The 144,179-nt window shown below is 44.3% G+C and overlaps 3 protein-coding genes across 7 annotated transcripts; 1 reads left to right on the top strand and 2 right to left on the bottom strand.

Annotated features, from left to right (window-relative positions):
* Positions 1-10,516: 10,516 nt before the first annotated feature.
* Positions 10,517-55,552, bottom strand: IL21R (interleukin 21 receptor). The gene is made up of 9 exons (XM_083154981.1): positions 55,416-55,552; positions 38,004-38,091; positions 36,001-36,115; positions 34,677-34,861; positions 33,395-33,540; positions 33,138-33,315; positions 32,782-32,890; positions 29,685-29,769; positions 10,517-11,658 (listed from the first exon to the last, which is right to left on the bottom strand). The coding sequence occupies exons 2-9, from the start codon at positions 38,074-38,076 to the stop codon at positions 10,840-10,842; spliced, it is 1,710 nt and encodes a 569-aa protein (XP_083011107.1). The 5' UTR covers positions 38,077-38,091; positions 55,416-55,552; the 3' UTR covers positions 10,517-10,839.
* Positions 55,553-86,253: 30,701 nt separating this feature from the next.
* Positions 86,254-111,964, top strand: NSMCE1 (NSE1 component of SMC5/6 complex). Of its 5 annotated transcripts, none has more exons than XM_083153091.1 (8): positions 86,254-86,340; positions 88,230-88,347; positions 89,641-89,762; positions 104,903-104,980; positions 106,107-106,253; positions 108,233-108,349; positions 108,739-108,859; positions 111,712-111,964. In XM_083153091.1, the coding sequence occupies exons 2-8, from the start codon at positions 88,236-88,238 to the stop codon at positions 111,813-111,815; spliced, it is 801 nt and encodes a 266-aa protein (XP_083009217.1). In that variant the 5' UTR covers positions 86,254-86,340; positions 88,230-88,235; the 3' UTR covers positions 111,816-111,964. The 5 variants fall into 5 exon arrangements, with proteins under 5 accessions (XP_083009217.1, XP_083009215.1, XP_083009216.1 ...); XM_083153089.1 differs by having other exon boundaries at positions 86,313-86,434; XM_083153090.1 differs by having other exon boundaries at positions 86,331-86,446.
* A 6,511-nt stretch (positions 111,965-118,475) lies between these two features.
* Positions 118,476-143,597, bottom strand: LOC146019448 (uncharacterized). Its single transcript, XM_083151985.1, has 10 exons — positions 143,499-143,597; positions 142,986-143,098; positions 141,565-141,703; positions 137,956-138,125; positions 137,394-137,545; positions 133,218-133,380; positions 131,410-131,509; positions 125,861-125,939; positions 123,299-123,372; positions 118,476-120,783 (listed from the first exon to the last, which is right to left on the bottom strand). Exons 2-10 carry the CDS (start codon positions 143,074-143,076, stop codon positions 119,514-119,516), a joined length of 2,238 nt encoding a protein of 745 aa, XP_083008111.1. The 5' UTR covers positions 143,077-143,098; positions 143,499-143,597; the 3' UTR covers positions 118,476-119,513.
* Positions 143,598-144,179: the final 582 nt, after the last annotated feature.

Here is a 144,179-nt window from a genome sequence, read left to right as displayed (position 1 = left end):
CATTTGAAAGAAGCATCACAATAAGCAGTGTTACTGTATAATATATAACCCCAATATAGCTTTGATTTTCTTGCTGAGATCTTTCTCAAGTTTTTTAAAACTTTGCCAGAAATAGCAAAGAGCCAGTATCATGTGGCTCCTTGCTGGTTAACCATAGACTCAATTTCGAGTAATGGAGGTGTGGGGTGCGGTGCCCCCGGATTGGTTGGGCTGGATGGTTCCAGTGTGGCACACCTTTACAGTACATTCTATCTAACACTTAGCACAATTTTATTTTTTTATTTTCTCACTAACACTATTTCTTTAATATTTTAATTACATTTCATTATTTTTTCTTTCTCTCTCACTTTCTATATATAGCTTCGGCTTCCTATCACTAATATTTATTAACACTATAGTATTTTCACTGGTGTGCTACTCTAGCTTGTGCTGGTTTTTGGGGTGCCGCACTCTGCACCTAGATATAGCGCTAGGGACTCCCAATATAGAGAGATGCCTTGACGACGGCTTGGGGGATTACACAGAAATTTCAGCAAATATATGTAACCAATATCTCTGAGTTCTATTATCATGTAGTGTTCTAGACTGGTTACTAATACCATTCAGTGAGCTGGGGGAAACCATGGATTGTTACTTACTCAGTATTACCCCTCTTTTCCATGCACTAATTGAGCACCTGCCACTATCTATATGTCTATCTTTATGTCTTTACTTAACCCCTTCCTGACAGAGCCAGTTTTTGCGTTCCTGATAGAGCCCTTTTTTTCAAATCTGACATGTCTCACTTAAGTGGGGATAACTTTTTTTTGCTTTTACTTATCCCAGTGATTTTGAGATTGTTTTTTCGTGACACATTGTACTTCAAATTAGTGGTAAATTTGGGTCGATACAGTCTGTGTTTTTTTGTGAAAAATACCAAAATGTCGTAAAAAAATGGAAAATTTAGCAATTTGCAAAATGTTAAATTTTCTGCTTGTGAGACAAATAATCATACCACTCAAAATAGTTAATAACTAACATAGACCATATGTCTACTTTATGTTTCCATCATTATTTCTACTTCTTTTAATTTTTTTGGACACTAGGAGGCTTACAATATGAATAGCAAATTCTAAAATTTTCAAGAAAATTTCAAACACTGATTTTTTTAGGGACCAGTTCAGTTCTGATGTGACTTTGAGGGACTTGTATGTGAGACACCCCCATAAATGATACCATTTCAAAAACTGCACCCCTCACAGTATTCAAAACAGCATTTTGGAAGTTTGTTAACCCTTTAGGTGTTTCACAGGAATTAAAACAAAGTGTAGGTGAAATTTCAAAATTTCATTTTTTTTTGCAGATTTGCAATTTTAATACATTTTTCTAAGGAACACAGTACATTTTACTAGAGAAATGTGACTAAAAATTGATTCCCCCAATTCTTTTGTTTTCATAAATATCCTATATGTGGCCCTAGTGTGCACGTTGACCAAACCACAGGCTTCATAATAGAAGGAGCACCTACTTGATTTTGGAGCCTCCTTTTTATGAGATTATTTTTTAGGCACCATGTAGGTTTCTAGGCACCATAAGATGCTAAAATTTAGGAACCCCCCCACAAGTGACCCCATTTTGCAAACTACACCCCTCAGGGAATTCATCTAGGGGTATAGTGTACATTTCAAACCCCCAGGGGTTTCACCAATTGTGGTACAACTGGGCAGTGAAAATGAAAAATTAAATTTTTTTACACAAAAATGCAGTTCTGGCTCAAAATTTTTCATTTTCACAAGGAATGAAGGAGACAAAGCACCCAAAAATCTGTGCCCCAATTTCTCCCGAGTACGGCAATGCCTCACATGTGACCCAAAAATACCATTTGGGTGCATGGCAGGACTCAGAAGGGAAGGAGTGATTTTTGGATTTTGCAGCTCAGATTCTGGTGGAATTTTGGTGGGTGCTATGTCGCATTAGCAAGACCCCCCAAGCACCAATACAGTGGAACCCCCCCACAAGTGACCCCATTTTGCAAACTACACCCCTCAGGGAATTCATCTAGGGGTATAGTGTACATTTCAAACCCCCAGGGGTTTCACCAATTTTGATACAAGTGGGCAGTGAAAATGAAAAATTACATTTTTTTACACAAAAATGCAGTTCTGGCTCAAAATTTTTCATTTTCAGAAGGTATGAAGGAGAAAAAGCACCCCAAAATCTGTGCCCCAATTTCTCCCGAGTACGGCAATGCCTCACATGTGACCAAAAAATACCAGTTGGGTGCATGGCAGGACTCAGAAGGGAAGGAGTGATTTTTGGATTTTGCAGCTCAGATTCTGGTGGAATGAATGGTGGGTGCTATGTCGCATTAGCAAGACCCCCCAAGCACCAATACAGTGGAACCCCCCCACAAGTGACCCCATTTTGCAAACTACACCCCTCAGGGAATTCATCTAGGGGTATAGTGTACATTTTAAACCCCCAGGGGTTTCACCAATTTTGATACAAGTGGGCAGTGAAAATGAAAAATTACATTTTTTTACACAAAAATGCAGTTCTGGCTCAAAATTTTTCATTTTCAGAAGGTATGAAGGAGAAAAAGCACCCCAAAATCTGTGCCCCAATTTCTCCCGAGTACGGCAATGCCTCACATGTGACCAAAAAATACCAGTTGGGTGCATGGCAGGACTCAGAAGGGAAGGAGTGATTTTTGGATTTTGCAGCTCAGATTCTGGTGGAATTTTGGTGGGTGCTATGTCGCATTAGCAAGACCCCCCAAGGACCAATACAGTGGAACCCCCCCACAAGTGACCCCATTTTGCAAACTACACCCCTCAGGGAATTCATCTTGGGGTATAGTGTACATTTCAAACCCCCAGGGGTTTCACCAATTTTGATACAAGTGGGCAGTGAAAATGAAAAATTACATTTTTTTACACAAAAATGCAGTTCTGGCTCAAAATTTTTCATTTTCAGAAGGTATGAAGGAGAAAAAGCACCCCAAAATCTGTGCCCCAATTTCTCCCGAGTACGGCAATGCCTCACATGTGACCAAAAAATACCAGTTGGGTGCATGGCAGGACTCAGAAGGGAAGGAGTGATTTTTGGATTTTGCAGCTCAGATTCTGGTGGAATTTTGGTGGGTGCTATGTCGCATTAGCAAGACCCCCCAAGCACCAATACAGTGGAACCCCCCCACAAGTGACCCCATTTTGCAAACTACACCCCTCAGGGAATTCATCTAGGGGTATAGTGTACATTTCAAACCCCCAGGGGTTTCACCAATTTTGATACAAATGGGCAGTGAAAATGAAAAATTACATTTTTTTACACAAAAATGCAGTTCTGGCTCAAAATTTTTCATTTTCAGAAGGTATGAAGGAGAAAAAGCACCCCAAAATCTGTGCCCCAATTTCTCCCGAGTACGGCAATGCCTCACATGTGACCAAAAAATACCAGTTGGGTGCATGGCAGGACTCAGAAGGGAAGGAGTGATTTTTGGATTTTGCAGCTCAGATTCTGGTGGAATGAATGGTGGGTGCTATGTCGCATTAGCAAGACCCCCCAAGCACCAATACAGTGGAACCCCCCACAAGTGACCCCATTTTGCAAACTACACCCCTCAGGGAATTCATCTAGGGGTATAGTGTACATTTCAAACCCCCAGGGGTTTCACCAATTTTGATACAAGTGGGCAGTGAAAATGAAAAATTACATTTTTTTACACAAAAATGCAGTTCTGGCTCAAAATTTTTCATTTTCAGAAGGTATGAAGGAGAAAAAGCACCCCAAAATCTGTGCCCCAATTTCTCCCGAGTACGGCAATGCCTCACATGTGACCAAAAAATACCAGTTGGGTGCATAGCAGGACTCAGAAGGGAAGGAGTGATTTTTGGATTTTGCAGCACAGATTTTGGTGGAATGAATGGTGGGTGCTATGTTGCACCAATACAGTGGAACCCCCCCACAAGTCACCCCATTTTGCAAACTACACCCCTCAGGGAATTCATCTAGGGGTATAGTGTACATTTCAAACCCCCAGGGGTTTCACCAATTTTGATACAAGTGGGCAGTGAAAATGAAAAATTACATTTTTTTACACAAAAATGCAGTTCTGGCTCAAAATTTTTCATTTTCAGAAGGTATGAAGGAGACAAAGCACCCCAAAATCTGTGCCTCAATTTCTCCCGAGTACGGCAATGCCTCATGTGTGACCAAAAAGTGGCAGGACTCAGAAGGGAAGGAGTGATATTTGGATTTTGCAGCACAAATTCTGGTGGAATGATGGTGGGTGCTATGTCGCATTAGCAAGACCCCCAAAGCACCAATACAGTGGAAACCCCCCACAAGTGACCCCATTTTGCAAACTACACCCCTCAGGGAATTCATCTAGGGGTATAGTGTACATTTCAAACCCCCAGGGGTTTCACCAATTTTGATACAAGTGGGCAGTGAAAATGAAAAATTACATTTTTTTACACAAAAATGCAGTTCTGGCTCAAAATTTTTCATTTTCAGAAGGTATGAAGGAGACAAAGCACCCCAAAATCTGTGCCCCAATTTCTCCCGAGTACGGCAATGCCTCATGTGTGACCAAAAAGTGGCAGGACTCAGAAGGGAAGGAGTGATATTTGGATTTTGCAGCACAAATTCTGGTGGAATGATGGTGGGTGCTATGTCGCATTAGCAAGACCCCCAAAGCACCAATACAGTGGAAACCCCCCACAAGTGACCCCATTTTGCAAACTACACCCCTCAGGGAATTCATCTAGGGGTATAGTGTACATTTCAAACCCCCAGGGGTTTCACCAATTTTGATACAAGTGGGCAGTGAAAATGAAAAATTAAATTTTTTTACACAAAAATGCAGTTCTGGCTCAAAATTTTTCATTTTCAGAAGGTATGAAGGAGAAAAAGCACCCCAAAATCTGTGCCCCAATTTCTCCCGAGTACGGCAATGCCTCACATGTGACCAAAAAATACCAGTTGGGTGCATGGCAGGACTCAGAAGGGAAGGAGTGATTTTTGGATTTTGCGGCTCAGATTCTGGTGGAATGAATGGTGGGTGCTATGTGGCATTAGCAAGACCCCCGAAGCACGGTGAAATTATGAACCTAATAATCCATAGATGTGTGGTATATTTTAAAACACTCCTTTATACATAGGCCGGGTTTGTCGGGGCAAGTGTCACACTGGAAAATAGTTTGCTTTCTTATTCCCTTTTTATAGCAAACTTTGCACCTTTTTTGTGTCCTGCCCTTTTTTCAGGGGAATTCATCAGGAAAATGCTGCCCTGGTACAATACGGGGGCCAGTACTAGAAGTACTGGGGCCCTCTGCCTGCTGGTTCCCAAATATTAGGCCCTTTATGACTTCCTCTTGAAAGTGCATAAATGTCCCCCTCTGGCCGGTAGAACGGAATAGCACGTAAGCGTTATACAGTGCCATCTGGATGATATACACGGCCAGCTTCTTGTACCAGATTTTTGTTTTCCGCAGGGCACTGTACGGCTTCAGTACCTGATCTGAAAGATCCACTCCGCCCATGTACCTATTGTAATCCAGGATACAATTAGGTTTTGAGGTGTGGGTACTGGTACCTCGTACAGGGACGGAGGTGGTACTGTCTCCGTGAATTGTTGTCAGTATAAGGACATCCCTCTTGTCCTTATATTTGACCAACAACATATTTTCGGTGCATATTCCCCTGCTTTCACCCCTTCTCATTACTTGGGCAATGTGCGTTTTTGGGAGGCCTCTTTGGTTCTTGCGCACAGTACCGCAAGCTGCTGTACCTCTTGAACCAAGGGCCTTAAACAGGGGGATGCTAGTGTAAAAGTTATCCACATAGAGGTGATAACCTTTATCCAGGAAGGGGTGCACTAAATCCCAGACAATTTTTCCACTAACACCTACGAGGGAGGGGGGGCATTCTGGCGGTTCAATTCTTGAATCCTTCCCTTCATATACCCTAAACCTGTGAGTGTACCCTGAGGTGCTTTCACACAGCTTATACATTTTTATGCCATACCTTGCCCTCTTACTGGGAAGGTACTGGCGGAATTTAACCCTTCCTTTAAAATGTATAAGGGACTCGTCTATGCAAATGAATTTATCTGGGATGTACATGTCTTCAAATTTGGCACTGAAATGATCAATGACCGGCCTGACTTTGAATAGCCGGTCAAAGGTGGGATCATCTCTGGGTGGGCACTGTGCATTATCGTTGTAATGCAAAAATTTAAGGATCGTCTCAAATCGAGCCCGGGGCATGGCCATACGGTAAAATGGGGTGCTGTACAGAACATCTGTACTCCAATATTGCCTAATTTCTGGCTTTTTTACTATGCCCATATGAAACACCAGACCCCAAAACGTCATCATCTCTACTGCATCTACAGGGGTCCACCTAGCAAATGATGACGTGGGGTTTTGAGCAATAAACTGCTGGGCATATAAATTAGTTTGGTCCACCATTAAATTTATAAAATCATCAGAGAAAAATAATTTGAAAAAGTCAATTTCTCTGAGACCTGTGGAATCAAATTGGATTCCTGGCATGGCCAAAAACTCAGGAACCTGGGGCTCAAAATTGTCTGGTGGTGGGGTCCATACGAGATCAATTATTGGGGGGGGGGGGTCTCAGCTGCTCTACGGGGGCGTCTTTGAGGGGGTCCCTCATCACCAGAGGAGGAAGAGGTGCTTAAGACGAATCCTTCAAATTCCCCGCTTGCCTCACTGGCTGTGTCAGAGTCAGAGGCAAGCATGGCATATGCCTCCTCCGCTGAATACATTCTTCTGGATGACTGGGATGACATTTGGGATGACATTTGGGATGCCATTTTTATTTTTGTGTTACTGGTAGTGAAATGTTTCAACACGTGTATAGTGTAGGGGGGGGGGGTACAAACTTTATTTCAACCCGGGGGGTATGTAGTGTGTAGTGTGTATGTAGTGCAGAAAAAAAAAATACTTTATACAAAAAAAAAAAAAAAAATTGAAGGGGTTAAAAAAAAAAAAAATTGAAGGGGTTAAAAAAAATAATTGAAGGGGTTAAAAAAAAAATTGAAGGGGTTAAAAAAAAAAATTGAAGGGGTTAAAAAAAAAAAAAAAAGGTCCTGCGCCAAAAATTGAGCACAGATGTTGGTCAGTAACGTCCGTCACTGAACAGCGCTCAAAGGCAACAGGAATTTGATCAAAAAAAATAAAAAATAGATCAACCCTGTGCCGAAAAAGCTGATCAGTGATGTACGTCACTGATCAGCGCACAGTGGCCACAGGACACACACAAAATCACAGTGTGTGTAAAAAAAAAATTAAAAAAAGACCCCACAGCACCCACAAAAAAAAAAAAGGTGATCAGTGATGCGACACTGATTACCAGTGAGGGGCAGCAGGTGCACAACCTTTGGTGCAACTGACAGTGCAACTGGCAGCAACTGACAGGTATATATAAAAAAAAAAACCTCTGCACCCCCAAAAAGTTGCTGATCACCTCAGATATAGTGATCAGCACAAAAGGCGGGGGCAGCAGACACAAAATTTAGCACTCTCTATCACTCTCTGTCACTATCTCTCTCTATCTCTCTATCTCTCACTATCTATCACTCTATGACACTGCAGCAGCAGCAGTGACAGGTATATATATATATATATAAAAAAAAACCTGCGCCCCCAAAAAGTTGCTGATCAGTTAATTTATACTGATCAGCACAAAAGGGGGGGCAGCAGTCAGTTATATAAAAAATATATAGCACAATCTGTCACTATCTCTATCTCTATCTCTCTCTCTATCTCTCTCTATCTCTCTATCTATAACTATCACACTGCAGCAGCACAAAATATAGCACTCTCTGTCACTAGGCCTCTCTATCTCTCTCTATCTCTCTCTATCTCTCTCTCTCTATCTCTCTCTCTCTATCTCTCTATCTATAACTATATCACACTGCAGCAGCACAAAATATAGCACTCTCTGACACTATCTCTCTCTATTTCTCTATCTCTCTCTATCTAACGCTATTACACTGCAGCAGCACAAGTTCACAACACAGGAAGTCACAAGTAACAGGATCCAGGAAGCATCCAGCACACTACAAGCAGGATCCAGGAAGCATCCAGCACACTACAAGCAGTGATGAAGCAGTGATCAGGCAAGGTATTTGCAAGGATCAGGTAAGTATTTGGCAAGGTTCAGGTCAGTATACTGCGGCAGCTAGGCACGGTGACCGCACTGCACGCAATTCCAGACCGGAATGGCGTCTGCAGTGCAGTCACCGTTAGTTTAAATCCCCCTCCTTGGCTGTGATTGGTCCGTCGGTCCGACGAACCAATCACGGCCTTTGGGGGCGGGCGGGGTGAGGTGGGGTGACACCAGTGTCACCCTTACACCCTGCGGTGATTGGTGCTGTACTTTACAGCACCAATCACCTCCGATCCCGTGTCACCGGCGAACGTTATTCGCCGGTGACACAGGAAAACGCTGTGAATGGCTGTTCACACTGAACAGCCAATCACAGCGATCGCCGACGGGGGGGCGGCATCGCAGCCCCCCCTGGGCATGCACGGACATGTCTGCTGTCAGGGACAGCAGACATGTTGAAACTGTCACCGCGTCAATAGACGCGGTGACAGTTACAAGCCATGACGTACATTTACGCCATGTGTTGGGAAGTACTTCCCGACCATGACGTAAATGTACGTCAATTGTCGGGAAGGGGTTAATTTCCCCAGGGGTCAGGTGCCACTCAATCACCACTGCCAACTCCTCAAAAGTCGGGGGGGGGGGTCACCCTGAAGGGCCCACTGCTGCACCATGACATCTAGCACCCGCATAGCCTGGTCCAGACGACTATTTCCACAATTCACCCTGCAGAATTTTTATCTGGCTGCAACCAGGCATTAGCCAGCTGGCTAGTTTGGCTAGCTGAATCTTGGGAGGCTCAGAGTTCTCCAGCTGCCAGTCATGAAATTCTTGGACTGCTGTGGCCTAGGATTAGTAGGTAAGGTGGTCGGGAAGTCACTGCTGCTACCACCTTTAACCCCTTGAGTGGTGGGTTTTGCTGGGGCAGGACAAACCTACCCACCACAGATCGTCCCCTACCGCCGCTGCCCCAGCCGCCTGTCAGTGATCACACAGGCGGCAGGCTCGAAGATGTTTTGCGGCAGTTCAGGAGGACTCGGGTGCCTGAACTCTCCCGAGTCCCCCCGAGCCGCGCCGACCATCCCCGAGCCTGCCGCCTGTTAATCGCTAGAACTAGTGGCGGGGGAGCAGGGGAGCTCCAGCATACAATCGCCGGACCTGAGAGGTGAGGGGACAGCAGAGCGCGCACTGGGGGGAGGGGGGGGGGGCCCTGACAGGTGATGCGCCAGTGGTGCACACCTGGACACCACTGGTGCACACCTTCATTTTAATGGTATGCCCAGAAATTTTCCGGAACAGTGCGCTGCGGCAGAAATTTCCGGGCATACCACTCAAGTGGTTAAGAGCCGACCTTGCATTGTCAGGGTTAAGTTCACACATGGGCACTCCTCAACATCAACATTTCTCATTCCTACGCTAACAAAAGTCAGGCTGGATCGACTTTTATAGCTCCCACTAGCCGCCAAATTTGGGGCGTCGCTGATGTCATGTGATGTCAGCAGCCCACCCCAAACAGGATTGACGTGTTTGCATCTGCATGGGGTATGACCAGTATTTTTATGGGCACGTTCATAAAACACTGGGTGTTCCCCATCTAAATAAATAAAAAGTAGAATCTGATTGGTTGCTAGGGGCAAAATCCCATCTTCAATTGTAAAAGTAAATTTACCCCATTATAGGTGCAGAAGATAAAGCAAGCTTGCAACAAGTAAGGCAAGCACTGTAAAAGCTATAATATGAGACCGCCAAAATAAGCCATTAGTTTCCTGAGTTACAGCATAACGAAATATATGAGTTCATTTGGAGAAAACAGAGAAAGTTTCATTTAATATGGAGAAAGAGTGTGCAGTACATTTCATGGAGTTTGGAAGCAAAAGAAACAGTTCATTAATTGTGCAGAATCAATGGAAATGACTATTTAGGTAGTAAACCTGATTGTGTGTTCCGCAGAAAAGCACTAATAAGGCTACAAATGCAAGTACTTTAGTTACACCGTCTGCTCAAAAATCGTCCTCAGCATCATATACAGTTCTGATAATAATTCATCTCAGATCACTATACTGTCAATCACATTTTCGTGTAAGTGAAAGAAAAAAAGAAAGGCATTTAGTTTTTATTGCTCCAATAGGGGCCTATTTATTATATGTTATAATAATAATAATAATAATTTTATTCATATAGCGCTCTTTCTCCAATAGGACTTATGTCGCTTAACAAACAGAATGAATGTAATACAGTACAGCAGTGGTATCAAACTCATGGCCCTCCAGCTGTTGTGGAACTACACGTCCTGGCATGCCCTGCCACAGATTTTATATAATTTATTGCTAAAACTGTGGCAGGGCATGCTGGGACGTGTAGTTCCACAACAGCTGGAGGGCCATGAGTTTGACACCACTGCAGTACAGGAACAAGTACAGAAAAGCTTTTCATAAACAATACTTAAGGGAATGAAGGAAATGCTTGAGTAAACAGGAAAGTCTTGAGTCTGTTTTTATAGGATTCTAGAGTGGGGGGCCTCTCGAACTGTGCAGGGAAGTGAGTTCCCTAAAGTCGGCGCTGCATGGCTACGATTGAGATTGCTTCAGGTACCTTGGGCCTTGGTCATGAAGGGCTTTTAAATTAATCTTGAAAACAATTTACCATTTTATGGGCAGCCAGTGAAGGGAGTTGAGAATGGGAGTTATGTGGCTAGAACGGGGCTGGTTGGTTATGGGCCCATTACACATGTGGAAACGCATCCTGCCCACGATGATGAATAGGCCCCATAGAATTAGAAGGTATCCATTGTTTCACATAATTTCTTTCACCACTTTCCACTTGTCCACTGTAAGAATCTGAACGTAGTGTTTTTGTTGGTATATCACTGTTTCCAAAATCACTATCCACAGGGCTCCCGCATTCAGAGTCTATAAATCCGCTATCAATGGTGTCCAGGTCCAGGCCCATCTGGGGATAACCAAAATTGGTGCTATTTCCTGAGTCTGGGGAAAGCACATTGTAATTCTCATCATTATAAAATACATTTTCATCTTCCTCTCGACAAGAAGATTCTTGTAAATCCCAGTCTTCTGGGGGTACAGATAGCAGATCTAAAATATTCATGTTGTCTCTCAGGACATTTTCTTGAGGATGAAACTTAAAGTTCACTGTAGATTTATCTATACCTTCTGGATTTAATCCGTGGTTCACCAAGTCATTCAAAATGTTGCTAGTTCCACTATCTAGGTCAATGTCAGGGTATCCATCATCTCTACTGCTGTCTTCCTCATCTATGGAGGCTTCAAGACCATCCATGGTGGTGGTGACAAGACACTGTAAACACTGGTTGTCAGGGCATTTTGGCTTGGAGATTTTATCCCTGATATCGCCGAAACTTCCGCATTTCTTGCAAGTACATGAGCATGACTTGGGAGGAAAAAGCTTTTGCTTTTCCAGGTTGTCGTGTAAGCTGTGGTTGTAGATTTCAAGAATATCAAGTTGTGGAGGAAGAATACCCACTTCAGAAGACATTGTTGGGAAGGATGACCCCAGCCAACTCTGTAAATAGAATGGAAATATAGGTAATACATTAATGAAGAACTCCCAGACACATTGAAATATTGCACATCATTTGGTAATGTATAGCATAGAGACCAGACTGCAAGTCACCAGCCATGTTTGGATTTGACCCCCAAACATTGGTTACTATTGGCTTATTAGCGAAAACTTAAGAATGCCTAGATAATGTAGTATTCAGTTTGTTGAAAGGTCTCCTAGGATATGGACAGCACAAGGCAGGGGCCTACAAGGACATGGACAGCACAAGTGAGGAGCCCCCTAGAACATGGACAGCATAAGGCAAGGGCCTCAAAGGACATGGACATCACAAGGAAGGGACCTCCTAGGACATGGAAAGCACAATGCAGGAGCCTCCTAGGACATGGACAACACAATTCCATGCATGCTGTACACATTGCAGCCCATTCTGCATTTAATGTACCTCTGGTTCCCTGTCTTGCACAGTGACACAGACACAGTATGTCAGGTATCTGTATCAACAGGTTGGGGTAGGCATCTACAGTTTGGGGAACTGGGCCAGGTAAACAAAAGAGCAGGACTGCATGGAAGAATCCCCAAAGGAGGAGATAAAAATGGAGGCAGAGAGGAACACAGTTGTTGGCTGGGGCAGTGATGGTGGTCGTGGTGTGTGTGTGTGTGTGGGGGGGGGGCACAGTACAAGCCACAGCTACAGGATGGTTCCATTAGCTACAGAAAAAATTCAGTGCTTGAAGTGTGAAGGGCCGGTATGACATACCACTGCATACTGGCACACTTCAAACTCTGCCCCCCTATTATTGTGTACACGTGGCCTCTCTTTTATGGGCACTCTTTGCATACCCCTGCTATTGGGCAAACACCTTAATGGGCACCCAAATATTGGAACTCAAAACTTGGTAAACTCTCCCATAAGCTGGGCACACCTACCACTTCCACTACCATGCCAGACAGACAACAGCAACCAGTGGTCTGGCCGCAGCCACCTGGCAGCCATAGAGCAGACACCGCTGCCGGTGCTGCCTAAGGCTGCCAAATGGTAGATCCTTCCCTGAATGCCATGGCTCCTAACATGATTAAAGGGGAGAACAAAGCTGATATTTAACAATTTGGTTAATAATCATTATGCAGGATATTTAGGGTTTGTGGGTTTCTTCAGTCAGCAGTCTAAAAATACAATAGCAACAGGGCTCAAACACAGTAGTGAAACTTTATTCACATTAACCCACACAGTAGGACCCCTTATTAACGTTACACCACACAGAAGTACCCATTATTCACGTTACACCGCAGAGTAGTGCCCTTATACACGTTATGTCACACAGTAGAAGGAGCAAGGCGGAAATAGCGGCAGGTGGACGGAGCTGATTGGATGCAGCGGCAGGTGGAAGGTGCTGAGGGCTGTCAAACGGTCACCCACTGCCAACTGTAATGTCTATTGGTAGCAGTGCATCATCTCAGCACCCCCTAAAATCCGACAACTGGGGCATGTGCCTCCTATGCCCCGCACCACACAAACACATGAGGCCCTGATAGTAAGAGCCCACAGCTAAGCTGCAAACATTGTGGCAATGTGCAGTTAGTATCTACCAGTTACCATACAAGATGTTTTCAATCCTATTTTAAAATCCAGGCAATGGAAAAAAAAAAATCCCACGAGTCCTACTCATGTATCATTAGTGTTTTATCTTTAGCTGTTCTATAAATATATACAGTATATAGCTTCGCCACCTTGATAACCACATCCTTCATTTGTTTTACTATACGTGAGGTGACATTTACAATAACAACACAGGGTGGAAATATTCTGCTGACACGTATTCTTCTCACACCATGCCTGGCCTTTCCTTGCAATTTATAACCATGCATTTACCATGCACTAAACCTTGGGTACTGTATACGCTATGGATCCATGGATCAGGATAAGTACAGAAGCTCAGTATGAAAAAAAATACATGGTTCCCTCAGCATGCTGAAAGACAGCAGTATCCAGATATAAATACTACATGGTACTAGAATTCAGAGATCTTGGTTACATATATAATTGGGCCTACACTCATAGCAATTTGCGCCAGCAGTTTAGCATGGGAGATTTCCCTTGAGCTTCCTGTAAAAATCTAGATCACTCAGAAAGTGTGAGCGATGTGCCAGCGAGGTGCGCCAGCGAGGTGTGCCAGTGAGGTGCGCCAGCGATTGTGCTAAGCGAATAAGCAAGGAAAAAAAAAAGGAGAGGCAGGGAGTGTTCTGGTGTTCTCGCTGTTCTCGCTGATCGCTATCGCTCGTTTCACAAAACACGGGCAATGTGCAGACTCTTGCTAAGCGATCGGACTAGATATATACTGCATGCATGATCGACATTTCATGGAGATAGTGACGTGTGAGGCCGCGCATCGTTATCGCTATGGGCACTACATACGCAGCGATGTCTGTTTCAGTTCTAAGCGATCTAGTCAAAGCCATGTCAAGTCTGCCAATAACTTGCGAATTGATCGCTGATCTGCAAATCCATTCGCAACTCACTCTAATGATTTTCCAAGTCTGTGCAAGTGTGGGTTACTCCGACCCTACCACAACTCTGCCATCTGTCCCTAAATTGAAATGGACAGTCTTAGGCACACAGCACACAGAGGGAACAGGAGGACAGGTTGCCGCTACAGCTGCTTCTCTTGCCAGAGCCGGATTAAAGCGGGGGCACAAGGGGTCAGTACCCCTGGGCCCCCCTTCTGATAGGGCCCCCCCGTTCCCCGCCCCCGATCGCATCGCTCTTCAGGGCCGTCTTAACATTAGTGAGGGCCCCCGGGCAACCTAATTCGCTGGGCCCCCCTACTGTGAATTAGTCTTCCCCCCCCCGTGAAATAGTTTGCCAGGGCACCCCCTGCAAAATAGTTTACCAGTAGCCCCCCACATCCCACACGCTGAGTGCTGACGCCTACCTTTGTTTCCCCCAGCACTCCAGCACAGCGTCAGTTCCCGGCCCCCGGCCATATGCACTGTGGTTGAAGGAGGGCTGCGGTGAGTGTAGTGAGTGGCACTGAGTGCAGAGCGCATTGGGAGCCGTAGTCTTGGCCGGCCACTCCCCCTCATGGCTCACGCTGCCGGAAGAGCAGCCAACAGTGTAGTAAACTACACCGTCAAGAAAGGAAAGTACAAAGGTATGGACTCTGGGCAAGTGCCCATCATGCCCAATGGGAAAGACGGCCCTGTCGCTCTTACCAGCAATCCCCCACAGGACCATAGATCAGATCGGTAATAGTGCTCCAATCTGCTGCGCTCCCAGCTCAATGCTGCTGCTGCAGTGAGGTTTCCCCGGCGGCTGCCATGAATGATTGACAGCCTCCGGCACCAGGTGTCCGCAGCTGAGCGACGGCTCAGCTGTCCAATGGTTTTAGAAGATGCAGCCTGCGGCTCCGGGATTGCCTGAGCGCGCAGACAGGGAAGGAGGTGGGATTCCGGTCCGGCCTCAGACAGAGGAGCCGCTGGGTAAACACAAGTGAAACAGGCAGGGGCAGCCCAGCGCTCACCAGGCATTTATCAGAAAAAACAAGGTAGCTGTAGTCTGGACTCGAGTATAAAATATATCTATCTATCTATTGGGGCAGCACGGATGGTGTAATGGTTGGCATTACTGCCTCACAGCACTGAGGTCATGGGTTCAATACCCACCCTGGCCCTAACTGTGCGGAATTTGTATATTCTCCCCGTACTTGTGTGGGTTTCCTCTGGGTACTCCGGTTTCCTCCCACAATCCAAAAATATACTGGTAGGTTAATTGGTTCCCCTAAAAAATTAACCCTAGAAATATAGATATATAGGGTGACATTCTATGGGATGAGATAATCTGACTTTGGCGAATTTTATCGCAAAAACGGCCGTTTTCGCACTTTTTCCCTAATTCACATATTTAATGAGATGCGAAAATCTGCAAAAAGTGTGGTTTTGCCGAGAAATCGCACTTTTTAGAAGTGAGATTTTTAGTTTTCGCCAGAACTCGCATCCAGATGTTTTCACATTGAAAAGTATACAATTCGCATATTTAATGAGATGCGAATTTGAAAAATGTGTCTAAAAATCTCAAAAAAATCAGACCAGGTTCTGATATGCGATTTGGCCAGAACCCTGCACAGATCATAGAGATCTGTGCATGGCCCTGTGTTAAAAAATGTGGAAAAGTGTTTTTTGACAAAAAAAATTGCGTGGGGTCCCCCCTCCTGAGCATAACCATTGAGCTGGGGCTGGTTCCAAAAATACGGGAGACAAAAAGCATATGGGTCCCCCGTATTTCTGAAACCAGCCCCGGACTCTTGGACCGGTCCTGGTTCCAAAAATACGGGGGACAAAAAATCTGGGGGTCCCCCGTATTTTGAAACCAGCACCGGGCTCCAACAGCCCTCGGTGTCATGCCACAGCCGGGGGACACTTTTTATATAAGGTCCCCCGGCCAAAACATGAGCACCGTGGCTGGTCAGCCTTGGACGGGGTACCTGGAGGAGTGGGGACCCCCCCCCAGGCTTCACCCGTCCAGGGCTGAAGCCCGGGGCTGTCACCGGCGTCCGTGGCCAGTGGACGCCGGCCTGATAGTGTTAAATCTTCCATACATAACATTGCTTGATACAGAAGAACTACAAGCCAGCAGACCTCCCCCGCATGCTGGGACTTGGAGAACCACAAGTCCCAGCATGCGGGGCATTAATGGGCCCGCTGGGACTTGTAGTCCACCTGTAAAAAGAATGTTAAAAAAAACACACACACAGAGAAGTAAAACTTTATTACACACAAACACACACACCTCACTTTTACACCCACATACTCACCGATCCAGGATCCAGCGCTGGTCTCCCTTCTGCTGCAGAGCCGGCTACCCCTGCACTGACAGCGGGGACAACCGTCTCTCTCCGATGCCGCTAACAGCCTATGTAGCGCTGTCCCAGCGCTACAGAGGCTGAGAGCGTGATTGGCCGATGCGTCTCCATGGAGACGCATAAGCCAAAGACGCTTTCAGCCTCTGTAGCGCTGGGACAGCGCTACATAGGCTGTTAGCGGCATCGAAGAGAGCCGGTTGTCCCCACTGTCAGTGCGGGCTGTCCGGCTCTGCTGCAGAAGGGAGACCAGCGCTGGATCCTGGATCGGTGAGTATGTGGGTGTAAAAGTGAGGTGTGTGTGTTTGTGTGTAATAAAGTTTTACTTCTCTGTGTGTGTTTTTTTTTAACATTCTTTTTACAGGTGGACTACAAGTCCCAGCGGGCCCATTAATGCCCCGCATGCTGGGACTTGTGGTTCTCCAAGTCCCAGCATGCGGGGGAGGTCTGCTGGCACTTGTAGTTCTTCTGTATCAAGCAATGTTATGTATGAAAGATTTAACACTATCAGGCCGGCGTCCACTGGCCACGGACGCCGGTGACAGCCCCGGGCTTCAGCCCTGGACGGGTGAAGCCTGGGGGGAGGACACCTTTATGGGGGGGTCCCCACTCCTCCAGGTACCCCGTCCAAGGCTGACCAGCCACGGTGCTCATGTTTCGGCCGGGGGACCTTATATAAAAAGTGTCCCCCGGCTGTGGCATGACACCGAGGGCTGTTGGAGCCGGGTGCTGGTTTCAAAATACGGGGGACCCCCAGATTTTTTGTCCCCCGTATTTTTGGAACCAGGACCGGTCCAAGAGTCCGGGGCTGGTTTCAGAAATACGGGGGACCCCTATGCTTTTTGTCCCCCGTATTTTTGGAACCAGCCCCAGCTCAATGAGCCCAGGGCTGGTTATGCTCAGGAGGGGGGACCCCACGCCAATTTTTTTTTTTTGATGAACAAAAAAATCGCACATTTCCTTAAATTCGCACATTTTCCTGCCTAAAATTCGCACATTTTCCTGCCTAAAATTCGCACATTATCGCACCTAATCGCACTTTTCATTCCAGAATTCGCACCTCATTAAATATGCGAATTCGCGGCAAAAATGCGATATTAAAAAAGTGCGATAATGAGCGATTTTGAAAGTGCGAAAAAATCTCATCCCATAGAATGTCACCCATCGTTACATAGTTACATAGTAGGTAAGGCTGAAAAAAGACTTGTGTCCATCTAGTTCAACCTGGTATAGATATCCATTGCTCATTTGGTAGGTTCTGATATTTTGCAGACAAATTATATTTCTTATTTGTACCCATGGATGTTTTTCTCCAGTAAATGTTTGTCCAACTTTGCCTTGAACGCATTTAATGAGCCAGCCGTTACCACCATTCTGGGAAGAGAGTTCCAGAGTTTGACTGTTCTGACCGTAAAGAAATTCTTTCTACTAGCTGAATTAAATCTTTTTTCTTCTAATCTATACTCATGCCCTTGTGTCCTAGATTCCTTTCTAGTAGAAAAGAGGGTGTGTGACAGTTCCTTATGTTGGCCCTTGATATACTTGTACATGTTGAGCATGTCCCCCCTTAAACGTCTCTTTTCTAATGTAAATAGTCCCAAATTGCTTAATCTCTCCCCGTAGCTTAAATTCTCCATTCCCCTAATAAGCTTTGTTGCTCGCGTTTGGACTTTTTCTAATTCTATGATGTCCTTTTTATAGTGTGGGGCCCAGAACTGCACTCCGTACTCGAGGTGAGGTCTCACCAATGCTTTATACAGTGGCATAATTACCCTTGAGTCCCTAGTTTCCATTCCCCTCTTAATACATGCCAGAATTTTGTTGGCCTTTTTTGTAGCTACATTACAATGGGCACTACATCCCAGTTTGCTGTCTATTTGGACTCCTAGATCCTTTTCAAGTATGGAATTACCCAGTTCCTCTCCGCTAAGGTTGTAACTTGCACACTGGTTGTGTCTCCCAAGGTGCATAACCTTACATTTATCTACATTGAACCTCATCTTCCATTTTTTTGCCCACTCATCTAGAATTGCAAGATCATTTTGAAGCATGGTGACATCTTCTGATGATTTGATGACTTTGCTAAGTTTTGTATCGTCCGCAAAGATGGATACATTGCTGAGTAACCCTATCCCAATATCGTTAATAAAAATGTTAAACAAAATGGGCCCCAAAACCGAACCCTGGGGCACTCCACTTAGTACAGGTATCATATCTGATACGGCACCATTCACAACCACTCTTTGTTCTCTATTACATAGCCAATTCCCTACCCATCTGCAGATATTTTCACCCAATCCTAGGTTCTCCATTTTATTAATCAATCTCTTGTGTGGGACAGTATCAAATGCTTTAGCGAAATCTAGGAAAATCACATCTACAGCATTTCCATTATCGAGGTTTTTGCTAACCTCTTCATAGAACCCTAGTAGATTAGTTTGGCATGAACGATTTTTCACGAACCCATGTTGGTTAGTACTGAGTAGACAGTGATGATCTAAATATTCCTGGATACCATCCCTTAAAAATCCTTCAAATAGTTTACCCACAATTGATGTTAAACTAATGGGTCTGTAATTAGCGGGATCTTCCTTTTTTCCTTTTTTGAATATTGGCACTACCTCTGCTATTCTCCAATCTTTTGGTACTATACCTGACGATAGTGACTTGCTAAAGATATAATGTAGGGGGGTAGCTAGTTCATCCCTTAATTCCATTAATACCCTCGGATGAATCCCATCTGGCCCTGGTGATTTATTTGTTTTGAGTTTGCTTAGCCTCAGTATTATTTCCTTCGGCGTCAAATCCACAATGAGATCTGGCTTATTTGTCCCGTTTGTGGTAAATGTTCGTTCCACAGTCTGCTCTCCCTTAGTAAATACTAACTCATTTAACAGTTTTGCTTTTCCCTTGTCCTCAGTAACACTTTTTCCACTAGTATCAGTTAGTGGGCCTATGTTTTCCTTAATTAAACGTTTACTATTTATGTATTTAAAAAACTTCTTTGGGTTGGTTTTGCTTTCAGTGGCTATGCACTCTTCATATAATATTTTAGCTGCTTTGATTACCCTTTTACAAGTTTTGATTCTTTGTATTTTGCAAACGCCTCCTCATTCAAGTTATTTTTATAGAATTTAAAGGCTCTGGTTTTATTGTTGATAGCTGACCTTACTTCTTTGTCCAACCATGGTGGCTTTTTTTTGTTGAATTTACCTTTAGTTACTTTAGGAATGTATTCAATAGTTAGTAAATCAAGCACCTTTTTTAGAGTATCCCACATTTCCTCTGCATTTTTTCCCTCTATAACCGTTTCCCACCCAATTCCTGTTAGGGCTTCCCTGAATAATTCAAAGTTCGCTTTTCTGAAGTTTAGTATTTATGCAGATCCTTTTTGATGTAATTTACAGAAGTTGATTTCCAGTGAAACCATATTGTGATCACTGTTTCCTAATTGTTGAATTACTTTTGTGTTTGAAACTAAGTCTGTGTTATTTGTTGATACTAAGTCCAAGAGTGCCTCATCACGAGTTGGAGTTTCTACCGTTTGTGTAATAAACTGGTCTTTAAGTAAGCTTAAGAACCCATTGCTTCTTGCTGATTTACCTGTTTCGTTTTCCCAATCAATGTTGGGTAAATTAAAATCCCCCATAATTAATACCTGACCCTGATTTGATGCTTGTTTGATTTGGTTTAAAAGAAGATGGTTTGTTTGATTTGGTTTAACTAGTTGGATGGTTGGATGAAAGTTTGTCTAGTGTGTGGCCAAGATTACTTTCCAAAGGATGCACAGTGTACATAATTCAGATGTGGACAGATCTTAAGCTGGGTATACACATTATCTGGTAGACGATCTCTCCAGTCTTCCTAGAATGATAATCTGGTAGGTCATGGGAACAAAATCTGCCATTTGCTCCCAAACACTGGAAGCAGACAAAAACTGTCATGCAGAAAAATTGGTTAACGAGTCCTGATTGCCTAATGCATAAATTACTTGACTTGTTGCATTTTAGATCTCAAGGTAATTATATTTAAAAAAAATGAATACATTTTCAGCAGGTCAGACAAGCTTTATGCAATATTCACATGGCTGAATTTCCAAGTCTTGAAAATACTACTAAAATATTGCATAACTATGAGGGAGAATTCATCCTTTCAAGTCACTAGGAGCCATAACCACTGAGAATGCAGCCTTTCAATACACTAGGAACCAGTGACATCACTGAGAATGCAGCCTCTCCATACACTAGGAAACAGTGACATCACTGAGAATGCAGCCTGTCTCAGCACACTAGGAGCTAGAAACATCAATGAGAATGCAGCCTCCCATTACACTAAGAACCAGTGACATCCCAGAGAATTCACCCTCTCAATACACTAGGAACCAGTGACATCACTGAGAATTCAGCCTATCAAGTCACAAGGATCAAGTGACTGTTAGTCGTAATGCTGCAGGTCTGAGCAAGGACCAGATGCTGGCTCTCCCTGTCAGCAAGTACTGTGTGGTCTCCTGTCAAAGGCACTGCTGGTTCCCAGCGTGCGCAGCGACGACTCCCCGACTGTACTACTTACAGCCCGTGTACACAGAAATTATGCTAAGCAACCAGAACACTGGAAAACGTCTCTGGTTGCCTATCTACCCACTTCGCATAGACTGCTGTTGAACACCTGTACTTCTTTATCACTAATTACCTGTATGTAGTCTGTGATTGGAAGGACTGTGTTTAAGCCTTTGAGCGGCCAACTTTGCTGTGAGAGATCCTCAAAATATCTGTTAAAAATGCCAACACCACTCGCATCAACTGTTCTTTTTTTGGGTACAATACTTAACTAAACTTCAAATAATTGACTTGACTGTATTTGTATTTATTTATATTAAAAGAACAGTCGCAGTGAGCGATGCTGGCATTTTCAGTGGATATTTTGTGGATCGCTCACAGCATCGTTGGCACCCAAAGGGTTAAATTCCTCTTAGCCCTTTACTTCGTACCGGTGATAGTTTGTTTGCAGTCAGTCTGCATGCTTGTCAGTCTCTTTTTAAATATTCTTGATCCTCTGGGAATAATATGACCATTTCTCCTAGCCTTAGAAGCCTTGTCTTCAGTCTGCTCACAGCTACAGTCATTCCTGCATTATCCACAGATCTGGCCTGGAATCTTCCAGCTTCTGAAATACCAATCTAGAAATGTCCACCAGGGCTGACCTGCATTCTCCCTGCACCTGCACCAATTCTTTCATACACCTAATCTGCAATCATCCAGCTTCTGCAATACAAATACAGGAATATCCCTCGTGCTGGCCTGTATTCTCCCAGTACCTAGACCAATTCTTTCATACATCTAACCTGCAATCTTCCAGCTTTTACAATACCTTCACAGGATTTACCATAAGGGCTGACCTGCATTCTCCCAGCTCCTGTATCAATCTCAATATTGTTGGCCTGCATTCTCCCAGCATATTACACCCTTTTGCATCTGCATCCAGATTCCATGCCTGTATTTCTTAGCCGCTGGCTCATCCACAGTGCTTCTTATTACCTGCTTGTAATTTCTGCATCAAAATTGATTTAGTGTCTGGTGACCCAGGGCGGAGGGCAATGACTTACACGCCAGGGGGCAGCAAAGCCCATATTCCCTGGTGAACACCCCCAGCATGTTAGACTCTGTGCCTCTGTTATCAGTGACATTACTGATGAATAATGTGTTTCTTTGATATGAGTGAGTTTCTTTAAAATTGATAAGCAGAATAATGTCCGTTCTCACTGTGGGCCTTAATTCTCTCTGCACAAGTTACATCTGCCCCCCTGCAGTGCACATGACCAGCTAAGAAGGAATTTGCCTCTAAGAGTGAACTAGAATAAGGCCCTGTATGTGGGCCCATACACAGTGGTAACTGCTTTTGGGACCATTCTGCCACTGGCCTGTATTTTACAGACTGAGGTTTTTGATCTATATAGCCAGTCTTGTCATTACATACTGATGCTTTCCAGAATGCTTCAGTGACAAATTCAATTTTTTTAAATGTCTACAAAGTAAAAGTGGAGGTGTTTCTCTTAGCAACCAATCATATCCTATTTAGTATTAATCTAGTACATTGAACAAATTGATTTAATTTGGTTGCTATGGGAAACACCCACACTTTTAAAAAATCAACCTTACTTTGCAGGAAAGGAATTTGAATGGGGTGGGACACCTGTAAACTGTAAAGCAGCTGTCCTAAAGTGAGTTCAGGGAGGTCAGAAACCTCCCATTGAGCAGATGGGGAAGGAGAAGTGTTAACGAACACATCTCCTTGCATGGTACCGAGGGCGGTGTGGGGGGCATTTGGTGGAGCGGTGTTTCAGCGCTCGGTAAGCGGTGGTTTTCGCAGCTTACTGAGTCAGCATGAATTACCAACTGAGTTCACTATGGAGAGTGCTGCTTATAAATAGCACAGCTTACTATCACCCACATTAGAAGTTAATTTCAGCACCAGCGCAGGGTACTGAAATGCAGAAGTAAAACATCTTTTTCCAGACCATATGTCTGCATGTAGTTCTCAAGACAAGTTTACTATAGTACATAGATGAGCAACGCTACATACTCTCCACTGTACTTCATTTCAAGGAGCTTTATGACACATTGTTCTTTCCTACACGTCATTCCATGTAATGTGCAAAACAATCACTTTTGTTACTTTTTAATTTTTGAAACAATAAAATGGCCCTTGTTTGCAATACTCAAAATAGAGGATATAAGTGTAGCAAAGGTTCCTGTGTCTAGAGTAAAGACACTCAATTTTGTCATCATTTGACCTGCTTTCAGCTCAAATACCACCCAGTGTGTATGGCCTGGCGATGAGAGCCGAAGAGCGCTCCTGCATCATCGCCGGCCACTATCGCTCATCTGCTGGCTCCACAACAATACTTACATTTTGTTTAGTACTAGATACAAGTGGGCAACTGTCAAGGCACCTGCTATCATTTTAATGGGATGCACCTTCTTGCACCTTCCAGTTAAACTGCATTCTACAGATGGGGCTTGTCCCATCTTTGCAGGGCTGGCGTTTCTAACGCCAGCCCCGCCATCACAACATCCCTGCCAGGGGTGTGCGTGCGCACGAGACGCGCGCGCCCCCCCTGGCAACGAAGCATGCCTCCGGAACCCACCGCCTCCCCCGCCATCGCTGCAGGTACCCCTCGCAGCCCCGAGCGGCCCCCTAATCCTACCCGTCTCCCTGAAGCGGAGACGGGCAGGGACACGCAGTGTCCCCGCCAAGAGACTGGGATGCGCGTGGTTGTGAGATGCACGCGCGTCCCAGTTCAGTGTAGCCCCTGTCCGCCTGCGCTCGCCAGCGGGGAGGGTCTACCGAGCCCCGGCCAAGGATGGCAGGGGCTACATCTGTACCAGACTAATTCAGGTTGGATCGTTTATGCCCTGGAAATCCCCCTGCGACTGCAAGTCTGACTAAGGTCAGACTTACTCAGGCTGCAGTGGCAGATGAACATCAAAGCCGATGGTCGTGGTGTTCCTCTAGAGTTGCAATAGCATAGCAGTTTTTGCAGTCACAAATTCAGACCAGAGGTGGTATGCAGCTCCTCCTGCATTTGCATTGCTAAGGATCGCAGCTTAGCATATAGGATCCTTATTGAATTAGGCCTTATATAAGCACATTTTTAGGTGTACTTTGGATTTATTGCACATATAGGTACAGACAAAAGTGCCACAAGTAATAGTGACAGTTCCAATGTCCCCTCAATCTCATTATTAATCAATCAATCAGGCTAAACCATCATTATATTTAGACATAATACAAGTTTAACTTCCAAGGCTCATACACACAGGGCGATTCCAGGACTATTTCTAAGCAATCTGACTAGATCGATTAGAAATTAAGCACGGATCGCTCCGTGGGTATATCCCCCAGCGGCGGTGAGTCGCTGTCCCGAGCATCACCATCGTCTGACTAGATTACGACTGCATCAATCAAAATCATATTGCCAGTGTTCTCACTAGAGAACACTGGTTCGCACAAATCGCTGAACACACCGCTGTGAATTGCATGTGTACCAGCGATGTGTGCTGAGCGATCTGTGCTTAAGTACATGGCCCAGCACAGGGCACCCGTCACCCCTTGTGTAAAACTTTCTACAGTGCATTTGTGCAAACCTAGGTGCACTTCTAGTATATGGGGCAGTGGCATATATATATATATATATATACAGTGGTCGAAGTGGGGCGGTATACGGGGGTATGCCATACCGCCACTTTAATCTGAAGATAAAAAAAAAAAACTTTTTTTTCCCCCTCAGGATACTCTCTGATCACTCAGCAGCGCATATTGTGCTTTTGTAATACCCCTGTACAACGGGGCAGTCTGGCAGGGGACGTTGATGGACAGGGGGGTGTCCGAAGGTGCGCACTATATTCACTCTTTACTTTTCCATACCCCCACTTCAAAATTTCCATACCCCCACTTCAAAATTTCCACTTCGACCACTGTATATATATATATATATATATATATATATATATATATATATATATATATATATATATATATATACAGTGGCGTAACTCCCGGAGGCAATGGAGACATTTGCCGCCGGGCGTTAGCCACTAGGGGGGGCACAGAGAGAGGAGCATGGTGCACTCGCATAAAAGAAAATGAAAAAAAAAACTACAGCTCCTAGCAGACCTTGCTGCAGGAAGCTCAGGGCTGCTGGGAGCTTAATTTTACTTTCAGTTTCTGCAATCCAGCTGCAGTTAGTGCACTGTGCAGCAGTAGTACCCTCCTTGTAGCCAGATAAGAGGGAGCGAGTGGCTCCGGATGAGCAGTCCGAAAAGGGGGCGTGGCTACACGACACTGGACTGTACACATACAGTCATTGCCAGCCAGGCCCTGCAGCAGCAGCAGCATGGTGAGTGTGACAGTGACTGTGTGTGTGTTTAACTATTATATCCAGTATGTAATTATCTGTGTGTGTGTGGGTGTGTATGTGACAGTTTAACTATTATGTACAGTATGTATGTGTGTGTGTGTGTGTGTGTGTGTGTGTAACTATAATATACTGTATGTATTTATCTGTGGGTGTGGGTGTGTGTGTAACTATTATGTACAGTATGTATTTGTGTGTGTGTGTGTGTGTGTGTGTAACTATAATATACTGTATGTATTTATCTGTGTGTGTGGGTGTGTGTGTAACTATTATGTACAGTATGTATTTGTGTGTGTGCGTGTGTGTGTGTGTGTGTATAACTATAATATACTGTATGTATTTATCTGTGTGTGTGGGTGTGTGTGTAACTATTATGTACAGTATGTATTTGTGTGTGTGGGTGTGTGTGTAACTATTATGTACAGTATGTATTTGTGTGTGTGTGTGTGTGTGTGTGTGTGTAACTATAATATACTGTATGTATTTATCTGTGTGTGTGGGTGTGTGTGTAACTATTATGTACAGTATGTATTTGTGTGTGTGTGTGTGTGGGTGTGTGTGTAACTATTATGTACAGTATGTATTTGTGTGTGTGGGTGTGTGTGTAACTATTATGTACAGTATGTATTTGTGTGTGTGGGTGTGTGTGTAACTATTATGTACAGTATGTATTTGTGTGTGTGGGTGTGTGTGTAACTATTATGTACAGTATGTATTTGTGTGTGTGTGTGTGTGTGTGTAACTATAATATACTGTATGTATTTATCTGTGTGTGTGGGTGTGTGTGTAACTATTATGTACAGTATGTATTTGTGTGTGTGTGTGTGTAACTATAATATACTGTATGTATTTATCTGTGTGTAATTATTATACTTTTGGAATGTGTGCATGGGTGAATAGGTGTGTGAATATATGTATGCATAAGTGTAGGTATGTATAAGTGTGTGACAGTATGACTATATATGCATGTGTATAGGTGTGTGATACGTCGCCCGCCAAATGTCGGTCCGATCGCCCCCCCCCCTTGCATGCCATGTCCCTTCTCATGAGCTGCAGATGGATGTTTAACATAAACATCCATTCGCAGGGTACATGGAAACACCCACATGATTCGATGGTCGCCGACCATCCAATGATGTGGAACGTGCACGCAGATCTAAGTGACTCTCAAGTCACTTAGATATGCGTACACACTCGAGAGGAACTTGGCAGGCAGCTGACATCCGGTGATGCCAGCTGTCCACCCCTGGCACCCACGTCTTGGGCCGATTAGCATGGGAACAACCATAAAATGCTGGGTGCGAATATACGCAGCCACCCCTGCCCGCAGTTTTGGGTGCCTGCGCTTGGCGAATAGTGTGGCGATACACATGCACCAGCACATACGCACATCGGTTCCTCGTGCGAACGCACTGTGGATACGAACAAATTAGAATGACCCCCTTTATGTAGGTATATGTGTGAGTATGGGTTATTTTTTCTTTATCTGCAGCCCAAATAAATGGGTAAATTTATGCAAATAATGTGAGATGTGCCAGGAGGCATGTTTAATCAGTAAGCAGTCTGTGTGCATGGATGTTTATAAGTGTACAGTATGTGTGTATTTATTTAGTTACAGAAGTGTGTTATGTGGTGTGCAGTGCTGCATGTGTGTTTTTAGTGAAACAGGTTTGTGGATGTTAAGTGACAGAGATGTGTGTGTCTGTTAAGTGTAGAGTGACTGCGCATGTGCATGTTTGAGTGAAACAGGTGTGTGTTTGTGTTGAGTGACAGAGAAAGTGGCGGATTTCGGAAGGCCACCAAGACACATGAACGAACAACCCGTGTCGTTTATGTGATTTTTTTTTTTTACATATTAAACAGCCAACCCGCATATCACAGAAGCCGGACGACCCGCATATCACCTCACACAGAAGCAGGCCGACCCGTATACCACTCTTGGAGGGAGCCAGGACACATACTGGGAGCTGCAACACCTCCGTGGGACATTGGGCACCCCCCCATGAGCACTCCCATTCTTACGGGGATCCAGTGACACAGAGAAGGTAATGTTGATCTGTATGCTGCTCCCTGCACACTTCTATCAATGCTCTGTCTTCTTTCCCTTTTTCGCACACTTCCTCCCCCCCATCTCTAACTTTCTCCCTATTTTTTCCACACTCAATCCCACCCTCTCTCTCTTTTCTCTGTCTTTCTCACACATATTCTCCCCTCAACCTCCCCTCTATTCTTCCCCTCTCTCACACTTACTCCCCCCCCTCCCTTACTCTCACCCTTCTCTCCCACTCACTCCTTTTCTCACCCCTATCTCTCTTATCTACCTTATTCACCCCCCCCACTTCTCTCAATATCTCTCATCCCCCTTTCTTCTCCACCTCTCACACACTCACTCTTCTGCTCTTATCCCCCTCTCTCACTCCTCTCTCTCTCTCCTCTTCACCCTCTCACCCATCTCCTCTCTCTTTAACCCCCTCTCTCTTGATTCCCACTCACACTCTCTCCCCCCTTTCTCTCAACTCTGTCTCTTCATGCTCTCTCACACTCACCCCCTCTCACCCCCCTTTCTACACTCTCCCTCTCCACCTAGAACCCTCTCTATCTCTCACACTCTCTCACCCCCCCACTTCTTACACTTTCACCTTTTATCCCCTCTCACACACTCCCCCACTCTCTCTGTCCAAAACTCCACCCTTCCTCCTCTCTCTCACTCCCCCACTCTCTCTGTCCAAAACTACACCCCTTCCGCCCTTCTCTCTCCACCCTCTCACTCACTCCCCCTTTTACTGTACCTCTCACTCCGGACTCTATCACTGCCTACCTTCTCAACTCCATCACCTTTTCACTTTTCACCACTGCTTATCCTCATCATGCCTTCAGAGGCCAAGAAATAGTTGTGAGGCCACACCCATTGTTTAGGGAGCACACACAAATAACCCCTCCCCTGTCATGCCCCCCCCCCCCCCCGTTTTGTTCTGAATCCACCCCTTTACAGAAGTGTCTGTTTTTATTGCGTGACAGAGGTGTGTATGTGTCTGTATTAGGGGGGGGGGGGGGGCACCAACATTTATCTTGCCTCCGGGCAATTGGGATGAACTTACGCCACTGTATATATATATATATATATATATATATATATATATATATATATATATATATATATATATAGATCCTGAGACCAGCTTGCACACCCAAATGGTGCAATTTACGGAGTGCCAGGCTCATAAATGTTGTAATACATGCAGTATTAGGAAGCCAGCAACATCCGATTGTTTTTTGAAAAAATATCAAAAAGATTTTAATGGCATATTAAAGTGCAATGTGACAGACATGACAAAAAATCAAAAAATCAATGCAAGGATGAGATGGAATACTTAGCAGAAAATTCAGTCAGAAATTAACCATCGCAGCATCCCTGAACGCGGTCATACCGACAGCTGTTTCGGTGCATAAGTGATGCACCTTCCTCATGGGCATCACTTATGCACCGAAACAGCTGTCGGTATGACCGCGTTCAGGGATGCTGCGATGGTTAATTTCTGACTGAATTTTCTGCTAAGTATTCCATCTCATCCTTGCATTGATTTTTTGATTTTTTGTCATGTCTATCACATTGCACTTTAATATGCCATTAAAATCTTTTTGATATTTTTTCAAAAAACAATCGGATGTTGCTGGCTTCCTAATACTGCATATATATATATATATATATATATATATATATAGATAGATAGATAGAGAGAGCGAGAGAGAGGATATAGAGGGGAGTGCCGCCCCTCCGCCGAAATCCTCTATCTATTGAACCGGGAAGGCACCCAGCCAGTTGTTATATTCTGCAGACTGGGAGTGCCGGACCAGAATATACAGTATATATATATATATATATACACACTATTGAAAGCAGGTGGAGCATACTCAACTCCAGGAAAAGCCCAGAGAGAAGCCACTGCAAGCCACTTCAGGGGGTGTGGCAGAACTGTCCAATCATTAGGCCCCACCCCCAACACAGGGAAATGTCTACAATTTGCGGGTCCATGGTGTTGGGTGGAGTTAAATGATGCAAATCATGTGGGGTGCACCTTCTACTATTTTTCCTTGGGGATGCTGGTATGAACTTTATATTGGGGTGTCTATCTCTAGATGAGGTGTTCCCCTTGATGGGCACTTTGCAGACCATATAGGTGCTCTGATATAAAACAGAAACAATTTGCATATGTATACTTTGCGCTTTCTATTTACATACAGGATCTGTACATATTTACCTTAAAATCTCCATGATGTCCCTCGTACAGCGGCTTAAAAAAGGGAGCAGGATCAGGTACCAGTAACCACACATTTTTCCATAGGCTGATGACATAAGAGAAAACAAAAATAATTCAGTAAAAATGACGCTATATGATGTACATTTATGCCATAAGATATTTTCTGGAATGAACAGCATCACATGGGGTGTGTGAGACGTCATAACTCTGGTTTTGTCTATAAATAATTAACCATAAATAATCTGAATTGGTCCTAGTCTAGACCCCCAACCAGGAGCACCCCTGCAAGTGTCCCAAGGCACCCCAGGGAGCCACGGCATACAGTTTGGGAACCACTGCTCTAGTTACTAACTTTAATTGAGTAGCCTGGAATTGCCATAGTAGTGAGCCAGTTGCTGCAATGTGATTGGTTGGTAAGGGAGAAATGCTTGCGACTGACTTGTAAATAATGGGCCTGATTCAAGTCTTAGTGGGAATGTGGATCCTGGTGCAACAGGCCTGATGTTCGGTATTTTGTGTATATACACTAAACTGGTATTGCGCAGGTGCAGTGCGGGTCTGCAATGTTGGGAGCACATTGCCTGCAGACTGTCAGTGATTGACAGTCTACTGCCATTTGAGGGTGACGACCGCCATTTCCCAAAACAGAGTCATGCTACACTGTTTTGGGGAGCTGCTGAGGCTAGAATCTCCATCACATATTTTCTATGCTCTTTTAGGAACTCTGGCAGTCCACAAAGGCAGCACCATGGACCAAGCAGCTGGGTGATTGTGTCGTAGTAGGTGATCCAAAGCTGTGTTGTAGGGCACAACACAGATCACTAATGCACGAGAGAGGGATCTACTTATATCAGATGCCTCCTGCTGTATAACCATATTAGTACATCGATGCTGCTTCAATGTAAAGTCAGCAGCAGCGATAGCACCTCCAACCAGCAACGGAATCAGTTCCGATGTTTTGTGGACAGCGCATGCGAGATTATGTGCACGTGCAGCCCCACTGTGTGAATGCCGAGGTGTTCACCCACATCAGGGCGGGCAGGGGGATAGTGCATGAGAATGGCCAGTGTTTCCATGGCATTCTGGGTGTGCCCAGAAAAACGCTGGGTGTCCCCAATGCGAACGCATGCATGGCAAAGCCTGCAGGGGGCGAGTGACCGACATCACATGATATCAGCGGCTGCCGTGTTCTCAGACATTTCCGAGCCAAATAAAAGTCAGTTTAGACTGACTTTTATTTGCAACCGGGGGTAAAATCATTCGATGGTCGGCAAACATTAAATCATTTTCCACCCATGTGCTTGCATGCGTCAGCATACACATCCATTCTCAAGCTTCTGAGGGGATTCACAGGGCGGTGTGGGGGGGGGGGAGCGTTTATTTGCCCAGACACAAACACACAAATGGGGGACATGCACCAATCAGGTGGTCACTACCTAGCGGGCGATATGGGGCTGTTCGGAAAAACACACATAAAATGACAATAACGTCTATTTATTAAAAGTCCATAAAAGAGTGTCACAGAGACTTCATCAGGGGTAAAACTGTAATTGGAACTTGATTTATATGAAGAATTACAACATAGTGCTAAATCAGTAATTCAGGAGTAGTCCCTCGTATAGATGATTGTAATGTATATGAAAAATTAGAGCGTTCATACACTCTATACGGGGGTAACACAATTATACCTTACAACAGTTCTAGGTAAAGGAACTCCTATGGATTCAAGCGATCATAAACATCTAAGATAGAAGCCTCAAAAAGCAGTGTACACTAGGATAGTCTCCACAGGAAATTGCCCTAGGGTACAATTGTGTTACCCCCATATAGAGTGTATGATTGCTCTAATTATTCATATGCATTAGAATCAGCTATAGGAGGGGTTACTCCTGAATTACTGATTTACCATGTGGCTCACATCAAGGCCACTTATATGATACTATGTTGTAATGCTTCATATAAATCGAGTTACAATTACAGTTTTACCCCTGATGAAGTCTCTGTGAGACGAAACGTGCTGGGTACTTGTACAACTGCAATTCTGTTCTACTGAATATGAAGAATCTTTTTAGTAAAATATGAAGTGTAACAACCACACTCTTATGGACTTTTAGTAAATAGACTTTATTGTCATTTTATGTGTGTTTTTTTTAACAGACCCGTATCGGCCACTAAGTAGTGACCACCTTATTGGTGCCGGTCCTCCATTGTGTATCTGTTTTCATTTGATTCCCACCAACAGGGAATCTGTAGAACAAAAGGCAGCCTAATCCACTTACCAATATGTATAGCGCGATGTTAGGATATTGTTTGAGTTGGGATCGTTTGGTCTACAGCAAGTTGGTCGACAAGCATTAGGTCAACACCATTAGGTCGACACAGGAAAGGTGAACATGGTTCTAGGTAGACATGGGTCAAGGTCGACCTGGGTCTAGGTTGAAAGGTCAATAGGTTGACACAAGCAATATGTCCACAGTGTTTAGGTCTACAGTCAAAAGGTCAACATGGGGTTTTACACGTTTTTTTCACCCGAATGTCAACACAGTCGACAGGGTCACAGTTTCCAACGCATCGCATCCCCTTGCTTTGCTCGCTTCATTCGCGATGCTTCAGGCACATTGCCTCACTGCGCTTGGCACACAATTTTATTACCACTATTAGTGGATGTTAGGGCATGAAATACCGCCTGTTGGCACATGTCGGCTCAAAAAACTGTGAAAAACCCTGTGTCGACCTTTTGACTGTCGACCTAATAATTGTGTCGACCTAATGACCTATCGACCTAAACCCATGTCGATCTAGACCAGGGCTGGGCAACACCGGTCCTCCAGATGTTGATGAACTACACATCCCAGCATGCCTTGCATCAGTTTCAGCATGGCCACATAGCAAAACTAATGCAAAGCATCCTGGGATGTGTAGTTCACTAACATCTGGAGGGCCGGTGTTGCCCAGCCCTGATCTAGACCCATGTCAACCTAGAACCATGTCGACCTAGAACCATGTTGACCCAATGCTTGTCAACCAACTTGTATCCCTATTGTTTGTACTGTATATATACAGTGCATAATATATAAAATATTTATTACAAGCTTACCACTGTGGCCATTTCAAGCATTTCAATATCAGCATGACGGCAATGAGCAGAATCACAGGTAAAAAATATATCAGGGATTTCCAGTTCTGCGAGGAAGTCTTTATAAATTCTAAAGATTACGGAAATAGAAAGATTATAGTGTTTGCAGTTTAAATGAGATGATGATATACGTGACACAAGCTGTGGAGTGGGGGGTGGGGAAAGGATGGGCAGTGTTAGACTGTCAGTGGGGGGGAGGTGAGGGTTAGGGGGAGAATTAGGGGTAGGGTGAGATGTGTCAGGTTCCTGGGCAACACAATTCACCTGTCTCTGAAACCCATAATATAAATATGATAAAATAATAATAGGGTTCATACCATCACCTTGGGTCCTCCAAGTGACGGGGGTACTCCATGCACTCCACTGGCCCCTATATATTGATTTTGGTTTTGGTCGAGCTCGGATTCTGGCAATATATAGTTGATTGGCTTGAAAGGATGACTTTAGGAAGACCACGTTCTTTTCATCTTCAAGGACTTGGATGCACTTCTGGTTCTATTCAAACATAGCAATTGATTACCAAGGAGCCATTGTTCAGGGGGTGACATTGTATTGCCTATACTAACGCTCTTACTTGCCAAGATTCTTTATACTTCTTGAAGCCAAGCTCATAAGCCAATTCTCCATTTCTCAACGTATGGCCATCATAGCTGGTTTTCCAGGAAACATTGTAGCTCTCCGCAAAAGACACCGTGAGATTAAATGGTGTCGCTGGCTTAACTGTTGATAAGAAAACATTTAATTATGAGATTCCAATTAAAAGCTACCATAATTTGTTTGATTAAAGGACATTTATACTCTTTCTAAATTAACATCAAAGAGCTACTGCTTATCTTGGAACTCTCCTCTGTACATAATTTAGAGCAGCGGTTCTCAAACTTTAGGTCCTGACCCAAAAGTGGGTTGCGACCATCTCTGCATGGGGTCGCGACTTCATGTTGTTGTCCGTCAGACTATTGACTTCTCTAATCTCTCAGTCAGTGATCCAAGCATCCAATCTGTTGAATTGTCTGAAGCCTGGTACACACCAGAACGATCCTGATTGTTAGTAGATCGTTAGCAGATTGTGTGATGGTCGCACGATCTGTTGGAGCACACAATCTGCTAACAATCTGCTAACGATCTGCATCCAATCTGATCCCATTCCGATCTGAGTCTGTATCCAGTTGAATGGATCTTTTACAGATCCTACCTGCAGCAGGTAGGATCTGTAAAACGACCAAACGACAGCGTCCAGCGCATCGGATTGGAATCGGATCGGAATTGGACCTAAACATGCCCAATCTACATAGAATCTGCATCCAATCGGTCGGAATTGGATCCAGATTGATGGAATTGAGCCCTAATCGTTCTGGTGTGTACCCCCCCCCCCCTGACTTCAGACTCTTTGGATCATTTTGTGCCTCCACAATGCTGCCATTCTGCGGTAACTTCTTGGTGTCCTGTAATAATTTCTATTGTCTGGCGGGGTCCCAGAGCAAAATAGTTTGAGTACACCTGATTAAGAATATGGGGCCTTATTTTGGTTCATTCTTTCTGACAAAATCCTTCTTAGATGGGCAAAACCATGTGCAATGCAGGTGGGGCAGATGTAACATGTGCAGATATAATTAGATTTGGGTGGGGTTTTACTTCAAAGTGAGATCTATATTGCAGTGTAAAAATAAAGCAGCCAGTATTTTCCCTTCACAGAAACAAAATAACTCACCCAAATCTAATTCTCTCTGCACATTTTACATCTGCCCCCCTGCAGTGCACATGGTTTTGTCCATCTAAGAAGGATTTTGTCAGAAAGAGTGAACCAAAATAAGGCCCATTGTGAGAAGTTGAATAAAGCAAACATTTGGGTGGCTTACACCGGTCACCTATACTGAAAGGTCCGCAGGTCTGATTTGAATGAGAATGCCCATTGACTTCTGCAGTTATGACAACTGTACATTTATCATCAACATTGAAGTCTTCCATATCAATGGTGCAGATGTATTCCTGTCTACCGGCTGAGGAAAGCAGATCACAAGTCTCTTCTGACTCTTCAAGGGTCCTTAAAAATAAAAAATAAAAAAAGATTATTCAATGTAACAAAGGACAAGCACAATGGTGAACCTGCTCAGGCTCCACCAGTGGTAGATAGTAGTGGTTGAATAGGATGTATAATATTGTCATAGAATAGATAAATTGAAGAACAGTTTTGATTTCTCTATGGGAAGCTTAAGCATGGGAAGTGTCAGGGGAAGGATACACCCTAATTGGTGAAGGAAAAGTAATGGCATAATTTAACTGGGTCAAATGGTCATTAGGTCATGGTGGCACTAATTGAGGTCACATGGGGTTTAACAAACAAAATAAAATCCCAAAAACATTTAAAAACTGTGACGATAATTTTCATGTGTCGACTTCTTGATGACTTTATGACCATATAGATCATTTGACCCAGTTGACTACTAAGAAGTAAATTCTGATTGGTTGCAATGGGTAACCACATCTTCAATAGAACTCCCATCTTAGTAAAAAAAAAACTATGGACGGTATTCAATGCAGACCGGCAAGGGGGTTTGTACGGCTAGGATGGCTTAACCTCCCTGAAAACAAGCCATTCTCGCCGTCCCTAGCCATATTCAACATAAGGGAGAAATCCTCGTGTGAGAGGATGGCGAGGATACCCTTAAACGGTGAGGTTCACCGCAAATGCAGCAAATCTGCTGCATTTTGTGGCAAGCCCTGCTGTTTTAATGACCACACTCACCATTTCCACTTCACCGAATGAAACCAGCGAGGTGGAAACAGCGAGTGAAGAGGAGGGAGTTCTGCCGGCGAGCTATCTGATCCAGAGGGTCCTTCTCACAGTATATCCTGCCATATGCAGTCCATAGGCTAAAAAGGCGAACTCCATCAAAATATAGCATTGGCTACCACAGCTAAGCTTGGTTAATCACACAGTATGGGAAAATGTACTAAGACGCGAGTTCTGTTTCACATAGCAACATCCCATTTGAAACAGAACTCCCATCTTAGTAAGTTTCCCCCATTATCTCTACCTCCATAGAAACCTATGGACACTGCTATTGCTACTGAAACTGCAGCAGATATATCTCCACCATACTCAGGATGGATGCTTACATTTTGGGGGTATCTACATAAAATGCCTATTTTGTTATGACAGGGTTGCTGATATCTGCTTACCATTCTGCATGCAGGGTATATGAAACGCTAGCGTTCTCTTCTTTATCTCCATTATAGTTACACGTTAACGTGTCTATATAATCCACAGTGCAGTGAAGAGCTTTACAACATTCAGCTGAAACATCGAGAGATACAAACTTCTTAGTAACACAATTATTCATAGAAAGATTTTAAAATTTCAAATTCAGAATTTATTTTGTCTTTTTTTTATTTTATTTTATTAAATAAAAACTAAACAAGTGCATTCTTCTGCAGACTAAGGGTCGTATCCTATTATTTGCGATGGGTGCGAGGTGCCGTTCGGGAGTCATTCCAAAGCATTTAAACGCTGGCAACGGCACCTGAATTAACCCGATCTCGCACCCTTCACAGGCTCAAATTCAGCTAAAATTGCTCGCAACCCTATGGAGGCGAGCTCTTTCAGGCAAATTCCGTCCACCATGAAGTGCGTCCGGTGCCGTGGTGATTCGCATTCGCAAATCATCCGCGGCTAATAGGATCGACCCCAAATACTTAGTAGAACCACTTTTTGCTGTGATAATGGCCTCAGACTGATGGGTAAGTTTCTACCATGATTTGCACTGTTGGCCTGGTTCATGTCCCAATGCCTGGGCTTCCTATGTTGCAAACTAACTTTTTTGTCTCTTCCACCATGTAACTGGGTCACTGACATTTTCTAGCAACATCATCAGACTGGTTTTGTTGTAGTTTTTCCTCTTCAATTACAACTTCATTCTATCCACCCTCCCATACAGACCAGAGGTATGCAGAGCTCTTGATATGATTGGCTGATGCACCTTTACTCTCAGACAATGAACTCTGTCTTTACGAACACCTTCATAATGATAGCTGGGGGGGAGGGAAGAGTCACCCACAGACCTGCTGAGGAGAGCTGGGGGAAGAGAGGACTCCCTCCCGCAGCCCCTGAGGAAAGCCGAGACGGGAAGTCCCCTGGCTATGCTGCGGTGAGTGGGGGGTTACCGCACCTGGGCTGAGGAGAGCCACCGAAGGGGGGGGGGGGGGGGAGAGAGAGAGAGAGGTCTCCTGCCGCTGTGCTGAGGGGGCGGGAAGGTGTTTCACAAGATTGGCCTAGGGTGCTGAGATACCTCACACCGGCCCTGGGTTTACATGAATATTCCCCCACAGGGACAGCTAGAGGATATATGCAGCAGAACATAAGTGTCTTTGGGCTGTGGGGGCTGGAGCTTAAGTCATATAAGGGGGGCTGGCTGTAGGAAAAATAAGAGGGGCTGGACACGCAAGATGGGATTACTAGTGAGACAGAAGAGAGGTGGCTGTTGAGATAGAAGGGGGGGCTGGCTGGTGAGAAAGGAGGGGAGCTGGCTTGCAGAACATAAGGCGGCTGGCTGGTTAGATAGAAGAGGGCTGGCTGGTGAGATTGTAAAGGTGTGGCTGGTGAGATAGGAGGGGGGCCGGCTGGTGAGATAGGAGGGGGGCCGGCTGGTGAGATACCAGGGGGGCTGGCTGGTAAGACATAAAGGGGGCTTGTTGGTGAAGGCAGAAGGGGAGCTGGCTGGAGAGACAGAAGGAGGCTGAAAAGATGGAATAAGGGCTGACAGGAGAGAAGGAGGGGAGCTGGAGAGACAGAATTTGTGCAGGACATACACTGTTTGGGGAGGAGTCCAATTACCCCTGGTGGGGGTCTGCTTTGCCTCTTTTGTCAAGCCCCACAATTTATTATGGCAGCCCTGTAAAGAATAAAACTTGATTGAATAATTGCACAAACGATGAATATGCCTAATTCTTGCAGTGAATACAGTATATTGCAGTGCAGAGAACCTAAACTGGAAGCTTGTCATACCATGACTGACAATGAGTCATTTCTTTGAAGTGTTCAGAGTTATATATGAGTCAGCATAGGTTTAGTTTGGAGGTTTTTTTACTGATGTGGTTTAGAGGGGGAAAAATGAATATAGAGATTGTCAGAGTACTGAAACTCACAGCGCACCCCAGGCCTAGCGCATGTGTCGCTGCGCACTCACCTATTGCTGTGATGCCGCACAGAGCTGTTAGTAACAGAACTGCAGCACGCTTAGGTTTCTTCATATTTTTCATATCGGATTTCCTTTCCTGTAACAAAATAATGAACAGGTATGATACATTTCTCACAGACGGGTTGGTAATTCATATAGCTGATGGCTAAATCATTACTAGGGAACTGTATATACAAAACCATGTACATTCCTTAGGGAAGAGTGAAAACAAAAGAATAACAATGCACAGTTGCTTTCTATACTTTATCAGGTCAGCTGTGGCCACAAACTCCCATATAGCTATTTGATACTGCACAAAAATAAGTGAAAGTAAAGAAGACAAATAATTAACAAATGTGAATAACAGCACCCCCTACCCTGCAGTGCAGTGTGTGATTGCAAACTCCACACCATGCTAGTTATGGCCCTGGTGCACTCTACATGTGAACACTACTGGTTGCAAGTGCTAATATACATTGGGATAACCGCACTCTGCTGACTGTGAATAGAAATGCTAGCAGATATAACATAAAGTGTTCCCTGCAGGCTGAATGGTAATACACGGTGATGTAGGCCAGTGGTTCCCAGTGGGGGTACTCTGCAGACCAGTTGGGGGTACTTGAAAATAATATTGGTAATGGCGGAAGATGAAAAAAAGTATTTTGATGGCAGAAGAAGACCCATTGCTATGGAGAAGAACCATGTTGTGTCCCTTATGGTTCTGTCTTCAGCATCATCAGCGTCTCATTGTGCTTTTGCCTGACCAGCAATCCAATGGGAGCTTCCCATGCTGCCCATAGACCTCAGCGATCATCTGTCCTGCGCTAACACAGGTGGAAGAAGCAGCAGCATTAATCCTACAGGTGTAAGTGGGAACCCTGGAGACAGTACATAACCAGCGGCCAGACACGGAAGGGCACGATTCCTGTCCGCTACTCTTTAATATTAGGACATGCATAAGGATACGCATACCGCTCACTTCCACTCCACTCGTAAGTGCTGTCTATATTTTAAATTGAGAGGAGGGGGTACTCATCAATGAAAAGCCTAATCAAGGGGTACGGGAGAGAAAAAAAGTTGGGAACCACTGATGTAGGATGTGCACTCTGCAGGCTATAAATGGTAATGCTCACTTACAGTATAATGGATGTGCATTCTACAGGCTGAATGGTTATACACCCTGATGTTGATTGTGCACTTGGCAGATTGAATTAGATCGCACGGTAGTGCTGCTGACACTGGAACCTTGAACAGTACAAGATGAACTGGCACTGAGCAGGTGCAACTGAGGGATTTAAATAGGGCACTCTGGTCAATCAATGGTGAATCTAGTCATGTAGAACCTAGCCACTCAAGGTGTGGACAAGCCTAAAGTCAGCTGATCAATTCATAATGGTGGAACCCATGCAACACCAACTTCAGGGCAACACCAAACATCCAGAAACTAGCAACTCTGCATGCTTATACTGACTGTTCTGACTAGAGATGAGTGCCAGTGACGAAGATTTGGATTTGGATTGGTCACATGGATTTTGATTTTGATTTGGCTTTGTCGAGTGGCAGTGAAAAGCTTTGGATTTTTTTTCAAAAATGGTCAAAAAACACCCAAATCACGTAATGTTTGCGTTTTTTGTCCCTAGAGTAATATTAACCTCAATAACATTAATTTTCAGCCCTTTCCAGACGATTTTGATCACTTTACAGCTCACAATGTTGTTTTCATTCAATTTAGGCCAAGGTCTGCAGCAAGCTGGCTGGTTATTAATATCATATACAGTATACTATGGGTGCAGTACACACAAACAATGATAAAGAAGAGAAAAATTGATTTTGATTTTTTTACTTTAATATCTTAATTTATTTTTAATGCGCAGCTTATATAATGCTGCGTGAAGGCCGAACAATCACACACGCACCTTCTGACACTATACTATGGGTGCAGTACAGACAAACAATGAATAAGTGAAGAGAAAAATTGATTTGGATTTTTGTACTTTAAGTAATTTTAATGCGTAGCTTGTATAGCGCTGCGTGGACGAAGAAAAATAACACACGGAACTTGTGGTGTATACTATTGGGGTGCTGTATACAGCAAATAAAAAAAGAACAGCAACATTTATTTTTATATTGTATTTTCTTTTATGGACAGGGCTTGGATAACACTGCGTGGTCCGTGGAGGCACAACAATCACACACGGAACTTGTTCTGCTTCTGACAGTAGTATATGGTGTATTGGATTGCAGTGCAGCACACCACAGTGACCGCACACCACAATGAAATAAAAATGAACAATGAAAAGCAGACTGACAACCTGCCTGTGTACTACTGTACCCCCCTACACTGACTGACAGCCTGCCTAACACACGACCTGTACAATCACTACAATATAAGTATAATACTGTATATATAATATATAACCCAGCACACAAACCCCTCTGCAGTCTGCACAGCACAAACCCCTCTGCACTGCACAAACCCCTCTGCTCTGTGTCTGCACTGCACTGCCACAAACCCCTCTGCACTGCACAACACCCCTATGCACCACACTAACCCCTCTAGTCTACACTGCACAACACCCCTTTGCACTGACTGCTCTGTACACCTCTGCACACTAATGATGAGTCTGACAAGTTCAACACCCCTCCTAAACAACGCCCAGACCCGCCACAAGCAGAGCTGTGCGCAATTGGAAGCGTGACTGTCAAATTGCGCCGAATTCTGGGGACGCCAAGCTTTTATAGACTCGGCATCTCACAAGAATCCAACGCATGATTCCTGCATCTGGCCGCGCTTGGGTTTAAGAACAAAGCCGGAAACTCGCAAGCTCCACGGAATCCGAACCGCTCATCTCTAGTTCTGACTAGTGGAAGCCCACTGGCCAATGAAATCACAGCGCCTCATGTGGTCCAAGGGATTCTCAGGGGTAAATTTACTGAGATGGGATTTCTATTGTAGATGGGATGTTGCCCATAGCAACCAATCAGATTATATCTATTATCTTCTAGAAGGTGCTAAATAAATAAGTAGAATCTGATGGTTGCTATTAGCAATATCCCATCCTAGTAATGTGTGACAGAATTAGTATACCTGTTCTAACAACTCTCCAGACTGATGTTCATCATGACAATATACTGTATATTACAAAAAAACTTTTTTTTCAGTTTAATAATCATACCTGCTGTAGCCTAATCTATACTGTAATCAGATGAAAGTGCTGCTAACTTCTTGGTTTTCTTCATCTTCTTGCATGGAAGATGTGTAAATGGTTGTGGGCTGCACACTCTGAAACCACCTTGCTTCTTAGGTTCTCACGGAAAAAATATTATATAATAGAAACCACAGTAAGCCTCAATGTTCTGTAAATATTATGCAGAAATCTTCAATGGAATCAGTTACTCAGCCTTGTGATGTATAACCATATTGGAGAAATGTTGGGCATTTAGGTGCAGATAGAAAAATGAAAAACAAAAAGACAAGTACAGAAAATGCCACAAATGGCCTACCACTAAACAGAACACCATAATGACAAAGGGAATCATGGTGGCTGTTGTGGGTTGCTCTATTTATATAACGTATTATTATAGCCCCCTCCCTCTATTCCAGGGAAAATATATTCAGGGTAAATGTCTTCACTCCGCAGAGGTGGATTGGAGGAGCAGCCTCCCTGTGGGGCTCTCCATGATGCCGATGCCAGTAGAGAGTGTACAATACATGATTAGGTCTGCAGTAACATGGTCGACAGATAATTTTCCTGTTGATCTGTGCAACACCAACACAGGACTCTGGAGGGGCAAGTTAATTAAATAGGTGCAGTGTATGTGGTGTGGGCCCTCCCAGGGGCCCATGTGAAACTTACACCTTGCAACCATGTATTAATATATATCAAGGGTGAACATAAGGAACTATCAATCACCCTCTTTACCTTAAGGTCGGTGACCAAGACAATAGGACATCTGCTTAGACTGGAGGAGAGGATGTTTCGAACCCTCAGAAGGAAAGGGTTACGGTGAGGGCAATAATGGGGTGGATCTCAATGCCTGCGGAGCTTGTGATGGCATATACATTAAAAACATTTAAGATAAGGTTGGATAAGTACTTGATGGATTATAATATTCAGAGCTATAATCAACAGGTTATGGGACCAGTGGTTACACTACCGTTTAAAAGTTTTGGGTCATTTAGACAGTTACTTATTTTTGAAAGTAAAGCACTGTTTTAATTAATCAGAAATACACTCTATACATTTTTTTGAAATTCAATAATTTGGTACTTGTGACTTATCTGGGCGCCCGATTTTCTTCATCGCACCTAAAAATCGCGTCAAATCGCATCGCATACAATCAGATTGCATGCGATGCGATTTGCCGCGATTTTAATATGTGAAGGCACCCAGATGCCTGTTTCATATGTGAAATGGCCCCCCAGACCCCATTTTTAATTGTATACCCACCCTGATGGCTAAATGCCCCCCATTGTTAACGACACCCCACTATCAACGCCAACCCGAAGCGTGGCGAGCGCAGCGAGCCCGCGAGGGGCAGCGGTACACGTCCTCCGACCTTTTCATACCCCCACTATCCACGTCGGCGTGGAGTTGATTTTATATAGTGTGGCGAGCGCAGCGAGCCTCCGAGCCCGAAGCGTGGCGAGCGCACGCAGATACCTGTGAAGCCCGCGAGGGGACGCGTATAACTGTGAAGGTATCCACGTCCCCTCGCGGGGCTCGCTGCGCTCGCCGCACTATATAAAATCAACTCCACGCCGACGTGGATAGTGGAGGTATGAAAAGGTCGGAGGACGCGTACCGCCGCCCCTCGCGGGCTCGCTGCGCTCGCCACGCTTCGGGTTGGCATTGATAGTGGGGTGGCTTTAACAATGGGGGTCATTTAGCCATCAGGGACAATGACCCAAAGCACACCTCCAAATTATGCAAGAACTATTTTGGGAAGAAGCAGACAGCTGGTATTCTGTCTGTAATGGAGTGGCCAGCGCAGTCACCAGATCTTAACCTCATTAAGCTGTGGGAGCAGCTTGACCGTATGGTATGCAACTTGTGGGAGATGCTTCAGGAAGTGTGGAGTGAAATTTCTTTAGATTACCTCAACAAATTAACAGCTAGAATGCCAAAGGACTGCAATACTGTAATTGCGGCAAAAGGAGCATTCTTTGATTCAAAGTTTAAAGGACACAATTATTATTTCAAATAAAAATCATTATTTCTAACCTTGCCTATATGTTCTATCCATTTTGCAACCTATTTGATAAATAAAAGTCAGTTTTAATGTAAAATGTGACATTGTCTGGGTGACCCCAAACTTTTTATAGACACACCACTGCTAATTAACCAAATTATCCCTGATTCATCCTGTCATTTCCCATTTAATTGTGTACTGCTCTAAAATATGTAAGTTCCAAATTATTTCATGTCAATGTATATGAGCGGACAAGACTCATAACAGCTGAGCCTTTTGTCTCAGAGATTCACCGGGGTTTATTTACTCACATTGGAACTGCTCCTGGTGATTCTATCGGCATTCACCAGGCCCCACTACCCGTCGCCAGCCGATGGAAGGGGCTCACGCATTCCAGACGCTCGTGAGCCTTGTTCCGTTGGAGCCGCCCTGCGCCAGCTCCCTGCTAAACCTGACCGTCTTCCTGAAGTGGAGATGGGCAGGGAATCCGCTCCCCGCAGCCGTGCTGACAGGGATGAGCAAGCATTCGGGACAAAGATGGAGCGGGCGGCTGACTTCACAGGACGTCAGTTGCCCAACCTCAGCAGGCATCAGCCCTGCCGTGACCCGCGTACCCATTGGAACGGCTAGCGGTTTCCTATGGACGCCCATAAAATGCTGGCCATTCCCATGGTCCAGCACCGCCACCACCCCTGCCTCTCGCTTCATGCAATGAATGGCCCAGCAAGTGTGTAACTAACCAAACCCGTTTGTTGCCGCGGTCTGCCCATGTGCAAATACATGCTTGCGCATGCACCCGAATTCACCCTGTTCCAAGTGATGTAGAATTAGGCCCGTGGTTCCTAATCCCCATACTGCAACACATCTAAGGCAGGGTTGCCTACCCTCCGGGATTGGCCGGGAGTGTCCCGGAACTTGGGTCCCCCTCCAGGCCCTGGAAAGGTAGGCAAACCTCCTGGATTCCACCTAGCCCACCCACTGATCCTTGTCCTGTTGTTTAAATACCACGGCACAGTGTTTAAATACCGCAATTCGCCGCTTTTTGGGAGGGGTGGGGCTAAAATGTCATCATGTTAGCTCCACCTCTACATCGAAGACCCGCTAATCCCAGTATCCCAGTATTTTCCAGACTTGGAGCGGGGCTTGATGATGCCGATCAGTGGCGTAGCTAGAAATATTTTTACCCCCTGGCAAAAAATATTCCGGCACCCCCCCAAGAAGGAGCGAGGTGATTGACTACAGGTGCCACTGGCTGAGCTGACCCAAGCAGCAGTAAGCACTGATCTGGTCCCGCCCTGTAAATATCTAATAAGCGGGGACCCAGCACAGTGCATATTTAACCCCTTACCGCCGCAGCCTGTTTTTGCCTTCCTGACAGAGCCCTTTTTTTCAAATCTGACATGTATCACTTTATGTGGGGATAACTTTTTATTGCTTTTACTTATCCCAGTGATTTTGAGATTGTTTTCTTGTGACACATTGTACTTTAAGTTAGTGGTAAATTTTGGTCGATACAGTCTGTGTTTATTTGTGAAAAATACCAAAATGTCGTAAAAAAATTGAAAATTTTGCAATTTGCAAAATGTTAAATTTTCTGCTTGTGAGACAAATAATCATACCACTCAAAATAGTTAATAACTAACAAAGACCATGGGCGAAATGTAATAGGGTGCGATTTTTGGACGAGTTCCAAAATCGCCAGAAATCGCACCTTTAAAAATCGTGTTTTTTGCCGCGAATTCGCATATGTAATGAGATGCGAATTAGCGGCAAAAAATGCGATTTGCCGCGATTTCGGACGATTTTCAGTCATGAAAATGTGCGCATTTTCAGTCATGAAAACGTGCGCATTTTCATATATGCGAGTTTGGGTAAAAAATAAATAAAAAAAAAAACGGCGTGGGGTCCCCCCTCCTGAGCATAACCAGCCCCGGGCTCAAAGAGCCGGTCCTGGTTTCATAAAATCAAAGGAACAATCAAGTTGGGGTTTCCATGATTTTATAAAACCAGCACCAGGCTCAAGGGCCGGTCCTGGTTCCCAAAATATGGGGGACAAAATGACTGGGGGTCCCCCGTATTTCAAGAACCAGCACCGGGCCCAACCAGCCAGCAGGGTAATGCCACAGCCGGGGGGAGACTTTTTATACAAGTCCCCCCGGCCAAAGCATTCAGCCCTCTGACTGGTCAGCATGGGCAGGGGCCCTGGGGGAGTGCGGACCCCCCCAAAGAAGGGGTCCCCCCCCTCCAGAACTTACCAGCCCATGCTGAAGCCCGGGGCTGTCCTCGATGCCCCTGGGCTGTGGGCATCGAGCTGATTAATGGTGTAAAAAAAATAGATAAAATCCTATTGTGTATTGCTGTGGAACTATGAGTCCCAGCAAGCCTGCACCACATGCAGGGACTTGGAGAACCACAAGTCCAAGCATGTGGGGCAATAAAGGGCCCGCTGGGACTAGTAGTCCCACAGTACTACAAATAGTTAAATAAAAACACACACACACAGACAGTACAACTTTAATACACACCAAGCCCATTCATCCATACTCACCTATGTTGACACGAAGCTTCGGTCCCCTTGTCCAGTAGAATCCAGAGGGGAGGCTGTGGAGAGAAATCATACTCACCACAGACGTCTTCAGCGCTTCCCCGGGAGCCCTGCAGCATTTTCCCCACGATCACCGTCCTCCGGTGTTCTGTTTACATCTGGGGCTCCGCCCCCAGACCGGGACTTAGCCCCGCCTACCAGCCAATGATGGTCCGGGAAAACCCCCATGCTGGACCATCATTGGCTGGTAGGCGGGGCTAAGTCCCGGTCTGGGGGACTCAGTGCTACAGAGGCTGAGAGCGCGTTTGGCTGAGCTATGCGTCTCCATGGAGACGCATAGCTCAGCCAATCAGGACTGAGCTATGCGTCTCCATGGAGATGTATCGGCCAATCGCGCTCTCAGCCTCTGTAGCGCTGGAACAGCGCTACAGAAGCTGTTAGAGGCAACGGAGAAAGCCGGTTCTCCCCGCTGCCTGTCAGTGCGGGGGGAGCCGGCTGTGAAGCAGCCAGACCAGCGCTGGATCCAGGAATGGTAAATAACGCTGGTGTAAAAGTGAGGTGTGTGTGTGTAATAAACTTTTACTTCTCTCTGTGTGTGTTTTTTATAAACATTCTTTTTACAGGTGGACTACAAGTCCCAGCGGGCCCATTAATGCCCCGCATGCTGGGACTTGTGGTTCTTCAAGTCCCAGCATGCGGGGGAGGTCTGCTGGCACTTGTAGTTCTCCGGTATAAAGCAATGTAACGTATGATCGATTTAACCCTATCAGGGCGGCGTCCACTGGCCACGGACGCCGGTGACAGCCCCGGGCTTCAGCCCTGGACGGGTGAAGCCTGGGGGGGGGACCCCTTTATTGGGGGGGTCCCCACTCCTCCAGGTACCCCGTCTAAGGCTGACCAGCCACGGTGCTCATGTTTTGGCCGGGGGACCTTGTATAAAAAGTGTCCCCCGGCTGTGGCATGACACTGTGGGCTGTTGGAGCCCGGTGCTGGTTTCAAAATACGGGGGACCCCTAGATTTTTTGTCCCCCGTATTTTTGGAACCAGGACCGGTCCAAGAGTCCGGGGCTGGTTTCAGAAATACGGGGGACCCCTATGCTTTTTGTCCCCCCGTATTTTTGGAACCAGGTCCGGCTCAATGAGCCTGGGGCTGGTTATGCTTAGGAGGGGGGACCCTACGCCGTTTTTTTTTTTATAAAAACACTTTTACACATTTTTATTAACAGGACCATGCACAGATCTCAATGATCTGTGCATGGTTCTGTCAAATTCGCCTGTCAGAACCTGGTCTATTTTTTTTGCGATTTTTTGCCAAAAATCACACCCTATTACATTTGCGAGTTGTATACTTTATAATGGGAAAACATCTGGATGCGAATTGAAATGTGACTAAAAATCGCACTTTTTTACCGCGATTTTCAACCTATTAAATGTGCGATTTTCGGAAAATGTGCGATTTCGGCCGTTTTTGACCCAAAATCGCACATGTCCAAAAATCACACCCTATTACATTTCGCCCCTCATGTCTACTTTATGTTGCCATCATTATTTCAACCTCCTTTTAATTTTTTTGGACACTAGGAGGCTTAAAATATGAATAGCAAATTCTCAAATTTTCAAGAAAATTTCAAACACTGATTTTTTTAGGGACCAGTTCAGTTCTGATGTGACTTTGAGGGACTTGTATGTGAGACACCCCCATAAATGATGCCATTTCAAAAACTGCACCCCTTACAGTATTCAAAACAGCATTTTGGAAGTTTGTTAACCCTTTAGGTGTTTCACAGGAATTAAAACAAAGTGTAGGTGAAATTTCAAAATTTCATTTTTTAAGCAGATTTTCAATTTTAATACATTTTTCTAAGGAACACAGTATATTTTACTAGAGAAATGTGACTAAAAATTGATTCCCCCAATTCTTTTGTTTTCATAAATATCCTATATGTGGCCCTAGTGTGCACGTTGACCAAACCACAGGCTTCATAATAGAAGGAGCACCTACTTGATTTTGGAGCCTCCTTTTTATGAGATAATTTTTTAGGCACCATGTAGGTTTCTAGGCACCATAAGATGCTAAAAGTTAGGAACCTCCCCACAAGTGACCCCATTTTGCAAACTACACCCCTCAGGGAATTTATCTAGGGGTATAGTGTACATTTCAAACCCCCAGGGGTTTCACAAATTTTGGTACAACTGGGCTGTGAAAATGAAAAATTACATTTTTTTACACAAAAATGCAGTTCTGGCTAAAATTTTTCATTTTCACAAGGAATGAAGGAGACAAAGCACCCCAAAATCTGTGCCGCAATTTCTCCCGAGTACGGCAATGCCTCATATGTGACCAAAAAATACCATTTGGGTGCATGGCAGGACTCAGAAGGGAAGGAGTGATATTTGGATTTTGCAGCACAGATTCTGGTGGAATGAATGGTGGGTGCTATGTCGCATTAGCAAGACCCCCAAAGCACCAATACAGTGGAACCCCCCCACAAGTGACCCCATTTTGCAAACTACACCCCTCAGGGAATTCATCTAGGGGTATAGTGTACATTTCAAACCCCCAGGGGTTTCACCAATTTTGGTACAACTGGGCTGTGAAAATGAAAAATTAAATTTTTTTACACAAAAATGCAGTTCTGGCTCAAAATTTTTCATTTTCACAAGGAATGAAGGAGACAAAGCACCCCAAAATCTGTGCCGCAATTTCTCCCGAGTACAGCAATGCCTCATATGTGACCAAAAAATACCATTTGGGTGCATGACAGGACTCAGAAGGGAAGGAGTGATATTTGGATTTTGCAGCACAGATTCTGGTGGAATGAATGGTGTGTGCTATGTCGCATTAGCAAGACCCCCGAAGCACCAATACAGTGGAACCCCCCCACAAGTGACCCCATTTTGCAAACTACACCCCTCAGGGAATTCATCTAGGGGTATAGTGTACATTTCAAACCCCCAGGGGTTTCACCAATTTTGGTACAACTGGGCTGTGAAAATGAAAAATTAAATTTTTTTACACAAAAATGCAGTTCTGGCTCAAAATTTTTCATTTTCACAAGGAATGAAGGAGACAAAGCACCCCAAAATCTGTGCCGCAATTTCTCCCGAGTACGGCAATGCCTCATATGTGACCAAAAAATACCATTTGGGTGCATGGCAGGACTCAGAAGGGAAGGAGTGATATTTGGATTTTGCAGCACAGATTCTGGTGGAATGAATGGTGGGTGCTATGTCGCATTAGCAAGACCCCCGAAGCACGGTGAAATGATGAACCTAATAATCCATAGATGTGTGGTATATTTTAAAACACTCCTTCATACATAGGCCGGGTTTGTCGGGGCAAGTTTCACAGTGGAAAATAGTTTGCTTTCTTATTCCCTTTTTATAGCAAACTTTGCACCTTTTTTGTGTCCTGCCCTTTTTTCCAGTGGAGGGGATTTCGTTAGGAAAATGCTGCCCTGATACAAAACGGGGGGCCAGTACTAGAAGTACTGGGGCCAGTACTAGAAGTACTGGGGCCCTCTGCCTGCTGGTTCACAAATATTAGGCCCTTTATGACTTCCTCTTGAAAGTGCATAAATTTCCCCGTCTGGCTGGTAGAACGGAATAGTACGTAAGCGTTATACAGTGCCATCTTGATGATATACACGGCCAGCTTCTTATACCATATTTTTGTTTTCCGCAGGGCACTGTACGGCTTCAGTACCTGATCTGAAAGATCCACTCCACCCATGTACTTATTGTAATCTAGGATACCAATAGGTTTTGAGGTGTGGGTACTGGTACCTCGTACAGGGACGGAGGTGGTACTGTCTCCGTGAATTGTTGTCAGTATAAGGACATCCCTCTTGTCCTTATATTTGACCAACAACATATTTTCGGTGGATTGTGCCCTGCTTTCACCCTTTCTCAGTAATTGGGCAACGTGCGTTTTTGGGAGGCCTCTTTGGTTCTTGCGCACAGTACCGCAAGCTGCTGTACCTCTTGAACCAAGGGCCTTAAACAGGGGGATGCTGGTGTAAAAGTTATCCACATAGAGGTGATAACCCTTATCCAGGAAGGGGTGCACTAAATCCCAGACAATCTTTCCACTAACACCTACGAGGGAGGGGGGGGGGCATTCTGGCGGTTCAATTCTTGTGTCCTTCCCTTCATATACCCTAAACCTGTGGGTGTACCCTGAGGTACTTTCGCACAGCTTATACATTTTTATGCCATACCTTGCCCTCTTATTGGGAAGGTACTGGCGGAATTTAACCCTTCCTTTAAAATGTATAAGTGACTCGTCTACACAAATGAATTTTTCGGGGATGTACATCTCAGCAAATTTGGCGCTGAAATGATCAATGACCGGCCTGACTTTGAATAGCCGGTCAAAGGTGGGATCATCTCTGGGTGGGCACTGTGCATTATCGTTGTAATGCAAAAATTTAAGGATCGTCTCAAAACGAGTCCGGGTCATGGCCATACGATGAAGTGGGGTGCTGTACAGAACATCTGTACTCCAATATTGTCTAATTTTTGGCTTTTTAACTATGCCCATATGTAACACCAGACCCCAAAATGTCATCATCTCTACTGCATTTACAGGGGTCCACCTAGCAAATGATGACGTGGGGTTTTGGGCAATAAACTGCTGGGCATATAAATTACTTTGGTCCACCATTAAATTTATAAAATCATCAGAGAAAAAGACTTTGAAAAAGTCAATTTCTTTGAGGCCTGTAGTATCAAATTGGATTCCTGGGTTTGCCAAAAACTCAGGAACCTGGGGCTCAAAATTGTCTGGTGGTGGGGTCCATACGAGATCAATCATTGGAGGGGGGGGTCTCAGCTGCTCTACGGGGGCGTCTTTGAGGGGGTCCCTCATCACTAGAGGAGGAAGAGGAGGTTAAGACCAATGCGATAAATTCATCGCTTTCATCACTGGCTGTGTCAGTGTCAGAGGCAATAAGGGCATATGCCTCCTCCGCTGAAAACAGTCTTTGGGATGATTGGGACATTTTTATTATTTTTGTGTTTGTGTAAGTGTAGTGTTTCAACACGTGTATAGTGTAGGGGGGGTACAAACTTTATTTCAACACGGGGGGTATGTAGTGTGTATGTAGTGCTTTAACACGTGTAAGTGCACTTAAGGGGCAGCAGCTTCAAGGCAGCTTTCGGTACAACCTTGAAGGGGTTAAAAGAAAAAAAAAAAGCTCCTGCGCCAAAAATTGAGCACAGATGTTGGTCAGTAACGTCCGTCACTGATCAGCGCTCAGCGGCCACAGGACACCCACAAAATCACCGTGGGTGTAAAATTTTAAAAAAAAAGACCCCACAGCACCCTCCAAAAAATAAAAATAAAAAAAACTGCTGATCAGTCAAAGGCAACAGGAATTTGATCCAAAAAAAAAAAATTAGATCAACCCTGTGCCAAAAATGCTGATCAGTGATGTACGTCACTGATCAGCGCTCAGCGGCCACAGGACACCCACAAAATCACCGTGGGTGTAAAAAAAAAAAAAAAAAAAAAGACCCCACAGCACCCTCCAAAAAAATTTTTTTTTAAAAAAACTGCTGATCAGTCAAAGGCAACAGGAATTTGATCAAAAAAAATAAAATTAGATCAACCCTGTGCCAAAAATGCTGATCAGTGATGTACGTCACTGATCAGCGTTCAGCGGCCACAGGACACCCACAAAATCACCGTGGGTGTAAAAAAAATAAAAAAAAAGACCCCACAGCACCCTCAAAAAAAAAACAAAAAAAAAAAAACTGCTGATCAGTGATGCAACACTGATTAGCAGTGAGGGGCAGCAGGCGCGCAACCTGACGGGGTATATATAAAAAAAAAAACTGCACCCCCAAAAAGTTGCTGATCAGTTAATTTATACTGATCAGCACAAAAGGGGGGCAGCAGGGGGCAGCAGAGACAAAATTATATTACACAATGACGCTGCAGCAGCAGCAGCACAACAACCAGGAAGCACCAACAACCAGGAAGCACCAGCAGCAGGCAGCACGGATGCCACCACACCACCAACGCTGATCAGGTCAGTATAAGAGGACAGATGGGCACGGAGACCGCTCTGCACGCTGTTCCTGACCGGAATGGCGGCTGCAGGGCTGTCTCCGTTATTTTCTCTGAGGTGTAATGGCTGTGATTGGTCCGTCGGTCTGACGGACCAATCACAGCCTTGGGGGCAGGTGGGGTGAGGTAGGGTGACCACCAGTGACCCCTTTACACCCAGTGGTGATTGGTGCTGTACTTAACAGCACCAATCACCACCGATCCCTGTGTTACCGAGCGCCGTTATTCGCCGGTACACAGAAAACGCTGCAATTGGCTGTTCACATTTGAACAGCCAATCGCAGCGATCGCCGATGGGGGGGGCATCGCTGCCCCCCCTGGGCAATGAGGGAAGATGTCTGCTGTCAGGGACAGCAGCCATCTCCCCTCTGTCACCGCGTCTATAGACGCGGTGACACTTTAAATGCATGACGTACATTTATGCCATGCGTCGGGAAGTACATCCCGACCATGACGTAAATGTACGTCAAATGTCGGGAAGGGGTTAATGAGCAGATCCCTGCCCCATGCATATGTAATGAGACACAGCTCCTAATCATCTAAGACACAGCTCCTAATAATCACTTCTTTTTTTATTTTGCTTTTATTGTTTTCTTTTTTTTGTTTGCTTCTTTCTTTCCTCCAAAAGATAATAAAAGCTTGTTTGTTTTTGTTTTGTCTTGAGACCCACCCACAGCCAGTAATTGTGGGACATATATTTCCAGACTGATTAGACCAGTGGTGGGCAACAGGCGGCCCGCGGGCCGGATGCGGCCCGCGAAAGGCTCATGACTGGCCCGCCACTCAAACCTGTAGCACAATGACAAGCGGCCCAACGGCTGAGCCGCTGGTCATTGTGCCCTACTGCCGCTGAGGACTGAGGAGAGCAGGGATATTTCCCCCTCCCCCTCTCTGTGACCTTCTGCTGCGGGCTCCGCCCCAACTGGCGCACGCGCACTTTATGTTCTCGGAGAGATGTTGCAGGACGCCGGGCAGACAACCATGAGGAGGAGACCGTAAGTACTGCGCGCTGCAGTACCACCCCCCTCCCTGCTGCTCCGGATTGTTGGACCGCTGACCAGGAACTCACAGTACTGCAGTGGCTGCAATGTTATCATCATGTGTATGTATGTTCCGTATGTACATTGCTGGGGAGGGGGGTGGACATACCCAGCATGATAATAACATTGCAGCCACTGTTGTGATTTCCCAGACCAAGCTCCTACGCAGGGGCAGAGATAGCGGGGGCACAGGCAGCTGAACACTGTCTGAATGTGAGAAGGCTGCAGCACATCGCACCACACAGCCCCGGAGTGTTCAGGGACAACTACCACAATTTATAGGTCAGTGTGTCTCCGGGGTCCTGGCAGGGAGGGGATGTGGGGGCTGTAGCTATTCATTGGACTGCATTAATTTTATTAAAGCAAAGAAGTCTGTGTGTGTGTGGTGGGCTATTTATAGTGTGGTGTGCAGTATGTGTGATATACTATGTATGTATTACTGGTGAGCTGTGTGTGGTGTTCTATGTGTATGTGTGCAATATGCCCCCGCCCCCCCCCCCTGCAGGGTTCATTTTATTTGTTAAGAATTTTTTATTAAGGTTTTTATTATTATGTTTGGAGAACCACTGCTATAGATGACACAATGAAACATATAACCCAGGCAAAAGCTTCATATTGGCCTTAAATGTTTAAATTTGTAGATTATTAACCTTCACTCCATATGGACCCAGAAAGGCCAGGTAGGACCCCAAATTTCAGAAGTGAAGGGTCCCAGGGACCCACTTTTTTGGCGGGTTTTCACGATCACTGCCACTGTTCAGAACCCAGCCTCCTCCGCGGCAGTAGCACAGAGAAGGTATATGGTCTGATACACTACACTCAAGGACACCCCCCTTTTGAGAGACCACACCCCCTTTTCCTGAGTGCGGCCCTCAACCATTTACTGGAAGTGTTAAGCGGCCCCCCAACTGAAATAATTGCCCACCCCTGGATTAGACAGTGAAACAGTGATGACCAGTAAATTACCATGTGCACTGCAGGGGGGCAGATGTAAAATGTGCAGAGATAATTAGATTTGGGTGAGTTATCTTGTTTCTGTGCAGGGAAAATACTGACTGCTTTATTTTTGTACTGCAATATAGATCTCACTTTGAAGTAAAACCCCACCCAAATCTAACTCTCTCTGCACAAGTAACATCTACCCCACCTGCAGTGCACATGGTTTTGTCCATTTGAGAAGGAATTTGCCAGAAGGAATGAACCACAATAATCCCCTCCATTAAAGGAGTTAGCTTTTACAAACCAACCTGAATCACCCCCTGTGTTTGCTGCATTTGATGGCTAGTTAAGCTGAATACACACTATAAGATTATCTGTCCAAACGTTCTAGTTTGAGCAAAAATCTGGTAATGTATGGAAGAAAATAACAAGCAACCATTTGCTCCCTTAAACCAAAAAAAAAAAAGAAAATATGGTGGTTCATATACATTGGTTAAATCAAATGGATTTAATCAATTTGTCTGAATGTCCATTTTTGACTGTTTTCCAGTGTTTTTGAGAAAATGGTCTATTGTCATTTGCTCCCATACCAGATTTTTGTTCCAACAAGAAAGATTGGCCAGATAATGTTATAGTGTGTATCAAACTTAAAATTATTGGATGTCATAAATAATTTCTGCGTCTTGTTCTTATTCCTGAATATTGACACAATATTATTTTTGCAGATGCTGTTGGCTTTGTATTGTTTTTGTTATTTCATATTTGGTTGATATTTTAAGCGGAATGGTACTCTATTGGTGTTTATATTGTAATTAGTCCCTGTGACTACCCATTCTATATTAAATATTGATTAAATTAAAAATGACCCAGCATATTTATTTTAAAAAGCATCTATTTTATTTGTATTAGGCAGTTTCAATGAAATATCATATAGAAGAAACAATACTAGTATTGTATTTTTTAAAAGATTACATTCCCCCCAAACAAACGATGGGGTTTCCTGTCCGAGTCTTCATCAGTAAAAGACATAAACCAGAAAAATTGGAATGAATAAACCATTTAATGCAAATGTGTCAATAAAGCTGATTGTATATTGAAAAAAAAAAAACAATTGGCTTGCAATCAACTCTGATACTCTCAGCAATGTACATAAAGTTCCATACAAATAAAAATAACTTTATTAATCACACCAATGTATGGTTTGCTCTCTGATTGGCTAGTATGGACATATATAAATATTTCAGTAGAGCGATTTCACAAATCAGAGACAAATGATCAGGAAATGCTATACTGCATGTAAAACAATAACCCAAACATTATTATGATCTATATTTCCCCATATATTATTAAAGGATTTATGAATTAATAATCTATTGCAAATGTTTAAGAGGTCAAATGGAGAGTGAAAACACAACAGTGTCCTGCTGCCCTAAACATATTAGTAAATTTGTCCAGCAAGAAAACAATAACTTAAGCAAAGCACCAAATAGATTGGGAAGTTCCCTTATTTTTATCAGAAAAATAGATATGCAAAACATTTCTCTCAGACAAATGAAACAAAATGCAAATGCAAAACCTGCACAAACTGTATACAAGGGCGGATGGACAGTGGTTTCCAATAAATAAATTACCTGATTTTAATTTCCAATCATGCTCGTCATAATCATACAGGAGATATTTTCTACAGGAGGGTCATGGGATACAGCAGAGACTGTGGTAACATACATAGGCAAGTTGTACATAGAACAGTCAGCTGTAGGCAGATGTGTAGCTGAACAAGTACAGAAGACATATAGCACATATGTCACTATTGTGATACACAAGGATGTGGTGTGAGGTGGGAGTGGTGATATTATTGCACCCACATAAATTGCCTTTGTATATGTTTGAGAAGAATGTGGGTGAAAAAAAGTACATATCTGCAAAGGTTGTATGTAGCGCCACATATTAGTCACAGTCACGGCAATGACCATCAGTCTGATCTGCTTTGCCCTGATCACACAAAGCGTTTTGAAATCTATGGTTCCTGATATGCAACAAATGCTGACATTATATATATATATATATATATATATCACGCAACTTAGTGGCACTCGCGTAACTTCCAAGAATGTAATAAAGTCAACGTTTCGGTTATTTTAATAACCTTCTTCAGGATACTGAAGAAGGTTATTAAAATAACCGAAATGTTGACTGTATTACAGTAGTTACTGTAGTCCTTCTTGGAAGTTACGTGATTGCCACTAAGTTGCGTGATATATGTGTGATCGCTGGGCTCTTTTGCAAAGTGATTATAGGGGGTCTTATCAGTTGAATGCCGGATATATTGTGGAATATATATATATATATATATATATATATATATATATATATATGTGCAAAAAAAGTCAGAGAAGAGACGCACCAATGAGCATATATTCAAGACAATTTTACTGCACACATAAGGCTCACGTACATTGAGGTTTAAAATATTATGCTTGGCAGCCTGGTAGAACACACAGTCACCGTATCCCTCTCTGATAGCACAAGACGCCGCCGCTCAGCTGCAGACCAGAAGCTCTTAGACCAAGACGCCGGAGCCTCGCCGCAGACGAACAGGAACAGCAGGACCACCAGTGGAAGAAAGGACGTCACTCCGTCGTCAAGAACAAGCCACGCCCAACGCGTTTCGACTATGGTCTTCGTCAGGGGGTGTGGTTAACCCAGGTACGTATCAGGCTTAAATACCACAACCCCTGACGAAGAACGTAGTCGAAACATATTGGGAGTGGCTTGTTCTTGATGACGGAGTGACGTCCTTTCTTCCACTGTTGATCCTGCTGTTCCTGTTCGTCTGCGGCAAGGCTCCGGCGTCTTGGTCTAAGATTTTCTGGTCTGCAGCTGAGCGGCGGCGTCTTGTGCTATCGGAGAGGGATACGGTGACTGTGTGTTCTACCAGGCTGGCAAGCATAATATTTTTAACCTCAATGTATGTGAGCCTTATGTGTGCAGTAAAATTGTCTTGAATATAAGCTCATTGGTGCGTCTCTTCTCTGACTTTTTTTGCAAGTGTACACATTGGATCTTGGCACGATCCTGCATGAAGAGGACAGCACACATTGACTGAAATTGTGGACTTTTACTTCACTTTGAGGACTTTTGCGCTGGGTATCTTGTTTTCTTTTTATTTATATATATATATATATATATATAAGCAGTGGTTGGTCCGCGCACTGGGGTCTTTGAAAAAAATAGACTGACGCTTGCCTCAAGGGTTGGTATATAGTATATATATATATATATATAGTTGCCCTGGTGCCTTCAATTACTCCAATCCAGGAGGACGGTATATAGTGATGTGAAGAGGCGGCACTCCTAGGTCTTTGAAGAAATATTTCAGGCGAGAAACACCATAACTTATATCAACGTTTCAGTTTTATTATAAATTTTCATCAGGCATCCTGATGAAAGTTTATAATAAAACTGAAACGTTGATATAAGTTATGGTGTTTCTCGTCTGAAGTATTTCTTTAAAGACCTAAGAGTGCCGCCTCTTCACATCACTTTATATATATATATATATATATATATAATAGTAAGCCCGTTCAAAGCAAAAGCGTTGAAAGCTAGTCTGCTACCTTTTGTGTTTGTGCATGTGTGAGAAAGAGAAGTACACTCTCTGGCAGCAGATGGCAGTGTTTCGGAGACTCACGGACACTCGACATATATAAATATATATATAGATGATATACAGATGGTTTCAATTAAAACAGCGTGAAACAGATCACCTCTATTTGCAAAAGTAGCCATGTCCCACGTGGTTTCAGGGTGTGCAATGCCCCACCAATCAGCAATTTAATACAGCATTTTGTAAAAAATGGATTTCTGTGGTAAACAAGTGCAGTCTGGACTTGATGCTTCTTGTTAGAGAAGAGTCGGGACGTGAGTTGGAGATTGCCCGAGATTGTATGAAGTCTTTTGAGGACCAACATAAGGGAACATTTACAGAAGACCCTAGCTCTAACTGGCTTGAAAAATTAGAAAAACAGGACGCAGGGTATAAACACGATCTAATACAATTTAAGAGACAGGAATTGGCAAAAGTAAATCTCGATTATGAGCAGAACAGGGTATATATATATATATATATATATATATATATGTGGATACAGGGTAGCAGTTCCAGAAATTACTAGGTCGACACATTGAAATGGTCGATATTCCCAAACCCGACATTGCCAAAAGGTCAACACAAGCTTATGGTCGACATAGGCATGGTTGACATTAAGGTCAACATGAGTTTCTGCAGCTTACCTACATGCTCACTGCCAGAAAGTACATGCGCCTTGCCAGGGGATTACATGGTGCTTACAAGGGGTTTCATAATCACAGGGGATTACATGCTTGATGACTGGTTGAGTTAAATGCTCATTGCCATTAAGGATTACATGCCCGTTGCCAAGGGGAGTTAAATGCCCATTGTCATAAGAGCAGGTCCGCGGCTATTTCAAATGTTGTGCTGGCCAATCAGAGCTCGTGGTACGGCAGCCAATCAGTAGCCACCACTGCCTAGTTGGTTGCTGGGCCGTGAGCTCCGATTGACACGTGAGCCGGCACGACATTTGAAATAGTCGCGGACCTGCTCTGATACAGCTGCTGGCAACAGTGGGATGGGCTCCTCCCCCTGTAAAAACAGCCCTGTATATAATACATTTTATAGAATGATAGCTAGAAGCCAATTGGTTGTTATGGGCATTTTTGCCACTTATCTTCTTTAAAAGGGTTGCTACATCTCTCCAATAGTATTTTATAACCTATTTTTGTACTTGTAACCTTATTTGTCAGACAGAACTATTGGCAATGACCCACATTTTCTGTTGTGCTGTCACTCACAAACACGGATACTACACGTCTGCTCTGACAAATACAAAGAGCAGCTGAAAAATGACAGACCTATTTCTATAAAAGCAGAAGCAATTGTTCCTGTACTTGCAAAAATGAGCAAACAGAGAAAAAACTGTTCTCTACAGCGGTTTACATGGGTGGCAGACGTATATACATAGCACAGATGGACATTAGGTTGACCACTAAAGGTTGACAAGGCTTAGGTGGACACAAACATTAGGTTGACAATTGGAAGGTCAACAGTCAAAAGGTCGATGTGAGTTTTGAATTTTTTTTTGTCCCAAATTTCAGCGTGACTCGATATCAGTATACCAGCGTCTACTCCCATGGCTCTCTGCGCTCTCCGTGCTTCGGGCGCGGTGCCTGACTGCGCTCAGCATACTATTATGTTCTCCCTCCATGCCCTAGTGGATGGTGGGGTATGAAATACAGCCTGTTGGCACAAGTCGGCTAAAAAACTCATGCCAACTTTTTGACTGTCGACTTTCCCATTGTCGACCTAATGCTTGTGTCAACCTTCCGACCCTGTCAACCTTAGCTATGTCGCCCTATTTCATGTATTTGACCTAAGCCCTATCGACCCTTAGTGGTCGATCTTCATGTATATACTGTGCTGTATATACAGGTGTTATACAAGAAGCCTTAAATTACTAGTCCAAAAACTATCATTAGTCACTCTAGATCAAAAGAACCACATAAAATATAAAAATGATAATTTAATTACAACAATATAAAATAAATAATAAACCCAGTTAATTTATAAAAAAAAATGGACAAATAAAAAAAAAGTTATAGTTGATTGATGCAATTTTCTTGTACCTTTGACTATTTTTGGAACTGTAATGATTACAGTAGCCCGAGTCAGCTCTACCAGTCATGCTTATCTTACATTGAATAAATGCAGTGTGTTATGTGTAAGGCCCTGTACACACACTTCGATTTGCTTTTGATTCGATGTTAGATTCGATTTTCTATTAGGTCTGGCATTAGATCTTTCCATTTGCTTTGGCATTAGATCTGTACTTTTGCATTAGATATTGAATTCGATATCGAATTCAATATTCATTCATGGTACATTGTACACATTCGATTTACTAGATTAAATTTAATATTTCCTTGGCTGCACAGTAGATTTTTCTGGTCGATTTAGTGAAAACGGGAGCGTCAAATATAGATCGAAAGTGACTCAAAAACCATTTGATTTCATTTAGGGTTCCATTTTACTTCTATATGCAAAATCGAATCGAAAATCAGGAAAAATCGATGCATGTGTACAGGGCTTAACACTGGGGTCTTGTGGGATAGACCCAAGGGTTTTTAAATAGGCTGATCTCACTTTAGTTGAAGTGCCTGACCTAAGTTCCCTATATTTCTACTTATCTCATGAGTCTCACCATAAAGCAAACCTTAATTAATTATAGTCTAGTAAATACAAAGGACTTAAGGTGCGTACAGATGAATGGATTTGCTTTCGCTTTCGATTCGATTTTGATTTCCCCTCTCCACCACGTTTCGATTTTGCCTTTGAATTTCCATTTGTGTTCACATTCGATCTGCACTTTTGCACTCATTTTATTTTCTCTATCGAATTCGATTTACATTCAAGGTACAGTATACACATTCGAATTACTGGATCGAATTGGATATTTCCTTGCCTGCACAGTCTATTTTTCGATATAGAGAAAACGGGAGCGTGCATCAATTTGAATGCCAGTTGAAAGTGTCCTAAAAACCATTCGATTTCGATTAGGTTTGGATTTGATTATGCTTCTATAAGCAAATTCGAATCGAAAACAGGGAAAAATCGAAGCGTGTGTACACAGCTTAGGAAAAGTGTGAATAAAAGTCTCAAGAAAAAATTGCAAAGAATGTTTACATTTTATTGTTCTCTGGTATCGAATGACTTAAGGCTATGGAAAGGACTGTTTTGGGCAAAAATCGCACAGGATCTAGAAAAGATTAGTATAGTAGCTAGTCTCTTAGGGAGATAATAAAAGGAGAGTGACCCTCTCAATATGTCACCGGTATCTATTGTACATGGTAGTATCCTTTAAGTGAGGCTTGTGACATTCAGTGTTGCACCCCAGAGTTATGTACTGTAATATACATACGGTTGAACACACAGAGAAGGAAAGAAACTCGGGTGTGGTGCACTCTTATTCAAAGAGATGGATTATAAGTTCAGGTACACTGATAGAACAAAATGTTATTAGTATATTAAAAACATGACATCCTTGTACCAAATATTTGTGCCATTCGGTTATAAGGCAATATGCAAAAATATATGTAAAGGGAAATGTGCAGTTTTAGCATCATAAAATTGCTGAACAATGTTGCAAAGCTGAACCAATAGAAAGATTCTGGATGGTTTAAATAGGGTCCACATACAATAAAAGATACTCTTTGATAAATTTCCCATCAGGAACGAAACGCGTTAGGGAAAGAATACTTGGAACTTGCTACAAAGACTCTGCTTCACAAACCCGCTATTATCTGTCTACAGCATCATTTGCCAAACAGATTTTCATTGGCGCTTATTTATTTTGCCAGAGGAAACCAAGTCAGAACCTTTGCGGCTGGCACAAGCCCTGTTAATTAACACAAGGCGGAGGACAAGGTGTTTGCAGAGTGACAACACTCCACGGCCCGGCCATCGTGACGCCAGGTGCAGCGATGTCTTGAGAGAGGACTCCCACTTTTGCCTGGGGTATCATCGGCACAACATCCGAGTGCTTCCCATCGTCATCACTTGGCTCCACATTAAGGCCCTTATTCTGATCTGATCGCAGAACAAATTTGTTCTTAAAATGGGCAAAGCGATGTTGACTGCAGGTGGGGCAGATGTAACATGTATAGATAGAGTTAGATTTGTGTGAGTTATTTTGTTTCTGTGCAGGGTAAATACTGGCTGCATTATTTTTACACTGCAATTTAGATTTCAATTTCAACACTCACCAACCAAATCTAACTCTCTCTAAACATGTTACATCTGCCTCACCTGCAGTGCACATGGTTTTGCCCATTTTAAGAACAACTTTGTACTTCGATCAGATCTGAAGAAGGGCCTATATCATACATTGTTATGTCCCTGGGAGACTGACACATTTTTTTTAGATATATTTGCACCGTGCTTGCTTGTGAGTAATGTGCACAACAACATATCAATTGCATATATTAATGGAAATGGCATTCTCCATATATTTTATATGTGAAGCAGAATTTATACCTGTGCTCCTCACATTTATCATTATAACAGAGCATTTAGGAGGTTTCAGGATATTAGTCATTTATTTGAAGAGATCCACCTTTAAAGTAACAGTATTTATTTTGATCTATCTATCTATCTATCTATCTATCTGTGTTTGTGTGTATGTAAAAAAAAAAATATATATATATATATATTTTTTTTTTTTATGTTTGTTCTGTTTTGTTTTTCAATTTTGATATAATTGTTCATTGACCGGTCAAAATAATTTATTAGATAAAGATATATTTATATATCCTATTATTGTGTGGTTTGAATTCTTTCATGTCAGTCGGCAAGCATTCGTGAGCATAAGTACATTTAAGCGCAGAGCATTCATATCTTGTTGACTTTTCAGTTTTGACTGACAAGTCAGCATTTAAAAGTCTCAATCGCACGCGCATGCTCCTGCTACCAGCGACCAGTACAGGGGTGGTAGCGGTAGTGCGCACCTAGCGATATTGCACTGAAAGCAACGGGGGATATGGTCGCCCGGTGACCATTTAGCCAGCAATTCTGGCTAATATTTCCCAGTGTGTGTACATGGCTTTAGTGAGGTGGAATTTAAAAATATAAACAAACATTAACATTAGCAGTATGGACGGTGTAATGGTTAGCATTACTGCCTCACAGCACTGAGGTCATGGGTTCAATTCCCATCATGGCCCTAACTGTGCGGAGTTTGTAAATTCTCCCCGTACTTGCGTGAGTTTCCTCCGGGGACTCCGGTTTCCTCCCACAATCCAAAAATATACTGGTAGGCTAATTGGCTCCCAACAAAATTAACCCTAGAATGTCTGTGTGCATGTATATGTGGTAGGGAATATAGATTGTAAGATCCATTGGGACAGGGACTGATGTGAATGTTCAAATATTCTCTGTAAAGTGGAATATGTGTGCGCTATATAAGAAACTGTTAATAAATAAATAAATAAATTATCCTATCAAAGCAAATTTACACATACTCTCTTAGCAACATAGTAGGGAAGTCTATTGCCGGGCGAAACCCTACACACTTTACAGCACTGAGAACCCATTTAAAAGCATTTCTAAGTGAACTGAGGTGCAAACTGGCTGGGTGGGGTGGGGGTGAGAGATAAGCTGCCATTGCCAGTGTTTACACGCCATGGGCATAAACTTGCACCCTACACCTGAAATTGAATTCCCCCATAGCCCAAAATGTTACAACTTATATATAATAAACTTTATAAACTTTTTTTTGCTTTACTGATGCAGAAAATTTACATTTGGCAGCCTTCACTAAATTTGAATACTATGGGTGAGATTTAATGGGATGAGAGATTCAGAAAGTAGGAGATTTGGTAAGAAATCTCCAGTTATTTTAAAGCGGCGATCATTTACACTGCAAAATCAAACTAGTTTTGCAGTGTAAACGATTGCAGCTTTAAAAAAAACCCTGGAGATTTCTTACCAAATCTCTCATCCTATTAAATCTCACCTTATGAATTATAATATATATTAGGTCCATGTATATCTGCAGTTTGTTAAATCTTACCTTCACTCACCATGCAAGGAGTCCCTAATGATGTTTTCATAACTAAATCATTTAGACGAACAACAAATATGTTAGATGCAAGGCTTCATCCCACAGGGTCCACGATAACCAACGCATTCCTTGATCCAGATACGGCATTCACATATGATCCTTGCCCAACAGTGTTATTGGTGTAATCCGACGTTGAATCATCGTCACTTAAAACCACTTTCTAATGATGGAAGCAACAGCAGTAAAATGTGGTGACTATTGTTATCCTGTAAGACAATTGCATTTCACTTTAAATTGCATGGAAATTGTTCATTGTCTGTTATTAGTCATATTTTGTTCTTCTTTTTTCAGTTCTGGGCATGTACCGTAAAGACTGAATGAATCATCAGTACAATGAGTACTTTCGTTTTGTAATTCTGCTAAGACACTGACAGATCTGATTTTACCTATGCAATTTGCTTGTTTGCTGATCAACTTAATTTATCGGATCACAGTTTCACTATTTCAGATTTGGGTGATGGTTTTACTTTTATTTCTCCTTGTTACTTTGAGCAACATGAATACCACAGTGGCTCAACAGTGACAATGCGCTGCTTGGAACTGCTAGTTTTTTAATGTTTTTTTGCCATCAGGTTGGCATATGCCAGGCAGTGGTGTGGTAAGAGATGGGCGTGCGGCCCCGGTTTGGCTACATCTATGCATCAGTGGGTACCTTTTTTGTATGGTACACAGTTTGCCCAGTACTGAATTGCGTGTGTCAATTCTTGATGCTTATGTTCTGGCCATGACAGTGTGGGAATGATGTTGTCAGACCTAGGAGGTCTTATTTGGGACTTGAATAGGTTCCCCAGTGTGGATGCCATGCAAGTTTTTTGCATGTGATATATCGCACACAATCCCAGCCAAGCAAGCCAGATTGGGCAACTTGGAGGGTCCGGTGCGATGCGCATGGGACCAAGCATTGCATCGGACCCACTGTCAGTCACCTGCAATTTGGGTTATTTTCCTACGATTGTTACAATCACAGGAAAATAACCCAAATTGCAGGTATTTGCCCAGTGTATGGTGGGCCTTTAGAGAGAGTTGGCAGGTATTCAATTAGTTGTGACAGTCCAAAAATCTGAACTTTTGATAATTTTTGGTTGACTTTACATTCTACCAATTAAAGTACACATACCTGTATTTCGACTGTTGGAAAAATCGTCAGGAGTGGATTACTCACAGATCCACATGTTTTACGAAAATACGACTAAATTCTGCAAATGCAGATTCAACTTTTTAACAAAAAATGTCCGAAAACAGCCGCAGTGAATAAGTATGTCTGGATTTTTTCAGCTAACTGAATACCCCCTTAAACAGTAGCTGTTTCTCACTGATGATAAATTCTGATGCTTGGATGATTATCACACGATCACATACAAAGTACCGTATATATACTCGAGTATAAGTTGACCCGAATATAAGCCGAGGCACATAATTTCACACCAAAAAAAACGGGAAAACTTATTGACTCAAGTGGGAACCTCACTCGAGTATAAGCTGAGAGGGGGCTTTTTCAACATAAAAAATGTTCTGAAAAAGTAGGCTTATACTCGAGTATATATGGTAATACAAAGTGACAGGTGGGTGGTCACATCCTTTAATTTATGTTTTATATATTTAAATGCTATTGGATAGAACAGATAAGCAAAACAACCAATGTTTCTTAGTTTGGGGTAGAGAACATAGAACCAATATGCATATTTTAAACCTTTCCCACGGAGGTGCAAATGGCAGATATAAGGTCTTATTATGAGTACAGAGGCAAAACTCTGTCTTCCGGTCTCTATGTTTGACTAAGACTGAAGCACCAAGAAATGTTGGTGCTTATGTGCTGATATAAATGTTAGAACTGAAGCGGTCTGAGTTGCGGTGGCACATAGACACACACATCACAGGAAAGACAGTAGAAGAGAAACCCACAGACATAATATAACCTGGCAGGCATGCTCTGCAAACAGGACCGGATTTCCCACAAGGGGACCTAGGCACTCGCCATGGGCAAGGTGGGTCCCAAGGGACAAATGAATGGGCCCCATAAAATCCGACCCTGGCCCCCACACAATGCTTTACAAGAAGAGCACTGCGGGTGTGGTGTACGTCATGCCGCAACATCATGCAGTGCCATAGACCCACCCACGCTCACACATACAGCTCCTCCTCTCTTGCTGCGTAGTTCCGCATCATTATGTAGTGAGTGCTGCCATCCGAGGATCCCTCCATGGACCACTGATGCCAGGTCCTGCTGCTGTCCTACCCTACCTGTATTGTGGAGGGAGGGGGGGAGTTCCGTTATGTCGCAGGTAATCTATAATCGCTTGATCTGCGAATTCGCTGATAAGTGATCAACTCGCTATATGCTGCTTGCCTCCATTTGTGAATGGTATAGCAGTGATCTGATGCTGCTCCCTAGGATGCAGCTTAGATCGTTTCTGTAGCAGGAGGTGTCTATTATGGGGTTATTCAGAGCTGATTGTAAAGCACATTTTTTAGCAAATGGACACAACCATGCTGAATTGCAGGTGGGGCAGATGTAATGAGCAGAGAGAGTTAGATTTGGGTGGGGTGTGTTCAAACTGAAATCTAAATTGCAGTGTAAAAATAAAGCAGCCAGTATTTACCCTGCACAGAAACAAAATAACACCAAAATCCAACTTTCTCTGCACCTGTTACATCAGCCCCACCTGCAGAACAATATGATTTTGTCCATTTGCTAAAAAAATGTGCTTTGTGATCAGGTCTGAATAACCCCCAATGTGTAATAGATGCCTCCTGCTGCATTTACATACAGAGCAAGCGAAGAAAGGAAGCAGCAGTGATAGCAGCTCCATCCTCATCTGGATTAGCCCCAAAAAGCGATGAAACCGGATGTTAGGGATTGCAGTCTGTGGGAGCAGCTGTCCTCACCATGGAGCAGTATTAAATAGGGATGGCCATCGATGGAGGAGAACCAGATGGTTTCCCTCATCTATGGCACAGTAAGACTGATCTTTTGCTTTCGTATTTTTTTTTTTTTTTTCAAAGGGCCGGGACATGGAGCACAGATCAACCCCGACACCCATAAAGCCCCACCCCCGTGTTGTGATTGGCTCACTGGCCAATCAGTCAAACAGGTAGAAAGAATTACCAGTGGGCGCCTTATGCACAAAAAAACTTACAATTTAATTAATAATAAATAACACAAATAATAAATTGCATGCATGCAATACACAATTAAAACATGAACATCAATGCAAGATTGTATAAAAGTAACAAATAGTTACCAAGTCCTGAATGGGTACTTTGAATAGTGCGCACAATGTGGACAAGAGTTGATTACCGTCCTCTATGAAAGGGTGAGAGTCCCAGCGCTGTGATAAAAATATGGGGGTATGTATTCCCAAATAGGCAACAACAGTAGGCAAATGGATTCCTTGTAATTCCTTAATTGTGGAAATTGCAAAATCAGTCTTGTTGGTAACCTTATAGAATTAGTGGGGAACGGCTTGATGGTGTCTCACAGTCCCTGATGTGCAGGCTTTAGCAGGTCCCAATTGGGGTGCGTGGGTAAGCGCTCCGCCATGCGTCCAGCAGAGTAAGATGTAGAAGCAGCTACACCGGCCAGACAGCCAAGTGTGAGCCGCTGAACACTGCGGCGGGCGGGCGGGAGCGTCCTCCGATAAATACTGGTGCACGTTCCTGCAGACAACCGCCGGGTTGATGGGCGGGCAGCAATGCGTCCAATGGGTGAGACACTCAGTGCCGTTGCCGGTGATCGCTGGCGGGGACCGGCAGGTGAAGGGGTATTGGAGCTCTGAATAGCAAGTGAGTCTCTGGGTCCTCAGTCAGCGTGGGGTTACTCTTCAAGACGCGTTTCGCTGCACTCAGGCGGCGTTATCAATTGTAATAGATGCCTCCTGCTGCATTTACATACAGAGCTAGCGAAGAAAGGAAGCAGCAGTGATAGCAGCTCCATCCTCATCTGTATTAGCCCCAAAAAGCGATGAAACCGGATGTTAGGGATTGCAGTCTGTGGGAGCAGCTGTCCTCACCATGGAGCAGTATTAAATAGGGATGGCCATCGATGGAGGAGAACCAGATGGTTTCCCTCATCAATGGCATAGTAAGACTGATGTTTTGCTTTCATTTTTTTTTCAAAGTGCCAGGACATGGAGCACAGATCCACCCCCGACACCCATGAAGCCCCACCCCCATGTTGTGATTGGCCCACAGGCCAATCAGTCAAACACAATGGATGACCATGGATAGGTAAATATATCAATGGTCATCCATTGCTCAGTTTAACAATATCGATGGGAAATTGCACTATTGCCATCAATAGAAACCATCAATGGCAATGGCAACGATTCCCATTCCTAGCATTACATTGTTGGAATAATACTGTGTCTCCTGTCACTACTCACAGCAAAGTATGGCGGGGGATCAGAGTCATATTGATGAATATGAGCCTATATCTTAACCATAAAAAAGATCATCTATATCTTCATTGCTAATGAACTGAATAATAGTTGTACTTAGTGCTTTTTATATGTATATTTTTCTATAATTAAAGGTGCCGCTAAGAAGCTAAAGTTACACATTGAGACAAGATCTATAGTAGCGCCCACACCCTAGATAAGTGTACAGATTTCATTCATCTTCCTGTTTTTGGAACTGGTTCTAAGAATTAAAACTTAGGCCTAATAAAGGTACATTAGTGCGCACCCCTGAGTACCACCACAAAACAAAGTTTATTATCGTGTCTCCTAGTAGAGGGCCTTATTCTGGTTGGTGCGTATATTTCCGAATACTTTCGGATGGCGTTTTTTATCCGTCTGCGCATGCGTGGGGAACGCTATGCGCATGTGCCACGCATGGTCTACGTACTTGTTCTCACTAATACCGTACAGAAATGTGCACCGCAAACACTCGGGAAATATGGGCGTATTATGGGCGTCATTCGGAAATACACAGGGGCGTACTTTCAAAGTGGGCTAAACTGGGCGGAAACATGGGCGGACACGAGGGAGTGCACTTATTTTGGTAGGCGTGCATTCGGACAGCACACCGAATGCACGCGAACAAAAAGCCTAGAAATATGCGGTGTCCATAAGCAAGTATTGCTTTGCGGACACCACTCGGTCATGCGCTAGGCAATCGGAACGCCCAATCAGTACAACCAATGTCAGCTGAACACAATACAATCCACTCCTTTACTCATTACTCATTAATTACACGCTTGTCACTGCTTCAATTGGAACCATTGCAGCTTAAATGGAACATTACTAAACACACACATATATGCTGCACTTTTCACACACTTTTACACTGCAAATAATGGACACAACTTAATATTAATAATAGAAATACACATGTCACTTCTACATGTATCAATTAAGCCACACATTTGGGGTAAAAAAAAAACATTTATTACAAGAACTTATTAAATAAAATGGAAACCATAACAAAATAAAAGGTACCATGCCAGGAATAAAAATAAAAAATATATAATAAATACATGCATTTTTAACATACATAGCCACAGCAGAATCATTAGGAACACATCAGGTGGCTTCACAACAAAAGTATAGCACCAACACTTCAAGTACAGCAGACAGTAATGGTAGCCGAAAGAGGCCAACAGGGGAACCAAACATGACATTCGAAACGAGGGCAAATGTGGGTACCCTCTGCACGGAATTGGACACAGGAAGCTGACACACACAGCTGAGGGCGTGCGAGGTGGTGGAGCTTGAAGAATGTAGTAAGTAAACATAAGGAATCATTAATAATTGGTGGAACTACTATTTGTTAGGTACCACTGGTGAATCTTGTGTGTTTTAGTCTATTATTAATTAAAAAACAAAAGTGGGTTACAACAGACACACTTAGGGGTTATAGGCCCAAGCTGCAAATGGGGAATCTGGAGGCTCAGGTAGGTGATGCGTGTTTATTTATGGAGGGCCTTTCTATACTAGCAGAAAAAAAACATCAATGGAGTATGGTCAGGCGTGATTTATAATGGAGTCCCAAGTGGGCAGTTCCCCTGGGCCCCCCTCTAGCCAGTTGGCCCGTGTTGTTGCCATGTATTTTGCCAAGCTATTTTGTAGGATGCATTGACTTTAGAAATTGTTTGGTGTAAGGAAGCGGCTTAGTGCAGCAGTTTCACCTATCTGGCAATGTGACTATGATTCCGGAAGTAAGGGGTAGAGGGACTAGGCTAGCCTTTAAATGTGGTATCCATCCATCCATCCATCCATCTATGTATCTATCCATTCATCCATCCATCCATCCATCCATCCATCCATCCATCCATCCATCCATGTATCTATCCATCCATCATCCATCCATCAATCCATCCATGTATCTATCTATCATGCAGTTTAGCTATTAAGCAGTGACATGCAGGTATATATGTATGGCAAAATGTGGCATGTTGTATTGGATGTAGCTTTCTAGTAGATTGGTGATTGTTAAGGCAGGAGATTTTTATCAGTCACATATTCAGTAGTGTAAGCCAGTGTGTGTGTGTGGGCCCATTTTTTTTTACATTACAAACAGTATTGCCTATGTAATTGTTTGTATGTATGATTTAGCATGCTGTAGGTACTTAGGATTGACAGTACAAGGTCTACCTGATTAGCATAATTAATGTTTATCCCCCTTTAACAGATGACCAGAGGCAAGAAGGAGAGGGGTTGAGAGGGGCCCTCCTCAGACTGCACCAGCACCTTGTGCTCATGGCAGAAGAGGTGAAAAATGTGTGCGACCTCCTGGTCTGAAGACCTTTTTTTTTTACTTTTGTAATATGTAAATAAAGTTTTCCAGTTAAAGTTATAAGTGGTCTGTGTGTTATTGTATAATTTTACAGTATAAGTATAAATGTAAGTATATAAGTATAAATTGTGGTGTTTATTTATGTAAGGTGCAAAAGGGATATACAGTATATATAGATGGGTTTAGTGCATAAAAGTGGCTGCAACTAGTGAAGGGTAATGTAAAGATGTACATAGTGTGTTGATTTGTATGTGTGTGTTTGCAGGTGAAGAATAATTGATGATGTAATATGCATACAAAGAATGTTGTGAACTTAGCATGATGAAAGGGTTAATGTAAAGTGGTTAATGATCAATTAGATAAATAATAGATGACTATTAAAAACAATCCGTTTTGAATGAGGTAGCCTAATTGCATAAGTGGGTCATGTTACAGATTTGGGTGTTCTTTTAAGAGTGGTGATTTGTGCGTAAATACACTGCATCGGTGCGTACAGCCAGGTTCCCGTCTGTTCTAACGCGGTAAGACCGTGCTTACGCTGTAAGACCGTGCAGAATCTGTGCGTGTCCACCGCACACGCAAGGTTTGTATGTCGTCCGTACACACGCCCTCTTCTTAAAGAGTAAGTCCGTCCGAATGCGGAGGCTCGGGGGGCGTTTCTACGGATGATGTCCGCACAGAGTGGCGTGCGGACTGCTACGTAAGAATTCGGGAAAGTACACACCGATCAGAATAAGGGCCAGAGCTATGTCATAGTTGCCTCCCCTCCTGCATTCTGCAGAAGACTCCCTGAAATAGCAGCAATCTCCCTCTCTCCCTCATTAGTCTAGCAATCTCCCTCATGTCACCTAGCCCACATTACACTGTTACATTTTGGGGAAAAAAGAATGAGAGACAGATACATTTACATTGAATCATCAGCACCATTTCCCAGCACTTTACCAAGTGTAGTAGCTCTTTCTAACTGCTTTGGGGCTCATCTACATTTGGATATAAATCATTTTAAAAGATTCCTCTCAGATGTAGCAGTGCACACCCACGCTTCTAGGTGCCACGTTCACAATCTCTTTTCACAATCTCTCCATAATATATGGAGCTAGACATGCCCGTTGGGTGGAGCATGACACACCCCCTCAATAGGGCGCTGTGCAAAATTCTATTACCAACTATAATCTCCCTGAAACTGATTTTCAAAAGTAGGCAAGTATGGTGTGTGCCTGTGTGTGCGCAATTAAATTGCACAGTCTGGAACTCTCGTACCAGAAAGTCCCTTCACCATATTTGTCTATGCAACACAACACTTACCCCTCAGTGTTTGTTATAGGAGGGGATTTCTCTTCTAACATTCCCTGCAGGGTACTTCTAACATTGTTATTATTATTAGTTAAATATCTAAAATGAATCATTGACTACATTTCCAATATGCTATAAAGCTTACAGGCAGAAAGAGAGCAGAACCTAGATAACTCAATATCAGAATGAGCTCTGCACTGAATGCAAATTTCAACTGGGGATTTTTTGCTTTGTAGGAAATGAGTGTGATTTGGTCACCGGCAATAATCCCTTTGGTGTTGACTGCAATAGATTGGGAATGTAAATTATGCATTATATTTTAGCCATGCTCCGAGGTTGAGATATGTCATGAATTAAATTATTCCTATTTCATGTCATGTACATGGACAAATGTTGGTAAAAAAGATATGAACTGTGGGGATGATTCAGGTTAGTTTGCAAAAGCGAACTCCTTTTTTAATGGACAAAACCATGCTGCACTGCAGGGGGGCAGATGTAACATGTTCAGAGAGAGTTATATTTGGGTGAGTTATTTTGTTTCTGTGCAGAGTAAAAACTGGCTGCTTTTTTTTACATTGCTATATAGATATCAGTTTGAACACACCTCACCTAAATGTAACTCTCTCTGCACCTGTTACATCTGCCCCACCTGCAGCAGTGCAGCATGGTTTTGTCCATTAGAGAGACATTTAGCTTTTGCAAGCCAACCTGAATTAGGCCCTGTGTCACCTAAATATATGTTTGCTTTACACGTATCTATGCAGCTGTCACATGCAGACAGGGGAAGTTATTTACAAATACCGATACTACAAAGCTGATAAGGCACAATGCAAAATCCTTGTTGGTGAAGTCTCATTTCCCTATTCCCTATACAAGGACTGTGCGATCTTTGATGTCACCCAGGACCTTGCTGCCCCACTGCACCTGCATGGTGCTTGCATAGTCTGTGGAACAGTACCCCAGGCAGGTATCCTGCAGCCTGTGGTGTTGCTGGCAGTGTTTTGCACCGCCTCCCTAGGTGTGACATCACAGAGCCTGTTCACTGCCTATATCTGCCCATGTTTAAAATTTGAATTGGAAATGTTTTCAGAACCACTGGTGTATCTATAATGGGTGCAAGGTGTGGCACACAAAAGCCCCCACCACCCACCGTACACCTATTTAATTATACATAACACTCCGCCAAGTCTCCGCTTTCTCACCGGTAAAATGGTCACCACGGCCTTCTCCGGTGATTCGTGCATGTGCAATAGCAGGGCGGGTATGGCTTACTGCTAGAGTCTACCACACCATTGGTGGCGGAGGGGCACAATCAAAATGTACACATGTACTCCTCCCTCATCTATATGCATGCCCGGCTGTGTGTTACAGTACTGTAGTGTACAAGGACCTGATGCAGTGTAGTGCATCATGCCCTTGTGTATAACACACTTCCCTGCGTGATGTCCAGGGCCCCTCCTCCAAATCCGCCAGCTTCTTCAGTAGAGTTGACTAGTTGCTGCGCCATCTCGGCAGCACGCAGTCTGTACTGCCACTGCAGTGCCAAGTTTCTTTGCCTGGATACAGGCTTCTTTCACGGTATACCCATCTCTAGTCTAGGGGAAAAAAAATGTGCACAGTCTGTCACTATATCATCTTGAAATACTGACACTAATGGTTAAACATCCTAGCATCTGATGTGTGACCTTGTGCAGGTATACATTTTCATATTTCAACACTTACTTATATAAACCTGAAATAACGACTCGGAGACTTGGATCTGGCAGAAATTGTTAGCTGAATTTATTTAAAACATTTTAAGCTAATTGTTTGTATTAGAATTTCTTAATTAAATGGTGGCCCTGAAAGAACGGCTAGTGATCTAAGCTCCACCCCACGACTGACGTATGTAATAACGTATTACCTACACAAGCGGTATGGCTCCACCTACTCCATTGACTGCCAACCCGACCGGGTGGTCTCGCTGTCCCCCGAGCGGGTGATCTAGCGCAGGCCTATAGTCAATGAAGGTGAGCGCACCGAAAACAACCGATGTGATGTATAAACATCGCTTACTGAAGACCTAAATCAATTAATCTGCCGTTCTTTCCCGCCAAAGCGGGGGTCCTGGTCCCAGGACACCCCCGCCCCGCCACCAGCCTATAACACTGAAGTTACCCCAAGGAACAGATCCTCCAAGAATATAAACAGCCCTTCTCTAACCAGATGTACCCCGTCAGGCCGGAAGAGATGTTGGCACTGATACTTAATTCGGTCATGCTTTATGACCGTCCCTCCGGCAGCTATGAGCCACCGTGCCACCGCTACCATTAAGTTTCTTCCTAGCTTCATTTATTGCTCTACCATCTCGTGCCCCTCTCCAATGCAACCGGGGTATGATGTATGACCAAATTATGGTGCAGGTAGGCCATGCTGCGTTAATGGCCTCCAGATCACTCAAGATCTGTGCCCGCAGCTCCAGTTGGGACATTTTTCCCAGGTCGTTGCCGCCTAAGTGAATCACCAGGATATCGGGCAACCCATATAAACGTACGTTCACCATCAGGAACGGCTTAAGCTCACGCCATCCCATGCCTCGGATACCTAACCACCTTACCATGCGTGAGCCGGCGAATGCGGGCCCGCCCTCTGACTCTACCAGTTTTGCGGCCCAATGCACAAAAGAGTGACCTACCATCCACACCCTGCGGCTATCGCTTGCCAGACCTATAGAGGAAGGAAATGTGTGAGAGGAGTTATTATTGGTTCGTAAAGGACTGCCTGCTATGCCTATTTAGGAGAATCTGCCAAAGAAAGAAAAATTTTTGCTGCCCAATTTTGGTTGCATAGAAATTGGTAAAGTACCAATAGAACGCCCATTACTGACACAAAGAGGGGTAGGGTTCTGGGGATGGGGTTTACTCAGCCGGAGGACAAAAACGTCTGGACCTGCTGAGGGACTATTGACTATAGAATTCTGCCCGTCAGTTAAGGTAAAAAAGCGTGAAAACTCCGGACGCTCTGCCCAACAACAGAGCGTAGTTAATCCCCGAGTAGGATGGGCACAAATGACATACAAACATCTACCCAGCGCCAGCGCAATTGTGCGGGCGCACTGCCCTCATGGCAGTAGGTGAGGGCGGATGTACTTTTTGTAACTGGCGGAACGCCATCGGCCCAGTGTCCTAATTTCCTCCGGCGTCCGTCCTGCCCTAGCTGCGGTTGTCGCGGCCCCTATTCTGAAAGAGTGGGTTCCAAATTCCCCTGGGGAGAGGCCTAAACCCTTCAGGCTTTTCCGCAACATCCAGTTGAATTGGTACCTGGTTAGTGGTGAACTCCCGTAGTGCAGTAGGTAGGATCCTCCCCCCTCTGGTCTGACTGTCGCATATTGGTATGCTAATGTTACTGGACACACACACGGTGAGGCGGGGCCCAGGGCTATCCACTTCCCTTTCCCCTCTTGGTCCGTCCTGGACCTCCTTATTCTGCACCATAGCGACCCGCTGTCCAATCGCACATCTGATTGCAGCAAGTTGGAATTCCGTGTTTTGGATGGGGCGACCAGTTCAGACACGCGGAATGCCCCATGGAAGGCCATAGAGAAAGCCAGGCGGAAGAGCAGCGTCTCAAATGCGGACTCTGCATACTGCTTTAATTCCCCCAATAGCATTTGCAGGAGGGAGCAATCTATTGGGCGACGAGCATCATGACGAACTGGCGTTGCCCGCGCCCACCCCTTCATGGCTTTACTTATTAGAAAACCCTTAGTGACATCGTTTTTCCCCTTTAGCTTAGCAAAGAAGGAAATGCCTGCTAAATAGCGCTGCGCCACCGACCTAGACCTACCTGAGCTGTGCAGGCGCCAAAGGAAAGATAACATAAGGTTTTCTCTACGCATACCTGAGTGCCCTGCCCTTCTCGCGAATGATTCCCACTCTGTCCATGCTTGGCGATATGTCTTGAGTGTAGCCGGCGCTACTGCGAGTTGCGCTAGCCCCTCCAGGCCGGCTCGACTACCTGCCAAACATAAGAGGGGCAAGGGACCCCGACAATGTTAGCTTCGGGTGCCAGTTTGCGAAACCTTTCCCATTGAAACCTTGACAGTGCGTCTGCTATTTCGTTCTCCACCCCTGGCACGTGTCGTGCCCTGAACAGGATGTTAAAACGCAAGCACTGTAACAATAGTTGCGCCAGTATGCGCAGCACCATGATGGATTTTGCCTTCTGGTTATTGATGGCGTGCACCGTGCTCTAATTGTCACACCAAAATAACAAGCTGCGGTCCCGCAGATGTTCCCCCCAAATTTCCATGGCGACCATTATGGGGAATAGCTCCAGGAGTAGCATGTCCCTGGTCCGCCCGTCCTGGCCCCACTTATGGGGCCAGGCGGTCGCACACCACTGTCCCTCCAGGTAACAACCGAAACCTGTTGATCCAGCTGCATCTGTGTAGAGCTGCAGGGTTGAGTTGTCGACAACGGGGGCAAGCCAGATCCGCACGCCGTTAAACTCCTCCAGAAAGGAGGCCCATACCGCCAGGTCTCGCCGGATTTCGGCGGACAAGCGAACAAAGTGGTGTGCTCTGGCAATCCCCGCTGTGGCCCGCTCAAGCTTCCTGCAGAATAGGCGACCCATTGGTATGACCCTGCATGCGAAGTTTAGTTGTCCTAACAGCGACTGTGCCTGACGCAGTGTGATCTTATGGGATGTTAGGCATAATGCTATACTGTCCCCCAGCTTGGCTACTTTGTCCGGTGGCAGCCGGCAGTAACCCTTCACTGTGTCGATCTGGATCCCCAGGAATGACAAACATCTGACAGGGCCCTCCGTTTTCTCTTCCGCTATCGGCACGCCGAATTGTTGGAAGAGGGAACGGATATTGGACAGTAGGTGCGAACATTGGTTGGAGCCTGATGGTCCAACGCAGAGGAAGTCATCTAGGTAATGCGCGATTCCACGCATTCCTGTGGCCTCCTCCACGCACCAGTGTAGGAATGTGCTAAACTTCTCGAAGTATGCACATGATGCCGAACATCCCATTGGCAAACACTTGTCAATAAAGTATTCGTTTTCAATGCGGAAACCCATCCACCTAAAAGCATCTGGGTGGAGGGGAAGTAGGCGGAATGCTGATTCCACATCGATCTTAGCCATGAGAGCCCCCACGCCGAACGACCTTACCATGGACACTGCTTCGTCGAATGACTGATATGTCACTGAGCATTGTTCCATGGGGATGGCGCCGTTGACGGAGAGGCCGAATGGGTAAGATAAATGCTGTATCAGCCTGAATTTCCCAGGGTCCTTTTTCGGTACCACCCCTACTGGGGAAATTACCATGTTCGCCATTGGTGGCTCCGAAAAAGGGCCGACCATCCTGCCTAACTTGATCTCTTTTTCTACCTTTTCCCTAAGTATGGTGGGGAAGGTGTGGGCTGACTGGAAGTTTTGATAAGGGCCCCCCTTTACCTCCCCCTTTATGGGCCGGCTGAAACCCTGGCTAAAACCCTTCTGTAAAAAAACCGGCCACCTCCCTGTTAGGGTACCGCTGCAGCCAACCGGCCATGGCTGACAACCGTACCGGCGTATGTGCTCTACCGACCAGGGGCTTGGTTTTTGACAGGAGCGGCTGCTTTCGGTCCTGGCTGCTGGCGGCCGTTCCGAAAGCAGCTGTGGGCCGGGTGATTGCCATTGCAGTGTGTGCACGCGTGCCGAAAACGGCACCTCTGACCCATGAGGCATGTTGACCCGTTAAAGGCGTAACATTTGCCTTTCTGCGACCCGGGTCCTGATACCCCGGGTCCTGATGGCCCCACCCCTTGCGGGAAACGGCGTGTGGGTGCTGGACCTCCCCACTGTCGCTGCTGGGCCCCTGATGCGTGTGTACCTGGCAACGCGGCCGCCCTTGGGGTGTCTGAAACTGCCTGCTGCGCCTTGGCTAAGTTCATCCATATTTCTACATCCTTACAGCCCAGATCCATGACATGCAGACAGTCCTGCTTACGGCGGAACTGTTCATCATATTTGCGCCATTCCACACCATATTTTATTTGCATGTCAAGTATCATGTGGCCGTAGCGGATGACATTCATGTGTTCTTCAGGCCTGTCTTCTAAATAACAGGCCGCAAAGACAAAATATCCCGCAAACCAATTTTGGAAGGTTCTGAATGCCTCCACCCCTTCTTCCCCTTTTGCCTTAGCTGCTTTAAACTCTTGCTTGGATTCCTCTGTAAGGCTGAAAAAGTCGACATAATCGCCTTTTTCGATTTTTATCCTGCAGCTTTCCCTCACCCCTCGTGAAACCGCGGTGTAGTCGCAGTGGACCACCCCCGGTTGATTACGCCTTTTCCTCTCCCTGCGTGACAGTGCTGACCTTTTGCGTTTTTTGTGCCTGTCCTGCCTATTCGCTTCTCTCTTAGCATATTTCGCTGCGCGTTTACGGGCCCTGGCTGTACTACCTGATTTGGACCCGCCTGAGGAAGAAGATGAGGAAGATGAAGAGCGGCTATCAGTGGATGAACTACCACTAGCCCACATTTTAGTACTTGCATAACGCTCACCTGCTGCGCTTAGCTGCTCCGACCATGCGTCCTCCGACTCATCGCGTTCTTCCATGCTGTTTTGCGCCCCATACTCAGCGTCCTCTGTCGATTGTCCATCTGTGGAGATAATTAAGTGTTCCCCGGAGGGCGTGCGTGCCGGTCCCCTGTTGTGTATTGGCCTGGAAGCATGGCCCACTGACCTTCGCCCCTGTGGTGTTGTCCCTTCCGGGCTGACCTGGCTTGGGCGCCCTGTGCGGGGAGTTTTCTCTATGTTTTGCCTCCGTGCGCCCGTCGGCACGTTTGACCCCTCCATGAGTGGTGCTAGTGCCCCTGCCATTGTACTAAAGAAAGTGGATAACATGGAGGGATCAAATGTGCGGGGTGGCGAGGCTGGTCCAGAGTCACTGGTAGACCTGGAAGAGGCTGCCCTGAATTGTTCCCCTGACCTCCATTCCCTGCTCCTGCTACGTGCTTCTGTATCCCTGTGTGCCTGATACTGCTTTGGCCTCCTAGCGCCCTCTATTGGCCTACCCTGTGCCTCCTCTCCCCTGCCTTGTCTATTGTGCCGGCCCCCCGCTGACCCCCGCATCCCAGCCTCCAGTCTCCCGTTCTGCCGTGCTGATTGGGGTCCCGGCGCTTGAGCTGACCTAGCTCCGTTATGTGCTAAACCCCTAGCTCCGGTGCCGCGCCTGCCTCTGAATGACCCCCTCCCCCTTGCCGCCGCCGTCGGCGCGGTTTGAGCGGATGTGACGCTTGGAGCTAGTCTCCTGCCTCCGGTGCGGCTGGGGAGCTTATCTGCGGCTCTCCCACGATCCGGACCGTGAGCGGGCGCAGGGGAAGACATGGAGCGGTGACGCTGCGACACTGTTGATGTTACCGCTCGGCTTCCAGCGGTACGAGGAGGGGGACGCTGGCTGGCGGCTGTGGCTCTCCCATGATCCGGACTGGGAGCGGGCGCAGGGGGAGACAAGAAGACTCCTCCTTCCCTGTCCCTATTATCCCAGCTAACTCTGCCCTCCCCTGCTTTCCTATTGGCTCCGAGTCACATGCTCTATTGTGTACACACAGCCTTGGATGTTTAATTCACTCCTTTCCTATGGCAGTCATTGCGTTATTCGTGTACACACGGTACTTTTTGCCTTCCAATGTTGACGATACAGTCAACATCGGATCGGAATCGGATGCAGATCGCAAGGGTTTTAACCCTTCAGATCCCGATCCGATTCCGATGCGCGTTCACGTAAAGCAAGGCAGAAAGTCTTGTCTGCCTTAACTATATAGTGCAGATCTGCACTATAAAGTCAGACTTGTATGCAAATCGGATGTGCCTTCAGATACTATCCACGATCCGATCGGATTGTGGATAGTATCTGAAGGCACATCTGACCGTGTGTACATACCATAATAGTTACCTGGAAGTCATATTGTCAATGGCTATACCACACACTGCCTGGCAGCCATTGATAATAATGATGATTAGCATTACTACCTCACATCACTGAGGTCATGGGTTAGATTCCCACCATGGCCCTAACTGTGCAAAGTTTGTATATTATCCTCGTGCTTGCGTGGGTTTCCTCTGGGTACTCCGATTTCCTCCCACAATCCAAAAATATACTGGTAGGTTAATTGGCTTCAACTAAAATTAACTCTAGATTGTCTGTGTGTGCGTGTACATGTGGTAGGGAATATAGATTGTAAGCTCCACTGGGGCAGGGATGGATGTGAGTGTTCAAATATTCTCTGTTAAGCACTGCAGGATATGTGTGCACTGTATAAGAAACTGTTAATAAATAAATAAATGATTACCATGTATGGCTGTGTGTGGTACAAATGTTGTACCACACACAGCCATACATAGTAATCATCATCATCAATGGCTGCAAGGCTGTATACCGTACTAGCAGGATATATCATCAATTTCTGGTGGTACAGTGTGTATAACAATGATATGATTTCCTTCCTTTCAAATCAAGGGGGTAACATCGTATCTAAATATAGGTACGGCGTATCTAAATATATTTTGGGGTAAACAGTAAAAAAGTTCCCTGACAAAGACAAAACCAAAACAAAAATGGCTGGGAAGGAATATAATATCCCCTTCCCGACATATGACGTATATTTACGTCATATGTCGGTTGCGGGGGAATCAAGCCAGCTCACGGAGTGAGCTGGCTTGAAAGAGAGCAGGTAATGGCTGTATATTACAGCCAGGTCCCTGCTCTCACGGCCACGAGCGGCGAGTTCGCCGATCGTGGCCGTTTAACCCTTTAAGCACCGCGGGCAAAGCGCCCGCAGTGCTTAAATAGCTGATCGGAGGGGGGGCGCCCCCCTCCGGCGCCGATCGGGGCCCCCCGCAGCGAGATCGGAGGGTGCCGATCGGTTGCCATGGTAGCCAGGGGTCTAATGTAGACCCCTGTGCTGGCCGTGTATGCATACCTATTACATCCTGCCTCAGGCAGGATGTAATAGGAAGTGCATAAAATCACTACGTTCAGCCATAAAACTCTATGGCTGAACCTAGTACAGGCGATCACGCCCCCTAGTGGTCAAGTACACTAGGGGGCCTTGTAGTAAAAGTAAAAAAAAAAAAATAATAAAGTTTAAAAATAAAAAAATATTAAAAGTTCAAATCACCCCCCTTTCCCCATTTCCCAAATAAAAATAAATAAAAAATAAAAAAAATAAACATATTTGGTATCGCCGCGTTCCTAAAAGTCCGATCTATTAAAATATAACATTAGTTATCCCGCACGGTTAAAGGCGTAAGCGGAAAATAATCCCCAACGCCAAAACTATGTTTTTTGGTCGCATCGCCTACCCAAAAAAAAATAGCTAAAAGAGATCAGAAAGTCGCCCATATCCCATAATGGTATTAATTAAAAAGTACACTTCAGCCCGCAAAAAATGAGCCCTCACCCAGGTCCGTAGGTGGAAAAATAAAAAGTTATAAGCCGCAGAACATGGCGACGCGACGCAAATTCGAAAAACCGTAACATATTCTATTTTTTTAAAACGTAACGAAAACTATAGAAGTTTGGTATCACCGGAATCGTAACGACCCATAGAATAAAGATAACCCATCATTTTAAACGAACTATGAACTCCAAAAAAACCGTAACCAGCGCAAAATTGTGGAATTGCGTTTTTTTTCTTTTTACCCCACATTGAATTATTTCCTGATTCCCCAGAATATTATACGGTATAGTAAATGGTACCATTAGAAAGTACAACTTGTCCCGCAAAAAAAAAGCCCTCATGTGTCTATATAGCCGGAAAATTAAAAAAGTTACGCTTATTTGAACGCAAGGAGGAAAAAAAAAAAAAATACCATAAAAGGCAATGTCGGGAAGGGGTTAAATATTCAAAAAGTTCCTTAAGAAAAGTTCATTAAATAATTCAAGATTGGAGTTGTGGTCTCCAAGTAATTAACTGTCTCTTGGTGACTCTGCAACGGCGTCTCATTAATTGACAATTGGAAACTCAAATTGTAAAGTTTATGACATATTCATTCTCCAGGTACAGTACCTAGTGTTCATTCTAGCCACCGTCATCTTTGAAAACCCATGCAGTTCCTGTTCACTGTCTGGGGTGTCGCTGTCTGCTGTGGTGTTTCTAGCACAGGTCTGTTTTGCATATCAGTGCTGATATATAGACCACACTGTGCTAGAAGCACTACAGCAGGCAGTGACACCCCAGACAGGGAAGAGGAACTACATGGATTTTCAAAGATGGCAGGTGCTAGAATGAACACTAGGGGCGAAATGTAATAGGGTGCGATTTTTAGACTAAAAAAAAAATCGCACCAAATCGCACCTTTAAAAATCGCGTTTTTTGCCGCGAATTCGCATATGTAATGAGATGCGAATTAGCGGCAAAAAATGCGATTTGCCGCGATTTGCCGCGATTTTTAGTCATGAAAATGTGCGCATTTTCAGTCATGAAAATGTGCGCATTTTCATAAATGCGATTTTGTTCCAAAAAAAAAAAGTTAAAAAAAAAACGGCGTGGGGTCCCCCCTCCTAAGCATAACCAGCCCCGGGCTCATTGAGCCGGACCTGGTTCCAAAAATACGGGGGGACAAAAAGCATAGGGGTCCCCCGTATTTCTGAAACCAGCCCCGGACTCTTGGACCGGTCCTGGTTCCAAAAATACGGGGGACAAAAAATCTGGGGGTCCCCCGTATTTTGAAACCAGCACCGGGCTCCAACAGCCCGCGGTGTCATGCCACAGCCGGGGGACACTTTTTATACAAGGTCCCCCGGCCGTACCATGAGCACCGTGGCTGGTCAGCCTTGGACGGGGTACCTGGAGGAGTGGGGACCCCCCCAATAAAGGGGTCCCCCCCCCCCAGGCTTCACCCGTCCAGGGCTGAAGCCCGGGGCTGTCACCGGCGTCCGTGGCCAGTGGACGCCGGCCTGATAGGGTTAAATCCATCATACATATCATTACATTGCTTTTTACCGGCGAACTACAAGTGCCAGCAGACCTCCCCCGCATGCTGGGACTTGGAGAACCACAAGTCCCAGCATGCGGGGCATTAATGGGCCCGCTGGGACTTGTAGTCCACCTGTAAAAAGAATGTTTATAAAAAACACACACACAGAGAAGTACAAGTTTATTACACACACACACCTCAATTTTACACCAGCGTTACTTACCATTCCTGGATCCAGCGGGGAGAAGGGGCTGTCTCCGTCGCTTCTAACAGCCTCTGTAGCGCTGTCCGAGTGCTACAGAGGCTGAGAGCGTGATTGGCTGAGCTACAGTATGCGTCTCCATGGAGACGCATAGCTCAGTCCTGATTGGCTGAGCTATGCGTCTCCATGGAGACGCATACTGTAGCTCAGCCAATCACGCTCTCAGCCTCTGTAGCACTCGGACAGCGCTACAGAGGCTGTTAGAAGCGACGGAGACAGCCGCTTCTCCCCGCTGCCTGTCAGTGCGGGGGGAGCCGGCTGAGAAGCAGCCAGACCAGCGCTGGATCCAGGAATGGTAAGTAACGCTGGTGTAAAATTGAGGTGTGTGTGTGTAATAAACTTGTACTTCTCTGTGTGTGTGTTTTTTATAAACATTCTTTTTACAGGTGGACTACAAGTCCCAGCGGGCCCATTAATGCCCCGCATGCTGGGACTTGTGGTTCTCCAAGTCCCAGCATGCGGGGGAGGTCTGCTGGCACTTGTAGTTCGCCGGTAAAAAGCAATGTAATGATATGTATGTATGATGGATTTAACCCTATCAGGCCGGCGTCCACTGGCCACGGACGCCGGTGACAGCCCCGGGCTTCAGCCCTGGACGGGTGAAGCCTGGGGGGGGGGGACCCCTTTATTGGGGGGGTCCCCACTCCTCCAGGTACCCCGTCCAAGGCTGACCAGCCACGGTGCTCATGGTACGGCCGGGGGACCTTGTATAAAAAGTGTCCCCCGGCTGTGGCATGACACCGCGGGCTGTTGGAGCCCGGTGCTGGTTTCAAAATACGGGGGACCCCCAGATTTTTTGTCCCCCGTATTTTTGGAACCAGGACCGGTCCAAGAGTCCGGGGCTGGTTTCAGAAATACGGGGGACCCCTATGCTTTTTGTCCCCCCGTATTTTTGGAACCAGGTCCGGCTCAATGAGCCCGGGGCTGGTTATGCTTAGGAGGGGGGACCCCACGCCGTTTTTTTTTTATAAAAACACTTTTACACATTTTTATTAACAGAACCATGCACAGATCTCAATGATCTGTGCATGGTTCTGTCAAATTCGCCTGTCAGAACCTGGTCTATTTTTTTTGCGATTTTTGGTAACATTGACCAAAAATCGCACCCTATTACATTTGCGAGTTGTATACTTTATAATGGGAAAACATCTGGATGCGAATTGAAATGTGACTAAAAATCGCACTTCTAAAAGTGCGATTTCGCGGTAAAAAGTGCGATTTTTTACCGCGATTTTCAACCTATTAAATGTGCGATTTTCGGAAAATGTGCGATTTCGGCCGTTTTTGACCAAAAATCGCACATGTCTAAAAAATCGCACTCTATTACATTTCGCCCTAGGTACCTCTTTACTATCATTGGTGGTCAGCCGGTTCGTGGTTTCTGGGAGACTGTAATTACAGTGCCCCCGGCTTAATCTGACATTTCCTTCTGGACAACTGTCTGATCTCATCTCATTGCAAAACCGAGATGCAATATTGTGTATACTATTAAGAAAAGTGCTTCATTACAGGTGATGACAATTATAAATTAAGAAGAAAGTACAGAAGCAGAGCAATGTGTCCCTCCTGGAGAGGGTCATGTTGGGAGGTATGCTGGAGGCATGGCGGACAGCTGCAACCTGCAAACCACCTGCATATTGCCAGTGATTCATACCTCCCAACAGTCCCGATTTTATCGGGACAGTCCCGATTGTCAGGGCCTGTCCTGCTGTCCCACCCGCGGGCGGCAGTGTCCCGCGGTGTGGGGGGGGGCTGTTGGGAGTCCCCCCTGTCAGCTGCTAAGCAGCGGGGAATAAACGCTGTGTGCATGCGCACAGCGTCTATTCCCGCAGCCAGGGGGCTGGGGGCATGGCTAGAGGCTCACAGAGCCTCTGGGTCATGCCCCCATAGCGGCAAGATGGGGGCGTGGCCTCGCGGGGGGGAGCCGTGAGTATAGGCCATGCCCCAAATTAGGCCACGCCCCGACAATTTCGGCGTGCCTCCGGCGCGCAGCAGCAGCATCCCGAATGCTGTACTTCCAAAGTTGGGAGGTATGGTGATTTCATGTGCTGTGGGAGATAAATCGCCGGGAGCGTTCTTCCGTGGCCAGCCCTTCATGGTCGCTGATAGCAGCAGCATGCTCCTCTGATTATAGCTAAAAATCACTGGTCGCTAGTGCACAATGCACTGTGCACCAGCGACCAGCCTATTTCTAGTCAAAATGAGGAAGAGACAGAATGAGACAGAATAGCTTGCAATTTTCAGCCAAAATTGCTGGTCGCTGATGAATACGGTACACTGAGCAATATATTGCTGAGAGATATTGCCAGTACACTGAGCCATTTTAAGCCAAAATCGCTCAGGGACCAAATCGCACAGTGTGTACACACATCTTAAAGGTGCGTACACACGGGGGCGATATTGGCTGAAATCGCTGGCAATATGGTCGCTGAGCGACCATATTGCCAGTAATTTGGAGTGCTGCTGGCGATAGCTGTGCGCTCCCGTGTGTACTCCCTAATGGTCGCTGGAGCATGCTCCTGCCACCAGCGGCTTCCACCGGTTCTGTGCAGGAGGTCAGTGCCGGGGAGATCAGCGGCAGAAGGGCTCCCTCCCTCCTCCCTTCCAAGTGACAGCAGCAGCATGCATCTGCTGCTCCCTCACTCCTCACCCTTTGGGTCTCTCACCCCCCCACCCCGTGATGCTGCTCCCTCCCTCCTGCCTTCGGGTCTTTCTCCCCCCCCCGTAACTGTAGCAGTGTCTCCTTTTCATCGCTTATGAGAAGGAGACACTGAGCAATATGATTGCTGGCGATATATTGCTAGCAATATATCGCCAGCAATCATATCGCACCGTGTGTGCACACCTTAAGGTTCATTAGACTCCACAGTGCAAATGCTTGTTGGTGGACTGATGATCTACAAATTCCTTCCAAGTGTTCCCGAATTGCTGCCATGCTGACCTGGCTTCTTGCTACTCATGTTGCTGTGGGCGCTAACTGAAGCTCACAGATTACTTTGGCATCCTGCTCACATTCAGAGTTGGACTTTTACCCCTGCAACTTCATCTTAACCCCATGTCAACCTTTGGACTGTCGACCTTCCCCATGTCGACTTAATGACCTGTAGACCTAACCCATATCCACCTTCAGTCATCTTGTCATTCCTGCATGTCGACCTAGTGGTGTCGACCTAATGCTTATTGACCAACCTGCTGTCTACCCTATGATCCATGTGTTGTACACCTGCCCACCTGTTGTACTCAGACTGAATCCACGTCTCCTGTGGTAACCCTGGATTATTTGCTCCTGGTCTATGTAGGAGCACATTTGCTACCTACAGTATAATGTTTTATGTAGTCAGAATGTGCTAAGATTACACTATGGCTGTGGATGAAGGGCCTGAGGGCGGACTTCTGCACAGCAGCAGCAGCCTGTACCCTACTCTGCTCTTGTCACACAGTACAACACTACAAACACAATAATTCCTGGTGCTGCAGCGCCCTCTAGTGCCGACACTTCCTACTACAACCTTCTACGCTATTACACGGCTGTTGTACGGTAAAGTACGCATGCGCGCACGCACGTAGTGTGTTGTGACGACCTTTTGGTAACAAGCTCGTCACGTGTGAGGTGAGCTGCTGAGTTCCCGCCATTACCGGGAACTCAACCGAGTCTCCACATTATACTGCTATACACCCCAGAGTGACCCCCAGAGACCCCTTAGGTCAGGCGCAGTGTGAGTGGCAACTGTCTGTGCAGCAGGCTGTGTGATACGGTGTGTGGTGGAACAGGCTGTGTGACACATGGTGTGCGTGGTACAGCAGGCTGTGTGACATTGTGTGTGGGTGTGTGTACAGCCTGCAGCAGGCTGTGTGACATGGTGTGTGTACAGCCAGTAGCAGGCTGTGTGATCATCATTACTATAGCTGTAATATGGGGCAGTTGTTGGTATGCTTGGCAGATCAGTTGTAGCCACATGGCATGTAAATATTTGGCCAGTATACATGATATCCGTTCCATAATGCAGTGTGATGATACAGTTACTGTATATATTTACTGCTATCAGGTGGGGACATTAAAAGTCAGATCCACCAGCTACCAGAAGTGGTATTTTTTGTATAGAAGATGTAAACCGCACCCAGGCATGGTAATCTTTTTCAATGAAGATTGGAAACTCCGAGGCAAATGTATTAACTCTAGTGAAATAATAGAGTGGGCAGTAGTAACGCACCAGCCAATCTGCTCCTAACTGTCTTGAAAACACGATGGTTAGGGGCTGATTGGCTGCTCACCGGCCACTTTACCACTTCACCAGGCTTAACACATCTGCCCATCAGTCTTTACTGACAGGCCATATATGAAAAAAGAGCTCATGCCTAAAGGTGCATACACACCAGGTGTTTTTGCCCAGTGTGTATGCACAGCGATCAGTTTTTCGCCCATCCAAGCAGTTTTCGGAGGGCTGGATGGCGTTCCACAGCAGGACGTATTTGTAAGCCATCCAATCGGCTGGTAATCCCAGCGGATGAGCGGCAAATGGCATTGAATAGAGCTCACCGCCAGACCATACACACTGGGCAGCTTTTGAGCTGAAAGCAGCTCAAACGGTAAACGTGAGCTGCTTTTAGCTCAATCGCCCAGTGTGTATGGACCTTAAGTCAAATAGGTGAGTCGCCTTTGTAAACTTCCAAAAAGCATGGTGCAGAAAGAGATAGATCTATCATTGTGCAGCATGCTCTTTGAAAGTTTTAGAATGGTATTATTATGACCTAAAGATATTAGTAATTATATGGGCTATATGCTGCAAAGCTGGGTGCAAACAGCAAATATGTCCACCCATTGGCAGGTGGATATCCCCAATATATGTATTATGTTGGCCTTGCAAAACAGTTGATACCCATAATATATGCGGATATATCTGGTCATCTTGTAGTTTGTACGGCCAGTCCACCAACTGCCTGTACACATCATTGACTGACATCTCAACAGGGCAGGCCCTTTTAAATGTTTGTCCATTTGTGACGTCAATCACAACACGTCAGACAGATAATTGGTGAGTATGCTCTTACCCAGGGCTGGGCAATTGCGGCGCTCCAGATGTTGAGGAACTACACATCCCAGCATGCCTTGCATCAGTTTCAGCATGGCCACATAGCAAAACTAATGCAAAGCATCCTGGGATGTGTAGTTCCTCAACATCTGTAGGGCTGCAATTGCCCAGCCCTGCTCTTACCGTTCCTCAGGTAGGTTGTCCAATCAGCCAGGTGTGTACCGAGCATTATACACCCCATACATTACCGATGTATTTGGGCAATCCCCTGATGTTCACATCAGTGGATCAGGAATATTAAACACGTTTAAAACTTCTGGTCTTGACAGTGATCACAGAATTAGGTGTATTTAGATTTGTTAGATGATTTTAATATAGATATATAAAATAGAATATAGTTATATAATATAGTACTATAGAATATTGTATGTCCTGTTATGACTCTTCATATTTGCTTTGTAATCCATAGAGCAGTATGAGCATTAATGAAAGCCACCAGAGATTCCTGCAAGTGCTTATGTCCCATGGTATAATGGAGCAGTCTGCAACCGTGGCTCTTCATAAGCATTGCTGTGACGTGCACAAAGGTCAGTTGGTAGCTTCTTCTCGGTCACAGGGATCCTGTTCTGATGTATGTTAAAGTTGACTTTATTCAGGACGGAAAAAATCATGAACCGGTCAATGGGAGGATATTTAATCCCGGGTCACGACTGTCAGTCCGTCCCGACAGCCGCGTCCCTGGCCTGTTTTCGCTTTGCTCGAAGGCAGGCGGGATCCAATGTCCCCATATCGATTGTCGAAAAGAGGGCGTGTCCGCATAAACGGCTGTGGATTGTGGAGATCTGCCCGTGATCTTGGCAAATTGGGCATGACAGCTTTTAAAGTCAGACCTGTTCTGTTGGTCTGCCTCTTCAATGCTGTTAGGCAAGACAGCATTGAATAGGCGCCTGCCGCTATTTCCCCCGTCGGAAATAGCGTTGGGGCTTGAATACCCCTCTTAGAGTTAGTCAGCTAACTTGGAGCCATGCTAAAGTTACATGCTATCAGACTGATAGAGATCCATCCCCCCATAGTACTTCACCCTCATGGTTCTCAAGGGGGGGGGGGGGGGGGCAGGTTCTGGGCCGGCGCTGGGAGATTAGAGCATCTCCAGGTGCCAGCTTTTCCATTGCATTGAACAGGTTTCATTGACCCATGTTACCTGTTTGCGCTGCACAGCATGCCGGGTTGAACCCATGTTCAACCCTGCTCGCTATCCGGGTAGAAATACAGGGTCTCATGACCCGGGACATTTCAAATGGGTGCGTTTGAACCGCTTGCAAAAACCAGTATTCTTTAGGCTGGTCTAAATGGGTTAATCTTCTGCATTCTTTTATATATATATATATATATATATATATATATATATATCATGCACACCAACAGTATGGCTGTACTTTGGCCCTTATTCAGATCTGAGCTCAGTAAAAATTTGTTCTCAAAATGGGCAAAACCATGTGCACTGCAGGTGGGGCAGATGTAACATGTATAGAAAGAGTTAAATTTGTGTGAGTTATTTTGTTTCTGTGCAGGGTAAATACTGGCTGCATTATTTTTACACTGCAATTTAGATTTCAGTTTTAACACAACCCACCCAAACTTAACTCTCTCTCCAGATGTTACATCGGTCCCACCTGCAGTGCACATGGTTTTGCCCATTTTGAGAACTGAATAAGGGTTTTTGTGTATGTGAAAGATGCACTTTAAGCTCGATTTTCGGTCATCTGCAGTTTTAAGTATATACAGTATATTTATGTCCTTTAATATTGCTGCTATAAACTACTGAGCCTTTTTATTTCATTCAGCTCATCCATTTAACTTCACGTTTCCTAATGTTTCAGTTCACTACATGCACGACAAGTTAGATGATTTTATTGGTGTGATCAATACACGTCTGCAGCCTCTGTTCATGCTGGTTAAGAAAGGAACAGATGAAAACAGTGGCAAAAGATATTACGCTCTGGTATGTGTACTTTAAATTTTGTATTCCTTCCATATTTTTCCCAAGGTTATATTCTTATTATATTTACTTGTGCTGAAACATGTAGTGTGGAGAAGGCACCTATCAAACCCGAGTAAGGAAAAGTGAGCAAGACTATAGCCCTTAATTCCGGTTCACTCACAAAGGCAAATTCCTTCTCAAATGGACAAAACCATGGGCCTTATTCTAGTTCACTCTTTCTGACAAAATCCTTCTTAGATGGACAAAACCATGTGCACTGCAAGGGGGCAGATGTAAAATGTGCAGAGAATTAGATTTGGGTGAGTTATTTTGTCTCTGTGCAGGGTAAATACTGGCTGCATTATTTTTACACCGCAATATAGATCTCACTTTGAAGTAAAACCACACCCAAATCTAATTCTCTCTGCACAAGTAACATCTGCCCCACCTGCAGTGCACATGGTTTTGTCCATCTAAGAAGGATTTTGTCAGAGAGTGAACTAGAATAAGTCCCCATGTGCACTGCAGGTGGGGCAGATGTAACTTGTGCAGAGAGTTAGATTTGGCTGAGTTATTTTGTTTCTGTGCAGGGAAAATATTGGCTGCTTTATATTTACACTGCAATACTGATCTCACTTTGAAGTAAAACCGACCCAAATCCAATTCTCTCGACACAAGTTAAATCTGCCCCAACTGCAGTGCACATGGTTTTGTCCGTTTGAGAAGGAATTTGATTTTGCGAATGAACCAGAATAAGGGCCTCTGTTATAGATGTGCTGCGCTCAGCTTCTTGCTTTTGCGGTGAATGGTACAGTGTATTGCAAAAACAGAAATTTAACAGGAAGGTGGTCGCGCCCAGGATTGTAGCTGCGTGTATGTCCGTGGGTCACCAGACACCCACCACCACAGAATTGCACATTTTTCAGTGAAAGAAAGATACCTTTATGTCAGGCCTGGGCAATTGCGGCCCTCCAGATGTTGATGAACTACACATCCCAGGATCCTTTGCATTAGTTTTGCTATGTGGCCATGCTGAAACTGATGCAAGGCATGCTGGGATGTGTAGTTCATCAACATCTGGAGGGCCGCAATTGCCCAGCCCTGCTTTATGTGCACACAGGAACCTTACTTGAGGTCAGTAAGGACTTCAAGGGTCCCATAGGGAAATTGAAAATTATCAGAGAAACCATACATCTCTACAAGAGAGCTTGGTGTGCACTACCTGGTGGAGGTGTTTTGTGGGATAAAGCTGAAGTGTATTTTCCAATTTTTTTTTACATGGTATAGGTATAAGCAGATGTATGTAAATAAACAGTGCATATAACCATGAATCACTGCGATGCTTCTACTTTATATTGGTAAAATAGATACAATATCTCATAAATAATACAGTAATTATCCAAACAAAAGTTACAAAAATATGATCAATAGAAGTAATGAAAATAAATGTCTGTAGTTGATCTCAATAGATCAACTAGTTACATCTGCCCCATCTGCAGTACACATGAATTTGTCCATTTGAGAAGGAGCTACTTGTGTATTTTGGCGGCGCCCATCGCATCGCATACCATAAGGCATACGATGGTATGCAACGCGATATCGCGCAATGCCATACAATTTTAAAATTGTATGACATTGTATATGGCATACAATGCGATGCAATGCGATTAATCATTGTATAAGCACCCTAATGGGTGCTTACAATGTTGAATGCACCCCCCCCCCCCCCCCCCCCCCACTATAAACGTGAACCCGAAGCGTGGCGAGCGGCGGCGGTATGCGTCCTCCGACCTTTTCATACCCCCACTATCCACGTCGGCGTGGAGTTGAGAATAGAAAGTGTGGCGAGCGCAGCGAGGGGACGCGGATACCTGTGAAGGCCGCGTGGCGACTCCGATACCTGTGAAGGTATCCGCGTCCCCTCGCGGGGCTCGCCACGCTTCGGGCTCGGTGGCTCGCTGCGCTCGCCACACTTTCTATTCTGAACTCCACGCCGATGTGGATAGTGGGGGTATGAAAAGGTCGGAGGACGCGTACCGCCGCCCCTCGCGGGCTCGCTGCACTCGCCACGCTTCGGGTTCACGTTTATAGTAGGGGGGTGGCGTGGGGGTGCATTTAACATTGTAAGCACCCATTACGGTGCTTAAAAGCACCCTTTAGGGTGCTTATACAATCTTTCATCGTATGGGGGCAAAAATCGCGTTGCATCGCATGCCATCGGGTGCATGGCATGCGATGCGATTAAAACATTGCGCAATGGAAATCAGGGGCGCCGTTATAATACACAAGTACCGAGAAGGAATTTGCCTTTGTGAGTGAACCAGAATTAGAGCCATATTCTGCTTAGACACCTGGAAAGCCAACCACCAGCTATCCCCTCCACTTAAAGAGATTTACCTCACAAACATTCACCAAAAGCTTGCTTTGTGGTGCTCCTACCCTGTTGGTTCTCCAGCAGCTTCGGTCTGTGTACCATACTTCCGGGTTGGCGTAGGCCTTCTTCTAGGTGTTGTATGTAGGTCACATCAACATTGTCTTAAATATAGGTGGGCTAAAAGTCTTTTAGAAGTGCTGGTTCAGGATTGGGTGTTTATGTGTAGTTTTCATTGGTCCTGGTTCCTGTCAATAAATGTGCTGGTCATATTCAGAGCTGCTTCCCCTTTATGCAGTTTTCATAGCTTTGTCGGGCTGCTACCTTGTCTAGACATAGAACTTTTGTTCTATGTCTTTCTGCCGTTCTGACACCTTCGCATCCCAAGCGTCACAGTTTGGCCGTTCGGTGTTTGGGGGATCTCAGCGCCATCCCGCCTGGTTTTGGAGCTCTGGGATGTCCCCACTGCGAAATCCAGTGCCACCTGGTGGATGAAGGAGAAAATGGGATTTTGTACTTACCGATAAGTCCTTTTCTCTTTTGTCTAGTCCGGTGGCACAGCTAACCTTGGGATGCAGGAGGGTCCATAGGAGCCAAGGAACCTATGCTCCTGGACACAAGCTCCATCCCATCATGCTCCAGTTCGTTTTAGGTGCCCACAGGAGTGGGTGCTATGCTGATCGGCTGCTGCTGCAGCCGGCTTTTTTCTGGATTTTTTGACTAGTTTAGCTAGGTTTTTATTATTTTATTAACTTAGTGATTAGTGTAGGTTTTTCACCAGTGTGCTGCTTCTGACAAGAAGCGCTGCACACTGAGAGCGCAGTAGAGGCTGACAGAGGCACGTGGGTGGGCTGTCTGCACCCACTGCAGAGCGCTTAACCCCAGCTTTGATGGGGTTTGCCTGGGCCCTGGGAGCGTCTGGAACCGGCTCCTTGTTTAGAAGGGGATCATGGAGGAAGGACCTCCTGCGATGGCGGGCGCCATCTGGAAAGGGTTTTGCAGACTGAAATCCCACTAGGGAAGTGAAGTCTGCTACTGGTGTCCAGCGTAGCTGGAAGACTTCAAGTGATCCTGACCTGAGGGGGAGGCACAAGGAAGTGAGGAGTAACTATTGTGGGAGCGGCTAAAGAGGGAAAGGCGCCAATTCTGGCTTCCTACCCCTCTGAAGCAGGGACTTGGTCCCTTCCTACTCTGTGTGCGGGCGCCATTTTCTCTCCATAGCTGCGGAGCTGAAGCCTGGCTGAGCTTTCTGAAGTACACAGAGTGCAGTTCTCCTGGAAGCGCTATCCTTGCTGATGCTGAGTCGCCTACAGCGAGCAAGACAGATAAGTGCACTGTATATACTGCCTTGTACTTTGCCTGACATTGTGCACCGTGGGTTAAAATGTGATTAAACTGCAGTGTTTGCGGGGTTAATTTATCATGTGAACAGATGGACCAAGGGGACCTTTGCCCTGCTTGTGAATCTTTGCCCGGCAATGCTCATGCCCAGGGGTCTGAGCATCCCGAACCAGCGTGGGCTGCAGCGTTGGAGAGGTCTATGAATGCCTTGGTTAAGGCTCTTAATAGGCAAAAGGATAACTTTATAAAGTCTCCTGGCCCTAGCTCTTCCTCCCAAAATTCTATGGGATCCATTGCTCCTTCGCAAGTGGACCCCTTATTGATGCAGGACATACAGGACACTGCGCAAGGGATACATAAAATGAATGCACTTATGGAAAAATTAGCAAAACCCCCTGAGAGCCCTTCCTCCTTGCGGCCTTCAGCTACACCTCCTCTGTTATATGTGGATTCAGATGATGATGGTGTTTGTACAGATGATTTATCTGGGGATCTGAGGGAAGAGGCTGATGCTTCTGTCCCAGGGTTTGAGGCTTTAATCCTGACTGTAAAACAGGCTTTGGATTTGTCAGAGGAGGACAAAATACAGGCTCATTGTATTTTTAAGAGAATGCGCAGAGACTCTGTGACTTTTCCTTCGGTTGCCGGTATGGTCTCCTTGTTGGGGGAAGCTTGGAAAGTCCCTGATAAAAAGGTGTCTATGTCCAAGAGATATGCAAATATGTATCCCATGCCTGAGGAGCATGTGAAGTTGTGGGAGAAAGTCCCGTTGATGGATGCCCCCGTGGCTAAATTGTCAAAGGCTACGGCATTGCTGGTTCAGGGTGATGCAGCCTTTAAGGATCCATTGGATAAGAAGTTAGAAGGATGCCTTAAAGCAGATTTTGATGGAGTGGGATATACACTCCGCCCCATTATTGCCTCAGCTTGGGTAGCAAAAGCTATGATTAAATGGGCTGAGGCTTTGGGAGATCAGCTGCGGCCTGATTCTGAGGTGTTTATCCTTGCAGAGAAACTCAGATGTGCAGCAGAGTACTTCTCTGAGGCAGGGGAAGAAGGTGCCAAAATGGCTTCAAAGGTATCCGCCACTTCTGTGTCTGCAAGGCGAGCCCTCTGGCTTAAGGCCTGGGATGCAGACAGCGAATCAAAGAAAGCCCTGGAGACCTTAGCGTTTAAAGGGGAGTTGCTTTTTTGCTCTGAACTAGAGTCCATCATAAAGCAAGCCACAGGAGGAAAGAGTACTTTCCTTCCTACCTCTGCAAAACCTTCAGGCTCTAAGTTTGGGGTGTTTAAGCCTGCTTTTCGCTCCTCCTTTCGAGGGGGAGCATAAATAAAGGACAGGCGGGAAGAGGTAGATTCCCTGCCAGTAGAGGAAAAGCTGCCAAATTCAGATTTGGGGCCTTCAGTAAGAAGCAAGTGTCTAAAGGAGAGGATAAATCCTCTGCATGACGGGGTACAGGCTCCCCGTTCTGGTATCAGAGTGGGGGGGGGTTCGCCTACTTCAGTTCCGGGACAGGTGGAATATTCCAGCCTCAGACCCTTGGGTCCTTTCTATTGTCACAAGAGGTTATCAGATAAATCTCAGGGGGAATCCTCCACAGAGATTTTTTCCAACCAGTTTACCGAGGGAAGCCACTTCACGCAAGGTCCTTTTGGGGGCGGCGTTGGCTCTCAGGGAAAAGGGGGTTGTGGTCCCGGTTCCTCAGGAGGAACACAAGAAAGGTTTTTATTCAATCCTTTTCTTGGTTCCCAAACCAGACGGGTCAGTCAGACCCATACTAAACTTGAAATCTTTAAATCAACACCTTTGGGTGGATCACTTCCGCATGGAGTCCCTGCGCTCAGTGCTTGGCAGCATAGAGCCAGGGGAATTTTTAGCATCCATAGACATTCAGGATGCATATCTGCACATACCCATTTGCAAGGAGCATCAGTCCTTACTTCACTTTGCGATAGGGGAAACTCATTTACAGTTCCAGGCCCTACCCTTTGGTCTGCCACAGCACCAAGGGTATTCACAAAGGTGATGACTGGAGCAGGGTACCCACACAACCAACAACAGCCGGAGGCAAGCAAGTCACGGCTCCAGATACCACTGCTGGACAAGAGGAGCACAAGCAGCGATTAAGAGGGACTCTTTGCCAAAAATAATCCTCCAATGCAGGCAGAGAAGGCAGGCGCGCTGCGCCAGAGGAGGCAACCACTCGACCACTGGGCTCTGCATAAGTTTCACCGGACAACCGACCACCACTGTATTCCAGAAACAAAGGGAGAGGCTGCCCAACCGCTGTGTCACGATCTGAATATTAAAGCAAGCTCTCTTACCGGCTAAGTGTCTACGCAGGCTGAGCTTGCGTTTCAGATCCAGACGCAGCCGGCGTCCTGTGTGTCAAGCGGCTGTCCTGCGCCGCTCCCATCACGCTGCGTGACAGTGTCCAGTGTCCGGCAATCCTCCAGTCCACTGCCATTGCTACTGGCCCAAGCATGGTGGACACAAACACTGTTTCCCGCCTTAGCCTGACATGGGGGCTGCCATGCTCCTTTCAGTCACATGTCAGGTTGAACCAATCATGTGCAGTCTAAGCTCCCTGTCATACCTAACAGGCCAATCCTGGCCTTCCAGTGGGTATAAATATGCTGGGAGAACACAGACTGATGCTAGTGCTTCAGTTGTCAATTGTCTCTCTGTCTCTGCTGCAGTATGCTAATCTCCAGGCATTCCAGCTCCTGTGATCCGATGTCCAGTATAGGATACTCACCTCAGCCGTTCCTGGCCTAGTGCCGCAATCGATGTTCAAGCCATCGTTCCTTCAGCATTCAATGTTCCAGCTATCGTTCCTTCAGCATTCGATGTTCCAGCCATCGTTCCTTCAGCATTCGATGTTCCGGCCATCGTTCCTTCAGCATTCGATGTTCCGGCCATCGTTCCTTCAGCATTCGATGTTCTGGCCATCGTTCCACAACTCAGCTAAAGGCAAGCTCCAGTAAAGTACTGCTCACACAGTGTGGACAATATTGTCTTTCAAGGACTTCATCAGTGCTCTGCACTGCACCATATACCACCTGTCCTCCATTGTGTGAAAGTTATCTTGCATACTATACTGCCTGCCATTTACAACCTTCCCGTCATCGGTTCCTTCAATAAACCTGGTTGTATTTTACCTTGCCTCCTTCCTGCCTCTGGGTGCACTGTCGTGCAAGTGAATGCGCAAGGGTCTCTTGAAGCCTCCCCTATTTCTAGATCGGCCCGAGTTTCCACCAGAGGTCTTCGTCGCTGAGACTCAGATCCCTGGCGTGACACGCTGCACAAAACTCCAGAGAGATATCGCTACTTTAACCCCTTACCGACACAGCCTGTTTTTGCCTTCCGACAGAGCCCTTTTTTTCAAATCTGACATGTATCACTTAAGTGGGGATAACTTTTTTTTGCTTTTACTTATCCCAGTGATTTTGAGATTGTTTTCTCGTGACACATTGTACTTCAAGTAAGTGGTAAATTTTGGTCGATACAGTCTGTGTTTTTTTGTGAAAAATACCAAAATGTCGTAAAAAAATTGAAAATTTTGCAATTTGCAAAATGTTAAATTTTCTGCTTGTGAGACAAATAATCATACCACTCAAAATAGTTAATAACTAACATAGACCATATGTCTACTTTATGTTTCCATCATTTCAACCTCCTTTTAATTTTTTTGGACACTAGGAGGCTTAAAATATGAATAGCAAATTCTCAAATTTTCAAGAAAATTTCAAACACTGATTTTTTTAGGGACCAGTTCAGTTCTGATGTGACTTTGAGGGACTTGTATGTGAGACACCCCCATAAATGATGCCATTTCAAATACTGCACCCCTCACAGTATTCAAAACAGCATTTTGGAAGTTTGTTAACCCTTTAGGTGTTTCACAGGAATTAAAACAAAGTGTAGGTGAAATTTGAAAATTTCATTTTTTTTGCAGATTTTCAATTTTAATACATTTTTCTAAGGAACACAGTAGATTTTACTAGAGAAATGTGACTAAAAATTGATTCCCCCAATTCTTTTGTTTTCATAAATATCCTATATGTGGCCCTAGTGTGCACGTTGACCAAACCACAGGCTTCATAATAGAAGGAGCACCTACTTGATTTTGGAGCCTCCTTTTTATGAGATTATTTTTTAGGCACCATGTAGGTTTCTAGGCACCATAAGATGCTAAAAGTTAGGAACCCCCCCACAAGTGACCCCATTTTGCAAACTACACCCCTCAGGGAATTCATCTAGGGGTATAGTGTACATTTCAAACCCCCAGGGGTTTCACCAATTTTAGTACAACTGGGCTGTGAAAATGAAAAATTACATTTTTTTACACAAAAATGCAGTTCTGGCTCAAAATTTTTCATTTTCACAAGGAATGAAGGAGACAAAGCACCCCAAAATCTGTGCCCCAATTTCTCCCGAGTACGGCAATGCCTCATATGTGACCAAAAAATACCATTTGGGTGCATGGCAGGACTCAGAAGGGAAGGAGTGATATTTGGATTTTGCAGCACACATTCTGGTGGAATGAATGGTGGGTGCTATGTCGCATTAGCAAGACCCCCGAAGCACCAATACGGTGGAACCCCCCCACAAGTGACCCCATTTTGCAAACTACACCCCTCAGGGAATTCATCTAGGGGTATAGTGTACATTTCAAACCCCCAGGGGTTTCACCAATTTTGGTACAACTGGGCTGTGAAAATGAAAAATTACATTTTTTTACACAAAAATGCAGTTCTGGCTCAAAATTTTTCATTTTCACAAGGAATGAAGGAGACAAAGCACCCCAAAATCTGTGCCCCAATTTCTCCCGAGTACGGCAATGCCTCATATGTGACCAAAAAATACCATTTGGGTGCATGGCAGGACTCAGAAGGGAAGGAGTGATATTTGGATTTTGCAGCACACATTCTGGTGGAATGAATGGTGGGTGCTATGTCGCATTAGCAAGACCCCCGAAGCACCAATACAGTGGAACCCTCCCACAAGTGACCCCATTTTGCAAACTACACCCCTCAGGGAATTCATCTAGGGGTATAGTGTACATTTCAAACCCCCAGGGGTTTCACCAATTTTGGTACAACTGGGCTGTGAAAATGAAAAATTACATTTTTTTACACAAAAATGCAGTTCTGGCTCAAAATTTTTCATTTTCACAAGGAATGAAGGAGACAAAGCACCCCAAAATATGTGCCCCAATTTCTCCCGAGTACGGCAATGCCTCATATGTGACCAAAAAATGGCAGGACTCATAAGGGAAGGAGTGATATTTGGATTTTGCAGCACAGATTCTGGTGGAATGAATGGTGGGTGCTATGTCGCATTAGCAAGACCCCCGAAGCACCAATACAGTGGAACCCCCCACAAGTGACCCCATTTTGCAAACTACACCCCTCAGGGAATTCATCTAGGGGTATAGTGTACATTTCAAACCCCCAGGGGTTTCACCAATTTTGGTACAACTGGGCTGTGAAAATTAAAAATTAAATTTTTTTTACACAAAAATGCAATTCTGGCTCAAAATTTTTCATTTTCACAAGGAATGAAGGAGACAAAGCACCCCAAAATCTGTGCCCCAATTTCTCCAGAGTACGGCAATGCCTCATATGTGACCAAAAAATACCATTTGGGTGCATTGCAGGACTCAGAAGGGAAGGAGTGATATTTGGATTTTGCCGCACAGATTCTGGTGGAATGAATGGTGGGTGCTATGTCGCATTAGCAAGACCCCCGAAGCACGGTGAAATGATGAACCTAATAATCCATAGATGTGTGGTATATTTTAAAGCACTCCTTCATACATAGGCCGGGTTTGTCGGGGCAAGTTTCACAGTGGAAAATAGTTTGCTTTCGTATTCCCTTTTTATAGCAAACTTTGCACCTTTTTTGTGTCCTGCCCTTTTTTCCAGTGGAGGGGATTTCGTTAGGAAAATGCTGCCCTGATACAATACGGGGGCCAGTACTAGAAGTACTGGGGCCCTCTGCCTGCTGGTTCCCAAATATTAGGCCCTTTATGACTTCCTCTTGAAAGTGCATAAATGTCCCCGTCTGGCTGGTAGAACGGAATAGTACGTAAGCGTTATACAGTGCCATCTGGATGATATACACGGCCAGCTTCTTATACCAGATTTTTGTTTTCCGCAGGGCACTGTACGGCTTCAGTACCTGATCTGAAAGATCCACTCCGCCCATGTACTTATTGTAATCAAGGATACAAATAGGTTTTGAGGTGTGGGTACTGGTACCTCGTACAGGGACGGAGGTGGTACTGTCTCCGTGAATTGTTGTCAGTATAAGGACATCCCTCTTGTCCTTATATTTGACCAACAACATATTTTCGGTGCATATTCCCCTGCTTTCACCCTTTCTCAGTAATTGGGCAACGTGCGTTTTTGGGAGGCCTCTTTGGTTCTTGCGCACAGTACCGCAAGCTGCTGTACCTCTTGAACCAAGGGCCTTAAACAGGGGGATGCTGGTGTAAAAGTTATCCACATAGAGGTGATAACCCTTATCCAGGAAGGGGTGCACTAAATCCCAGACAATCTTTCCACTAACACCTACGAGGGAGGGGGGGCATTCTGGCGGTTCAATTCTTGTGTCCTTCCCTTCATATACCCTAAACCTCTGGGTGTACCCTGAGGTACTTTCGCACAGCTTATACATTTTTATGCCATACCTTGCCCTCTTATTGGGAAGGTACTGGCGGAATTTAACCCTTCCTTTAAAATGTATAAGGGACTCGTCGATACAAATACATTTTTCAGGGATGTACATCTCAGCAAATTTGGCGCTGAAATAATCAATGACCGGCCTGACTTTAAATAGCCGGTCAAAGGTGGGATCATCTCTGGGTGGGCACTGTGCATTATCGTTGTAATGCAAAAATTTAAGGATCGTCTCAAAACGAGTCCGGGTCATAACCATACGATGAAGTGGGGTGCTGTACAGAACATCTGTACTCCAATATTGCCTAATTTCTGGCTTTTTAACTATGCCCATATGTAACACCAGACCCCAAAACGTCATCATCTCTACTGCATCTACAGGGGTCCACCTAGCAAATGATGACGTGGGGTTTTGGGCAATAAACTGCTGGGCATATAAATTACTTTGGTCCACCATTAAATTTATAAAATCATCAGAGAAAAAGACTTTGAAAAAGTCAATTTCTTTGAGGCCTGTACTATCAAATTGGATTCCTGGGTTGGCCAAAAACTCAGGAACCTGGGGCTCAAAATTGTCTGGTGGTGGGGTCCATACGAGATCAATCATTGGGGGGGGGGTCTCAGCTGCTCTACGGGGGCGTCTTTGAGGGGGTCCCTCATCACTAGAGGAGGAAGAGGAGCTTAAGACAAATGCCAATTCATCGCTTACTTCACTGGCTGTGTCAGTGTCAGAGACAAGAAGGGCATATGCCTCCTCCGCTGAAAACAGTCTTTGCGATCAAAAAAACTGCTGATCAGTGATGCAACACTGATTAGCAGTGAGGGGCAGCAGGCACACAACTGTGGGTGCAACCTGACAGGGTATATATAAAAAAAAAAAAAAACCTGCACCCCAAAAAAGGTGCTGATATGTTAGTTTATACTAATCTGCACAAAAGGGGGACAGCAGATACAAAATTATATCACACAATTTCTGACACAATGACGCTGCTGCAGTAGCAGCAGCAACACTCGCACCAGGAAGTCACAGGAGCTGGCAGCACGGATGCCACCAACGCAGATCAGGTCAGTATAGGGCACAGATGGGCACGGAGACCGCGCTGCACGCTGTTCCTGACCGGAATGGCGGCTGCAGAGCTGTCTCCGGTATTTTCTATGTGGTGTAATGGCTGTGATTGGTCCGTCGTTCCGACGGACCAATCACAGCCTTTTGGGGGCAGGTGGGGTGACACCAGTGTCACCCTTACACCCGGTGGTGATTGGTGCTGTACTTAACAGCACCAATCACCACCGATCCCTGTGTCACCGGCGAACGTTATTCGCCGGTACACAGAAAACGCTGTAATTGGCTGTTCACATTGAACAGCCAATCACAGCGATCGCCGATGGGCGGGGGCATCGCTGCCCCCCCTGGGCAATGAGGGAAGATGTCTGCTGTCAGGGACATCCAGCTATAAAGAGCAAGTACACTCAAATTGTTATCGTTCTGCACCGCGTGCATCCTTATATAAGGAACTACAAGATTATTCCTAAGGGAGTTACTAACTTACTAATCAAAGCTTCAGCCTAAAACAGCTGCTAAACTTGTTGCACTAGCAATTGAAAATTCACAGGCTCTGAGGAGCAAGAAACTGTTGCTTACGTTAAGATATAATACAAATACTAACCCAGTTCTTATTGCGCAAAAGGATTGTGGGAGTTGACTTTTATGCTTATATGTGCAAAATTACCTTAAATCAACTAACCATTGGGTGTCAGAAGGAGAGTGATTTTTATGTGTACCTAACACCGGCCGGTGATATTTTGTCATATATGACCAGAATTTTTATATGAATATTATTGTGATGTATAAATAAAAATTTTTTATGTTTTCAATATAGTCCCATAGCGCTGTCTATTCTGTCTTTTTTTATTTATGCCATGTGTCGGGAAGTACATCCCGACCATGACGTAAATGTACGTCAAATGTCGGGAAGGGGTTAAAAGGATATTTAAGCAGGATATAGGTGGGAAAGCTGGCAGACAGGCTATCCTAGGTCACGCCCCTATATTATATATACTTAGCTGATTGGTTACTCCGCACTCATTCATGCTTTTTATGCTGTTTTACAGATTTACTGGTTACTCGCGCATAAATCTGCATATACCTTCTGTATATAGTCAGGCTATTGTGGGACACACTTGTTGAATGAAAACAGTGTACCATCTACCCCAGAAGCTGAGCGCAGCAAATCTATAACTAACTGCTTCAGTTTGAGATAGGTTTGGCCACCTGTGAGTGCAGCAGCTACAGTAGGTCATACATTAATGTGGTGATTTTCAACCTTTTTCAACTTGCGTCACACTGGACAAAATTTTAAAATTGCCAAGGCATACCATCAGTCCCCCACGAGGATAAAAAGACACACACATTGACCCAATGGAAAAAACACAACACACTCAGAAATTGGCCCCCACAGTAATAAAACATACGGGGAAAAAAAAGAGAACGGGTATCTCCGGTTCTGAGCTCCCTATGGCTGCCAAAAAAGTTATAAATAGATTCCCAACTCCTTTGAACAATCTAGTACACAAGAACAGAGTATATAACTTTAAACGGCACCTGGGTTAGGGAAGTGTTTGTAATATAAAGGCCTTGAGAAAGACCCACATCTCTTTGGGTCGAAACGCATTTGATTTCCAGACCAGGAGGACATAATAACTTTACCTAACTTCAATTGTTCCCAGACCTGTTACCCAGGCACCAGACTGGTGAATATTATGCGCATGAACTGACTAACCACCAGTTCTGATACATGATTTGGTAATTAGTACCTTTGCAACCTGTCTTCTGGAATTTTTAAATCTGGTTTTATCATTGAATTATTGTATAATTCATGTACTGTTATTTTGTGCCTGTATTAAAACTGGCAAGCTGGTGGGAAGGCGATGTGGCATGCATGACCTATGAGTCATGCCACAACGCATATGCTGGGCAATGTGACAGGCCTGGCCGTTGAGGAGTGAAAGTGCTGCACCAAGCCCTGTACTTGAATGCCGGCAGCCGTGCAACGCATCTCTCGCAGGAACACCGGGCCACCCCTGACTGCACACTACAAGTGCGGTGCGACACAATGGTTGGGAACCGCTGCATGAATGACAGGAGCTCAGTGTGCAGAACCATTTGTTGACAGGTGCAGGTATATTTGGGTTACAGAAATTGTTTGCTTGCCTCGAATGACTGTCCAACAAAATAACAGAGTAATGGTCCCATGACATTTCTATTTGCATAAAAAAAAATTTAAACATGGAATAAGCAATGCTGAGTGTCAATTACTTTTGCATTAAGGTGCCCAAACAGCATGCGATGTGTGCTCCCGTGGGCATCTCATCGCACAGTACAAAAAGTATGTTCTGCACATACTTTTTGTACTGTCTTCTGATCGCATCTCACGCAAATTGCATGCAAAACGCATCCAGCCCATAATGGGGGCAATCATTGCACCGTGTATGGGCACCTTTACATTCATATTTCATGTTTTTTATTTTTTCATTGATGGTTACTAATAAATTGTTTCTCTAAGACAAACAGTCATCTCTTATATTTTTGTGACTTCCCAGTAAATCTAGAGTAAAGGAATGCCAAGACAGTATTTCTCTCCATGTCGGACACAACAACACATGCAATTGGGTGGATAGATTTGAAAATAACGTTGTCAGAACTGACTTGGGTGATCCCACCGATTCAAATAGTCTTCCCCTGTTCTCCACAAAGCGTACTGCATTGTATCTCCAGTACACCACATCCCCCTGTTTCCCATGCACTAACATAGGGTCATTGTTGAAATTGACAAATCCCACAGTAGTAGATTCTTTGTGGTCTCTGTTGGCCAAGTGGAGAAGCCTTGTAATGTTGCTCTGCCATAATTTGGAGGGGATACAGACTGGTGGGTAGCAGAACTGCACTGTTCTAATAGTCCTATTTTTTCTTCTTCATATTCTTGGAACCCATAAAGGTTTAAAAATGAATGAATGCAATAAAATAGTCTCAGGCATAGAATGACAGCTTCAACCCTTTGAGTGCCAACATTTGTGATAGAGGCGCAAAATATCCACACAAAAAAATCCAGCGTTGCTTACATTTTATTATATACATTCAAATAAAAAGTTCTGTGTAAAAAAAAGATTATATTTCCTATATAAAGCAAACATTACAGGTCATTATGATGAAAAAAAATATTTGCTTGGCAATTTCACACCTATTTTGACAAATTCACCTGGAAATCAAAAAGTTAATGTGGTTTTTCTAGAGCTGTTGTATGCTTCATTTCAAGTTATTATATGAGGATTTTTTTTTTAAAATGTATTGTTATTTTTAGTGTTATTTAAAATTATTACAAATAGCCCAGGCTGCTGTGGGGTGGAGCAGGAAATAACAATGTGGTAGCAGAAGGGAATAAGGAGGACTTGTTTCCGATACATGTCATTGACCGCTGCGTTGTCAGTATTGTTATACAACATCTGTTTTATTAGTTTCTTTCCAAGTTATTAGTATGCTGGGGTGCTTTCTATTTTACCCTTTCTTTAGTGGACAGCAAAAGCAGAGATTAACCATGCACAATGTACTGTAATGATGTACTATTTAACAACTTTTGTCTGTAGCTTTTGAGCCGTGACTATCCAAGAGGTAATAGTTTTCTTGTTCTAATGAAAGAACCCTGGGCCGCTTTCATGTTCCAAATATGTTACTTTCTAAGCTTTGTTACATTCCTTCGTTCTCTAGGTTGGCCTTGCAGAAAATGAAGTGACTAAAATGGCTTTGGATTACGCAGAGAATGAGCTGGAATTATTTAGAAAGACGGTGAGAAATCCATTGTCCGTATTAGCTCTTAATGAAGTTGGCAAGCTTTCCTTTTTCACGGAGACTATGGAAACTGTTTTTTTTTTTTTATTTGCATGTGGTGATGGGAGGGGGGGGGGGGTGCATTTTGCGGAGTTAGATTTTTTTTAAATTGAGATAGAAATCAAAATGTTTATAGTATGATCTTGGGAGTGTTCCTTGTGTGGAAGCTGCTCTGCCATTTCCACTCCAGCGCTGTCATTTGTGTATCATCTTTAGTGTTCATTCTAGCACCGTGCACCTTATAAAATCCTTGCTGTTCCTCCTTCCAGCCTGGGGTGTCGCTGTCTGCTGTGTTGGTTCTAGCACAGTCTGGTTTGTATCTCAATGTTGAGATTCAAACCAGACTTTTGTAGAAACACCCCTGCAGAGAGCGACACCCCAGGCAGGAAGGAAGTACTGCAAAGATTTTACAAGGTGCACGGTGCTAGAATGAACGCTAATATGTGTCCGGTACATTTTATCGATGCATTTTCACTTTTCATATTTTGAATTTTTACTTTATACAAAATAAAGTTATATCTGGTCACTTCCTTGAATAATTTAAGCCGTGTCGTGGATAATTTTTTAGGAAAGAAAATGCAACAGTAATGGCGCTTACACAGTGCCGATTTTGCTTTGTGCGATTGCTCAGATCAGATCGCTCAGCACACAGGGCTGCACCAGCTAACTCTCTCTGCCTATCTTCTCAAAAGAAAGAATATGGGCGATGGCTAGATATTTTAAGCATATTTGAAATATCTAGCCCGGCGGCATCAATACGCGGCCCCTATCGCTATGGGCCCTACACACACAGCGATTTGTGCTTAATTTGTAAGAGCTCTAGTCAGATTGCTTGGAAAATAGGCAAAAATCAATGTAGGCCCCATTACATTTAATGAAGAGAGGGCATTATACATATATGGAAAGTTAACTTTTGGTAGGATCACTTAATATTGTAGAGTAGTTCTGTATTTTAATGTGTGTTGGGTGGACTTCTACCAAATAGATTTACTTTATACACCCACTACACTTTATAAATGAGGTTCTAAGAAGTGCACTCTAATTTCCATCTGTGTTTCTTTTTGTTTGTCCTTGTCCTGGGTAGATGGACCTAATTATAGACTCTGACAACGGCTTTGCATCTTCCACAAACATTCTGAACCTCGCTGACCAACTTCAAACCAAGAAAATAAAAAAGAAGGAGGCCGAGCAACTTCTGCAGAGATTTGTGCAAGAAAAGTGGCTGATTGAGGTTTGTTGTCAAATATTGGTGGTAAGAGATCATGTAATTGTCACACTTTCGGGGACTAGTCGCCAAGATAACATTTACTTACAGATTGTGTCCACGTACATATATCCTCCATGCTGTACATAAAGCATGAGTGCAGTGTGACTGTAGCACTGAGTGTCTGTTTTGCTACTACTTAAAAGTAGTGGGAGCTCCTTTTATCTTTATTAGGTATGAAGTGGATAAGGAGACAGCCACTAGTAGCGAAATAAGAGGTTAAAAATTACATTAACATACACACATGTAGTGATATTAAGGAAGAAAGAATGTGATTTAAAGATTTAAAATATAGGCAGAGGTGATAGGATGATGGTGTATACAGGGGTATATTCCCCACCAGGGTGTTTCAGCTGATACACAATAAATTGGAACTGTGTGGTTCACACAATTTACACTTTTTAATAATTGCCTAGCTTGGCTTTAATGGTGTATTGGGTTAATCACTTTAGGAGATTGGTGAGAGTTGGAGAAAGATACAATCTCAAAATTGACTTGTAGATGCTGCATTAGCTTAATTGTATCTATTTTCTTTAATCTGTCAATGTGCCCAGAGGTTTGGAGCAGAGTATTTTTATATGATAATCTCAAAATCTAAAAGCATGGGGCAACAGTGACATCTGCTGGACAACATTGTCTCTTGCAGTGTCTTAATCTGATATGTTGCTGTACCCAGCTAGTATGGTAGAGTTGGTAATATAAAGTATACTCTGACAGTTATTCACTGCATAAGACCCTCTATGGCTGGGGTGTATTGATGCCAATCTCCTAGGTGAGGGGAAACAACCTGGTATATCGGGGGTACAAAAGGACAATAAATCTCCTGCACTAACACCAAACAATCTATCCTCTAGCGCTACAATGGACAGGACACGTGTTTCGCTAATTAAGCTTCTTCAAGCTGGTGGTCAGCTTGAAGAAGCTTAATAGCGAAACACGTGTCCTGTCCATTGTAGCGCTAGAGCAGTGGTTCCCAACCTTTTTTCTCTCCTGTACCCCTTGATTAGGCTTTTTATTGATAAGTACCCCCTCCTCTCATTTTGAAATATGGGCAATACTTAGCGGTATACAGATCCTTATGCATGTCCTTATATTAAGGAGGAGCGGAGCAGTAGTATACAGCAAAGAATCATGCCCTTCTGTGTCTAGACACTGGTTGTGTACTATCTCCAGGATTCCCGCTAACACCTGTAGGATTAATGCCGCTGCTTCCTCCACCTTTGTCAGTGCTGGGCAGATGACCGCTGATGTCCGAGGGCAGCACGGGAAGCTCCCAGTGGATTGCTGGTCAGGCATATGACACAACATGGTTTGTCTCCATGGCAATGGGTCTTCTTCAGCCATCAAAAGACCTTTTCATCGTCCGCCATTAACAATATTATTTTCAAGTACCCCCAGCTGGTCTGCAGAGTACCCCCAGGGGTACTAGTACCCCAGGTTGGGAACCACTGCGCTAGAGGATAGACTGTTGGCTTTCTTTTTAATTAGCATAGGGGACGATTCAATGGTTTATCGCATCCAATCTCCTATCTAAATTGATAGAGATTGGGGAAGGTGTGATATATTGATTTTCTAATCATGTGTAAATTGGCTGGTTTATAAATGCTAAACCTGACCAAAGTGGTGAACGTGACTCAAAGTGCTGTTTGCTCACTTATAATCTTGTCAGCACTGGGGACTGCAATCTAATATGTGTTTCCAGGCAGCTCTGCGCTCCCAAACGGAGCAACAATTGAATTTCTCTGTTGGGCACCATCTAGTGGTAAATGCTGGAAGAAAGAATTCTCTCTCTAGTATAGACATTACTTCCATTACTACATAATAAAATACATGCATCATTGTAATGCGTCACTTATGAGAATGACCAGTGATAATCAGGAGTTGTCTAACCGAAAGTCTCTCGCATTGTGCTCCTAAAATAAATGCTCGTTTCACTTGATTACTAGAAAGATGGAGAGTACAGCCTACATCTGCGCTGCATAATGGAGATGGAACATTACATACAGACTACATACCAGGGAATAGTCAAAACTTGCAACATCTGCCATAATATCGCTATTCAGGTAATATCCTTCTCCCTTCTTTAACGCACCCGCATGTGAACAGACCTGAATAAGGTCCAAAGTTGGAGATAAAGTAGAAGGTGATAATGCGGGTGCGTTATCACCTACTTTATCTCCACGTTATCTCTTCACCAGGCTTAATACATCTGCCCCATAGCCTGTAACATGGCAGTTAGGAGCTGATTTGTAGTTTACCCCTCTCAAAGGCTTACTATGTCTGCCCCTATGTTTGTGTGACAATTGAATAACTATAAAGCAATAGTAGAATGTTTCACAAGTCTGACAGAGGATGTGGTCATCTGCTACTGAACTCTGCGAGAACCAGTGCAAGAACACTTTACAACAATGCACTGCAGCAATTTAAAATTGTTTTATTGTTGTGTATTTAGGGTCAAATGTGTGAAAACTGTGGTATCAAAATTCACCTGAGCTGCGCAGGGAGGTATTTCAGTGGTCACGCCGAGCCACGCTGCCCTCAGTGTGCCGACCCATGGATGCAGGAAATTCCAGGTATGTTTATTACTTTTATAACTTATTTCTTATCTAAAAATTAGTAGCAGCTTGTAACAGATTTTCTATGGCCTGGAATAGATTTGCATTCATTTATCCTACTTCACTGTTCAAAGTGCTGACATTCGGTTGGACAGAAAAAAAGTTTACGATTTGAAATCCATGTGTTGCATTGCTGGTTAACAATGCCGTATCTAGAGATTTTGCTGCCATGTTCCAGAAAGTGCAGAAACACAATGCACCCACACAATAGCAGCGCCCTTAACGCATTACGGGCACAGATTAATAGAGCACCTAACGCATTATGGGCACAGAGTAGCAGAGCACCTAACACATTACAGGCACGCAGGAGTAGCGCCCCTAACACATTACAGGCACAGAGCAATGCCCCTTACACAGTAGTAGTGCCCCTTATACATTACACCAGTGTTTTTCAACCACTGTGCCGTGGCACACTAGTGTGCCTTGAGCTGTTCTCAAGTGTGCCCCCAGATCTAGAGATGCCCAAACCAGTTTACAGCCACCACCAGTTCAACTGTTATTTTCTGGTCTCTTATTTTCATGTAAAGGGCCAATGTATTTTATTTGTGCTACCTGTGGGGACCAGTGTGATTGTTTGTTGTATGGGAGCCAATAGTTTTTTTTTTTTTTTCCTGTGGGGGCCAATGTGTTTTGCCATGTGGGGATCTCATGGTGTGCCTTGGCAATTTTAAAATCTTATTTAGTGTGCCGCAAGGTAAAAAGGTTGAAAATCACCGCATTACACCCACACAGTACAGTAGTAGTAGCCTTTACACATTACGCATCACATAGCAATGCCCCTTACACATTATGCCCACACAGCACATATAGCAGTATAGAATCAATATTCCTACACCTACTGTATATATTCTTCCATTTATATGCACATGGTATCACAAAAAAATTGTATGTGTGTATTTATAAAACTGTCAGCTGAAAATGATTTGCTTTGCCCTGTATGGGAATTTCTGCTTGGTGTAGGATGGCACTTGTACAGTACTGTATGTGTATTATTATACTGTATATACACAGCCACAAGCATGCACAAACATGACACACTCATACAGTGTGTACACACATGACACATGCATGCCGTACATATACACATTATGTACATTAATGTACACAAGGGGTGGCCAACCCACGGCTTGCGGGGCACATGCGGCTCTTCTGTCACTGAGCTGCGGTTTCCGAGGTCACTCCCCTGTCACTGTGATGTCGCTGCTGACTGGGACCACAGATTAAAGTGGTCGCACTCGGCCGGAAGGAGCCTGTACACAGGCTCCTAAGGAGTCCGAGCTGGGATCTTTCCTCGGCATGACTCGGTGGGCAGTGCATGCGCCATCGCCATTGGAGGATGCTGACACAAGCGTCTCCGACGGCTCTTCTCAAGAGTCTTCCTACCTGTGCACGCCCAGGCCCTGGTAAGCAGCAGCAAATTAAAGCATTTAAACTTTAACATCTTAATAAAGAAAAAAAAAAACATATATATATATATATATATATATATATATATATATATATATATATATATATATATATATATATATATATATATATATATATATATATATATATATATATATATATATATATATATACACCTCCCAACATGACCCTGTCCAGGAGGGACACATTGCTCTGCTCCTGCATTTCCCTCTTTTTATAAAAGCACCTTTCTTAGCAATGTAGCTGTTCAACACAGGTGATAGCAATCATACATTAAGGGAAAAGTCCTGGAGAGGGTCATGTTGGGAGGTATGTATGTATATATGTGTGTATATTGGGTTGCATAGATAGATAGCATATTTGGCAGGGCAGCTCAAATGGAGGGAGCGTGGGGCATTTAAAAATGGGGCGTGGCCTTGAAGGATATAGGCCACCCCCCAATTTTGCATAGTATCGGCTCTTTGTCTTACCATAAAACATTTTTTTACTCATTGCCTCTGATTGGTTGGCCACCCCTGATGTACACAGTATAAGTGATAGTACAGAATGGGCTGGATTAAGGTTTGTGGGGCTGCAGGGCATTTAATTTGTGGTGGCCCATACCAGTAAAGTTAGATTATGATACACAATGTCCCCAGTATAAACATTATGCCACACAGCACCCCTTGTATAAATAAACATTATTCCACTCGGTGCCCCCATTGTGAACAGTATGCCACACTATATTCCAGTATGAAACACTGCACACTTAATTACGCTGCACATTGAAACCCGGTATGCCCCACAGAACCCCAATATTATTAGTATGCCACACGGTGCCCCCACATTGGCCCTACTATATATTAATAATGACAGTGGGGGTGTCACCTCAATGTAAAACAGAGCCCTGCTCCCCCCATTATACCACAAAGAGCCACCTTTAGTGAAGGCCTTGTGCTGATTTTATGGCATCTCCTGCTGCCGAATGCGTATAGAGCTTACAGGCTACACCAGGCATGTCCAACGTTGGCCCTCCAGATGTTGTGAAACTACACATCCCAGCATGCTTTGCCACAGTTTTGCTATTAGAGAATGCTAAAACTATTGCAAAGCATGCTGGGATGTGTAGTTTCAAAACATCTGGAGGGCCAACGTTGGACATGCCTGGGCTACACAGTGGAACCAAAGACACTTTCCATATGTAATGCAAAGCGTAAGGAGCCAGTGCTGCTGCCCTTATCTGTGTGCACAGAGCAATGGATAGTTGTCCTTTTATCGTGTTTATTCATAGACAGATGACTGAGAGCAGTATGGATGACAATATTGATACATAGCTAATGTTACATCAGGTTGGATATCGTTCTTTTCCTACAAATAATCATTATGAAATTTGTCATACACAGGGTTGTCACAGACGGATTCCCAAACACCTTCCACATCCCAAAAGATGCCAGCCCGATCTGGGAGAAGAAACAACTCATCAGTTGCCACCAGGTCAAGGCGATAGAGATAACCTGTACTTCTGACATGCATATTAGAAAATGTTGTATGATGTTATTAGTAGATTTGGAAATCCTTTTTTTTCTGTTTTTTTTACCATAATAATACACTGTTATGTTATTTATACTGTTAATTAAAAAAAGAATGAGGCCATGACTGAGGATATTGTTTGCAGCATTCGCAGGTAGCATTATCCAATTGCTAGTAATATGAAATGTCTAGCAGTGATGTTTGGGCAGTGGTTTCTATAAGTAATGCGCTGCCCGGTTGAGCTTGTAATGGGTCCCTCTGGCTTGTCAAGTGGTGATGGTAGGAGCTGGCCTGTGGAGCTGTAATGTGTGATCTGTCCAGAGACAACCCCACATCTTTCACACTCACCTTTCTAGCATATTTGAGGTTATGGAAGACCTCCAATACACCAAAAAGAGAGAATTGGGCACTTCGAGACTGTATAAAGGTGCAAGATGTGGGACCAACTTTAATCCAACATGGTCAACGTTTTGGGGTCGACGGGGTGTGTCGGCCTCGAAACGTTGACCATGTAGGATTAAAGTTGGTTCTCTCTCTCTCTCTCTCGCTCTCTCTCTCTCTCTCTTGAACAAAGAAAGCAGCACCCCTATAGAACCTTGCTGTTAAAAAGGTACAGGGAAGAACATAGAAACAGAAGATAGGAGGTGCGCTATAACACTGGTACTTATACTTTTTCACTCAAATGAATCAATACATTTTTTTCAAAACAAATTGACATTTATTGGGTTTCACAAGTCATCAGCTTTTTCACAGGTGTCAAACGAAAGATCCGCAGCCCAACGCGTTTCGTCCCTCAGGACTTCATCAGGGGTGGACAGTGGGTAAAACATATCATTATTGATATAGGCCTAAACCAGTGGCACTGCCTGGTAAAGACATTCGGTGGCGCCTTAAATTCCCAACTCTCCAAATGGCATTACACACACTGAAGCATACGAACTTGTGAAATTGGGATCAAATTATACCCAATATGAAAGAATGTCAGGGCATGTTTTTGCATATTCCGGAATTACTGCAGCAAAGTGTGACTGGATCACCTAAGCACTTCAGCTGTAGAAATGCTTTATCATTATAAAGGTACATTTTTCAAATAACAAATAATTTCTTTTATCTGTAGCCTAATACAGTAGGTCTTATTTTATATATACTGGTTGCCAGCAGTAGGTTAGTTGCAGCTCATTATGCAGATAAAACGGCAATGTCGGTTTCACTAATCTACTGAGCATTATATAGCTGCTTTCTAAAGAGAAAATCGGTTTTGCTAGTGCAACATGAGAGCAAACCGGCAGCACTGTTCCCCATTGCATAAAGCTGGGACCCCATCAGACAAAAAATAAATTATTACAAGACCCCAGCAATTTCCACAGAATGGCTGCAACACGTGGTCAGCAAACCACACATACATGGCAGCATTGCGGATGCACAAAATGATGCGAGTAGTCTGAAATAACAGACAATTCAACAGATTTTTCAACCTTGGATCACTGACTGAAAGATCAGAGAAGTCATCAGCCTGACAGTCAGCAACATGGAGTCGCACCTCCATGCTGAGATGGTTATGACCCAGAATTTGAGAACCACATCTTCATTCGCAGAGGTCTATGTGGAAAATATCTTCAAATATATCTTCAAATAGATGTTCTAATCTCTGGTTTCCCTGTGTCCAAGAGTACCATTCCCTTAATGGGATTCTGTATTCACTTTAATCTTTTTGAGGTACAGATGGGTCAGGTCCCATCCTGGCTGGCGGGTCGCCAGAACGTCCGCGCTGGCGACCCGCCAGCAGCCGCGCCAGCGAATACACTGAGACACGCGTGCGTCGCACGCGCGTCTCAGTCTCCGTCGCCAGCGCGACGGAAACCCTATCCGTCTCCGCCTCAGGGAGACGGACGGGGTTAGGGGGGGATGCGGGCAGGCGATGGGGACCCCGGATTGCCGGCGGGGACCCGGGGGAACGGATGGAAGCGCCGTCGGAAGGGGACGCGCGCGCCTCTCGTGCGCGCGTGTCCCCTTCTCACCATCGCCATGGCGCTGGCTGGGGATGGTGGCTGGCGACGCCAGCGCCATCCCCTGCCAAGATGGGACCTGACCCATCTGTAACAGACTGCACCAGTTATACCTTTGCACCAGCATATACCTTTGATAAAGCTGCAGTTGGCAGTGAAACGTGTCAGGTGGACCTCTGGTTCTTCACTCCAAGTGTGGGATCTTGTACCCAGATTGGATTTATTTGCTGGTGTACTACCACCCACGGATTTACCTGCCTCACTCATCCTCCCCACCACCCCACTCTTTCCATTGTGTTTGGTGGCTACGTTTTCTCCTGGATCACTCAGCGGCACAATTCCAGCGTGCCAAAAAAGGAGGACATTGTCTAACCCACCGATACCACCTCCTCAATTCGTCCCAGTCGTGTTTGGCGGACACCGCTTATTGAAAATCATCGGGGTATTTCACCCCCTCCCCTTCAATTACCATCAGCATCCATAAGGGGCATCTCCTCAAGCGGAAGCCGACCGACAGCATCTTTTCACCACTATATACCACGGTGAGGATTCCAACAATCACCTGTGGTCACATTTGGACATCCAGACCTTCCACCAAATGGTAAAGTGCACTTACCTGTGATCATTTGCCTCCCCTTTCCAAAATTCAATTTATTTATTTCACACCTTGTCCAAACTGGACTTATACCGTCACAGCCACCCTTGCTTGTGACGTGAAGAACCGGCTCGTATGGTACCTTTATTGTTTTTATATTGTCAATTTGTACTGTACCTTATTATATGTTCATTTTTTAACGAGTAAAAAATTACATTGTACCTTTAGTGTGTGTCACCCTTTCTTAGCGCTGCTCACACGCCTCGGCGTGACTGGTTTTTGTGTTCTTTTCGAGAAGTGTTGCACATCCTACCCTTGAAAGAGGGTAATGCGCGTAGCTACCAATCGGCTTTAACATAGCATTTATCAAGTACATTATATATAATGATAGGTAGAAGCTGATTGGTTATTCTGAAAAATGTTGTTACTGAAATACAACCATTATTTTAAACTGCTTAATACATTAACCACTAACAGCAGGCACGTTATAATGTAGAGGTTCACAAAATGACCAAGCATTCCTGTGTGCATGAATACATGTAAAAACACAATAACATTTCTTCAAAGGTGTTTAATATGACAAATAAATCACAATGCTTCAAATCCTAAAGGATAACAAAAACTGGATACTTCGTAAGATTACAAACATTTCACAATAAAAGGTTATGAATTATATATTAACTTTGAACACTTCAGTTAAATGACCACTGCCTGGGAATAATGTAAATCTATTGAGCAATTTGGTACTTCTTTACTTTCCTGGCGCCAGCATGGCGCCACGCGTCAGAGTCCCCTTGCGGGGCTCGCTTCGCTCGCCCACGCTGCGGGCTCGGTGGCTCGCTACGCTCGCCACGCTAATTAAAATCAACTCCATGCAAACATGGATAGTGGAGGTATGAACTATCCATGTTGGCATGGCGTTAACTTCGTTTATTTTACTTAGTTTGTGGCGAGCGTAACCCGGAAGTACGCGCGGCGCCATGCTGGCGCCGTGAAAGTAAAGAAGTACCAGCAATTTTTCTAAAACTTATGGGGGACGCATCGACCTGAGGGGACATCACACTGACCCGATTTCCGATACACTAACTCGATTTAGGCTGATTTGGCCAAAATCAGGTCAGTGTGATGTCCCCTCAGGTCTGATGTGCAGTCCCATACGTATCAGACCTGAGTCAGACCGGTATGCAGATCCGACCTCGGATCTCCCTCCCGGCAGCGGGTCGGACAGGGAACAGGGGTCGCGTGTGATCCAGCATAAGTTAAGGACCGCATGTGATGGATCCCATGCAACCATGCTGCCCGGGAAGGTCCCGGGTTGCTCACGGGTGATCAGCTGGGCATACACTGCTACGAGAAATCGTAGTAGTGTATGCCCAGCTTGACAACTTCTTTTAACAAGCTACTTTTCTTCTTCCTACTTCATAGCAGCCCCTTTCACAATGGGTTAAGGCCCTTTCTCCTTAGATATACAGGCTATTTCTCTTAGGATCTGCCTTCCTCTAGTATATAGGTCTGCTCCTCCCAGTCTTTTGAATGTCTCCCTAGATCCTAAGAGAAAACAAACAAACAGGGCGGGAAATTATGGGCTGCCATGAAGTATTCCGAAGAAATGGAATTATCGTAAGCATAATCCGCTGTTTTCTTCTTCCTACTTCATGGCAGCCCCTTTCACGATGAGTAATACCAAAGCATAACAAAAAGGAGGGCAATACTATACCTTATTTTTCCTGTCTCCCAATAGTAGCAGGCTAGAGTAGGTAGAGATTTTTTGTTTTACCTGACAGTAGTCCGGTTGTGCTGCTGTCCCTGGGGTAGGAGGAGGTGGCGGTGCCGTACCACATTCGGTGTCCTATGCTGGAGGCTGGACCCTGCAATTATCCCTATTACCATCCCCTCTTTGCTGGTGAGGCTGTCTTACAGATCACACAGGATCACGTGGGTTATATGCAGCAGTCTCCATGGATCACCCAGCGGAAGTAGGCAGCTCTTCTGCTTCTGGCGGCTCCCAGGCCTGTGGTGAGTGCTGCTGTGCGTTCCAGGTGACGATGGGGAAGCGTGTGTATGCTTGCCATCCGGCGGCTCCCCTACATGTGGTGAGCTCCACTGTGCATTCCAGGTGATGTCGGGGGACCGTCTATGCGTTCCACTCGGCGGAAGTAGGCATTGCTTCCGCTTCCAGCGGCTCCCTGGCCTGTGGTGAGAGCTGATGTGCATTCCAGGAATAGGTCCTCATAGGATTTGAATTTCTTACTTAATTCACTAATGCGTGCACCATTTGAACCACTAGATAGGATATCTTACTTGGAAGGTAATCTTCCTTACTGTAATAACGTCAGCCAGACATATCATAGAATTACAGGCCTTATGGGCTCAGGAGCCATGTTTGAAACGTTTTCCGGATAAAGTTGTTCTACGAACAAATCTGTCGTTTCTTCCCAAAGTGGTGTCATCTTTGGATATTAACCAGGAGATTATTTTGCCCTCTTTTTTTTTCTCAAATCCAAAGAATAAAAAAGAGGACAATCTCCATTCATTAGACATTCTTTGTGGTATCTCTATCTATTTAAAATGGGTTAGAAGTTTTGCGAGGAGAGGTTTTGCTCCAACTGAACAAACCCTTTTAAAAGAAACTATTACTTTTGCATATATCTACATTTGAAGTGAGATTCCTAAAGTATTAAGGCACACTTGACCAAAGCAATGTCTCTTTCATGGTCTAAAGAGGCTCAGATATCGGTGAAGGAGATCTGTGCGGCAGCCACCTGGTCATCCGTGCACACTTTTTCCAAACATCATGCACTGGAGGTGTCAATGGAATCTTTTGGTGACCATGTCCTATGTCAGGCCATGGTTTAAGGCAGTGGTAGCCAACCCTAGCCCTCGAGAGCTACCAACAGTTCACATTTTCCAGACAACTTAGCTGCTGTACAGCTGCACTCATTAATCACTGACCCTTTTTTAAAAGATCCACAGATGGAGCTAAGTAGCTCACTTGTGATTCTGTGAGGAGACCTGCAAAACGTGCACTGTTGGTAGCTCTCGAGGACTAGGGTTGGCTACCCCAGGTTTAAGGTATAGTATTGCCCTCCCCTTTGTTATGCTTTGGTATTACCCATCGTGAAAGGGGCTGCCATGAAGTAGGAAGAAGAAAACAGCGGATTATGCTTACGATAATTCCATTTCTTCGGAATACTTCATGCCAGCCCACAATTTCCCTCCATGTTTGTTTTTTTTCTCTTAGGATCTAGGGAGACATTCAAAAGACTGGGAGGAGAGGGGAGGAGCAGACCTATATACTAGAGGAGGGCAGATCCTAAGAGAAATTGCCTGTCTATCTAAGGAGAAAGGGCTTAAACCAGTGTGAAAGGGGCTGCCATGAAGTATTCAGAAGAAATAGAATAATCGTAAGCATAATCCGTTGTTTTCCCCAAGATCCACTCCTTTAAGCCTTCTGAAAACTGAGTTGCCCTCAATCAGAGGTGGATTTTTGTCTGTCTTCTGACCACGACATTACTCGTAGGTATTCCGTTACACCCACTAATATATTTTTCTATAGTGCTCTTGCAATTGAGTACATGAGCTCAATGCTAGGCAAAATCAAATGTTGGCGTAGGTTAGGTACATGATATTACATACTACATAACGACACACTTGCTGCCTGCTACTCACCAGCCACTAAATGGTAATTATATGCAGTTGTTAAGGATCTTGTAAAATGAGAAATAAACATGACTGCTTATCTTTTTGTTTTAAGGAGATGTTTATTTGCTGCTTGGAAGGGTACATAAGGCACATTTTTTTCATGCTAAATGTATAAACCGGAGCGATGGCTATTTTAATTCAAAAATGTCATTTTTATATCTAAATATCAGTACCCTGCCACAGTGTTGGCATGTTAGGAGATACAGATGTGCACTCCAGGGGCAAGGCTGCCACTAGAAATTGTGGGGCCCGGTACTAACTTCTAGCCCCCCCCCCCCCTCCTCTGCTGATCGCAGGCTATTCAGGCCCCCCACCCACATACATACATACATACATACATACATACATACAACACACTCTGCATACATAAATACAGTATTCTCTCTCACAAACCAGCACTGCACATAGATATCATACATACACACACACTACATATATATATGATATATATATATATATCTATCATATATAGCACACACACATGACACACTGCATAGATACATACATAACTCATACAGCATACATTCATAAATACACACACACACAGAACATATAGATATACTGTATACAGTACACTTACTGTGTACAATGCGTCAGAAGGGAGACTGGGCCGCCCGGGTGTCCCCAGATACACAGCTGGGGGGCTCCGGGCGAGAGGCTGGTGGGCTCTGGGCGACAGTGTGATGGCTCCGGGTGACCGCGCACATGACAGGAGCCGGGCAGAGGGGAGGAGGGGTGAGCCTGGAGTGCCGGACCAAGCGGCTTCTGGCACTTCCAGCTCTTTCAGTGAGGGCAGCTCAGTGGGGGTACTGTGAGCAGAATGAATGGCCCGGGCACTTCACATCATTTGTGTCTACTCCTGTTTCAGCAAAATATTGTGGGACAGTGGTGTGGCTAAAATCTTTTGGGGAAGGGGGGGGAGGCAGGGGGACTACCTTCCGAGAGGGTAGGCATGCTGGATGTGTAATTCAAACAAAAACTTAGGTTTTTTTTACCCGAAGAGACACCCTAAGACTTTACTAATTGTTTAAAGCAGTATCACACTATATGTATTTTTCTTCCTTTTTATGTATAACACACCAGAGGAATATTTAGAAACAAACATAGTGATCTACTTCCATGTTTGAGTGATCTCACAGTGATACGTAACTATATAATTTTTCCATTTGAGCGCAATTATAATGTTCCAAGTTTTTGTTTGAATTGTATATTTTGGAGGATTTGAGCTATTCCTCCATTGGAATAATTGTGATTGCTGCACTAAGGCGCGGTGGTGACTGGGAAAGTCTTTTCTTGTGTATGCTGGATGTGTAGTTCCACAGTAGCTGGAGTTGCATAGTTTGCCTACCCTTTGCTCTAGAGCAGTGCAGGGTTATCTTTGAGAATAATACATCTGTGCTCGGTTCCTCGTATGATAAGAGATGTCAAAAGTCAAAGCATAAGGAAATCTTCCGGTATCTCTATCTCGAACAGTCATCTTAGAATAGCTGTTAAAGTATGCAGAACCTCTCTGATTATCACAACAATCCTTCGTGCTATAGGGATGATGTTTTTGTATTGCCGTTTCTTCACATGTTAAACAAGTTTCTCCCAGCTGTAGAGTTAGACAATCTGAAGAAAGTACGTTATCCCCTACGCCATTAATAGCCTCTGTATGACTGACGTTATGCTTTGTGTGGAGTCCAGACAGATAGCTGTAATTGTCTAAATAACTGGCATTGGGACTAATGAGACACTTCGAAGGTTTATACCTGGTTTCTAATATTGGCCAGTTTGTAGTTCCTAGTAGGGTTTTTTCTATTCTAATTGTTTTGTCAAAGCTATGATATTCCAATGCCGTATACAGGTTAGAGCAATGACCATCTGAGAAATGGTGTATTACATACGGCGGACTTGCCAGCGGTAAAAGGTCCGTCTTGGTGAGTTGACAATAATTGAAATCTGACATAAATGGCAGATACGGTTTTAAATTGTCACAAGAGATGCTGTTGCTAGTGCTCACACTCATACTGCGAGAAAACTCTGACTCGCCATCACTCGGTGATCTAGAATAATCTGCCTCAGATTTGAGGACAGCTTCAGCAAAACTGGAATAGTCTAAGAAAGTTGAGGGTTTCCAGTTGTCATGGCAACACCTGTTACCAGGGGTTATACTGTGTGCCTCCTCAATGAAAAAATTCTCCCTTTGAGCCTCTACCGGCGAGCTTCCATTTATGTCGGTGGGATGTGTAAGCTGGCGTGAGGTTTGTGAATACGGCAGATATTTCCCATCTGAATGAACCTCTTTGAGAAAAGAGAAACTTTGTTGACTTTCCAAGGAGTCATACATTGTTGCGCTTTGTTCTTTTTTACTTTCTAAAATGTCACAGAACATTTGGCTGATAAACTCATGTTCCAGGTGGTGATCTTCTGCATTGTGATGGTCTACGTCACATACTTCTGGCTCGTTGATTGATCTCGTGTCATCTTGTAGGGGACAGATTTCAACAGGCCTTTCAACGATAGGTAGCTCTGGTATGAAAACTATGCTTTTTAAGCTGACATGTTCGAAGACTTTGTGGTTGCCAGTTGTGTCATGGTTTTGGGGTTCCCACTCAGCTTCATCTTGATTTCTGAACAATATCTTTTTAAGACAATTGCCACTAAAGAAAGTTGAAACAAAAAATATTTTGTTAGGTTCACAACAATTAATATAATTTTTACTAAATGTGCAGTTAAGTAGAGTTTATGTCTCACTAACAAACAAAAAATGAGCATAGGCTGGGATCAGAAGGGTGGCATTGTCCACACACATATTCCGCATCGCTTTACAGAGCGCTGCGGAATCTTATTGGTGGTATTAGAGCAGGCCTTACAGGGATGATGGTGTTCTAAAGAGAGAGCATATACATAGCATTGTTAAATCTGTAATACGCCACAACATTTTGCAGTGCGTAAAAGGAATACAAATATAAATACAGTACATACAGTATAAAAACAATACAAAGAAAGGTTCAGAAAAGGAGCTGCAAACATGAGATAAAGGGCTCTGCTCACAAGACCTTACATGCTATTGTCAGAAGTATCAACAGGGGATCTACAGGGGGATGTACCACATGGTAAATGAGAGTGGTGGTATACAGAGAGAGATTTATACTTCTCTAAAAAGTGCCAGCAGCATATTTCACAATGTGATACAATGACATTGTGCTTTGTCTTTTGTAATGTTTTTAGGTACTTGTTTCCTAGCACGGCGCCACCGATTTTAATTGTATGCAATCGGGTTGCAAAAATCGGGTTAATCGCATCGCATGCAACCAAATTGCATGCAATGTGATTGACCCGACCAACTCGATTTTTTACATTGGAACCAATGTTAAATGGTCCCTGAGACCCGATTTTACATTGGCCCCAATGTTAAATTCCCCCCAGACCCCATTTTTCATTGTATGCCCCGCCCCATTGTTAGCGCCATGCCACGATCAACGTGAACCCGAAGTGTGGCGAGCGAAGAGGTACGCGTCCTCCGACCTTTTCATACCCCCACTATCCATGTTGGCGTGGAGTTGATTTTATATAGTGTGGTGAGCGCAGCGAGCCACCGAGCCCGAAGCGTGGCAAGCGCAGCGAGGGGACGCGCATTACTTCATACGTATTACGCGTCCCCTCGCGGGGCTCATTGCGCTCGCCACGCTTCGGGCTCGGTGGCTCGCTGCACTCGCCACACTATATAAAATCAACTCCACGCCGATGTGGATAGTGGAGGTTTGAAAAGATCGGATGACGCGTCCCGCCGCCTCTCGCGGGCTCGCCGCGCTTCGGGTTGCCATTCATCGTGGGGTGGCGTTAACAATGGGGGGGTATTTGACATAGAAATGACCCATCAGGGTGGGTATACAATCAAAAATTGGGTATGGGGGGCCATTTAACATTGGTTCCTATGTAAAATCGGGTCCATCGCATTGGTCGCATTGTATGCCATTATAATGGCATACAATGGACCCGATTTTACATAGGAATTTAACATTACATACAATGCTTACAATGTAAAATCGGGCCGGTCGCATCGCATGCCATTATAATGGCATGCGATGGACCCGATTTTACATTTGTTGGGAAACCTAAAAAAAAAAGCCCGAAATCGGATCAGTCAAGTCCCATAGCATACCTTAAGTTATCATATCAGGACACTATGGAAAGCCATCCACTCCGACGCTCAGCTGCTGGTAATACGAGCAGCTGAGCGGCCGTGTCAGCCATGATGCAGGTCTGCGCATCAGCGCTCATCGCTGCCACGTACACAATGGGCGGCTTTCAAGTTGAAAGCAGCTCAGCAAAGGGCAACCAAGTTAATTAAGGCAATGGAGTCCTTAAGCTATGAAGAAAGATTAGCCGAATTAGGAGAAAAGACGTTTATAAGGAGACATGCTTAACATGTACAAATATATCAGGGGCAATATAAAGAACTATCGGGCACCCTTTTTACCTTGTAGTTGGAGAACAGGACACGTCGGCTTCCCCTTAGACCTTTTTTTAAGGTCAGGGCAGTAAAGTTTTGGAGCTCTCTGCTAGAGGAGATGAGGTTTGCCAACACAAGTAATACATTTAAGAAAAGGTTGGACTAATACCTAGTGAATAACAAAATTCATCTTGTTATGATTTAGTACAGATGGAGCCACTCTTGTCAGGGCGGCTCCCGGCGTAACTACCACCATGTGCCGTCTGTCAGAATGGGGCACGTCAAGACAGATGCTCGCACATCCATATCCTGTCCCGGTCTACCGGACTACCATCTGCCAGAAACCTGAGCATGGCGGTCTGGCGGCAACAATGAGAGCGGCCCCATCATAGGTAGGTCAACCACAAATTTAAAAGCAAATGGGAAAATAAGGTCAATTCGGTTAAGTTCAAGGTATCAGCTGAATCTTCGCAATCTGCACCTGTGCAGCTTTACATCTATTGAGGTACGACATTTCTGCTTGTTTTTGCGGCACCTTTACAGGGTGTGAACTAATACTATGAAGATTTCCCTGGCTGAAAATCCTTTGATGCGATAGTCCAATAAAATGATTTCACTTTTACACGAGCTTCCACTAAAAGGCAACTACTGACAAAACATTGTTTTTTATATTGGTGCGGATAGTAAAAGTTAACTAGACAAAATATAGTTGTACTTACCAAATAGTTTTCTTACGTCGTTGGTTCTCAGTTGGTAAAATGTGGCAATTTGTGTCTGATTTTAACAGTGGTGCCTAAAGATAAGAGAATTATTTAAACCTCAGCACATTTTAGTGGATATTCATGAAACTTTTTCACAAGCTTCAATACATTTGTCTAAAGCAAATTTAATTACGTTTTGCAGTTCGAATAGAAAGTTAGTCTGAATCGCACAGTGTTCAGCCACACTTCAAGCAGATGCGATGCATGCCCTGTCAGTATCGAATAGAAAAATAAACTGTGCAAGTCTATCTTGACAATCTCACCTGTAGAATGTATTTGGACTAGGGCTAAATTAAATCTAAAGTACATCTGAAGCAGTGGCATAACTATATAGGGTGCAGGGGATGCAGCTACTATGGGGCCTGGTGGTTTGGGGGGCCCCAAAGCAATCCCCTGCACTCTCTTTAAAAAAATGTTTTTTTTTTTTTTTATTACTGGGGTCCCAGGAATTCGGGGACCGGCAGTTACCCGAAAGTGTGGTGCAGTCCCAGAAGTTAGTAGGGAAGTGGAAGGAGGCAAGCGAGATGTTTGCAGGGGTGGGATGCTGCGAACGAGCTGCCGGTCCACCAGAGCAGCAGCGGCGGCAGCATTGTCCCGCACTTCTCCTCCCCTGGTGCCTACTCTAGGCTCCTCCTCCTGCTGGTGATTGGTAACCGCAGCTGACGTAGGAGAGGTCAGTGCCCCTAGGCTGTCCCCCGCTAAACTTACTCTGCCTGACCCTACCTGCCCCCAGCCTCAGCAAGCAGACAGCGCTGCCTGCAGAGAACAGCGCTGCTGCTGCCCAGGTCATCTGGTTTCCTACATTGACAGCCACAACAGTGAGTTTTATTAATAAATGGCAATGGCATCTGATTAATGATCATTAAGTGTGCATGGAGGGGGGAGGTGGGAGGGTTGTGTGTATTTGTCATAATGTATATACTGTAAAAGGGGAAGAAGTGGGGGAATTAAAGCATCACGCATATAAGATGTGGGGTGATTACCATAAAACATATAAACCTATAAAACAGCATATGTCTATGCCCCATCACTCCCATCTCTTAGTCTGTCTATCTATGCCCCATCTTGTCCCTCCATTTGTCCATCCTGGCAGTCTGTAACCCCATATGGTGCTCTGTCTGCTCGTCTGTCTATACCCCTCCCTTCTGCCTATCTATGCCTGCTGGCATCCATCTGTCTGTCCATATATGCCCCCTCGCTACCGTCTGACCATGCATCTATGCCCCTCCCATCCGTCCGTCTGTCCATATATGCCCCTCACTCCCATGGGTCTGTCTATCCATTTATGCACCCTTCCTGCCCTCCTTTCTGGCCATATATTCCCCCATATGGTGCTCCATTCATCCATCTGCCTCTCCTGCTTGCTCCTTCTCCATCTCTCCTGCTTTCTGCTCTCTTGCCCTCTTCCTGACACTCTTTTCTCTCTCCCTCCCTCTCTAACTTGCTCATCTCTTTCTCTCCCGCTGAGAACCTCCTTCTCTCTCTTTCTCTCTCTCTCTCGCTCTCTTAAGGGGCATTGTAGTGACAAAAGATGGGGAGGGGGCTTTCAAGATATTTTGCTATGGGGCCCACAAAGTTCTAGTTACACCCCTGAGAATCACACCTTGTGTCACCCATATACAGTAATATCAGGATCCATTGGCTACCAATGGAGCTTCCCTACCAGAAGAGAGAACGGAGGGTGGAGAGAGCTGTAAGTGACACAGGGTTCCCAGGTTTCTTCCAGCCCATCTGGGTATTATTAAACTATTAGTTTAAAGCTAATATACACTATTGGTTTAAATTAAATATACACAATCCTTACATCCCACCATAACCCATTTAACCCTTTGAGTGCCAAGTGAATTTGTCAAAATGGGTGTGAAAATTGGCAAGCAAACCTTTTTATTCATCATAATGACCTGTAATGTTTACCCTATATAGGATATGTAATCTTTTTTTACATTCAATTTTTCATTTTAATTTATATAACAAATGTGAGCGACGCTGGCATTTTTAGCAGATATTTTGAACATCTCTCACAGAGATGTTGGCACACAAAGGATTAAGGAAGGATAAAATGCTCTCTACCTGTACTTCCTCCTTAAATTATGATTGCATTCGTGCACCCCCGAGGCTTAATCTGGCCCTGGCCATTTGGGATGTAGGTATGGGGTTATTGTGTGCAAGCCTTCAACACCTACCGGGAAAAGGGAAGTGGTCATACAAGTCAGAGTCCAGCTCAGGAGCTGCAGAAGTGAAGTACACACACAATATCGGTGTTATACCCCTATTGTCTGTGTACTTCCCTTCTGCAGCTCCTGGGCTGGACTCTGACTTGTGCGAATAGCAGGTAAGAACGTTCCCTCCCTATCTCTCCTACTCACTGGACACTGCAACACATATACATAAAGTTACATACATACCTACATACATACGTACTGGCACATATACATACATAACACAGTCTCACACCAGCTTTACCTATGCATGATGCAATTGTACTTTAATGATCATAGTAACCACAAGCTTTAGGCTAACCTGTGATGTATGGACCAAGGTAAATACCAGGCGACTTTTCCCAGGATCCGGGATATTCTTCCACCATCTCTTCTTACAGCTGTTATTGAATATTGTTAGGATAGATTTAAAAAAAGAAACCACTGACTTAGAAGAACAATTAGCAATCGTACAGACTAGACAAAGAAAACCAGAAACACACTATTTTATTAAAAAAATATGTAGTTTATTCATTGTTCTTTGTTTTATAGAACGTCCCCATATTATGCAGCAATGATCATTAATGTCCTTTACTGGCCAATTGGAACTTACTGTCTACATCAGGCATTCCCAATCTTGGCCCTCAAGCCATACTAGCAGTCCAGGTTTTAGTAATAACCATGCTTGAGAACAGGTGACTTAATTTGGGCATTCAAGATGGGGTTGGGGGGTATGGTAAGAACCTCTGCACAAGATGCACCTATCGATGGTAAACTTTTTATGATATGTAAGTTTTAGAATCCACAATAAACAAAAGATGTATATATTGATATATTTTCGAATGTATCACTCTTGTGGAGGTGCACCCCTGAGAGTAGAAAGTGTACAATTTTTAAAGGGAAAGAAAAAAGTACTCTCCTTTGATTGTGGGCACGCTTGTCAGAAAAAAATAAATTTTGGTTATGATTGTAATTTATAAATAGTAACTTTTAATTGGTAATTCTAAAAAAGGCTATAATATGAACAAAAGACACAGACAAACTACACATAACATAAATAGTGGTAAGGAACCACTTATCGGACTCAATAGAGTCCCTGCAGCGATTTATCGCTGGTATCAAGTATGTATATTGCCGCACTAATGGGCAAGTATTAGATATGTCCACAAATGTGGGTCACTTCAGTACAAAGGGTTACAGTGAAGTGAAAACACTGGTAGCGAAATGGTTAAAAAATATTAACAGGTTACATCCAATAAGTTGTATGGTGTGTGTCCAGTTCACAAATGTATAAACCATGCAGAATCAGCATATAGTTTTGGTGAAAAATTGGACAGAGGACACAAACAGACTATACAAAAATTAAATAAGTGGTCAGAGCCACTAGTTGTACTTCAGTTGAGTCTCTCCAGTCATTTGTCTCTGGTATCTCAAATGTATATAGCCACAGGTGTGGGTTTTGCATAGGACACTGATAGCAAGAGTAGGATGGATATGTAGTCATAGGTAACATCCAATAAATTTGTGTAGCTTATGTCCAGTTCACAAATATGTGATGCCTACAATAGATTGTATGGTGTATGTCCAAGTCACAGATGTATGGTGATATACTGAAACAGTATTAATTTGTGTGACAAATTGGACACAGGACACAAATAGGCTACAAAATTATCTCTCAGTAGTCAAAAAAAAAACCTTATCTGGGCATCAATTGAATCCCAACCGTGAGTGGTCTATGAAATTACAAAAATATGTGACCACAGGTTTGTGAGTCAAATTGATATATGTGTATGCCCACAGTTGTGGGTCGCTTTGATACACTAAATTTCAAAAATATATATATGAAGACACAGATTACAAAGATAGGATGATTTGTGAATTGTATCCAATAAATTGTATAGTGTGTTTCCACTTCACCGATACATAATAAATAATAATGCCCTCAATCGGCGTAAATTTAAATGTGATAGATGCAGAGCTCCAAATATAGGCAAACAAAAGGGTAATGTAGTGATAGCCACCTACAAGAAGTGATACTGAAGTTTTAATTGGATTAAGAGTAGTATCAAAATAGGGACTCCACAGGAATGCACACAATTACTACTGCTGTGTCAAACGACTAGTCCTAGTCCTGTGTTGACACAGTGAGCGGATTGTGTTGTCAGACCATCAATGGGGAGTAGAGTTGGGAACTATATAGAAATAGCATCTGCTGTCTCTTCCCCAGTAATAAGGTGCCCTGTTGTCACCTTATTACTGGGGAAGAGACAGCAGATGCTATTTCTATATAGTTCCCAACTCTACTCCCCATTGATGGTCTGACAACACAATCCGCTCACTGTGTCAACACAGGACTAGGACTAGTCGTTTGACACAGCAGTAGTAATTGTGTGCATTCCTGTGGAGTCCCTATTTTGATACTACTCTTAATCCAATTAAAACTTCAGTATCACTTCTTGTAGGTGGCTATCACTACATTACCCTTTTGTTTGCCTATATTTGGAGCTCTGCATCTATCACATTTAAATTTACGCCGATTGAGCGCATTATTATTTATTATGTATCGGTGAAGTGGACACACACTATACAATTTATTGGATACAATTCACAAATCATCCTATCTTTGTAATCTGTGTCTTCATATACTGTATATATTTTTGAAATTTAGTGTATCAAAGCGACCCACAACTGTGGGCATACACATATATCAATTTGACTCACAAACCTGTGGTCACATATTTTTGTAATTTCATAGACCACTCACGGTTGGGATTCAATTGATGCCCAGATAAGGTTTTTTTTTTTACTACTGAGAGCTAATTTTTGTAGCCTATTTGTGTCCTGTGTCCAATTTGTCACACAAATTAATACTGTTTCAGTATATCACCATACATCTGTGACTTGGACACACACCATACAATCTATTGTAGGCATCACATATTTGTGAACTGGACATAAGCTACACAAATTTATTGGATGTTACCTATGACTACATATCCATCCTACTCTTGCTACCAGTGTCCTATGCAAAACCCACACCTGTGGCGATATACATTTGAGATACCAGAGACAAATGACTGGAGAGACTCAACTGAAGTACAACTAGTGGCTCTGACCACTTATTTAATTTTTGTATAGTCTGTTTGTGTCCTCTGTCCAATTTTTCACCAAAACTATATGCTGATTCTGCATGGTTTATACATTTGTGAACTGGACACACACCATACAACTTATTGGATGTAACCTGTTAATATTTTTTAACCATTTCGCTACCAGTGTTTTCACTTCACTGTAACCCTTTGTACTGAAGTGACCCACATTTGTGGACATATCTAATACTTGCCCATTAGTGCGGCAATATACATACTTGATACCAGCGATAAATCGCTGCAGGGACTCTATTGAGTCCGATAAGTGGTTCCTTACCACTATTTATGTTATGTGTAGTTTGTCTGTGTCTTTTGTTCATATTATAGCCTTTTTTAGAATTACCAATTATGACTTAATTTGGGCCTCAGTTATTTCTATTTAACCATCTGTACTGAAACCTGGATATCACTTACACCTGCACTGTTTTTGTGCCTTGAGGACAGTGGCGGATTAAGCAGTGCTGGATTAAGTGGTCGCCCCGGGGCCCACACACATCAAACTGGGACGGGCGTGCATCTCACGCGCACGTGTGTCCCAGTCTCTCGGTGGATGGGCAGCGGGTCCCTGCCCGTCTCCACAGGGAGATGGGCAGGGTTAGGGGGGGGGGGTGTCATGGTGGCGGTGGGGACTGGCTCTGGTGGTGGCAGACGGCTGCGGGGAGCTCCGTCGCCACGGGGCGTGCAAGCTTCTAATGCACACGCCCCCTAGCGGGGGCTGGCAGCTGGCGATAGTTTCTCCAGCCCCTGCAAAGATGGAGCACGCTGTAGTATAGGATGCCAATCTACAAATTGTCAAATATATTGTTTGTGTTCCCCTCCAACAAGGAACTTTGTGGATAAGGCAGCCTTAAGGTGTTAGAAAAAGGAATTAACTAATAGCCTAGTGGCTTATAGTTATAGGGTGCCTACTGGGGTGGTTTGTCAAGCTGCTCCTACTGGGGGGTGTCAATCCCCTGGTGAAATTACAATAGAAAAAGGGGGTGGGTGGAGCGCTAAGAGCAATAATTGGTTTTACAATCAGTTTCTATCAACATGAAAAATTTATTTCTAAAATAAAATCCTCAATCAGTGTGCAATTGCACTGGGTAGGTATACAATCAATGCATGGATAGCATAATATATTGCACAAAATGTATAATATTACAAAACATAAAAAATGTACATTATAATATGAAAAATAAAAAATTGTGAAAAATGGGTCTGATACTTATGGGCTGGAGTCCCGTTTCACCCAAGGGTGGGAGACGATGGTATTTGAAAAATCCTGGGGTCAATCCTTGTATAGCTGAAAGGGGATAGGGTCCATTTAACCTTGCTGGATTCTTTTTTCACGCTGGAGGATGATGTTAGAGCCCCTGTTGGAGTGCGGGGAGTCCTCAACAATGGTGCGGAATTTGTAATCCTTATTGTGCAGGTGGTGGTTCCCAGATGGATATTGCAGCTGTTTGACCCAGGTGTTTGCAAAGTGGGGGAAATCGGTCTCCAATATTGTGATAGTGAGAGGTGGTGGGAGTCAGACCAAAGATGCCCAATTAAAATCAGCAGGTGCTCCCTGACATGTTTCGCCGTCCAACTGACAGCTTTTTCAAAGGTTTCAAACACCTTTGAAAAAGCTGTCAGTTGGACGGCGAAACATGTCAGGGAGCACCTGCTGATTTTAATTGGGCATCTTTGGTCTGACTCCCACCACCTCTCACTATCACAATATTGGAGACCAATTTCCCCCACTTTGCAAACACCTGGGTCAAACAGCTGCAATATCCATCTGGGAACCACCACCTGCACAAAAAGGATTACAAATTCCGCACCATTGTTGAGGACTCCCCGCACTCCAACAGGGGCTCTAACATCATCCTCCAGCGTGAATAAAGAATCCAGCAAGGTTAAATGGACCCTATCCCCTTTCAGCTATACAAGGATTGACCCCAGGATTTTTCAAATACCATCGTCTCCCACCCTTGGGTGAAACGGGACTCCAGACCATAAGTATCACACCCATTTTTCACAATTTTTTATTTTTCATATTATAATGTACATTTTTAATGTTTTGTAATATTATACATTTTGTGCAATATATTATGCTATCCATGCATTGATTGTATACCTACCCAGTGCAATTGCACACTGATTGAGGATTTTATTTTAGAAATAAATTTTTCATGTTGATAGAAACTGATTGTAAAACCAATTATTGCTCTTAGCGCTCCACCCACCCCCCTTTTTCTAGCCTTAAGGTGTTACACTAAAACTAGCGCGAGAAGGGGTTTTGTGCATATTTAATTGTATATATATATTTAAAAATCTATTTCAACTATAGTATTTATTTTTTATAATACCATGACAGTATGATAGTGTTGGGGTAATGGTTAGCACACAGCTCTGATGTGTTGGGTTTGATTCCCTCCATGACCCTAACTGTGTGGAGTCGATATATTCTCCATGCCCTTGCATTGGTCAACTTTGGGTACACCGTTTTTTCCCACAATCCACAAAATTACTGGTAGGTCAATTAGCCCCCCAGCAGAAAAAACAAGTTACCCCTAACCATTAAGTGTGTGTGTGTGTGTGTGTGTGTGTGTGTGTGTGCGCATGGACAGACTAGATCAGCCAATTGGTTTTTATCTATAGTCAAAATTCTATGATAATCTATAGTAATAGATTTTTATTCTGCGTAAAATATGCAAAACAAAATGTAGTTATTACAGGGTTTATTTGTACTTACAAATAGACGCAAATGGAACACAACAAAATGCAGATAAAGAGAACTGGTGCAAGTCCTTGGACAATTACTGCCATTGCATCCTGAGGAAGGATAACATAGTCTGTAGAATATAGAATACATGTCATTGTTACCAATGACCGAACTATAGAATATTGCAGCAGTTATTAATACTAACCCTTTGAATGCCAAAGGAATTTCCCAAATAGGTGTAAAAACTACAATGTTTTTATGAACCCTTTGAGTGACAGCGTTGCTGTGAGAGGTCCTCAAAATAGCCGTTGAAAATTCCAGCGTCGTTCACAGCGACTGTTCTTTTTGGGTGCAATATTTAACTGAACTACATTTAATTGTATTTGTATGTATTTATACTAAAAGAACAGTTGCTGTAAGCACAGCAACCTTGGCAATCAAAGGGTTAATAATAATAATACTAAATGCACTTATAATTGTGACCGGTACATGATATAAGAGCATAATCTGTCCTTATCGATATCCTTAAAATAAAGTGGAAAGGAAACATGACAAGTCCCTATTCCTATGAGATTAATCCTTTGAGTGTCAACATCTCTATGGCCCTTATTCTGATCTGTGCGGGCAGATCAGAATATGCGGCCAGGACCGTGCAGGCGAATCCCCTCCTTCCATACGGATCGCCACCTCCGTCAGTACGCGGATATGTGGCGGTCCGCATGAAAGTGGACGGGGATACGCCTCCTCCATCTTGGGAGCAGCCCCTGCATTCGATGGTCGCCGAACATCGAATGCAGGGCCGCACGCTCCACCAGCGCCCGCCACCCTAGACCACACGGACACTTGTCCGTATGAAATCATGTATGGGGGCGGGCAGCTGACATCCGGCGATGTCAGATGCCCGCCCCCTACACATGCGTCACGGCTTCATTACCATGCATACGCCCTGCGTTTGCATGGGAACGCCCATGAAACGCGGGGCGTATGCATAGGGTAATGAGGCTAAGTAGCCCTTCACGCCCCTCTCCGCCCCCTGTGCGGCGTCTAAAGAATAGATACGGCGAAACCGCCTGCACATGCGCAGAGTGACCTCTGCACATGCGCAGTCGGAAACCATCGGCGGTACGACCGCATGCGGAAAAATCCGCACCGATCAGAATAAGGGCCTATGAGAGATGCACAAAAGTATCCGCTAAAAATACCAAAATCTCTGTGAGAGATGAGCAAAATATGAGTACCAACAGCTTTGTGAGAGATATGTAAATATTGGCTAAAAAATGCCAGCGCCGCTCACATTTGTTATATAAATTCAAACAAAATGTTGTGTAAAAAAAAAGATTAAAGGGTGAAATGTAATAGGAGGAGAGATTCAGAAAGTGAGAGATTTGGTAGGAAATCTCCAGTTTTTTTAAAGCGGCAATCATTTACACTTTAAAATCAAATGCATCCAACTTTGCATATGGATGTACAGTATAGACACATTTCTATCTGCATGTAATAAAGGTATAATAACTTTTCCATATTAAGGGGACCTTTGGGGTGGTAGTGGATGGCAAGTCCACATCTCAATTGTCACACCTAAATGGGCCTGAAATGTTGCAGCATTTGTGGAAAATAGAACAACAACTTTAATACCTCCTATTTGTGGGCTTCCCTGTGGCCAGCTGGTGGCTGGTTATTATCATGCAGTCATGAGTGGACTATTTTTATGTGGATGCCTGAAGCTGTCGTCCTATCCATCTAATTATTAATCTGTTAAGTGGTCTATCCTATGACTTATTCTGCGGTGTTACCAGCAGTAATAAATGATCTGCAGATAACACAATCTGGACTCTTACCGTTGTGCCAGTCAGCCTTAGAACTCCACTCACTCCAGATGCCATCGTAGTGATTACTGTTTGGCTTTGATTTGACCTTTATTGTGTAGTCGTGTCCTCGCCTCAGAAGTCTTTTTTGTATGACATAGTAGGATTCCACTTGGTTTAGTGTATTCGTTTTTATCTGTTAAATTATGTCAAAAGATAGTGTCATTTATAGTAAATATAAATACAAAAACATACTTATTACACACATGGCATAAATCAGTGGTTCCCAAACTGAGGTCTCCAACACCCTGGGGTGCCACAAGTTGGTTGTTCAGGACCAAATCATTTATGCTTAATAAGATAGGCAAACCTCGTGCTGGTGGCAGCCAATCCTAAATTATGCAGAGAAGTCGAATTTTAACCCTGTACACTATACAGTGACTTCCAACAGTTTCCACCGTTCTCTGTTGACAGTCACTAGGTTGCACTTATTGGTGCCTGTGAGTTCCCTGTCCCTCGATAGTCCGTGACAATTTCTCACGGAATAGAGGGGTCCACATCTATGAAAGTCTGTGATATTGATAGAGCATTAGGATGAGGCCAAGTAGTGTATTTTTTCCCCTGAAATCAGTTTGTACATTGCATTAGCTTTATGCTGGTGGAGTCATTGGAGTCGGTGCCACCCAGTTCATCAAATAGACCCTATGCACGCCTAAAAACAAGGTATGAACTCAAGTGGAATGGCACGTGGCATCGTGTTTTCATCTCTGCTGAACTACCCTCCAAAGGCTCCTCTTATGTGGCCCTTATTTTTCAATTTTTAAAAAGATTAGCTCCCACCCCTGCTATCTCGTTCCAATTAACAAAAAAAAAAAATCTATGCTAAATTTGAGCTCAATTGGACAACTGCAAGGCCAACCTGAAATTTTTACCTTTTCGCCCAGAAAGTTATTGTTTTCGATACAGCTTTTTTAATCTCATATAACTTTCTCTTAAATAAAAAAAAATCCAGACTTATTCTTGGTATTAGAACATACCTCCCAACTTTAATGGAGACGGAGGAGGGACAGAGTGTTGCGCGCCCAAAATTCCAGGGGGGGGGGGGCTTTTCTCCCGTGAGGCCACGCCCCCGTTTTGATGCTATGGGGGCATGACCCAGAGGCTCTGTGAGCCTCTAACCATGCCCCCAGCCCCCTGGCTGCAGGAAATAGACACTGTGCGCACAACAGCCCCTCCCAACAGCCCCCCTCGCCAGGGAACACTGCCGGCCGCGGGAGGGACGCGGGAATGTCCCTGAAAACCGGGACATTCCCGCGGTTTTCGGGATTGTTGGGAGGTATGTTAGAAGGATAAGTGACAATAAATATAATAGGGAAGGCAACTTGCACAGCTGAGGGCAGAGAGCAGGTATATGCATAGGTGCCGATTTATGTTTTTGCTGGTGGGTGCTCAAGCCAAAAATATAGGGGTATATGGCTTCGTGGGAAAGGGGCATGGCCACAAAATAATACTGATTTATATTACGCAGCACAGTTGTCTCTAATATTCAAATTATGGCAACAGTGCAAAATACAAAAAGGGGAGTGCAGTGGGACATGGGCGGGTGGGCCGCTGCTGAGCGGGTGGGTGCTCATCAATTTCTGTGGGTGCTGGGGCCCTCAAGCACCCACAGAATCGGCACCTATGGGTATATGGCAAAAACCTGTTTTTTACCTTCATCCATGTTTGTAAATAAAGTTATTGTATTTGTAATAACTTGTGCTTACTTGTTTATTTTATAATATAGATCTTCCCCTGTTGTGCTGGTAGCCCTGACAAAGTTTTAAAGCCATGTTTTTAACCTCTCTGTTTTTATAATGTTATGCGTTTTGTACACTTTTTTTATTACTAAATATGGGGCGAAACTTAATAGGGTGCGATATTTGGGACAGGCATCGGTACTTGTGAGTTATCTGGGCGTCCGATTTTTTGATTGTATGCCTTAAGTTAAGGCATACAATCAGATGCGATGCGATGCGATATCGCATCGCATCGCATCGCATCGCATGCGACCATCGGATGCGATGACCCGATTTTTCCATAGGAATCAATGTTAAAATGGACTGAGTCCATTTTAACATGGAATTCAATGGGAAAAAGGGGTCCTTTTCATACCCCTACTATCCAAGTGGGCATGGAGTTGGATATAAACCTGTGGCGAGCGTAGCGAGCCACCGAGCCCGAAGCGTGGCGAGCGAAGCGAGCCCCGCGAGGGGACGGTATTCCGTGTCCCCTCGCGGGGCTCGCTACGCTCGCCACGCTTCGGGCTCGGTGGCTCGCTACGCTAGCCACAGGTTTATATCCAACTCCATGCCCACTTGGATAGTAGGGGTATGAAAAGGACCCCTTTTTCCCATTGAATTCCATGTTAAAATGGACTCAGTCCATTTTAACATTGATTCCTATGGAAAAATCGGGTCATCGCATCGCATCGCATCGCATCCGATGGTCGCATGCGATGCGATGCGATGTCCCGATCCGACCCGATTTAAAAATCGGACGCCCGGATAACTCACAAGTACCCAGGCATCAAATCACACATGTTACATTTGCCACAGCTCGGGGACACTTTTTATACAAAGTCCCCCAGCCAAAACATGATGACCTGGGCTGATCAGCCCTGGACGGGGTACCTAGAGGAGTTAAGGCACCCCAATATAGGTGTCCCCCCCCCCCCCCAGGCTTCACCCTTCCAGGGCTGAAGCAGCAAAATTTTAACTTTAGGAAAATTACCTATTGCTAAGGGCCACCCTATTAGACACCATATATTAATACTCCTATAGCTCTCACTGCCTGTATACAATCTTCTGACATTTGTATAAATTGGAAGATACTGATCTAGGTTTTGGGGGTACAGAATTACAAAACTCTGATCATGTGCTGAATCTTGGCGTGGTGCTGGATGGTAGATTGACACTTAAATATCAGATATCAGCCACAATCTTTCAACTGAGGAACATAGCCAGAATCAAACACTTAATCCCATCTGAAGATCTTCCAAAAGTCATACATGCATTTGTATCATCTCGTTTGGATTACTGCAATGCCCTCTACCATGTTCTTCCAGCAAAAGAACTGCACCGATTACAGCTGGTACAAAACACAGCTGCCAGGTAACTAACCAGCCCTGTTCTAGCCACATTACTCCCATTCTCTACTCCCTTCACTGGCTGCCCATAAAATGGCAAATCACTTTCAAGATCAACTTACTGAAAAAGCCCTACAGGACCAAGGCTCAAGGTATCTGAAGCAGCTTCTGATTCCATACTGTCCCAGCCGATTACTGCGGTCTGTAGATGAAGGACTTTTAACAGTACCTAGGATCTCCTGTAATTCATCTGGGGGTTGAGCTTTTAGCCATTTAGCTCTGACTTTATGGAACTCACTTCCCTGCATAGTTTGAAAGGCCCCCACTCTGGAATGCTTTAAAAACAGACGGTACTTCTGTAGTTTCACGGCGCCAGCATGGCGCCATGCTACTTCCGGGTTCTACGCTCGCCACGAAATATGTAAAAAAAAGTAACTTAACTCCATGCCAACATGGATAGCTCATACCCCCACTATCCATGTTGGCATGGAGTTGATTTTAAATAGCGTGGCGAGCGTAGCGAGCCCCGCAAGGGGACTCAGACGAAACTACAGAAGTACCAAACAGACTCAAGATTTTCCTGTTTACTCAAGTATTGAATATGAAAAGCTTTTCTGTACTTCATTGTTTCTGTACTGTATTACAGTCATTCTATATGTTAAGCACCTTGGGCCTTATTCTGGTTCACTCTTAGAGGCAAAATCCTTCTCAAATGGACAAAACCATGTGCACTGCAGGTGGGGCAGATGTAACTTGTGCAGAGAGAATTAGATTTGGGTGGGGTTTTTCTTCAAAGTGAGCTCTCTATTGCAGTGTAGAAATAATGCAGTCAGTATTGTCCCTGCACAGAAACAAAAAAACTCACCCAAATCTAACTCTCTCTGCACATGTTACATCTGCCCCCCTGCAGTGCACATGGTTTTGTCCATTTGAGAAGGAATTTGCCTCTAAGAGTGAACCAGAATAAGGCCCCTTGTGTCCTATTGGAGAGAGAGTGCTATATGAATAACATGATTATTATTATTATTATTATTATTATTATTATTGTACAGGCAGAACAGGGTATTGCACAGGAGTGTTACCTCTTTTGGATCTTGCTTGCTGCTCATTTGGACATCAAAAATGAGCTTTTGGAACAAGTAGTCCTCGTTTGTGTAGCTGCTGTCCCAGCGAACTATCACCGTCTCTCCAGCACTGTGTTCTATAGTAAGGTTTACCGGAGTTTTTGGCTTAACTGTAAAATTCAAATACAATACATAATGTTATGACCTCAAATTGGAAAATAGGCAGAAACTTTTATATTTTAGTAAGAAGGCAAAATGATAGATTGTAATATCGCTTAGTGTTTATGGGTGTTATATCTCTGCAAATACATGGGCAGTGTTATCTTTGTACCCCTGTCCTGCCACCGTTGCCTGCTAACCCACAAACTTTCTAATGAAGAAAGAGCTGTTGACCAAGGTAGACACGTGTGCACAGCGGACAATTTGTGGTGTTGTTTTGCATACTTGTGTCGCTGATCATCCTTGGTGGCAGGTGTGTTAACGGTGAAGACAGTGGACGTCACTTACAAAGCGCACTGAATATGCACTGCCAAGCAGTGAATAGTGTCAGTAGACTAGCAGAGCATGCTATGAGTTTCACCTTTTTTCGCTGGCACCACAGTTATGTTATGAACAGGTATCCCGCGCAACCGGACCTGAATGTTGTACTCGTCTGAGGCAACAAAGAAATGAACTTTAATGTAACAGATGCACTCATCAGGTGACCTGGAATCGGCAAGATGCATGTTCTCTGGGATACAGTAGGAGGGTCTGAAATATAGCAGAAGGTTATTCATTTAGTTGTGTAATTTGGACTCTCCGACATACTTATATCCATGCGCACAGGGGGGAGAGTGGATCTATGAAACTGGTGAACAAAAATATAAGTGGTGATGATGATTATAGCAGGAGGAAAAGCAATTCATCCAGTGGCGTAACTATAAATTTTGCTCCCCACTGCCAAAAAGTGTGTGGCCCCCCCCCCCCCTCCCATCCTGTACACAGTAGCCAACAGCCGGCTCTGTGTACAGTCAATTTAATCAGTGGGGGAATTTGTCATCTCTGCCATAGCCCCACCCGCGCTGTTGCTGACTCGCCTCCAGTGCTCAGTCAGTGAGCAGCGACAGGCAGCAGCATGTCAGTGCGTGGAGCGGGTGCCGGCGCCCACACAGACCCTGCTGCTTGCTCCCCCAAGCGGCTGCTGGGGCTGCCTTACAGTAGTTACGCCACTGAATTCATCTAATTGGTAGCTATGGGTAAAACTAGCATATACCTTTGTAACTTTTTTCATAGATATTCAACAATGTATTGTATCGTCTCTATTTATTATAGCCAAAAATGTGCTGAATTTTCTATAATTTTATTCCTAGAATAAAAATACATATTTTCAGTTACTGTATGGCCATAGGCTGAGCCTAATTCAGACCTGATTGCAGGACACGTTTGTTCTTAAAATGGGCAAACCGTGTGCACTCCAAGTAGGGCAGATGTGACATATGCAGCGAGAGTAAGGGAGCGACACACTGGCCAATGTGACAGCCACCAATATTTTTTTGATGACGGTAGTCGGTGGGGTGCGGGCATTGGCTGGCAGGGGAGGGGGTGCGTTGCTATATTGAGCAGCATGGCCCTCATTCTGAGATAGTAGAAATAGACTTCTGCTGCACAGTTTATTTCTACTTTCAATTCTGATGCCGCAGGGGCCGCACAATGAAATCTAAATTGCAGTGTGATAATAACGCAGCCAGTATTTACCTGGCGCAGAAACAAAATAATTCACCCAAATCTAACTCTCTGCACATGTTACATCTGCCCCATCTGCAGTGCAACATGGTTTTGTCTTTTGTTCATTTTGAGAACAAATTTGCCCTGTGATCAGGTCTGAATTAGGCCCACAGATGCTTTTCTCAGTAAAATAATTGCGGATTATAATAGTGGGGTATGGCAGTGTGGCCTGAGTTCATTGCTGGAAGAAGAACTAGATATTACCCATTTAAAATCACTATTACAAGTAGACCACTGATAATGCGGCACCCTTGGTTCCAGCACTGTGCCGAATTATATATTTTGGCAGGTTATTGGTAAAACATATAGCAACATCCTGACAGCTTTCCCTCCCACTACCTCACCTCCCACAGCCGTACCAAGCCCTCCTGCAGCCTACCTGAACCCCCCCCCCGGAAGCACCTACACCTTTTGCAGGCTGACAAGCCCCCGCAGACTAACTTTACCCCGCGGACTAGCTGAGCCCTGCCCCAGCCTAACTTCACTGCAGATTAACTCTTCCCAGCACCTGATGTATGTATCCTGTTTAAAAGAGGTCATAGGCAACGCAGTGTGTGTGGGGGGGGGCACTGGCACTTGCCCCCCTCTTGGCAAGTGCCTTAAATTATGACAATAGCACTGGTATATAATATGATCAATAGAGCTGCCACCACATCAGTGAAAGGGACAAAGCAGAGCTGCCGTACTTACTCCAATGTGCTGCAGTTTGGGAGACTTTGGATTACATTTGGAAACCCCCCTCTAAATATCCTGCATTTGCCACTGGAGGTGCAGGATCATCTGGTGCCGGATAATCAGTAGTGTTCCTTATCTTATATTTATAAGAAGCCACAAAGTATCCACAGCTTTATACTGGGTAGGTCACAATAATAGGACATCAAAGAACGATTGTATAATACACAACTGGTAACTATAGCATAAGTATTGTAATGTACATAATATAAATACCAAATATTACAATTACCTATGCAGTTATTCTGCAGGAACCGTATTCCGGGAGCTCTCATCAATTGTCCCACCATTGAAATTTGCACCACCCTTACGGCAGGTGGGTATAGCTTTGTAGAGGTTCATTGTTTGGAAGCTAACAAGTACCAGATACTAGAGGAGCCACCTACCAAAGAGACACCCGGTGCGCTGCTGTAGAGTTCCTCCACATAATATAGGTGCATTGCACAAAAGGGAGGGTGACTTTGTGCCCCAACACCTGTTTGTTTTTTATAAAGAGGAGACCCCCAGAGAGATGCATGCTGCCCCAGGGAGTGCCTTAGCTGCAGTTCCAGCTCTCACACTGTGACAGAAGCCAGGTGCTCCATGTATTGTTACTGTGCAGTACCAGCTCCTGTCACTGAGCAGCAGCCTGCATTTTGTTGTCCCTTCTTGATGGGTGGCACCCGGGTGCAGCCGCTTTGTGATGCCAGTGCGGCAGTGCCAGACACAAGTATGGGAAAGTGTGCTATGAATATTTAGAGTGTTTAACCACAGTGAATGGTTTGTGGGAAGTTGCATTACCAAATATAAAATAAAATCCCTCTTGTTATTATCTTTGCTCAGTAGTTGCCCAACCACACAATTTCTGTAGAAGTGGGGTATTTCTGTATAATATCTCAAAGTCACTCAATGATTTAAATGTCTAGGTAAGCAGAACAAGGGGGTAGATTTACCATTGTTAACTCAGTGGTTCTGTCCCGCTGCATATCCCAGCAATGCTGAATGATGCACCACCTCAATTTACCATGCTAGGGTTCCTAGAAGCCCTGGTGACAACTCTGGTGCTCAGTGAGGGTTTTCTCCCTGGCTTCACCGGAAGCCTCAGCGTCTCATATCCATGCTAGGAAATAGAGATGTGACCCAGCAGAGATCATCTAAGCCTATAAAGCTTTTCTGGTCCACCTTACCGTGTCTCTCTAACACCATTCTATGGATGGAGGTAACCTGTGGCTGGTTTTTTTTTGTCACTTGGTAAAGTGGCTAAAGGCCAGTAGTAAGTGGTGTAACCCTGGACTGGAGAAAGCTGTGATTTCTACAGAGCCTTTATTCAGTGTTTCACCAAAGATTAGCTTTAACTACATCTCGTCAATATACTCCTTGATTTCCATTGTACTTCTATACAGTATTCGGTGGCATTATATAAACATTTTGGCATTGTCAAAAGTACATCAGTTTCGACAATCTACCTATGTCATAATTCTGTTCTTGACATTCTGAAGACCAACATTTATACCGCATCCCAAAGGATATGTAGATAAATCTGGAATGGAAAGCCTGGCCACCCTTTGGCCTAAAGTTTAGGCCACAGGTCCCCACCACTACACACATCTATACTTCACTTACAGTAGCTTAGTGAGGACGTTCCATGCCATGTTTACAGTGAACCAATAGTAAAACTCCAGACCATACTCTAGAATAATACATAGGAACTTACGGTCCTTGATGTCTTTTATACTCCAACTGGAAATCATTGCTGCAGTTGACATGTGATTGAGGGACCTTCCATGAGCAAAACATTTCCGTAATGTAGTCATTGAAGCAATCCAATTTCTGTAAGTGAAACTCAGACTGGGCTGGAGAGGTGGGTACAGTATACATTTTTATGAGAAATAAGTAATATTGACAATTTCTGTCTCAGCATATATGTTATATGGTCTTCCAAACCTAAACTAGTGGCATAAATAGCATAGACTTCAATAGGTGAATATCATAATACTTATGAGGGCTTGGGTTGCTGTTTGAGGTTAAAGACAGAGGGCCAGATGTATCAAGCTTCAAAAAGTGATAAAATGGAGAGTGATAAACAGCCAGCCAATCAGCTCCTACCTGCCATGTTACAGGCTGGGTTTAAACAATAACAGGTAGGAGCTGATTGGCTGGCTGTTTATCACTCTCCATTTTATTACTTTTGAAGCTTGATACATCTGGCACTGAGTGATAAGAAAAATCAGTATGTCAACATTCTAACAATGTCAACAAAACATCAGTATCGACATGCTAAATGTCAATATATGGTCAGTGCTGACAATCCAGCTAATGGCGCCATTCTCATCTCGTCATTGTGAATGAAAGATACCCAACCCATAGGTACGCTAAAAAACGGATGTGATGCCTGCAGTTAGTATATATTACACAGGAAGTGATATCTGTTTCGATGGTGAATTCATTTCAAATGATTAGAGGAATATGATGTCATTATTTGAGTGTTCTTGTGTGTTATAAGAATAATGCATCCCCACTGTAGAGTAATGGGATACGGTCATTTGGTGAACCCTATTTAGGTCGACATGGGTTAGAAGGTCGACAATGGGAAGGTTGACAGTCAAAAGGTCGACATAAGTTTTTTTTAGCCAAAATGTGCCGACAGGCGGTATTTTATACCCTACCATCCACTACGGCATGGTAGGAGCATAAAATAGTGCCCAAAGCATGGCGAGTGCAGCGAGCCATGCAAGGGGACGTGGAACACTGTGACGGAGTCCGTGTCAACTATGTCGACATTCTGGAAAAAAAGGTGAAAAACTCATGTTGACATTTTGACTGTCGACCTTTCCATTGTCAACCTAATGCTTGTGTTGACCTTCCAACCTTAGCCTTGTCAACCTTCAGTGATCGACTTATTATGGGTCGACAGTTACCCATACCCAGAGTAATAATGACCAATAAAAATCCCCTCAAAGACAGGTGAGTAATATACAAGCTCGTGACTGGTGTTCTGATCCTATATATGTGTCTTGTTTGTGCTATTTGCTCCAGGTGAACAAACTTTATATGGTAGAGAGAATGTTAAGTATTAATAATCCTATCAGAGTATCCAATAAACTGGCTTCTATCTCCTTCTTTTATAGTACTTACCATTAGACTTTGTGCCAGGCAGCAATAAAAACAATAGTAAGCTTATATTCAGCATCTGATGTGTCACAGATAAGGGTACATCTGTCTCCATGTCAGTTGGAATTCAGCAACACCTTTGAATTAAAAGCAAAGTCCAGATATAATTTGCTGAAGGACAACACTGAGGTTGATTAATATTAAGATTAAAAGAAGGCAATATCTCAATTGTATACATGACTGGAGTACTCCACTGACCGTTTACTGTCTGATAACAAAGTATCCATGTGATTTTTAGAATATTCTAGAACAGTGGTTCCAAAACTGTGTGCCGTGGCTCCCTGGGGTGCCACGGGACACTTGTATATCATATAACCACAATCTACAGTACTTTATTTCATTATTATTATTTTTTTTTTAATTTTTATTTATTTTGGCCAAGGCTGTGGAAAACTTCTGATACATTAGGGTGCCATGATTAAAAAAAAAAAAGTTTGGGAATCCCTGTTCTACAACATTTCCAAGAAAATCAGTCACCTGGCAACTGGTATGTTGTGCTGGGTACGCGCAGGGGCCGAGGGGTGCCGCCTGTTAGACAACAGGTACGCTGGGATGCTTCTCCATTCCTGATTGCCTAGCTACCTCGGAAGCGCTGCTATGTGCAGCACTTCACCTGTTTTATATTTTAATTACTAACCTGCCTCCCTGGCCTAATTGGTGATTGATGGTGCTTGTTAATAAGTTTGAATTCGGGCAGAACATCCCTGCCGGTTATAGTTTGTGCTTGCACTCGCTCCTCGCTGGCCCATATCCGTGTGCTTAGGTTAGTACTGCCTTGTCTGTCGGTCACTGCGCCAGTTTGCCAGTCCTGCCATTTTGAGTTATTGTCTACTCATTATTCCTGAGGTTATTCTGTCTGCCTGTCAATAAAATTCTGGGTTGCTCTCTGTGCTATTCCATCTGATTTGAGGAAGGACATCTGGCCAGTGGCTTTACAATTAGTAATCAACCAGTGCCAAGACCTCCAAATCAGTTATAATAGAATGTACATTATATAATAATAATTATAATAATATTTGTTATGTATCACTTTTATACCAGTTATTCCTCAATGTAACACACTGCTGTTGCCATAAAACAATTTGCAAACAGTTGGGCTACCTCTTTTTCTAAAGACCTATAGATTGTGCTCTGTACCGGGGTTACTGTTACATTGGT

Source organism: Crinia signifera, chromosome 7 (genome assembly GCF_055691185.1).
Source record: "Crinia signifera chromosome 7, ASM5569118v1, whole genome shotgun sequence".
Lineage (NCBI taxonomy): Eukaryota > Metazoa > Chordata > Amphibia > Anura > Myobatrachidae > Crinia > Crinia signifera.
The sequence above is the reverse complement of the archived record's forward strand: the minus strand, read 5'-3'. Positions and strand labels throughout refer to the sequence as shown.

Excerpts from the sequence above, each read along its gene's own strand:
- IL21R (XM_083154981.1), bottom strand. The coding sequence starts at position 38,076 with ATGAAAAATATGAAGAAACCTAAGCGTGCTGCAGTTCTGTTACTAACA. Across the intron at positions 33,541-34,676 it reads TTTCAGTATAGGTGACCGGT|TTAAGCCAGCGACACCATTT; the intron begins GTAAGCCACCCA and ends TCTTATCAACAG. Across the intron at positions 32,891-33,137 it reads TTGGAGGACCCAAGGTGATG|AATTTATAAAGACTTCCTCG; the intron begins GTATGAACCCTA and ends CGTAATCTTTAG.
- NSMCE1 (XM_083153091.1), top strand. The coding sequence starts at position 88,236 with ATGAGCATTAATGAAAGCCACCAGAGATTCCTGCAAGTGCTTATGTCC. Across the intron at positions 88,348-89,640 it reads TTGCTGTGACGTGCACAAAG|TTCACTACATGCACGACAAG; the intron begins GTCAGTTGGTAG and ends CTAATGTTTCAG. Across the intron at positions 108,860-111,711 it reads ATGGATGCAGGAAATTCCAG|GGTTGTCACAGACGGATTCC; the intron begins GTATGTTTATTA and ends TGTCATACACAG.
- LOC146019448 (XM_083151985.1), bottom strand. The coding sequence starts at position 143,076 with ATGGAGACAGATGTACCCTTATCTGTGACACATCAGATGCTGAATATA. Across the intron at positions 141,704-142,985 it reads GCCTGGCACAAAGTCTAATG|CCCAGTCTGAGTTTCACTTA; the intron begins GTAAGTACTATA and ends CCACCTCTCCAG. Across the intron at positions 133,381-137,393 it reads GCAAGCAAGATCCAAAAGAG|ATAAAAACGAATACACTAAA; the intron begins GTAACACTCCTG and ends ATAATTTAACAG.